Source organism: Cibotium barometz, chromosome 48 (assembly GCF_041138505.1).
Source record: "Cibotium barometz isolate CiBa-2024 chromosome 48, ASM4113850v1, whole genome shotgun sequence".
NCBI classification, from domain to species: Eukaryota; Viridiplantae; Streptophyta; class Polypodiopsida; order Cyatheales; family Cibotiaceae; genus Cibotium; species Cibotium barometz.
Genome location: NC_141093.1, coordinates 28,272,816 through 28,416,994, shown reverse-complemented (window position 1 = coordinate 28,416,994; position 144,179 = coordinate 28,272,816). Strand labels below are relative to the sequence as shown.

Sequence of the window (144,179 nt, the reverse complement as noted above, 5' to 3'; positions counted from 1 at the left end):
TTATTTCTAAGTGTGAGAGTACTTCTCTTGCTTCCATTAGTGCATCCTCGGTTACAAACGTTTCTTGTTCGAGCTGGCCATAAAGCTTCCTCCACTTGTTCACACTATAAACAAGCTCTTCATTTAACTTTAACTCTTTTTCTACCATATTTGTATCGGTCTCTACTTAAAACACCCTAATTCAACTCCTTGATTATGGTCATGCTCGCATTTTTTTCAAGGCTCTCACTACATAGGCTCTTCTTTTTAAACTCATTTCTCTCCTAGGTTTTGACCTCTAGTTTTCATTATTCTCGTCAATAATTGTTGAATTGACTCCTAACCTCTTTATCGCATACCAACATTTCTATTCCTTCTTTCTTACACTCTCTTTCTAACTCATCCTCTACAACTTCCAAATTTTCCATGTCACTCTCACTATCTTCTACTACACTTTCTATCATAAGATAGTCAGTTGTCCATTCTTCAGATGTAGACAACCAGTCTCAATGATGTCACTATCCAAGTCATTCCTTGAAGAGTAATGCACCTTGTATTCTCCTAGCCATCAAGGAAAAATTTACAGGAGAAATTTAGCCCAAAGGCTAATTTTCAAGGGTCTTCCAAAAGTTATGGGCTATTTTAGACTTTTAAAAATGGGGACTTTTTAAAATATTAGCCCAAGGTAGCATTTTGGGTAACTTTTAGAGGAAAAATCACCAAGATTACACTAAAAGTGAGCATATATCCTAGAAATTTTTAAACATTTGCCAAAGTTTCCTATAGACTCTACCTTCTATATCAAAGAAAGATTTGTCAACCCATCTCTACTTTAACCACAGGACATGCTCCTTATTTTTTACCATCCTAACTATTTTTTATTTTGTAAATTTTTTTTGGTGTACTATATATTAACTTCCATCTCGTCGCTTGAAGGAGATACAATACGCTTTAATGCTCTAATCAACCACTCCAAGAGCTTATCCTCGCTTATGCTTGTTACCTCTCCCTTAGAAACATCCCCTCGATAATCTCTAGTATCTTATTTTAACTCGATCATCCTAAAGACCAATCGTGATTAAAACCTTTGTGCCATCTTTGGTCACAACGGGCTTGTAAAATCCATGGTTGTCTCAATAAAATGGGATATGACATGACATGAGAAGTAGGACATATCACTAAGAAACTAATCCTAAACTCAAGTCATAAAGTAGTGGTGTTTAGGGCTCACAACACCCCTAGGGGTTTAACTCTTTGCTGGTTAGCCAACCGCACAATAGTAAGTTAGTAGGTTCTAAATACTTCAACGCTAACTCTTTCATAGCCATTAAGTTGATAACTGCCCCCTTGTCTAATTGTGCTCCAAAAATTGACATATTACCTATGTTCACATCTATCATAGGATCTCCTAAATCTAAGAAAAGATCCACTATTTGAACATCTTTTTCTTTCTTGGACATAGGGTATAATCTATCAATTGCCACTCTAACTCCACACTCTCTTCTTTTTACCAAGTTTTGGTAGAGTTATCTCCTATAACTAGGAGAAACCTTGAGTAAATTATTAGAAACTAAGGTGGGAATACAAGTGAGGCATTCATGATAAAAAAAAAGAATATGATTGCATTGATCCAAATGAGCTTGTACATAGTGCTTATATAGCTATGAGAGGTACACTCAATGTGACTTGATACATTTCTAGATGGCATCACTACTTATGGCATGTGGTGGTGGATTTCATCTTGATCTTAGACTAAAAGATATATTATGCAAAATAATTGAAAAGGCTAGGGGACTACAAGTTGGGCTTATTGCTAATACAAACCCTCCCTTAAGTCAAACTTGTGAAAGACACTTAATACATGGGCTTATACCTAGTAATCCCCCTTGATACAAGAATGAGATAGAGTCCCCCCCTTAATGACATTGAGTGTGTGTACTCTTCTCCATAATACAATCAAGGTCATGTAGGATAAAAGACAGGGTTTTAGAACACAAAAAGAAAGAGTGAACTAGAAAGCATAGGATTTATCAAAATCAGGACCAACAAAATCACTTTCTTCATTAGTAGTGGCAAGATTGGTTTTTTCTTTACTCTTCTTGTTTTTGTCTTTAAAATAAAATTTGTGTGGTGGATGGTTGGTCTTACCACAATGCACACAAGGGTTTTTAATAAAGCAATCCTTTGTGAGATGGTTGGTTCTTTCACAAGTAGCACACTTCTTATTGTTGTTGGTGATAGCATATGTTCCTCCTGAAGTGAGATTATTGTTGAAGTTTAGCTTCTTATCCTCCTCTTGTATTGAATTGATTGTACTCTCCAAGGAAGGAATTGGTTCCTTCTCTTTGAGTATAGTGACAATGTTATTGTATTCGATAGGCATTGCTTTAAGCAAGATGGCTATAGCATCCTCATAAGGAATATGGGCTTTTTACATACACAAGTTGGGTGATAATGCTGTTCAACTTGTTAACAAAAGATACAATAGATTCATTATGATCTTTAGAAAGCCCGTATAATTGCATTTTTAGACTTATTTTAGAGTACTTTGCTCGTGCTCCAAAGGTTTTATCTAGAGTGTCCCAAGATTTAGATGCAATGTCACCAGGGATTTTATATTCACGTGATCACAAGATTTTTTTTGTTAATAACACTTGTGAACATGTTATTCACATGTTCACATGTTTTCATGTTCTCAAAATAGCAGGTTACCAGTGACCTGGTAACATGCCAAAGCCCGCCGGGCTTTTTGTTTTCCCGGCGGGCCCGCCGGGAAAATCCATTTTCCCGGCGAGAAAAAAAGTTTAAAAAAATAGTCAAAATATATTCATGTTCACAGTCATTCCTACCATTTTTGGGCCTTTTGGACTCATCTATGATGTCAAAAGTTCAAAATTCTTTGTACAAAAAAAGTTATCTCTAAATTTATCACCTTAAGCTCGATTACCATCAATTAGATCTTATTATACTTCCAATTGAGTCTAATTGACATCAATTAATATCCAATTGAGTCCAATTGGTATCAATTAAGTCTAATTGGGTGTCAATTGATCGATTGGGCTCAATTGACATCAATTGACACCCCATTGGACTCAATTGGGCTTAATTGGACTTAATTGGATTCAATCAATTGACACCCAATTGGACACAACTAGGCTTAATTGGACTCAATTGACATCGATTAACACCCAATTGATGTCAATTGAGCTCAATTGACATCAATCCTAGTCAATTGATATCCAATTGATGCCAATTGAGCCGAATTGACACCAATTGCACTCAATTGGTACCCAATTGATGTCAATTGAGTCCTCAATTAACATCAATTAACACCCAATTGAGTCCAATTGACATCAACTAATACCCAATTGAGTCAAATTGATATCAATTAAGTATAATTGGGTGTCAATTAATCAATTCGACTCAACTGATATCAATTGATATCCAATTGGACTCAATTGACATCAATTGGGTGCCAATTGAGTCCAAGTGACACCCAATTGATATCAATTGCATCCAATTGAACTTAATTGACATCAATTGGGTGCCAATTGAGTCCAAGTGACACCCAATTGATATCAATTGCATCCAATTGGGCTTAATTGACATCAATTTACACCTAATTGATGTCAATTGAGTCTAATCCAGTTCAATTCACACCCAATTGATGTCAATTGGGCTCAATTGACATCCAATTGATGTTAATTGGACTCAATTGACATCAATTAACACCCAATTGATGTCAATTGAGCTCAATTGACATCAATCGTAGTCAATTGATGCCAATTGAGCCGAATTGAGATTAATTGATATTAATTACACTCAATTGGCACCCAATTGATATCAATTGAGTCCGATTAGACTCAATTAACATCAATTAATATCTAATTAAGTCTAATTGATATCAATTAATACCTAATTGAATCAAATTGATATCAATTAAGTCTAATTGGATGTCAATTGATCAATTGGGCTCAATTGGTACCAATTGACATCCAATTGGACTCAATTGACATCAATTGGGTGCCAATTGAGTCCAAGTGACACCCAATTGATATCCATTGCATCGAATTGGGCTCAATTGACATCAATTCACACCTAATTAATGTCAATTGAGTCCAATCACGTTCAATTCACACCCAATTGATGTCAATTGGGCTCAATTGACACCCAATTAACTCAGCCCAATTGATATCAATTGAGTCTAATTCAAACCCAATAGAGTCTAATTACATCTAATTGGACTCAAGTGACATCAATTAACACCCAATTGATGTCAATTAAACTCAATTAACATCAATTAACACCCAATTGATGTCAATTCAGCTCAATTGACATCAATCGTAGTTAATTGACACCCAATTGATGTTAATTGAGCTAAAGTGGACTTAATTGACATCAATTGCACTCAATTGGCACCCAATTGATGTCAATTGAGACTCAATTAACATCAATTAACATCCAATTGAGTTCAATTGACATCAATTAATACCCAATTGAGCCAAATTAGGCTTAATTGACATCAATTGCACTCAATTGACACCCAATTGATGTCAATTGAGACTCAATTAACATCAATTAACATCCAATTGAGTTCAATTAACATCAATTAATACCCAATTGAGTCAAATTGATATCAATTAAGTCTAATTGGGTGTCAATTGATCAATTGGACTCAATTGATATCAATTGACATCCAAGTGGACTCAATTGACATCAATTGGGTGCCAATTGAGTCCAATCGACACCAAATTGATATCAATTGCATCCAAGTGGGGTCAATTGACATCAATTCACACCTAATTGATGTTAATTGAGTCCAATTAGGTTCAATTTACACCCAATTGGCTCAATTGACACCCAATTGATATCAATTTGGCTGAATTGATACCTAATTGATATTAATTGGACTCGATTGACATTAATTAACACCCAATTGGTGTCAATTGAGCTCAATTAACATCAATTGTAGTCAATTGATACCCAATTAATGTCAATTAAGCCAAATTGAGCTTAATGGACATCAATTACACTCAATTAGCACCTAATTGATGTCAATTGAGTCTAATTGAGCTCAATTAACATCAATTACTATCCAATTGAGTCTAATTGATATCAATTAACACCTAATTGAGTCAAATTGATATCAATTAAGTCTAATTGGGTATCAATTGATCAATTGGGCTCAATTGATATCAATTGACATCCACTTGGACTCAATTGACATCAATTGGGTGCCAATTGAGTCTAATTGACACCCAAGTGATATCAATTGCATCGAATTGGGCTCAATTGACATCAATTCACACCTAATTGATATCAATTGAGCCCAATTGATATTAATTGAGTCTAATTCACACCCAATTGAGTCCAATTGTATCTAATTGGACTCGATTGACATCAATAAACACCCAATTGATGTCGATTAAACTCAATTAATATCAATAAACACCCAATTGACATCAATTGATTCCAATTGGGTTTAATTGACACCCAATTGATGTCAATTAAGTCCAAATAGATACAATTAGGCTCAATTGACACCTAACTGATGTCAATTGAGTCCAATTGGATTCAATTGAGTCCAATTGGGTTAAATTGGATGCAATTAGGCTTAATTGATATCAATTGAATTAAATTGGATGCAATTTGTCCAATTGATGTCAATTGAGTTCAATTGGATGCAATTAGGCTCAATTGACACCTAATTGATGTCAATTGAGTTCAATTCATACCCAATTATTGTTAATTGTGTCCAATTGAGCTTAATTAACACCCAATTGATATCAATTGGACTCAATTAACATCAGTTAACACCCTTTTGAGTCCAATTGATGTCAATTGAGTCCAATTAGGTATCAATTGATATCAATTGAGCCCAATTGATCAATTAATATCCAATTAGACTTAATTGATGTCAATTGGACTCAATTCATTCAATTTAACATCAATTATAATCAATTGACACCCAATTGATATTAATTGACATCAATTAGGTGTTAATTGATGTCAATTGAGCCCATGTGACATCAATTATGTGTCAATTGAATCCAATTGATGTCAATTGAGCCCAATTGACATCAAATGTGTGTCAATTGATACACAATTAGCTTCAATTGGGCTCAATTGACATCAATTGACACCCAATTGATGTCAATTAGGCTCCATTGACACCCAATTAGACTCAATTTGGCTCAATTGACATCAATTGACACCCAATTAGACTCAATTTGGCTTAATTAAGTCTAATTGGACTCAATTAGACTCAATTTGGCTCAATTGATATCAATTGACACCCAATTATACTCAATTTGACTCAATTGACACCCAATTAGACTCAATTTTACTCAATTGACATCAATTGACACCCAATTGATATGAACTGATGTGAATTGAGCTCAATTGCATCGAATTAGGCTCAATTGACATAGATTGATACCCAATTAATATCAATTGAGAGCAATTGATGTGAATTGATGTCAATTGAGCTCAATTGCATGGAATTAGGTTTAACTGACACCCAATTAATATCAATTGAGTGCAATTGAGCCCAATTCAGCTCAGTTGTAATCAATTGATACCCAATTGATGTCAGTTGCATCCAATTTGGCTCAATTGAAACCCAACTGATGTCAATTGAGTCCAATTGATGTTAATTGGCATCCAATTGATGTCAATAAGGTTCAATTGATGTTAATTGATTCCCAATTGATGTCATTTACGTCCAATTGAGCTCAATTGACACCCAAATTATCCAATTGAAGTCAATTAGACTTAATTGACTTCAATTGTGTTAATTGGATATTAATTGATATCAATTAACACCCAATTGCTATCAATTGAGTCTAATTCGGCTTAATTGACACTCAATTTACATCCAATTGGGCGTGAATTGAGCTCAATTGTATCATATTAGGCTCAATTGACATTAATTGACACACAATCGATCACATAATTGAGTGCAATTGAGCCCAATTGATATCAATTGTGATCAATTGACACCCGATTGATGTTAATTGCATCCTATTGGGCTCAATTGAGCACAATAGGATGCAATTAACACCCAATTGAGTGTCAATTGAGTGCAATTGAGCCCAATTGAGCTCAATTGATATCAATTGACACCCAATTGATGTCAACTGAGCTCAATTGAGCTTAATTGATATCAATTGACACCCAATTGATGTCAACTGAGCTCAATTGACACCCAATTGATGTCAACTGAGCTCAATTGAGCTTAATTGATATTAATTGTAATAAATTAACACCCAATTGAAGTCAATTGGGCTTAATTAATATCAATTAACATCCAATTATTATCAATTGAGTCCAATTCGACTCAATTGATACTTAGTTTACACCCAATTTATGCAAATTGGGTGTAAATTGGGCTCAATTGCGTTGAATTAGGCACAATTGACATCAATTGACACCCAATTAATATCAATTGAGTGTAAATCAAGTGTAATTGAGTCCAATTGGGCTCAATTGAGTGCAATGATGTCATGGACAATTGAGTCAATTGATGTAAGTATAGTTAGATTTAATTGGTGTGTCAATTGAACTTAAGGCCATCAAATTATACAAAACTTTTTTTGTGCCAATAATTTTGAACTTTTGACATCATAAATGAGTCCAGAAGGCCCAAAAATGGTAAGAATGACTGTGAACATGATTTTTTTATTTTTTTTATTTTTTTATTTTTTTTATTTTTTTAATTTGCCCGTCGGGAAAATGGGTTTTCCCGGCGGGCCCGCCGGGAAATGTACATTTCCCCGGCGGGATTACTGGCAGAGAAGATTTTTGCAGGTCATAAAAAATGCCCGTGAATATACATTGTGATCACAAGAATTTTTATGTTAACAATAGGTTTTGTTAACGTGATCACGAAATTGTGAAGACGTTAATGAAATCCCTGAATGTCACAATCATCAATGTAATTACTATAATTATCATCTAGTTCAATGATAATGATGCCTAGGGCTTGTTCATCCTATGCTTGATTTGCGGCTATGACAGCTCTAGTGGTGGAGACACCATCTCCCCCTTCTGTTGGTTTAACTAAAGCCCAAAGATTTTTCTTCATGAGATGCCCCTTGACTTTGGTCTACTAAGTGTGAAAAACTTGGCCATTGAATTTGTTGGTGGGGGACTTTGTATTGGTAGCCATGATTAGGGTAGATACTATTTAAGGGTGGTCTTACCACTAAGATAAGAGGCTCAGGGCAGTGTCTATAAACCCTTTACAAGATATGCCACTCAAGCTTTATATATGATTTCAATTTTAAAAAATCATGTTAAAGTTGAGATTAATGCTTCAGTTAAGCTGGATTTTTCAAAAAAAAATCAAAAAAGCCCCAAATTGATTTGTACCTTCTTTTTAACCTCTGCAAATACTACCAAACTCTTCTTCTGTTGTTGATTTTTGCTCTGATGCAGGCTCAAATCCAAGCTCTCCCCCTCCTTTTTTCGAGATTTTTGTAGGAGGGGTGTTTTGGAGGAGGCTCTTTCAAAGCCTTTTTAAGGATTTTGTCAAGCCTTACCGTAAGGCTTTAAGGCTTAAACTCTTAATGATGCAAGCTATGTGGCGGGTTGTGCAGCTCGCAGACCTGAGATTATACGAGAAGAGGACTGCAAGTTGGGGGCTCTTGTATGGAGCTGCGAGCAAATGTGGAAAGCCAAGGTTTCGCTTTCAAGCAAGCAATTGAAGTGGTTGGCGGAGAGGGCAACACAGAGGTTGGCGGAGATTGTGTGTATCAGCGATGGCAGCACCAACCTTTGCGAACGAGTTAATTGATGCGCTCAGCGTTGCTGCTGCTAGCCGGCTGAAGGTGGCAGTGGTAGTGGAAGCGGGTAATGACCGTCCTGTAGACTGGTGAGACAATGAAGCGGGCTTCCGCTGCAATGGCCGAGTTAGAAGGCTGGCAGGCGGCAGGTGGCACATGAGGACGGGGAAGCAAATTCTGCAAATAGACAGGCTCCAGGCGATGACTTGGGTACAGCTAATAGCGATTGGCACTACTATAAAAGGCAAAGGCAAAATGAAGAAGACCCAATGGGGTCTCGCCTACACTAAAAGACACTCATAAAATATGCAACATGAAGAAGCTGTGTTAGCCTACAACAACATAGAGACGAGTCCCATAAATGAAGACTCCACATGGAGATGGGCTGGCATTTGCGAGAAGGATCCAAAATACAAGGCTCCAAAAATAGAATGTTGAAGGTTTAAATAAAGACCTATGCTCTGATACCATATTAGAAACTACGGTGGGAATACAAGTGAGGCATTCATGATTAAAAAAATGATATGATTGCATTGATCCAAATGAGCTTGTACATAGTGCTTATATAGCCATGAGAGGTACACTCAATGTGACTTGATACATTTTTGGATGACATCACTGCTTTTTACGGTATTTGGTGGTGGATTTCATCATGATCTTAGACTAGAAGATATCCTATGCAAAATAATTGAAAAGGCTAGGGACTACAAGTTGGGCTTATTGCCAACAGAGTAGTTGTCTTAAGTTTATGGACAAGGGGACCTTCTCTAATTCTATCCATAAATCAAACACTCTATTCTGCATGGATCCACCAACTTTCCTTTCAGTCATCCTTTCTACCTTAACTAATCATTTAGGAAAGGGTGCCATTCCCACCTATATTTGTGGGTTTTGCAACAAGGGGATATGTAAGATAGGATGATCTAAAGATTGTCCTTGGGATTTAGACTATGTTGGTTCAACGTTGTGGCTTACATCTTCCCCCACACTTACTTTCTTAGGCTCATGTGTCACTTTCTCAGCTAAACTGAGATGAGTCTCTCTCTAGTACTCATTCTTGGTTTATTTATGAATGACTCACTATGCTAATCATTGGTTCCATTGCAAAGCTTACTTTGTGAGGTATGAATTTTGATTTAATGATTTGAAAGGGGTTCTCACTTTTTATTTCGATAATATTTATTGAAGAGCTAGGAATTTCACTCACCACTTGTTTACCCTTATCTTTAGCAGTTAAAGACTTGGTTTTTAGTGGTGGACAATTGTATTCGTAATGGCCCTCCCCTCTACAATTTGTCTTGGGGGTTTACCGAAAAATATGTAAGTATACCACGTGAGTTCAAATGAAGGGATTTTTTAATTTAAAACTTGAAGATAAATTTACATAAGGGGTTTTAAAATTGATTTTGAAAAAATCCCATAAGTCTATAAGAAAAAGGGGGTCATTTTATTCATGAAAAATTCATAGGTAAGGGTTTTTTTTATTACCCCTTGGACATGCGTGATACATAGGGTTTCTTAGTAGTGCACCCCCCGAGCAATTTCTACATAAGGGAGTGTACTCTTGATGCTTCATTTCATTGGAGAAATAAGCCATTATATGTCCCATTTGGCTAAAAATCATAGCATATTATAGGGCCTTGTGGCCTAAAGCGATTACCACCCTTCCATTGTTTCCATGATTTCCAAATTTTCTTCTTAAAGGAGAACTTCTCTGCCACATATTCCCACTATTGTTAGGATATGAGGTTCTGGGTAATGGAGTTGCCCTTGTGCAGGAAATCTTCTTTGCATAAAAGGTCATGGTGGCGAGTCTATTTCATGAGTGGAATTTGTTCTATACATGAAGTTATAATTAGTTTGAAACCCTTGAGCTTGTCATTTTTCTGATGGTTGCGCTTAATATAACATTAGTCTTCACTATGATTATTTCGTAAACAATAGTTGTAAAAGAGAGTTCGTGGTTGGTGTGGAGCAATCCTTGACGTTGTTGGACATTCCTGGCATTGCTAAATGGCTATAACCATGGCGCTTTCCATACCAAATATTTGATCTAGGTGGGTTCTAAGTGTTAGTCACATTTTGTGGTGCCACAACATATACCCCTTTCTCTTGCGGGGGGTGGACGCACTACATTAAAAATTTCTTCTTTAAACTTTCCGAATGAATTTTCCACTATCTCTGTGGCCTTGGCCTCACTCAAAGGTACTTGAGGAGTGCTAGTTTGAACCATATACATAGGTACTAACACATAAGGATTATATGGGGCATAACTCGATGTACTTGAGGAGTGCTAGTTTGAACCATATACATAGGTACTAACACATAAGGATTATATGGGGCATAACTCGATGGGTTAGGACCCATTTGTAGCTTGTCCTTGCACATTCATTTGAGGCACATTAGGCATTCCATGGGGTCATAGTGGCTCTAGTGTCTTTGCTTCTTGTGTAGCAACTAGCAGTTGTGATTGTCTAGGCTCTTGTAGGAAGCTCACCTCGTCACATTAATGTTAACTTAAGTGCACTTCTTCCCAATATCTCACTTCTTGTTTTGCATCTGGCTAACATTATAGGATGCCTAAGGCTTACATGCGTTTGTGCATCTACATTTCAAAGACCAGTGACGAACCAATGTTTTTATGTCTCTTCATTCGGAGCTGAAGCTCCCATCTTCCTTACAATTGTTTTCATTCATTGGATATAATGTTCAATACTCTCATTTATGCCTTGAGACAAGTATTCTAGTTGCTATGCTAATCGGTCTTGGAAACCTTGCCTTCTAAATTTAGTAAGGAGAGATTGTGATAAATCATTGTATGTAGGTTTAGAAGCTAGACCGAAATTCCCAGTATACAAAACACTTGTCTTGTTGGCCGGGTCTGTGTGGGAGTAGTATACAAAACATGATAGTCAAAAACATTGATAGAAATGTCATCCTTGCTATTTAAGCATATTTTATCGAATGAATGTTCACTGATCACCTGATGTAATGCCCCATATATGCAACCACGACATAAGAAATTGTGTCAAGTACCATGGATATTGCTCCTCATTGTATGGATCAAATGACTCTGGTGATACACAGTTCTCCTAGTCATTGGCAATAGATTTATAACGGTCATTATCAACTAATAACGTGTTTTGTTTGTTGAAATGTGGATAATGATTTCACATAGAATTAAGTTTCTTATAGAAAATTGGTTTGTCCAAGTTTTTGTGATGTTGGATGTCCACAAAATCATACGAGCATTGTAAATAATGCTATGAGAATCGACCTACAACACGATAAGAATTGTGAAATATTAGTTCAACTATTTATAAAAATGATAGTAAGAAAAACAGGGAGAATACTATGCCTAAAAATAATTTATTGTCTTTCCATTGTATTGGAAATGTTTCCTTCATTACTTCATCCATGTTGCATGACATGCAATTGGTCCATATCATTAGGTGGAAATTCTTGGAGCACCAAATCAAAAACTTCTTAGCATTTGGTCTAAACACAAGCACTAGCTATTTATTCTTATGAATCACTTGAAAGTCTCCACATGTGTATACTCTTATGGGAGCTCTTGTAAACCTATACTACCATTACCTTTTACACTCAGATATGCCATGCTATACAAATGCTCGAAGAAAATCCAACATAGTTGCTATATATTATAGTGATATATAGCATTACTATATAGTAGGGCTAGAGCTATATGTTATATGTTACATAGCACTACTACATATCTTTGAGGCACTTAGATATGCTATGCTTTATAGTAGGTATACATTCCAACATAGCTATCTAGTAGTGCTATATAATAGGGCTAGAGCTATATGTTATATGTCACATAGCATAAATATTATCTTGACACTTAGATATACTATGCTTTGCAAGCTAGTGGGAGACAATCCTACATATCTATCTAGTAGTTGTATATATGTAGCAGTGCTATTCATTATTGACTCCAGATATCAATGATATATAGTAGTGCTATATAGAAGGGCAGGAGCTATATGTTATATATTACATAGTAGTGATACATACCATGGATTGTATCTGTTTAGCAAAACAACCTATTCATGTCCACAAATGTTTCATTCAGAAAAAATTACTGGGCTAGAGATATATGTCATATGTTACATAGCACTACTACATACCTTTGACACACTTAGATATGCCATGCTTTATAGTAGGTAGACATTCCAACATAGCTATCTAGTAGTGCTATATTGTAGTGCTATATAATAGGGCTAGAGCTATATGTGATATGCTTACATAGCATAAATATTACCTTTGACACTTAGATATGCTATGCTTTGTAAACTAGTAGCACTGCTATTCACATCAGTGCTATATATCAGTGATATATAGTAGTGATATATAGCAGTGCTATATAGAAGGGCAAGAGCTATATGTTATATATTACGTAGCACTGCTACATACCTTGAATTGTATCTATTTAGTAGTAACCCATTCGTGTCCCATAATTTTTTGTTCAAAAAAATTACTAGGCTAGAGCTATATGTCATATGTTACATAGCACTATACATACCTTTCAGACACTTAGATATGCATTATAGTAGGTAGACATTCCAACATAGCTATCTAGTAGTGCTATATAGCAGTGCTATAAAATAGGGCTAGAGCTATATATTATATGTTACATAGCAGAAATATTACCTTCTTTGACACTTAGATATGATATGCTTTGCAAGTTGGTGGGAGAAAATCCTACATAGCAATCTAGTAGTGGTATTCATCAGTGCTATGTATTAGTGAGGATATATAGCAGTGCTATTCATCAGTGATATATAGAAGGGTAAGAGCTATACATCATATATTACATAGAACTGCTACATACCTTGAATTGTATTTATTTAGCAGCAACCCATTCAGATCTAGTAAATTTTTTGTTCAGAAAGAGGAATAATCGGTGATCCTAGAGTCACAAAAAACACTTCGTTAGTGGCACTAGAATTCTCTTATTGGTCTTCACTCTATCTACCCTTCACATATTCTTTACCTTGTTGACCCTTCACATGGACTCTTCACCCTGTTTATCCTCCACATAATGATCATAAGCATCCTCATGCCCAACATCAACATGGTCAAATATCCCATGTTGTTTATCATATACATGCTCAGTAGCATGTCCCTCTACATCATCTCTACATGATCACGCTCATCGACATGCACACTCTCATTCCCATCAATTTCAGGGTCATTCCCAACATCCACATGGTCAGATATTCCATGATGTTCAACATCATACACATGATCACTAGCATGTTCCTCCAATCCACATGATCAAGCTGCTCATCTGCATGTACATGCTCATTCCCATAAATTTCAAGGTAATGCACCACAGTGGTAACCCATGATCCACAACCTGTTCTTCTCTCCTTTGTATGTCATATGTTTGTGATTGCTCAAATTTATTATCTACATTACCTATTTTGGCATGCTATGATAGAATGGAAAATAGAAACACATAAGGGCACAACAACATTTGAGGAATTACAACATTCCACAAAAGTATAGAGTTTTGGAGATCTATTAGTTTGCACATTTTGGGAAACTCAGTTGAACACATAATAGATTGGAAAAAAATGGCACAATTTGGGAAATCAATAGTTGTTACTATTCAAAAGACAATTACAAGATGGTAGTTAATTACACCCAAACAAAGGCAAAACTCAAGAACCATGTTCATGAAGAAAGACATGAATTCCATTGATTTGGTGCTGCCCAATCTCAAACCAACCCAAGCCTTCATAGAGCAAATACTTACAATAGGTGAAGAAGCTTGTCAAGTGGCTGATTATTATTCTGCCACTTAAGTTTCTTACAAGGCTTAGGCTTTGTACCACATTGTTGGTCTTGTTAAGTAATCTTCCTCTTTTTTGGGTGTTAAGAGTGTGTACATGACCACTCATGCATCTTTATTTACTAATTAGTTCTAAGTGAAATGAGTTGGCCTTAATTAAAATCACTTTTTTGGGTGTTAGGACTATGTACATGACCACTCATGCATCGTTATCTATTAATTAGTTCTAAGTGAAATGAGTTGGCTTAATTAAATTCACTTTAGTGTGAATTTATGCCAATTTTAAATAATTTGATATTTTCTATTAAGATGAACTGAGATGTGTTAGTGTCACAACTGACCTTCCATTTTACCAATTGGTTAATAAGTTGATAGTTATAATGTATGTGTATGTAGGTGTTTGGTCAAGACCCAAAACTTACGTGGTTCCAACCACCTAGTCAACTCTTGAAGAGTAGCAACTAATGCAATTGTACCTAATGTGACAAGCCAACACGTGCATTGAACTCCCAGTCTCTGTCGCCTAAGCTTGGGGAGTTAGTCATGACTACAAGCAGGTTAGTTCCTATTGATAGTCATGGATCAAGCTCTCCTAAAGACAAAACATCTACCTAATAAAAACTAATCATAACCTAATCTAAGGTGGATAGAAAAAAAGAAAACTTATAATGAGTGTGTGCTAATTAAGATGCACTCCAGTCGTACAATCAGACACCAAGATGAATTAGCTTGGATACATAAAGAGACTTTGATAACTGCAAGTGATATATTTCATTGCTTAAAAACAGCCCCCCTTTTATATGAGGAGGTAAACCCTTGGGCTTGTACATCAATGTGGGATAATTCCCTTTTCCCATGTGGTTTGTACATCAATGTGGGATAATTCCCTTTGCTCATGTGGCTTCATGCTAGACTTTACTTTCGTTTGGCTTACTCAACTCACTCCCTATCTCTTCCTTGTGCTCTTTGTCGGCACCACACCTGGAGATCATGATGGGGATGCTGCGTCAACAGTGAAGTCTACTATTATTGCACAAAAAAATTTAAAAAAATTTCGGATCCAGATTTTTTTCGACTCTGGACCATGTTTTCTAGATTGTTAAGGGCTTATTCCATCCTCCTCCTTCTAGTTTAGCCTATGTAGAAATGCCCCCCTGAAACAAACTTTATTGGTTGGTCTTGGCTTTATCTGGCCTCATAGGCTCTTTTTCTTTTGCTCACCCAGGCATACCCGAGCCCTATTATTTCATTGGCCTGCTTGAATTGCATGTCAATGGGCTGTGCCTCTAGATACGTTTCTTTAGCTATCTTCATTGCATCCATTGCCATGCTGACACAAAGACATGGGGCTCTATCTATTTTGGAGAGATAATATCTTCTTCAAAAATTGTCTGCTTTGGTACTCTTAGCCCTCTTCTACCACCTCGGCTCCACTTCCACCCATAGGGTGGTCTTCCCTGTACGGTCCTAGTCTTGGCATCCCCTTATCTTTGTCATTTACCAGATGACTCCGTTGGTGAGAGGAAGTAGAAGAATTGCTCTTTGAATGAGCCATTGCTTTCTCATCTAGATCCGCAAGGTCATAAATAGCCCACTGCTTCCCCGCACGACTGTAGATTTGGGAAAGGGCTTTGGCCTTGTCCAGCTATTTGCTGCTGCTTGGGAAGTCCCTAGGCCTTGTCCTACCACTTTTGGAACTTCTAATTGGTTAATTAATTTGGCGATGTCATGCAAGTTGAATGGCCTTGTTGTGCCAATCTACATGCATTTTAGAGCAGTTTCTTTCTAGGCACTTAGGCTCTTCTGGCCTAGTTCCTCCTATAGCTTCCGTTGCATATATTTTCGTGCCCTCTTCTCTCTTTTGGCCCAACTTTGGAAGTCGTGAACCATATTTTCTTGGATTGTATTTCCTCAGCATGGGATTTTTTCATGGCATCCATCTATTGTGCCTTTCTCATGATGTCATCATTTACTATTGTTAATGCCATGTTCAACTCGTTGATGCCCATCTTTTCACCCTTGCCTCTCGTCACCCTTGTGAGGGTGTAGCTGCTTCTACCTCCTTCTTCAATGCCTTGATGGTCTTTCCATCCTGCGAGCCACCTCATTTTTTGATTTCTCTTCTAGCTTCTTTGTACCCATGCGTGCTCCTTTAGTTCATTCACAGGGATGAGGTCCATTGTAGAGTTGGTCCACAGTACAATTTCCTTTTCTTTTTCATTTTTTGAGCTACATGCTTCTTCCCTTCTCCTTTCAGGATGGAAAACCTCTTTTTCCATGTCTCCAATTCCTAACGGAGCTATTCATTCTCCTTATGCAATTCTACATCCCTGCTCTGGTGCCACTTCCACTGCTACTCGCTTCTTTTTCCACTCGACTAGTGGTGCCTTGAGTGCCTTTGCTGGTTCCAAGCCTAATGTTGGAGTTTGATCTCAAGATTTTCGGATCCTTTGTTTGGATTTTTTATCTCTTGATTGGTGGGGAGTTATCTATTTATAGAAAGATGTGGGTGCTTGCATTACTGCTATCAACTTTTCCAAATAAGCTCCCCACACCTCCTTAAGGTCTTCCCTCCCACTACTCCATCCTTTCTACGTCCATCTCATAGACTTTTGGATACTCCTCCGCATCTAGTATTGCAAGTCTCACCTCTGCCTTTACCAGTTCTATTTATCTTTGTCAGCTATTTTTCGAAAAGCAGGCGATTTCGAGCACTGTAGGTAATTCATCGATTCTATGCAGAACTTTGTTTTAAGAACTGTAGGAAGACAGATTGGTTGTACAGACATTGTGTGTGCTGCAAGGAGGTCAAATAGTTCCATTAGGTGTATGTATGCACATTAGGGCACAAGTTGTGACATTTGAGTGTAGTACAGTACCACTGCAAAAAATACAGCAGTTTATGCAGGACAAACCAGAGTGTTGTTTTTGGTAAATTTATGTTTCTGGCAAGATGTCAAATGATGGCATAAACCAGATTGTTGCTGAGAAGATTGACAAGAACAACTTCCATGCTTGGAGGTTCAGGTTGACAAATTTCCTGATGGGAAAGCGTTATTGGGACTACATAGAAGGTGAGCATGAAGAGGCACCAGAGATACTAGAGATCAATCCGACCGCTGCAGATGTGAAAGAGTTCAAGGATTGGAACCAAGGAGCCAGAAAAGTTATGTATTGGCTCTCTATCAGTATATAGGACACCATGATCGGGCACATACAGGATGCCAAGTCCCCCAAGGAGGCATGGGACACCTTGGTAAAACTCTATGAAACGAATACCAAGGCACGAAAGATACAGTTGAAGAATGAGCTTCATACTATGGAGAAAAAGAGTATGTCTGTGAATGACTATGCATTGAAGATCAAGGGTATTGTGGAATCCCTTGCATCTATTGGCATTTCAGTAGATGATGATGATAAGGTGGAAGTCTGTCTACGTGGTCTCGGGCCACAATACAAGGTGTTCAAGACGTTTATTCGGACTCGAGAAAACATTCCCAATTTTACAAATTTGGTGTCTATGTTGATTATAGAAGAGAAGAGCTTGGGTGAAGACCAATAGTCTTCACAAAACAAAAACAGTTCAGAGCAACAGGCCTTCTACACAAGTTCAAGAAGAGGACGAGGTAGAGGAGGCTGTGGACGCGGCCAAGGAGGTGGCCGAATAGGTAATCAGAATTATGGCTAGCAGCAGCAACAACAACAGTCCCAGAATTCACAACAACAATAATACGCAGGTGGAAGAGGCCAATTCAGAGGCAAGGGGAGTTAAAGAGGTCGTGGAAATTGGCAAAGGCAGTATAATGATACACGTGGATGCTTTTATTGTGGTAAGCCTGGACATGTGCAGGCAGATTCTTATAAGAAGCAGGGGCTGACATGCAAAATGGAAAATTGCAGCAAAACAACTATGCATCCTTGAGCAGAAACAATGAGGATAATGAAAGGTTGTTTGTTATGTAGCATGTCGTTAATGCCATGTCTGAAAATGTTGAAGCACCACATAAAGATGATGTATGGTACATTGATTCAGGTGCTTCGAACCACATGACAAGTCATGGGGAGTGGTTCAAGGAGATGAAAAACCTTGAAAGACCAGGTTTTGTGGAAACAGGGGATGACACTGCTCATCCAATTGCACATGTTGGAGATGTGCCATTGTCTATGCAGGATGGCAAAGTGAAGTACCTTGTAGATGTACTTCATGTTTTCAACATAACAAAGAATCTTGTTTTAGTTGGCCAGATGATTGAGTAGGGTTTGTAGGTTCGGTTTAACCCTGATGGTTGTTATGTTGAAGACTTTAAAGACAAGTGCAGGTTGGTTGCAAGAGGCAATAGAGTGGGTAGAATGTTCACATTGAATGTAAACATGCCTGAAGTGAGTGCTGCGATGTTTGCAAATGGTTCGGGAATTGTTGCAGACATAGACATTTGGCATAAAAGAATTAGACATGTGAATGTTCAGAGAATGAAGTCTATGCAAACTAAAGGAATTGTGACAGGGCTACCAAAGTTTAAAGTTAAAGGTATGTAGAAAATATGTGAAGCATGCCAATTTGGAAAGCAAACAAAGCATGCATTTCCATGTGACAGAAATGTGAGCAAAAATGCACTAGATGTTGTGCATTCACATGTATGGGGTCCTACAAAGACCATGTCTATGGGAGGCTATAGGTATTATGTGACATTTATTGATGACCACACAAGGAAAGTGTGGGTATACTTCATGAAGGAGAAGAGTGAGGTGTTCACTCATTTTTAGAATTTCAGAGTTATGGTTAAAAAGCAAACAGGGAAACATGTAAAGTGCCTAAGGTCAGATGGAGGGGGAGAGTACTTCTCCAATGAGTTCTCTGAATTTTTGTAGAAGAAAGGTATTCAGAGACAGTTTACATGCAGATACACTCCGCAGCAAAATGGAGTTGCTACAGATACACTCTGTAGCAAATGGAGTTGCCGAGTGAAAAAATAGGCACATTGCTGAGATTGCGCGAGCATTGATGGGAGAGAACAATATGCCGCATAGCTATTGGGCTGAGGCTATTTCTACAGCATAGCTATTGGACGAAGGTTGTTTCTACAGCAGTTTACATCATGAACAGGACTCCAATTGTAGCCATACATGATGTAACTCCATAGGAGAGGTTTACTGGCAAAAAACCTGATTTGTCTCATCTGAAAGTCTCTGGATGAATTGCATATGTGCATGTGCCAGATGAACTGAGAACTAAGCTGGATCCAAAAGCTGAAAAATGTGTGTTTATTGGGTATTCCTTTGAGCAAAATGGATACAGGTGTTATAAACCTTCTACACGTGAGTTGAGGGTAAGCAGGGATGTTGTTTTTGATGAGATGAGTAGCTGGTATGCTGCTGAAAAAGAAGCTGTTGGGACTGATGTGAGTGGAAATGTGGTTGCACAGAATACAAGTCAGCAATCAGAGTCTTTGAGTGGATCAAGAGAGTCCTCATCTAGTGGTTCAGTTGATAGACCATGGAGTGGCAGACTGTGTCATAATACCAGTCCTACAAATGTGATTAGTACATCACATAAAGACAAAGAGAAAGTGGTTGAGCCCCTTAGTATGCTTGACATTTCTGCAGGGCATTCTCATGTTGATGGAGAGTCTAGTGGCTCAGAGATGAGCCTTGATGAGGATCTTGGGATACCAGCTGTGAGAACACCTGGTGTAAAGAAGGTTATGGAAGCCATGAATGCAAAGTTGCGAAAATCTCAGAGAGTGAAGAATCCTGTGTTGCAGAGGTTTACCTATGATGGTTATGTGGCACATCACTATGCATACATGGCAAAAGTTGTACAGGTTGTAGAGCCCACATGCATTGATGAGGCTTGTTGGAAATGTGTGTTGGGAGAAAGCTATGGATGAGGAGATGGATGCACTATATGGAAATGAGACTTGGGATTTAGTGCAATTGCCTGAAGGCAAGAAAGCCATTGGATGCAAGTGGGTGTTCAAAGTAAAACATAACAGTGATGGAAGCATAAGCAGGTACAAGGCTAGATTGGTAGCCAAAGGATATGCGCAGACATATGGCATTGATTATGAAGAAACTTTCAGCCCAGTTGCCAAGATGGTAGTGATAGCAGTGGCTACGTCAAAGCAATGGTCTTTACATCGGATGGATGTAAAGAATGCATTCTTGCATGGGGATTTGCAAGAAGAGGTGTATATGTTGTAGCCACCTAGTTATGAGGATGTGAGTCACCCCAAGCATGTTTGCAGGTTGAAGAAAGCCTTGTATGGCTTAAAACAAGCACCAAGAGCATGGTCTGACAAGATTTTGGAATATCTTGTCACTATTGCCTTTCATGTAGCCAATGCAAATTTCTCGCTATATGTGAGACACAGTGATAGAGGGGTTGTGCTTGTTGTCATCTATGTAGACGACCTGATCATTACGGGGGACCATGATGTAGAGACCTTTGATGTAAAGATCTTGCTTAGACAGAAGTTTTAGATGAAGGATCTGGGGAAGCTCAGATATTTCTGGGGCATTGAGGTGATTAGGTCACCACATGGTATTGGATTACTGCAGAGATAGTATGGCTTGGACATGTTTTCCAAGTATGGTATGACAGGTTGTAAGCCTATCTTAGTGCCATTAGATCAGAATGGCAAGTTGAGTGCAGATTCAGGAGAGATTTTGGAGGATCCTACTATGTATAGGTGCATAGTAGGAAGATTGATCTACATGACGATCACCAGGCCAGATTTGAGCTATGCTGTTGGGTTGGTGAGTCAGTTTATGCAGGTTCCTTGACACATGAAAGGAGGCCAAATAGTGGAAGGTGTTCACATCATTTTTAATGGAGAGTGGACATTTTATTAGATGGGCACCCTGATTTTTAAAGGCATTCACATTCATTTTTAAAGGGTGGACTTTTTATAAGTTGGGCACCCTGTGAGTAATGGATTTCACATTCATAGGCTGGACATAATGCCTTGTGCTCTTCCTTCCAGTTTGGAAGAGGAACAAAAAGATCCTTGCCGGAATACACCCTTACCTATTAAGATGGTTAAACCTAAGGCCTGCCCGTCTCCATGGACCCTAGCAAGATCCACATGCGGGATGAGGAAGATTCGTCTGCTTCGGAAGATCAAGTTATGGATTGGGAATCTTATCTCTCTTATTTTTCAGCATTTATGTGGATGCAGTCTCAAGGCTGTGCAAAAAAACGAGCTGGAGCTCCCCTGCCGCATTTGGATGCATTGAGACGCATACTGAGGTATGTGAGATCTACTTTGAAAAAAAGAAAACAATTTTTTTTTCGTATTTTGAGTCCACTTTTCATTTCTTAATTTTTTGTAAAATTTTGCATAATTAAAGTAGCTTGCATTTTTTTAAAATTTCTGTAATTGTGTGCATAATTAGTATTTTTTTTAGCATAATTCATATTTTCTGTAATTGGTACGAAATTTATTAGTTTTTTTAAAAAAAAGAAGAAAAAGGAAGAAAACAAAAGGAAAGAAATAGAATTTTTTTAAAACCAAAAAAAAAATAAAAAAATCTATAAATTATGTGTTTTTTTTAGGAGTCCATATTCTTGCATATTTTGTAATTTTTTATTTTTTGTAATTTTTTACATAATTAGGGTAACTTGCATTGTTTTAAAATTTTTATAATTTTGTGCATAATTAGTATTTTTTAGCGTGATTCATATTTTTTGTAATTAGGAAAAGAGAAAAAAACAAAAAAGTATTAAAAGAAATCATCAAAAAAATATATAATAAAAAATAGGATAGATAGTTACACCACACATACTCATTTTAGTTGCCTTTAGTGGTTAGGTAGGGTAAATATATATATATATATATATATACATATATATATATATATATTTAAAAAAAAACAAAACAAAACAAAAAAGACACATTAAAAAAATGACCTTATGCACTTGCGGTCGGGACGTCTTATAGATTCTGCCATAGGGCCTAGGGCACCTTCTAGAGTACCTACACAGGAAAGTGGGACCCAATCGGTAGGAAATTTGGCAGATATTGCTGAAACCCTTTCCGAATCCCAATCCGATACCCTTTCCTCCAGAACAACTAGCTCATTGTCCATGGACAATCTTGGGCCGTCAAATAGTCATCCCGTAGCCCCAAATAGGACACCCACAAGATCTTTTAATCCTTTTGAAGCCGACACTATGGGGTTAACACTCAATGTGAGACTCCAATATGTCTACACAAATGCTCAAGGAGCTGAGATCTTTAGGGATCCACAACAACGGTATCTTGTTAAGATCGCAGACATTTTCTCAGAACTTGATAGAGCACCTCTAGTCAATGACCAGGGTAACATGTACATGGGTGGAGATGGTGTTCGCTACGAAGTAACCTACCATCCAGAAAATGTAGACATATTAGGGGAGCTCTCTAAAACTGAGTTCTTTGACTTATCAAAGCTTTCCAACGCAAGGGAGTCTAGAGATGACTGGCTCATTGAGCCGGACATGCCTGGACCCTCCAATGCCCAGTCCTCAAAGCCATCCATAGATGATTTACTTCTTGTAGATCTAAATTTGGAAAGGGATAGGAAAGGCAAGAGCAAAATGGATCAGGGGGCTCAGAACCAATGGGAGTTTGTACGACAAATTCCAGTGACAAAGGTCTTACAGGATGACCCACTTCAAGAGGTCTATAAGGACTCTTTAGAGGGATATTATGCCACAACTAGAATGCCAGAGCTAGATCTTCCTCTAGCACTAGTGGTGGTAGTTGAGAAGCTTGCAGGACACATGAACCGAATAATTGATAAATGGGCCAATGAATACCGAACCTTAGATTGGAAGGAGATTCACGAGCTTACGTGGAAAGGACAACCATTATTCATGGAAGTGTTCTCAACAAATACAGCCAAACCAGGAGAGACAGCCTTTCTTGGAGAAACTGTTGCTCCTCCCCTACGAGAGTTCACTAGAGAGGGACCTTCAACATCTAAGTGGACCACTGCTAGTAGCCCAACCCTAGCACCAAGACATTATCCGCCGACACCAAAAGTGCGACCACAGATCACACCCCAATAACATTTTTCTCACTATAACAATCGGAGGGTAGGGGAGCCAACTCGGCCTCCCATAAATGCACCTCCTGAAATGCGGGTGACAAGATCTTTGGAGGGGTTTGGTGAGGCTGGTAATAGGGTACCCACACCAATTTGGGATGCATGTGGACCATCTTACCAAAGAGAGGAACAATTCCCACTGAGAGTGAGAGGCCGTAGGCCCTATGATGAGTATTCAAGACAAGTAAGGCCATCAACTCTTCAGAAACTGGTAAAGAAGTATGAAGGGTCGGGAGATCCATACGACCATGTAGCAGCATTTAGGCAAGCAGTTCGAGCTGAGCAAGTGGCTGACAAGCATACTCAAATTGAAGGATTTGGACTCACTCTTGAGGGAAAAGCCCTTGCTTGCTTTCAGGCATTAGAGGCTTCAGACAAATCTTCTTTACGAGTTTTGGAAGAGAGATTCATTGCTGCTTTTTCCTTGATGGAAATTCAACATGACACGGTAGCACACATCTACTCTTTCAAGCAAGGTGAGAATGAGAGTGTTAGAGACTGTGTAAATAGAATGAAGCAGTACATTAATCATTGCCCAGAAGATGAGAAGCCCGCCCAAAGTCGATTAATTTCTCTCTTCTTAAAAGGACTCAAAAATTCAACACTGCATACACATCTCTATGCAAAGAAGCATACAAATTTCAATGAGTGTTGCCATGATGCTATGGATTTCACCGATAACTTCAAATTCCAAGATGGTTCTGGCCCAGAGGTGAAACCTAGAGATCAGTGGGGTGATGACCAAAGTTCGGGGTCTAGCGCGCTAGTAAATCCAGACCAGATAGCTAACCTAGTACTAAGGAGATTGGGACAGACCTATTGTCCACCCATGCAGCCACATCAACAGCAGCAACGAATGAGGAGTGTAATACCTACAGGTCCTCATCTTTGTGGAGCATGTGGCGGTAACCATAAAACAGAGGAATGTAATACCTTTTCTCCTCTAGTCACAAACCAACCCACAAAGAAGTGGTGCCAAGCCTGTGCTTGGAACTTTACCCATACCACACAGGAATGTACTCGCATTGCAAGAATGAGACAGGAGCGTGAGCAGCCAAGGGGTGGAGTGGCTCCACAAATGTATCAACAGTATACTAATTTTGAACGTAAGCCACCGATGACACAAGAGCAAGCACGACCTGTTCTTGGTGCTCAACCTCCTGCTCCTGGGACTGCTCCTGTAAGGGTTGTGGACTACGACAATTCAAATATGTGTAGAGAATTGGTAAACCTAGGCTATGTGGAGGAGGAATATGCATCATATTCATCTAAAGAAAATCTCTTTGAAAGTCCCGCATACCCAAGCCCAGCACTAGAGACTCAACCAGGGGAACAAAACTCTTTAATGTTGCTAGGCGGCTACCACCCTAGGACTCCAGGCCCCTCAGGTCAATGGCAGCCAAGGAAAGTAGAGGCCAAACTAATGGGCCCCTGCGGAGAACCCCATTGGGCTCGTCATTGTCCACATCGCTCAAGGTAAGCATCTCGATCCAATACAACAGTACAACAGTTTCCACCAATTGAAAGATATTGTCTAGGGTGTTGTGTAGAACACTTCCCAAAAGATTGTTTGCTGAAACCACATGAGGAAGGCACCTCTCAACCAAAGGTCTCACTCAACCTTGTAGGGGCACTTCCATCACCACCTTCATCTGAGAATGAGGATGTCGTGCCACTTAGAGTCATGACTAGATCACAGACACGAAATGCTAAAATACAGACTGATGAGACACCTCGAACTAGGGATGCAAAGACAAATCTAGTGGACAAGACCCTACAGTCCAATAGAAAAAAGACCACTAGGAGGAAGAAGAACCGAAACAAGCGAACTAAAAGTACATCCACTAGTTCTCAAGAAGCCTCTAAACAAAACATGAAGGATCAAACTTTTACATCCCAAGAAGTGCATGAGGAGCATCAACCTCAACCTGGGCCTAGTGCTAAACAAGATGAGGCTAGTACGACTGAGGATAGTTCTAGGGGTTCTGTTTTTGTGGATAAAGTGAATGAGACTCTAGATGCCATCATTGATGCTCATAGAAGTCGCATTGCAGCTTTATCTGAGCTACCCAAGAAGCTTCAAGAATACCTAAACCCTCGTGAGGAGAAGATCAATCTAGCTGTACATCAGCAACTCATTAGGGAAGCTCAGTCAATACTTGAGGGACCACCACCACCTATTCCTTGGGGCCCAACCTCTCTTAAGCCAACATTAGAAACCATACCAGAAGTGTCATCAAGTTGGGAAATGAAAAGTGAGCTCATTTCACAAGCTCATAATGAAAGGTCTGCACCAATTGACACCCAATTGAAAGGAGGTATTCTGCCACCACCTAGCCTTGCCTTCCCATGCAATGATGAAGTTATTGATGCTAACGAGGACATGGAAAATGAGATGTGGGCCGCAGTTCATGAGAAAGTTAATGAGAACATGTCCTCTATTAGTTCGCCTCCATTCTCTGAGGTGGATTTTTCCAGGGGCACAGAAAACAATTCTAGTCGACCAAGCATCCAGGAGGAAGTTCAAACAATTGTTTCTCCTAGAAGTAAGCATACAATGAAAACCTTACCATCATATCTAGGAGAATATGAGAACTGTTCTCAAACCTTGAGGATACCCTCCATGTATAAAAGGTTGACAAAGGAGAAGGATATGAGTATCGTGCAGGCTATTTTGTCAGGCTATTTTGTCAGCACCAGTGGCTTGTACCTTACCATTGCTTGATTTGATAAAAATTCGACCTGAGTTGTGGAATGATATTGCCACATGTTTGTCAGAGCAGGTATTGCTACAAAAGGGTCACCATGAGTGTACTCTACACCCCGAAACAAAGCATGTTATGCCAGTTCCTATCAACAAAGTAGGAAAATTTTGTGAGGACGATCAGGGAAATGCTACCCTCCCATTAGAAGTGCGAAAAGTAGCTTCAACTGCAATACTTGATAGTGGTGCAGGAGTGGGCATTGTGACAAGGTCCATTTGGGAAAAGTGGGGCAAACCAGCTATTAGGAGTACCAGGATGCGCTTGCAGCTAGCAGATGGAAGCTTAGAACATCCCCTTGGGCTGCTTGAGAACATATTGGTCACCACATGTGGGATTGAATATGAGCACACCTTTGCAGTAGTGGATTTTGGAAAACATCCAAACTATGAAGTGATATTAGGTAGACCATTCATGCGACAATTTCAAATGATTCAAGATTGGGGATACAATTATTTATACCTCCGACATGATTCTGTCATCACAAGAGTCAACCTAAGGAATCACTCTTATCGTGATGTAACAAGGTCTCCAATAGATGAGTTTGATTCTGCTTCATCTGAGGGCTCAAGAGTTACATTGTCAGACGGGCGAGAAGATCTGTGGATGTGTGGAGCCTCATGTAGGGATTTCAACACTGAGAGACTTAAGGGTAATCGAAGTGTATCAGATGAAGCATACATTCCACAACCCTTCCCTGAGCATTTAATTGATCCACTAGAATGGAGTCATGTCCTTGCAACATTATCGACATGTGCTTTACCGAAGCCAATTCAATTTTGTGACTCAGATGGATATGATATTATTCCTATACGAATGGTACAACCACGTGCCCTTCTAGATGATTTGTACTATAGGGATACATCCACAACAGCTATGCATGTCGAGGAAGTCTCAGTGGAGGATTTAACACTCGAATTTGCTAATGATGTTGATAAGGAAGATGGATGGGACTCTGATTTTGATAATAATGTGATAATCCCTGAGGATGAGTTAGGAAAGGCACGCTTACTCTTGAGAGGAAGGGAGGTTCAAGTAGAGATCCCTCGAAGCCGACCTTGTAAGATTCCTCTCCCAACCCCCTTTTTGATGTCTAGTATCTTCCCCTGTAATCAATCCCTCTTCAGAAATATAAAGACCTTGTTTCTAACTGTTTTAGCCTAGAGAGAGAAAATTATTCTAGAGAGAGAATATTCAGATTATGAATATTTTTGGATAGAAAAGTAACTCATCTTATTAAAATAAGTTCCCCTGAAACAGAAATTCAAAAAGAATTTTCCAATGTACAATTGGAATTAATTGGAAATAGGTATAAAGAACCTTAGTCTAAGGGTCTAGATTTTCAGAAATCTTTAGACTATGGTCCAATTAAGGTTCCTATGGGCCAATAGCATCAATACATGTGTAGGGAGGAGATAAATCCAATTTGTGAAAAGAAGATACCCAAAAATGAGTAAATGCTCACATAAGATGAAGAGTTGAAAATGTACAAGGTTTATTAGTAAATAAACACATATGTAAGGAAGGGAAGTTCTTTAAAGGAGGTGCATATTTCACATAAGATGAAGAGTTGAAAATGTACAAGGTTTATTAGTAAATAAACACATATGTAAGGAAGGGAAGTTCTTTAAAGGAGGTGCATATTTCACATAAGATGAAGAGTTGAAAATGTACAAGGTTTATTAGTAAAAAAAAACTATGAGCAATATTAAAAATATGAGATATTTTGGGAATAATGATTTTATTATGACACATATGTAAGGAAGGGGAGTCCCTTAAATGCTCACATAAGATGAAGAGTTGAAAATGTACAAGGTTTATTAGTAAAAAAACTATGAGCAATATTAAAATGATTCCATTATGACACATATGTAAGGAAGGGGAGTTCTTTAAAGGAGGTGCATATTTCACATGCTTGAATGAGTTTAAAACTCATAAAAATTGAGATATTTTATCTCTCCTCTCTCCTAATTCAAGTCTAGTTCCAAAAAGTTAGCTTAAGTGACCTAAAAATGGTCAAAAAGTGACCAAACTGACTTGGAAAATTCTAGAATCAGTTTGTTTGGTTAGGAGCTCAAATTTTCCTATAAATAGAAGCCTCCCCTTGTTGAAAAAAATATAGTCTCTTATGCTTTGTTACTCTACTACACCTAAGCCAAATTAGATAGTGTCTTATGCTTTGTTACTCTACTCCTCCTAAGCCAAAATATATAGTGTCTTATGCTTTGTTACTCTACTCCACCTAAGCCAAAATATAGAGTGTCTTATGCTTTGTTACTCTACTCCACCTAAGCCAAAATATAGAGTGTCTTAGGCATTGTTACTCTACTCTACCTAAGCCAAAAACTGTGAATTCTTTAATAATTCACTAGTTTTTGATACTTCTCTCTTTCTTCAATCCCCATTGGTGGCTCCATCAACATACTAAACCAATTGATTGGTTGGGGGCCTCTACCGTGAATAAAGAATCAAGCAAATCATAAGGTAAGTATATTGAATTTTGATCTTTTCTATAATTTCTCAATGATTCTCTCTTCTCAACCCCTCTCACGCTTGAGAAGTTTAATTGGTATGGTTTTTTTAAATGCTATTGAAGTTAATTGGTGAAAAGTAGTGAAGAGTTACATAATTTAAAAAAATGCTATAGAAGTTAATTTCCACTTATATTTAAATTCTAATGGTTTTTATAATTTCTCTCTCTCACTCAAGAAATGGTCATACTCATGACCCATTCTCAATCCAAATGAAGCTTTTCATAAAGCTTTTCCTTAATCCAAGATTAAGCTATGCTTGAGGCCAAATTAATGGCTTTTTGCTATGCTTTTAGTTTATGCACATTGATGATTCAATCCATTATGGATTGATGACCCAATTAGAGACCATTCTAATTGTTTTCTTAATGATCCAATTAGAGACCATTATGGATTGATGACCCAATTAGAGACCATTCTAATTGTTTTCTTAATGATCCAATTAGAGACCATTATGGATTGATAATCCAATTAGAGACCATTCTAATTATTTCCTTAATGATAAGCTTTATCCCTTAGAAAAAAATTGAGATTTATCAGTCATAGTAGCGGAGCTATGGCAAAATTTTTATAGAAATTACGCATAAAATAAATTCATTCAAAGCATAAAAAGAGGACTTCCTACCATATTCTAAGAACTATCATCCTAGATTAATTAAAGAATTTTATTATGCATGGAGATGTGGATGTATGCATGTAGATGTAGGTGTATAGATGTAGATGTGGATGTAGAGGTGGATGTATGCATGTAGATGTAGATGTATAGATGTAGATGGGAATGGAGATATGGATGTATGCATGTAGATGTAGATGTGGATGTATAGATATAGATGTGGATGTGGAGGTGGATGGATGCATGTAGATGTAGATGTATAGATATAGATGTGAATGGAGATGTGGATGTATGCATGTAGATGTAGGTGTATAGATGTAGATGTGGATGTAGAGATGGATGGATGCATGTAGATGTAGATGTATAGATGTAGATGTGAATGGAGATGTAGATGTATGCATATAGATGTAGATGTATAGATGTAGATGGGAATGGAGATATGGATGTATGCATGTAGATGTAGATGTATAGATGTAGATGTGGATGTGGAGGTGGATGGATGCATGTAGATGTAGATGTATAGATATAGATGTGAATGGAGATGTGGATGTATGCATGTAGATGTAGGTGTATACATGTAGATGTGGATGTAGAGGTGGATGTATGCATGTAGATGTAGATGTATAGATGTGGATGTGAATGTGGAGATGGATGTATGCATATAGATGTAGATATATGGAGGTGAATGTGAATGTGGATGTGGGTGTATGCATAGAGATGTAGAAGTATGCACGTAGATGTGAATGTACGCATATAGATGTGGATGTATGGATGTGAATATACGATATGTGATGTGAGGGAATCTGAAGTGATGAGATGGAAATGATGTGATGGGATGAGTATACATATAAATGGAATATAGAATAAGTAATGTAGATTGATGAGGGATAATGTGGAAAAATGAAAGTTAAAATAGAAATTGTATTGTAAACTGTTTGTAAATGCTGTTTGTAAATGCTGTTTGTAAAAGATTGTTTTATGTCAAGAATGCTGGGGGGAGCATTTTGACCGTCTTGTGATTAAGGTCGTGATGGTAAAGTTGCAACTGCTGACGGGGAGTCAATGAAGGACGTCTCGCGTAGCAAGGTCGGCCGAGGTCTTGACCAGCCTCGGTGCGATTAAAATGGTGAGCTTCCGGTACGGTGGATGAGGGGCCAAGGAAGCGGCCTATGCGTGAAGCGCTAGGTTACCTGCGAAGGATCCTAGAGGGTGCTGACCATACGGTGCTCGGGCTCTGGGTTGCCTAGGATACCCACGCGTGCGTCGAGGAAGATATTGGAACAGAGTTGGAGTTGTTTTCTGAAATCGAGCATGGATCTGGTTGATTGACCTTGCTGGTCTTCAATGGATGAGTCCATGGCTCCTTATATGGATCTGTTGGTTGATCTTGCTGATCTTCAACGAGAGTCCATCTTGTTAAGTGATTATATTGCCAAGTATTATGGGCTAGGAACTATCGAAACGGCTCCTGAGCGTTCTAGTTGCCAATGATGCCATAAATACTCTGATGAAGGAATGATGGGAAATTAAGAATCAATTGGATAAATTGGAAGATGGTGATCAATGATACTATGGTTTTATTAAAGGATTGTTTTAAACTGATTGAATCTAGTTGAAAAAGGCAATTTCATATTGGGTGTGTGAGTGGTGTGACTAGTTTTATTTTGCATGAACATCCGGCTAGGGGGCCTTGGAACTCTTTTCCTTGGTACCCGGGACAAAACCTAACCAAATTTTTAATTGGATCCCATCACTACAGTGGTTGGGCGGTTGGCTAACCCATGGGATCGGATGGGGTTAGGCTGGACTGATGGATCCGTAAATCGAGACTCAAACTTTTGTTTTTACGATAGAAAAAAAAAAAAAATCCCGGACAGAAACTGTTCTATGGATAGGAATCAACGGCTGTGCCTCTTGAATGGGGAAAAAAGCGTTGATCCCAATGATCCAAGTGCAAGTTTCTTCCTTGAACTGACTAAGTATCTTATAGATGTAATCGGATCATCTCGATCAGAAATGATCTTGACTACGTTAGAGTAAAAAGTTATCCTGGTGGAATCGCCCGTGCTTTCCGGTAAAGGAAGTTTTTCCGGGTTCGGTTTTGGAACAACCGACGGATTAGTCTCTTATCCGGATATCCGTGGGCGAGGCCCCGAGTGTGGGACCCCTGTCCCGCGCGAGAAGCGCTACTTCCGCTGCCAGTACCCCGAATCCGTTGCTCGGTGGGAACAGGGATCTTACAGTTGGTATCAGAGCATTTGGTTAATAAAGATCAACTGAGAAGACAAATATGTCAAAAAATTATCAAGAGACACCAAAAGGTTATAATTGTGTGATATAATTCATACAATTTGATATTCAAACTGAAATTTATAATTTGGTAATCGGTTCTTCAGATGGAAGTACCGCAATTATATAGAATCCCTGACTTGCTTGAGGCCTAGACATGATAGTATTTACCTTATAATTCCAAGGGCCGTGACTACCCGTATATACCGAGAGTATACTGCAGCTCTTTACTGACAGTATATACGAGTAAATCTAAGACTTGAAATTATAAGCGTTAATGCTATCTAGATGATGATTTCGAATGTGATTGATATGATTTTTAATTCTGTTTGAGAATGAATGAATTGATTTGGATTCTGATTGAAAATGCTGATTGAAAAATGTTGATTTTTAAAAATTAGTTGAAATATAATGAAACCACAATGAGGGGAATGGGACGAGTCCCTGTGATGATATTCATAACTAGAATGATGATAATGAATTCAGCAAATCACTATGAGATTAGTGGGTTGTGTTGTCAGATTGCTACTGTTAACACTTGACCGGTAGATCAAGTTAAGGGATGACAAATTGAGAACTAGCTTAACTGAAATTCCCGTAGAGGAATGTTCAGAAGGGAATTTTTCGGTCTAATGGACCATTATCGTGTTAAAGTTATGAATGATATGATCTGAATGAATTGTTATTTAATGATGAGTTCTATATAAGGGATAATTATCCCAGTGTTCTGTTGGGTTGACCAGAATATAAGCAACCCCAGAATAAAAATTGGATCTTAAGAAAAAGAGTTATCCTCTACCTTGCGAGATGAGGACATCTCGCACTTTTTTAAGTGGGGTAGAATGTAAAATTTCTCCCCAGTTATTGAAGTATTCAAAAATAAGAATCTCCCTTCTGATCTTATAACTATTCTCTCTCTAATATATAAATTTTGACAGAATCATGAGACGAAGAAACCGTAGCCGTCAGCAGCAGCCAGACCCTATCCTTGAAGATAACGAACTTGACCCTGATGTTCGCAAGGCTCTTCATAGGACTCAGCCAGGACCCTTCAAAGGAGAAGGGGAGAACCTGGGTGAGACTGTGGAGAAATGGGTGGAAGCCATGGAAGAGTATTTTGACGTCACAGGTTATAATGAGCTGAGCAAAATGGCTCTTGGCCGGTTGAAAATAGTGGAAACAGCCAGGGTAGCATGGAGGAACCACTGTGACACCAACCGTCTGAATAGAAATACTCAATCTTGGAATGACCTAAAAACCTATTTGAGAAAGAGATTTTGTCCCCCTGGATTTTTGGAAACCAAAATGAACGAATTTTTAGAACTAAAGCAGGAGAACAAAACCATTGAAGAATATCACCAGGCCTTTGCTCTTCTACTCAAATACTCACCACCTCTAGACGAAGAACAGCTCATGGCCAGGTTCATTCGGGGAATGAACGAACCCTTAGACACATTGGTCAAAAATGCCAAACCAGTGTCCATGGCTGAAGCAGTAAAAATGGCAAAGGATTTTGCCAAGGCCTTTGTAGTAAAGGTCCCGCCAAAGCCTGCACCCTCTAACTTTAAAAGATTCCAAGCCCAGGAAGGTACTTCAAACTTTCCACCCCCAAAGAGGCAGCAAGGACCAATTCAGAATCAAGATGCAGGAAGATTCCAAAGTGAAGGAAGATCCTTCCCCCAGAATACTTTCTCAGGAGGACCATCTATTTTAAGGATGCAGAACAATGAGACCAGAAGTGAGAACCGGTGTTTTGGATGCCAAGGTTTTGGTCATCAGTTAAAAGACTGCCCAACTCCTGCCATGTCAAGGGGACAGGGAAGTCTAGGACCCCGAATTCAGAGACCAATTCCTTCATACCAGTCTAATCAGGGTCCGTCTCGCCCAAGCCAGGATAACCCCAGAAGAACTCCAAATCAACCATCTGGCTCTACCCAGAGTAACCTCAGAACTCCTTTCCAGAATAGGGGCAACCAAAGAGAAAGAATTCCACCTCAGACTGCAGCAGCCAGAGCAGTCACAATTGCAGAAGAAGTAGAAGAGGAAAGAAGGGCAGATCCTTACTGCAATTGAAAAAAAAAAAAAAAACCAAGGGCTTAATCGACAATTCTCAAGTCATCCATAATCCAGCAGAATACCAGGGAAAAATCGACCGTCCACTTCCAAGGCGTAACGTTGAATGTGATTGAAGAAGAAAAAGATGATGAAAGAGAGCATACTCCACCTGCGAGATGAGGACATCTCGCGTTTTTTAAGTGGGGTAGAATGTAAGATTCCTCTCCCAACCCCCTTTTTGATGTCTAGTATCTTCCCCTGTAATCAATCCCTCTTCAGAAATATAAAGACCTTGTTTCTAACTGTTTTAGCCTAGAGAGAGAAAATTATTCTAGAGAGAGAATATTCAGATTATGAATATTTTTGGATAGAAAAGTAACTCATCTTATTAAAATAAGTTCCCCTGAAACAGAAATTCAAAAAGAATTTTCCAATGTACAATTGGAATTAATTGGAAATAGGTATAAAGAACCTTAGTCTAAGGGTCTAGATTTTCAGAAATCTTTAGACTATGGTCCAATTAAGGTTCCTATGGGCCAATAGCATCAATACATGTGTAGGGAGGAGATAAATCCAATTTGTGAAAAGAAGATACCCAAAAATGAGTAAATGCTCACATAAGATGAAGAGTTGAAAATGTACAAGGTTTATTAGTAAATAAACACATATGTAAGGAAGGGAAGTTCTTTAAAGGAGGTGCATATTTCACATAAGATGAAGAGTTGAAAATGTACAAGGTTTATTAGTAAATAAACACATATGTAAGGAAGGGAAGTTCTTTAAAGGAGGTGCATATTTCACATAAGATGAAGAGTTGAAAATGTACAAGGTTTATTAGTAAAAAAAAACTATGAGCAATATTAAAAATATGAGATATTTTGGGAATAATGATTTTATTATGACACATATGTAAGGAAGGGGAGTCCCTTAAATGCTCACATAAGATGAAGAGTTGAAAATGTACAAGGTTTATTAGTAAAAAACTATGAGCAATATTAAAATGATTCCATTATGACACATATGTAAGGAAGGGGAGTTCTTTAAAGGAGGTGCATATTTCACATGCTTGAATGAGTTTAAAACTCATAAAAATTGAGATATTTTATCTCTCCTCTCTCCTAATTCAAGTCTAGTTCCAAAAAGTTAGCTTAAGTGACCTAAAAATGGTCAAAAAGTGACCAAACTGACTTGGAAAATTCTAGAATCAGTTTGTTTGGTTAGGAGCTCAAATTTTCCTATAAATAGAAGCCTCCCCTTGTTGAAAAAAATATAGTCTCTTATGCTTTGTTACTCTACTACACCTAAGCCAAATTAGATAGTGTCTTATGCTTTGTTACTCTACTCCTCCTAAGCCAAAATATATAGTGTCTTATGCTTTGTTACTCTACTCCACCTAAGCCAAAATATAGAGTGTCTTATGCTTTGTTACTCTACTCCACCTAAGCCAAAATATAGAGTGTCTTAGGCATTGTTACTCTACTCTACCTAAGCCAAAAACTGTGAATTCTTTAATAATTCACTAGTTTTTGATACTTCTCTCTTTCTTCAATCCCCATTGGTGGCTCCATCAACATACTAAACCAATTGATTGGTTGGGGGCCTCTACCGTGAATAAAGAATCAAGCAAATCATAAGGTAAGTATATTGAATTTTGATCTTTTCTATAATTTCTCAATGATTCTCTCTTCTCAACCCCTCTCACGCTTGAGAAGTTTAATTGGTATGGTTTTTTTAAATGCTATTGAAGTTAATTGGTGAAAAGTAGTGAAGAGTTACATAATTTAAAAAAATGCTATAGAAGTTAATTTCCACTTATATTTAAATTCTAATGGTTTTTATAATTTCTCTCTCTCACTCAAGAAATGGTCATACTCATGACCCATTCTCAATCCAAATGAAGCTTTTCATAAAGCTTTTCCTTAATCCAAGATTAAGCTATGCTTGAGGCCAAATTAATGGCTTTTTGCTATGCTTTTAGTTTATGCACATTGATGATTCAATCCATTATGGATTGATGACCCAATTAGAGACCATTCTAATTGTTTTCTTAATGATCCAATTAGAGACCATTATGGATTGATGACCCAATTAGAGACCATTCTAATTGTTTTCTTAATGATCCAATTAGAGACCATTATGGATTGATAATCCAATTAGAGACCATTCTAATTATTTCCTTAATGATAAGCTTTATCCCTTAGAAAAAAATTGAGATTTATCAGTCATAGTAGCGGAGCTATGGCAAAATTTTTATAGAAATTACGCATAAAATAAATTCATTCAAAGCATAAAAAGAGGACTTCCTACCATATTCTAAGAACTATCATCCTAGATTAATTAAAGAATTTTATTATGCATGGAGATGTGGATGTATGCATGTAGATGTAGGTGTATAGATGTAGATGTGGATGTAGAGGTGGATGTATGCATGTAGATGTAGATGTATAGATGTAGATGGGAATGGAGATATGGATGTATGCATGTAGATGTAGATGTGGATGTATAGATATAGATGTGGATGTGGAGGTGGATGGATGCATGTAGATGTAGATGTATAGATATAGATGTGAATGGAGATGTGGATGTATGCATGTAGATGTAGGTGTATAGATGTAGATGTGGATGTAGAGATGGATGGATGCATGTAGATGTAGATGTATAGATGTAGATGTGAATGGAGATGTAGATGTATGCATATAGATGTAGATGTATAGATGTAGATGGGAATGGAGATATGGATGTATGCATGTAGATGTAGATGTATAGATGTAGATGTGGATGTGGAGGTGGATGGATGCATGTAGATGTAGATGTATAGATATAGATGTGAATGGAGATGTGGATGTATGCATGTAGATGTAGGTGTATACATGTAGATGTGGATGTAGAGGTGGATGTATGCATGTAGATGTAGATGTATAGATGTGGATGTGAATGTGGAGATGGATGTATGCATATAGATGTAGATATATGGAGGTGAATGTGAATGTGGATGTGGGTGTATGCATAGAGATGTAGAAGTATGCACGTAGATGTGAATGTACGCATATAGATGTGGATGTATGGATGTGAATATACGATATGTGATGTGAGGGAATCTGAAGTGATGAGATGGAAATGATGTGATGGGATGAGTATACATATAAATGGAATATAGAATAAGTAATGTAGATTGATGAGGGATAATGTGGAAAAATGAAAGTTAAAATAGAAATTGTATTGTAAACTGTTTGTAAATGCTGTTTGTAAATGCTGTTTGTAAAAGATTGTTTTATGTCAAGAATGCTGGGGGGAGCATTTTGACCGTCTTGTGATTAAGGTCGTGATGGTAAAGTTGCAACTGCTGACGGGGAGTCAATGAAGGACGTCTCGCGTAGCAAGGTCGGCCGAGGTCTTGACCAGCCTCGGTGCGATTAAAATGGTGAGCTTCCGGTATGGTGGATGAGGGGCCAAGGAAGCGGCCTATGCGTGAAGCGCTAGGTTACCTGCGAAGGATCCTAGAGGGTGCTGACCATACGGTGCTCGGGCTCTGGGTTGCCTAGGATACCCACGCGTGCGTCGAGGAAGATATTGGAACAGAGTTGGAGTTGTTTTCTGAAATCGAGCATGGATCTGGTTGATTGACCTTGCTGGTCTTCAATGGATGAGTCCATGGCTCCTTATATGGATCTGTTGGTTGATCTTGCTGATCTTCAACGAGAGTCCATCTTGTTAAGTGATTATATTGCCAAGTATTATGGGCTAGGAACTATCGAAACGGCTCCTGAGCGTTCTAGTTGCCAATGATGCCATAAATACTCTGATGAAGGAATGATGGGAAATTAAGAATCAATTGGATAAATTGGAAGATGGTGATCAATGATACTATGGTTTTATTAAAGGATTGTTTTAAACTGATTGAATCTGGTTGAAAAAGGCAATTTCATATTGGGTGTGTGAGTGGTGTGACTAGTTTTATTTTGCATGAACATCCGGCTAGGGGGCCTTGGAACTCTTTTCCTTGGTACCCGGGACAAAACCTAACCAAATTTTTAATTGGATCCCATCACTACAGTGGTTGGGCGGTTGGCTAACCCATGGGATCGGATGGGGTTAGGCTGGACTGATGGATCCGTAAATCGAGACTCAAACTTTTGTTTTTACGATAGAAAAAAAAAAAAATCCCGGACAGAAACTGTTCTATGGATAGGAATCAACGGCTGTGCCTCTTGAATGGGGAAAAAAGCGTTGATCCCAATGATCCAAGTGCAAGTTTCTTCCTTGAACTGACTAAGTATCTTATAGATGTAATCGGATCATCTCGATCAGAAATGATCTTGACTACGTTAGAGTAAAAAGTTATCCTGGTGGAATCGCCCGTGCTTTCCGGTAAAGGAAGTTTTTCCGGGTTCGGTTTTGGAACAACCGACGGATTAGTCTCTTATCCGGATATCCGTGGGCGAGGCCCCGAGTGTGGGACCCCTGTCCCGCGCGAGAAGCGCTACTTCCGCTGCCAGTACCCCGAATCCGTTGCTCGGTGGGAACAGGGATCTTACAGACCTAAATGTAAATGCTATAAGAGCCATAAAAGAATCCGTAAACAAGATGAGCGGGAACAACGTGAGAGACTACAAAAAGAAAAGGAGGAATCTAAGAGTGAACACTCTCGACCACCACCTCACTTCTCAGGAAAGAACGGATATCTATACTATGTCCAAGCACAAGATAGTATCAAAGACCAAGTAAAACGATTAGATGGATTCCAAGCAGGGGAAAAGCTAACAACTGTTAGCAAAAATCGTAAAAAAGTGAAGAAACAAAAACCAAAACTCAAGTCTAAAACCGATTCAAAAGAGAGTGTCGGAAGTGCAAAGACAACGGTTGAACAAAAAAATCCAATGCAAGATGGCAAAGGAGAGCTTAAAACCGCATGGTCTTCAATGAGTGAAGACTCAAGTGGACAAGAACAAGGTCTCAATGTTCCTCCCAATTTCACACAGTACACTCTTCAAGATCGGAAGATTGTTCTTCAACAGCCCATGCGACAAAAACCAAGCATGCCAGGGGTTTCATACGATGGTCCAGAAGATGCAAAAAAGATTGATATTGCTAAGCCAGAAGAAGAGCCTCGCTATGTGTGGATTGCCACAGACTTGTCCTTAGATGAGGAGAAGTTATTAATTCAAACAATAAAGGAGTATCGCGATGTTTTTGCTTGGAGTTATAAAGACCTCAAAGGAGTTGATCCAAGCATATGTCAGCATACAATTCCATTGCGAGAGGATGCAAAGCCCTCCAAGCAACGTCCTTATACTTACAATGAAAATTTTGCACGGAAGATAAAGGAAGAAATAGACAAGCTCTTAGAGGCAGAATTTATCTATGAGATTGAACACACTGAATGGGTCTCCTATTGTAGTGGTGCCCAAGAAAAATGGAAAACTTCGAGTATGTGTAAACCTCAAGAAGGTAAATGCAGCTACTGTGCGTGATCATTACCCACTTCCAATCACGGATCATGTTCTGGAACGAGTTGCAGGGAAAAAGGCATATAGTTTCTTGGATGGATTCTCTGGTTACAATCAAGTGTCAATTGATCCAAAGGATCAACACAAGACAGCCTTTGCTACTGAAGATGGCATCTTTGCCTATCGTGTTATGCCATTTGGTCTAACAAATGCACCAGCAACCTTTCAGCGGTTAATGAGTCATGTATTCAAGGAGTACCTTAGGCAATTTCTTGAGATCTTCATGGATGATTTATGTGTTCACTCACAAGAGCGTGATGATCATATAGAACACCTCAGACTTGTGTTTCAAAAGTGTCAACTTTATCGTATATGCTTGAATCCTGACAAGTGCAAATTCATGGTAAGACAAGGGAAAATTTTGGGCCCCCATATTGTTTCTCGCAATGGGATTTCAACAGATATGGATAAAATTGATGTCATTGTCTCATTACCTCAGCCTATCAACCCTAAAGGGGTACAAACATTCATGGGACATTGTGGCTATTACCGTAGATTCATCTACATGTACACTGTCCTAGCCAGACCATTATATGCTCTTCTTGTAAAGTTTAATTGGACTGATGAGTATGAGGAATCCTTTGAAAAGTTGAAGCAAGCATTAGTGACTGCACCCATCTTACGGGCACCAGATTGGAACCAAATCTTTCATGTCCATATTGATGCTTCAAACTTTGCAATTGGATGTATTTTGGCTCAATCGAGAGAACATAATAAGGATTTCCCAATCTCATATGCTAGTCTCGACAGTTGAACAATGCTGAGAAGAATTATACCACAACAGAAAGAGAAGGATTGTCCATGATATATGCAGTTAAAAAGTTTCGCCATTACCTTTTGGCAAACAAATTCATATTTTTTGTGGACCATCAAGCATTGCTATATTTGGTAAATAAGCCTTGTGCAACTGGAAGGATTGTGAGGTGGTTTATCATCCTTCTTGAGTTTGATTTTGAAGTGGCAGTTCGAAAAGGAACAACTCATCTTAGGGCAGATCATTTGTCTTGAATCACCTCTGGCGAAGCTCTTGTGGGTGTGGATGATGATATGTTAGATTCAACACTTTTCCTTGTAGAGACAGCTCCTAGATGGTCTGAATCCATTTTAGAAATTTTGACAAGTGGACAGATACAACTAGCGGGTCCTAATGTGGACCTATGGCGACCATTCAAGTTAATCTCAGGGAGATTATATCGTCAGGGTAATGATGGAGTGTTGCGGCTTATACCTAACCCGGACCAATATGAGGAAATCTTGGAATGGGCACATGCGGGTATAGGTGGAATCCATGCATCACTTGTGTGCGACGTATATCTCAGGATGGACAATGGTGGCCTACCATGCATGCAGATGCTGAAACATTTGTTTGTAACTGTGCTTCATGTCAAATTTAACAGCCAATTCATAATGTCACATTATTCCAAATTTCAACTACACCAAGTTGGAGTAAGTATATTGTGGACTATCTTCAGCATGGTCATACGGATCAAAAAATTCCTAAACATTGAAAGCGTGCTATTAAAGTTGAAGCGGCAAACTATATGCTGATAGAGGGCCAACTCTACAAGAGGGGCAAGGATGGCAACTTACGCATGTGTGTATGTGAAGCTGACTATTTGAAAATCTTAACTCATGCACATGCAGGTGTTGGGGGTGGACACTTTTCAGGCAATACCACAGCTAAGTTGATTAGGTGGTCTGGGCTTTGGTGGCCAACCTTACAAATGAATGCCGAAGAATATGTAAAACGTTGTGACGATTGTCAAAGGACCAAACCTCCCATCACAAAGGACAATATGACATTGCGGCCTATGTTAAGCACACGTGCTTTTGCAAAATGGGGTATTGATTTTGTCGGTCCCATTAAACCTCCAGCTTGTCACACGCATGCAGAATATATTATAGTCGCAACCGACTATTTGACCAAATGGGTAGAGGCAAAGGCTACAGTCAAAAATGATGCCAGAACCACAGCCAAGTTCTTGTATGAGTACGTGTTTACACGCTATGGCTTACCTATTGAGATCGTTAGTGATCAAGGTGTGCACTTTGTGAATGAGGTCATAGAGTTTTTGCTTCAAGAATTTATGGTAATTCACAAGCGTTCTGCACCCTATCATCCCCAGACCAATGGACAAGCTGAGAGTACTAACAAGATTCTCTGCACAGCACTCACAAAGATTGTTGAGGGACATAGGACTGATTGGGAGCAAAAGTTGCACTCAGTTCTTTGGGCATATAGGACAGCCTATAAAACATCTGTGGGCACAACCCCATTTGAACTTGCTTTTGGGCTAGATGCAATTCTTCCCATTGAATTTCTTGCACCTACTCTACGAGTAGCTAAACAATTGGATTGGACTGGTCATGAGCTTTCACAACGCATTGATGAATTGGAAAAGCTTGATGAGACCCGCTTATTGGCGGTAATGGGGATGTATGCTGAGAAGAGGAGACAGAAGCAATGGTATGATAGAAATGTAACAACTGGCCGATTCAAAAAAGGGGACCTGGTGCTCTTGTACACACTTAAGAAGCATAAACGAAAGCTCAAGAAACGTGGCCTAGGACCATTTGTGATTAATGAGCTTACTCCAAGTGGTGCAGTGCGTTTAGAGACACTAGAAGGTGAGCAAATGCCTAACTTCATTAATGGAAGTCGTCTCAAGAAATACAATGAACCATTAACTGAAGCCATGCTTCAACAGATGCATGCTGCACAAACACGGAAAGAAGCACTTGACCTACTTAAACGTCGGACTCAAGAGGAGGCTAAAGCTAGAGTTGCAAAAGCCAAGGAGCGTCGCAAAGCTTCTATGTTGGCCATACAGTTGGCTACTGATGAACCATATGTCGATCCATTCAATATTCAAGTGTACCTTCATCTTCATGAGACTACCTACTTTGTCTCTGCCTTAATTGACTCTGGTGCAGATTATAATGTTCTCTCGTTTGACACATGGATAGCCTTGGGTCAACCAACACTTGTACACATTCCTGTTGACTTACGAAGCTTCTCAGGTGAAGATAACTCTATAGAGGGAAAATGTGTCATTATGATGTCCATTCAGGATCACCAGATGTCAGTGCCCTTTTATGTGGCAAGTAAGTCCAAGGCAGTAGTAGAGGCTGTTCTCGGTAGATCATGGTTAAGTGCTACCAATTGCTCATTAGATTGGAAGAATAGACAATACAAGTTGCAAATTGATTCTGATTGCATCTTGGGATCTGCTACTCCTCGAGCTGTATCGTGTCAAAAGGGTAATGTTTCTACATTACACAACCCACTCTCAAAATCTGCTCTTGAAGCTCCAAAACAAATGATGTGGATAATTGATGAGTACTCAAGTGAGGGCCATGGCTGGCATGTTCCAACTACTCTAGTTGCTGCTCAAAGAAGGCCAGGCAAGAAGGAATTATCAATTTGGCTACCCAAAGATGCGTACAAACTTGCACCATCTAGCCCAGTTGCTAAGCCTCCTAAGAAGCACATCTTTTCCAAGCCTAAACCTCAGATTGTTACTCGTTGGGTCCCAAAACATGTTCTTAAAGCACAAGGCTATTATGAGGGGGCAACAGCAATTTGGCTTCCAAAATGCCATGGTTTGCTAGGGGTAAAAGAGTGTTTCAGAAAGATTCCAAAAGCCACCCTTGATTTTCCATATCAGTGGGTGCAAAAGAAATCAACACAAACTCTTCAAGATAGGATAGGTGGCTGTGATAGCACCTACAAATCTACTTGTGTTGATCTTCCTAAAACATGTATTGAAACACCGGTTGTCCCAATTTCTCCTTGTTACACAATTCCACCATCAACTTGTGTACCTAGGACAAGTCCAAATGAGTCTCATTTGAGCATAGATTCTAGCATTTCAATACCTAAATCCTCTTATCTTGCTCAAATTCCAAGACAATTGCTAAAATTCCCACCTCTTAAAAAGGATATACCTAAAACCAAAGATAAGGCATTAACACTACAATTGAAGCTCTTTGGTAGATCAATGTTTGAATAATGTGGTTCCTTATGCCTTTAGAAGATGTGTTCTTTTTGAGATAATCTTGTTTTTTATTGGAATTGTAATGATGGATATGAGTGTTCTAAATTTCATTGTTCTACGTCCAGATAACTCCTGATGGATATTTGGCGAGATACATGTCCACCATGCATTGACCCTGATAGTACTCGACCTGATCATCGCGGGGGTTATAGTGCTCCTCCGTTTCAAACTCATTCTAGGTACTTCTACGCTCCCTTAGGTGAAAATTGCTGTGGGCATCACTTTGTCACGTTATTCTATCAACAGCATCACCCATTTCCACATTGTCAAGAGTGTGCACGACTCGTATTAGGAGAAGCTTCACATATTTGTTGGATATGCCGCTCTTACTTTAGACGATATGGCACGGGCTTAATGAAGCAAATTGTGGGAATTACACCCCAACGCCATAATCTTCTTAATGTGAGAATACCAGAGAGAGGACCAAATCAACGTAGATTACCTGAGGAGGTTCAAGCACAACAATGGAGGGATACAAGCTTAAATGACTTGCAACCACCGATCTTGCAAGCCCTCCTTCCCCAAGCCTCAACATGTCAATATTGGATCAATATGAGTACCTATATTGCGCAGTTCCAAAATCAAAATTGTCTCCTTAATCTTCCCATAGAACCAATGCCATATTTTAGTGAGGAAGCACTCCTTCCTCTACCACCTTCTCCAGAGGCCGGTTTTTGTGAGGGGTTGTCCTTGCATCCTAAAGAAATCGATACCATCTTTCCAGCAGACGAGGACACGGATCAACCAACAGCGCAAGGGTAAGCTCAGCGACTCCACAATAAGATCGACAAGCCAGGGCACTTTTCTCCCACTGGGTTTTTCCCCTCGGCTATATTCGATGATTGGCACCAATAGCAAATTTTATTCTTTTCTTTTCTTTTCTTGTTTGTTAATAACCATTTTGCAGAGATCTCAGCTAAACAAGAGCATCAAAACACGCCCCAATAGTCCACCTACCGTGCCCACAAATTAGGAAGGGGGGAGACATGCTACGCCTACAAAGACCAAGGAGGAGCAATCTGTACAAAATCAGCAATGCATCAATGCAAACGAACAACATCAACGGGCACTACAACAGGTGTATTCAAATCTTAATCTTTTGTTCTTTATAGCTTTTATCTTTTGGATATATGGTTTGCATGTTCACACAATATTGGCTGGTTTAAGTTTTCGATTAGTTGTTAAAATATGGTGAGTGAATTCTAGATTCTTGGAGGACTTAGTAAAAGATATTTCTATCTACAGACAGTGTAGGATATATACCACTGGAGTATGCCAAGTTCTTATGCTTTCAAGGTATATTAGTTATCCCTAGTGGTAGCTACCTCTTAGATATGAGCTAGGTGCTAGGATTAATAAAAAATTTATGAAAATATACCCTTAAAAAATATGCATCATGGAATCCCTAGAAATAAATGTTTTACGTTTAAAATTTAAAGTGAGATCCATGGAAGAACTAAGACCACGAGGATGAAACATATTAACATCAGTCCTAATAGTAGGCTTAAGTCCAGCAATAAATTTCCTTCATTGCTCTTTTTCTTTGACTTTTTCAATCACTTGAACCTGTAATAGAATGTCCCAGAATTTGTTAATATATACTTGGACATTCTCTTTCTCGACCTCACGTAAAGTGTCCCATCGTTGATGCACTTTAGACTTATATTGAGAAGATAGAAAGTGCTTCTTTAAGAGTTTCTAGAACTCTTTTCATGTTGTAGGTCGATGTTTACCTGGCTTTATCACGTTTGACCATAAAGTATCACTTTCAATCATACAAAGTGAATTGAGACATGACGTGTCTACAGCCATGTGAAATGCTTGGTAGGACCTGGGGTTGTCTTAGCACCTTGGGGCCGATGCCTTGGTTTCCATGGGGTGAGCACTAACGTCTAAAAACTTCAAAAAAAGACCTTCAAGGAATCTATCGCCTTGATAGATGTTGGTAGGACTCTGGGGTACACTATGGGCCCTCGAGACTGATGCCCTCATCTTCATGGGGTACTCCTTATGTCATAAAAGAAAGAAAAAGGGTCTGTCGCCCTTGAGATACTTAGCGGCTTTTAGATTCTCTTGGTGGAGGTCTATTGGCCATTGCTTGAGTCTCATTGGGATGGAACCTTAATCTTTATCACCTTCTACACACACATTAAAAAAAAAAAAAGAGTTCCAATCACCTTTGCTCATATTTAGGAGTAGGTTTGCCACTTAGGAATAACTTAAATACTTGTAGGACATTGAGACTGCGGTCATAACCGGCGGTGTACAAGCACACTTGCCTTTGCATAGCACTATCTACCACTTAGTCTCAATTTGACTAGTCTTTACTCACCTATTTTAGTACTCATTAAAACTCTAATCAGCCTTTCACTTGTATGCTCACATGTGAAATTGTCATTGCTATTTTTTCTTTTCTTCTTTTCTTTTCTTTTTTTCAATAAAAGGCTTTACTTGTGTCCATTGTTTTTTTTGCAGCTCGTGCTCCTACCGCGCTCGAGGACGTGTGCAAAATAGGAAGGGGGGAGTGTTGCATGACGAATGAAGATCAATACAAGGATGCAACAAAAAAGACACTTAGGGCTCTTGTAAAGAGTTCCAAGTTGTAGATGAATGTGGGAGTGGGCTTGACAATAATCCCACATGGGAACTTTTGGGAGTTTTAGAGTTTTTGTATAAAAAGTGGCCCATTTGAGAGCTAGAGAGGACTCTTTGGTCATTTGGTTGAGAGGCTCATAGAGAGAGCTTGCTCCATAGCTCCTTCTCATGTGCTCTCCCAAGGCTCTCCATCTCCATTCTTGCTTCAATCTTGTACTCTCTATTCTCTACGTATTCAATGATTTGAGGTTGCGGTCTACACACTTGCTAATCTAGATTTCTTAATGATGTTTTGATGCTAAAATCCGATTTGTGAATTGTAGAGTGCATGTGATGAAGCTTGTGCATGAAATGATGTGTAGTTGAGGCTTGTGTGATAGCTCTTTGCATGTTAGATTCTTTGCATAAGTTGCATTTTTGTGCTTAAGTGTAGCCTAATCTTGATGTGTTGATTATGTTAGATTGATTGCTTGAGTGTTGAAGAAGGATTGAGTAGGACTAGAAGTCATTAGTGTGTGGTTAACTAATCTTCTCCCATTCGGGATAGCCTCTATGCACTAACCGGGTTGCATTCACGGATTGACAAAGTGTGTGGGTTGGAGTGTAGCCTCCGCTATGCTATGATGTCCCAAACATTCAGCCTCTCACCTTGTGTGTTCTTTTTTAGGGTTTTGTGAGTGTGCGTGTGCTTGCAAGAGCTCAAGCTCTATTCTCCCCTGCATCTTTTCATATCCACTCCATTTTCAACCCTCATTTGCATGCCAAACCTCTTCATGATCTTCTAATATTGATGCAGGCTGCCATGATGCTTCTTCCTTGGGTAAACCCTTCCATTCGGTGAGGTATTCCACAATGTCACTTGACTTCTCTCATGCATAAAGCTCATAAATCCCTTCCTCAAATTCATAGAGAAGGTGCCAAGTGTGGACAACCAATCACATCCCAACACTAAGTCAATTGGCCCCATGTCCAACACTAACAAATCAGCTTTGCAAGCATAATCCTTTGAAAACAACACCTCCGTGTCCTTACACACCATTGTGCAATCCATAATTTCCCCATTTGCCACTTGCACAACATGCAATGCATCCAAAGCATTTGGGTACAACTTGAGATTACACAAGGAATTTCGATTGACAAAGCTATGTGTACTACCATTGTCCATAAGTACATGTGCTTATCTTCCATTGACCATAGCCTTGATTCTCAATCTCTTTGTGCTCTTACATCCGGCATAAGCATCATGTGACAACGTGCAAAGGATAGCATCTTTCTTGCATGCACTTGTAGTATGCATAGGCGAACCATCATCAAATGAATTACTCTTCATGGGCCCACCCGGATCAAAAGGAAATTCACCATCAACTTTGTCATAAAATGAATTTCTCTTCATGGGTCCACCCAGATCAAAAAGAAATTCACCATCAAATTCATCATATTTGTCATTGCAATCCGTAAATTTTGCTTCCCCATCCTTGAGTTTATCACCATTCGACTCGCTCAAGATCATACTCAAGGATAGTTGTTTATCCTTGCATACCTTGTAATGCTCCTTGGACCATTTCTCTCCACACTTATAGCATAAAACTTTGCTACGAAACTCATTGATGCGGTCCTCCATCACCATGCTCTTGTGTGCACCATTAGTCGGATTCCCATCCAATAACTTTGGAATGGCATTGCTTGGAGAAGTCTTTCCATTGGAAGATGGGACTACATCAACTTTGGTAACTTTGGATTGCCATTGTTGACTATACTTCTCCTTATAGATTTCGGCTAACACCATAGCTTCCTTGAGAGATGATGGCTGTTGAGCATTTACATCAGCTCCAATGTTTGATTTGAGCCCCTTGATGTAGTTGATCTTCTTATATGTCTCACTCACATCATCTACATGCAAGAATAGTTTGAGGAATTGATGTGTGTACTCCATTACACTCTACCCTCATTGCTCAAGCTCATTCCAATCACATATTACTTTTTGTTGATGTAATTCCGAGACAAATGCTTTCTTAATTTCATCTTTTAAGTCCTCCCAAGTGGTAATATCGTATCCATGAGTCAAGCTCCTCCACCATGTATGGGCATAGCCTTCAAGATGAAGAGTGGCAAAGTACACTTTGGCTCGATCCGGAGCTGAAAGTACATCTCCATTTTGTTCACTCATTCTTCATACTCTTCATTGGTATTGCCCTCACCCTTGAACTTGGTGAGATTCACTTTGTTCTTCACACCTTTGAACTCATCACCATCTTGTGATGCATGATTCCTTTGATTACTCCCACCAACTCTTATGGGAGCTTTGGAAGTCTTCCAAGATTCATCAATAGTTTGGGCATCAAAGTTGAACACCACTTGCTTGCCTTTTCCAACATCCCTTGAAGTTGAAGGCATAGCTCTATCCATGTCAACATTATGCATGTTAGGTCCACTAATGTGCAATGATGCATTTGGAGGTCGATTCTCCTTGTCACCATTGTCCACATATTCATTCCCACCATTGCTTCTTGCATTGGAAGCACCACCCCCAAGAGATCTTTGCAGAGTACGGCAAATGCTTCAATGAAGGCTTGTTGTTGATCCTCATCATTGATTCCATACGGTTGTTGTACCTTCGTTTCTCTTCTATGCTTGCCATCATGTTTGCTATCATACTTTGCATGAGCATCATCATGTCATTAGTTCCAGCTGGTCTAGCATTCCCTTCATACAGTTGTACCCTTTCATGTACATTTGCCTCAACATTGACCTCATGTAGTATTTTCTCATCTTCATGAAGATCTTGCACAATGGCTTCATCCTCAATCACATTTTCCTTCATATCATATTCACCAATCCCCAAATCATTGATTGCATCCACACCCTTCCTTGGCTTGCTCCGCCCCATGGCTGAAAATGGAATTTTGGGGTTTGGATGGCAAAAAGTTATTGGAATTGGGTGATCTAGGGCTCTATGGAAATAATCAAGGTATACTACAAGATCCAAGTGTCCGTTTCACTTCAATCAATGGGCAATATGCCTTTGTTTGTTGACTTCTTTGGAAAGTCAACAAGACTGGGTTGACCTAGCTAGGGTTATCCAAATGGAGAGGTTAATAGCTCAAATTCTAGCTTAGAATGAGTACACTAAGGCTATGGAAACCACTCAAATTCAGTCCTTAGCGTTTGTGACTGAATCACACTTTCTCGTGCGGTCAAGAGCGGCAGGTTGACCCACAAAATGAACTCCAATTCGGGCACTTGATGGCTTGATAGAAAGGTCTTTCCACGTGCTATCCAAGGGTGTAAACCACTCCACTTCAGTCCTTAACCCCTCGGACTGAATTGCACTTTTTAAATTCAACAGAACACCCTGTTGTTTTGGGTCAAAGAGTGCACAATCCTTGTGCATAACCACTTGGCAAGTGCTAATAAGTAGTAGGCAATGGAAAGCACCCTTATAATACCCTTTTGCAATGTCCTTTTTCTGCAAAAGACTCCCAAAAAAATTCAGCAGAGTCTCCTTTGTATTTTGGGCCAAATCTCAAAATAAAGTAGCCTCAATCCATAATGCTTTTTTCAATAGCATGTATACATCCATTTTGCTCAATACATTGCTCATGTTAAGGCCCCATTTCCCTCATGAAATACTCAATAATGTCGATGTAGATCATGTCAATGGAGAGCTTTTTCTTTTGCTGATCTCCCGGCGAAGCCTTCCCACCCCTTTACCGAGTTCAGACCTCAAAGGCAAAGGTTGGGGCCAAGTCTTCACACCAAGGACCTAATCCCCCTCCTTGTCGCTTTACCAAAAGCATTCATGAGACAAGGAGAGTTCAAGCCATTATCCCCCTTGGCATCTCCACCAATGCCAAGGGTACCCTCACACACATACTAGATTCTATGAATCAAAGTGAGTACAATGTCTTACATACTCATGCTCATTTATGACAAACTTGGCATGTACTCATGCCCCACTCACTTCCCAATGGCTCCAATCACATCAACACCACCAAAAGACAATGTGAAGCATGAAAAAGCATCATAGCACATCATATGGCATGCCCATTGGCATCTCATGTGAAATATATGCATCCCAACATCACATAGCATGTAATCAAACATCCATAAGGCCCAATGGCATGTGAATGGCCTATAGAATCAAAGCTTATAGCCTCAATTCTCACAAATCCCCAATCAAGTGCACTAGGGGTGGCATTTGGCTCATGTGGTAGCCATTCCAATCAAGTTCAAATGTAGCCATATTCTTCCCATATATCACATATAATGAAGCCTCTTAGCAATGTCATTCAACATATAAAATGAGACTTACTCCATGATTATTGCTTGATGTTGAAACTTGATGCTTGAGATGATTTGAGACCTTGAAAGCTTGAAAGAAATGATTGTAATCCTCTAATTTGTAGCTTCAAGAACTCTCCATTTCACATCAGCTCCAAAGAGAGAAGATTACTTAATCCCATCTTAAGAAAACTTGCCTGCCTTATAGCTCAAATCTCATTTTAAAAAAAATGAATATCTCACTGAATATCTGTGTGAGACTCCTCTGCCCCCTCCACACACCGGATTCCCGGTTGCTAGTAGCGAAAGTAGCTTCCTCTTGCATGGGGCAGGGTTTCCCACTCGGGACCTCACCCTCGAATGTCTGGACACGAGACTAATCTGGTGGTCATTCCAAAACCGAAACCGGGAAAATTTTCCTTGTCCGAAAAACGGGGACGATTCCATCTTTTGGATTTTCTTAACGAATCTTCTAACGGGTGTTCAAGAGATTAGACTATCCTTCACCTGATTAAACCAGATAGAAGAAAAACTATCATTGACTTAGTTTGAAGAAATCAACGCTTTTTTCCTAACCAAAATCAGGCACAGTCGTTGATCTAATCATTTGAGGAATTCAACGCTTTTTTCCTAACCGAAGTCAGGCACAGCCATTGATCTACTTATTTGAGAAATTCTTCAGGTTTTTATTTAACTACTCGAATTCTAAGCGTATTCCTATTATTTTAATTTAATTATTAAAACTCCACTGATTCGAGCCTATGGGTTACCACTGGAATCGGTAGAACCAGACAATTACTCACCCACCCATAATTGAATGCCTTTCTTAACTTTTGCTTTCGAATACAGATACGCACACACTCCTCTTTAAAACTTTAACATATAAAATAATCCATTGACAAGCAGCTATTGGTTACAAATGTCATAACTCAAAAATTCCATCCAGTCCTCCCTTGTTTCTCAAAAAACAGTATCACTCTGGACTCTCCGTTTTGAGACCAACTGGTCAGCAACAACGAGTTCCAGTAAATAACAAATTACAATAATCATTTCGTCCATCATACATATCTTCCATGACATACGCATGGGTGTCCTAGGCACCGCGAGCCCGTGCATCGCCTGGTCAGAACCCTCCAGGATCCTCCTTAGGTGTCCTGGCACTTCACTCAGGGACCGCTTCGTCGGCTCTCACCCATCGTACCAGAAGCGCACCATTTTTCAACCATATCGAGGCTAGTCAAGACAGGCTTTGCCACGTGATCCGTCCTTTGAACACTCCCCGCCAGCTGTTGCAACAACCAAATTTCCCTTAGAAAAACATATACCAAATGCTCCCTCCAGCATTCTGGCATAAGACAGTCCTTTAAGAAAATAGGGTTTCTAGGCAAGTTTTCAATTTGATTTTCTTTTGAATACAAGGAGTATTTCTCTTGAATACAAGGAGTATTTCTTTTGAATACAAGGAGTATTTCTCTTGAATACAAGGAGTATTTCTTTTGAATACAAGGAGTATTTCTTGAATCAGTATTCCCAAAACTTCTTGATCGAAATTCTGAATTTCATACCAGAATTCCTCGAATTCTATAACCTTGATCCACAAATCAATTCAAAGGGTCTCAAACTTAGTTTCAGATTTGGCGAGAGTTTTGAGTGTATTTTTCTTAACTGGTCACATCTTCTTTCCTCGAAACTGACGAAAGAGTTTGGTCTTGGTCATAGTCTGATTCAAGGTTCGAGTCAGATAAGATTTTTCCTGAACTATCTTTCTCGAAAAGGTTTGATAACTCAGTTACTATTTTACTAAATTTCTTTCTTTGAATATTCACTTAATAGATTTCTAAATTAGTTACAAATTCCAATGAAGAATAAATTAATCATTTATCTGAATATTTCGATCTCGATAGATTTCTTGAATTTTCTTTTTACAATCCGTGTGAATATAAAATGATAGAAATTTCTCTCTTAGAGTATTTAATTATTCATTTATCGAATACTCATAGAATTTAAACATAGAATTTAAGAGAATTTCAATTTTGATATAAAAATTCTTTATGCATCTATTTATGCATAAAAATCAACTTCAATGGGAATAACACTTATAAATCATTTTATGTATCTATTTATGCATAAAATCAAATTTAATAGGAATAACACTTTTAAAATAAAAAGAATTTCTTTATGCATCTATTTATGCATAAAATCAAATTTTTATAAGAATAACGCTTTTATAATTAAAAAATTTCCTTTATGCATTTTTCTATGCATAGAAATCAAATTTAATAAGAATAACACTTTTATAAATAAAAAAATTTCCTATGCATCTTTCTATGCATAGAAATCAAATTTAATAAGAATAACACTTTTGTAATTAAAAAAATTCCTTTATGTATCTTTCTATGTATAGAAATCAAATTTAATAAGAATAACACTTTTATAATTAAAAAAATTCCTTTATGCATCTTTCTATGCATAAAAATTAAATTTAATAAGAATAACAATTTTATAATAAAAAATTTTCTTTATGCATCTTTCTATTCATAAAAATCAATTTTAATAAGAATAACACTTTTATAATAAAAAATTTCCTTTATGCCTCTTTCTATGCATAGAAATCAATTTTAATAATTAATATCATTGATATCCATGCATATTCATAGGTGAATATGTACATGGAGTAATTAGAACATTTCTTTTAGATGCAACAATGGTGGGAATTACTCTTTTGGAATAACATAAAAATAAACTTTCTTTTTCACAAAATTTTAGAAAATTTTACCATAACCTCCTTTGTATGGCTGACCATTTCTCATTTTTATCTCTCTATATTTAACTTAATTAACCCAATTTAGAATTATAGAACTCTAATCTACACAATTTTCTAAATTCAAGAGAGTAAACAATAAGAAGAGTTTAATTAATCACTTAGTTAATCTTTCTAGGATTAAGAAAGGTTGGAATGTAAAGAAGAGAAGGGGTTGGCCTTTTCATCAAAGGCATAGCATTTGAATTTAATTCAATCATGTGCAAAACATAAAAATGAAGAAAACCATAGATTTTTCATTAAAATTCGTAAACAAAGTAAGAAAATTAGCTTACATGGAGCTTGTAAGCTCTCCTTTGGCTTGAGGGATTGAGAGTTCTACTATTGTTTGAAGCAATAGTGGCCACCAATTCACTTTGGAGAGGATTAGGCCAAAAACAATTGAATTATTAAAAAATTCAATGTAGATGGCTTAGGATGATAGGAGTAGAGTAACAGTGCATAAACACCACTAAGCTTTTATAAAGGGGGAGGCTTCTATTCATAGGAAAAAGTGAGCCTCAAACCAAGCAAACTGATTCTAGAATTTTCCAGATCAGTTTGGTCAATTTTTAACCATTTTTGGGTCAGTTTAGCTTATATTCTGGATCTAGTTTTGAAACAGGAGAGAGGAGAGATGAAAATATCTCATTTTATTGATTAAAAATTGTGGGTAATGATGAGAAAAAGGCACCTACTTCATGAGGGGAGATCCCCACACTAAGGTGTCAAAATTTAGTTTTTTAATTCTTTTCTTTGGTCCTTAGTCCACTCTTCATCGTATGTGAGCATTTACTCATTTTGGGGGGGGTTTCTTTTATTCTTTAATTTATCTCCTCCCTACATTTGGATTAATCTTATTGATCCATAGGAACCTTTATTGGACCATGATCCAAAATTTTCAGAAAATCCTGACCCTTAGGCTAAGGTCTTTTGTGCACAATATAATTTATTTCTAATGCGCCTTAGGAATTTCTTTTTAAACTTCTATTTCAAGGGATTTATTTTAATAAGAAGGGATGTTTTTCCATCCAAAGATATCTAAAAACTGAATTACCTCTCTCTATAACATTTTTTGTCTCTAGGCCAAAATAGGTAGAAACAAGATCTTTTATTATTCTGAAAAGGGGATTGATTATAGCGGAAGAAACTAGACATCTTGAGGGGCCAGGGAGGAATCTTACATCCTCTCCTACTTGAAAAATGCGAGATGTCCTCATCTCACAAAACTGGGGATAATCCCACATGAGTTCGGCTTCTTTCTCCCAAGTGGCATCTTCAAAAGGATAGAACTTCCATTTGACTAATAATTCTCTCAGAATTTTGTTCTTGAGAACCTTCTCTCGAACATCAAGGATTTCTTCAAGTTGGAGTTCCATCTGCCCTTGGGTTGAAGAAGTTAAGGGTTCATCATTAAGCACATGATTCGGGCTCGGTACATACTTCTTAAGTAGGCTAACATGAAATACATTATGTACTTTGAGATGAGGAGGCAGAAGAAGTTCATAGACTAAGTCACCTATTTTCTTTGTAATCAGATATGTATATGGGGGATAACTTCTTGTACTTCCCAAGAGATAGAGAACTTCTTTTGGGGCATACTCCAATGAAGACCATATCTGCTTCTTTGAATTTTTTGCCTGACCTCTTCTTATCTGCATACTGCTTTTGTCTATCCTGGGTAGCTTTTATATCCTTGTGGATTGATTGCATCTGTTGCTCCATGTCGTCAAAAGCATCTATCTGGACATCTCGACCCTAATCAATGGGTCAGACCAAGTTAATGGTGTTAGGCAGTCTTGTCCATACAGGGCTTTGAAAGGGCTCATCCTATTACTTCGGTGCTAAGAAGCATTGTAGGCAAATTTGACTAGGTGCAGATAGCTTAGCCACTTTTCTTGGGTTCCCTGTCACACGGCATGACCGAAGTATATCTTCGATTACTTGGTTCACCCTTTCTATTTGACCATCAGTCTCGGGGCAGTAAGCTGTGCTGAGATCCAAGAAAGTTCCTACTGCTTCAAAGAATGCAGTCCAGAATCTTGACGTGAATTTGGGATCTCGATCACTTACTATTCTCCTGGGTAGGCCATGCAATCTGAAAATTTCCTTGAGGAACACTCTGGCCACATCCACTGCAGTGTAGGTTTCTTTTACTGGAATTAGATGGGCAACTTTGGTTAGTCTGTCAACTACCACAAAGATGGAGTTTTAACCTGATTGCACTGAAGGTAGTCCAGTAATAAAATCCATACTGATACATTCCCACTTCATCTGGGGGATGTTTAAATAATGGATGTAACTTCCCAGGCATTTTTACTCTTTTGGCTTTGACTTTCTGACATATCAAGCATTGACATACATGATTAAGTACATCCTTTTTTAGTCCAGGCCAAAAGAAGCTTTTCTTTACAGACATGTAGGTCTTGATGAAACCTAGATGTTCTGCTATATAAGGCTATCATGGGCTTCGTTCAGAATTTGACCCTTAGTTCCCTCATCATTGGGAATGCATAGCCTGCTATTATAATATATAATTCCTTCATCCAGGCTACTGTACCCTTGAACTCAGTTCAACTTCTGAGGAGTTTTGCTTTCCTGCATCATAAGTATGGTAGCAATAGGACCAAAGAATCTACCCTGCATGATCTTCTCTCTTGCTTCATTAATCAATGGATTTGACACCACTTTGATTGCAAGCAAGCAAGCTTTTCTTATGAGGGCATCTGCTACCACATTTTCTTTGCTTGGGCGGTCCTTGATTTCAAAATCAAATTCTTGCAGGGTCTGCATCCACCTTCTTTGGCACATGTTGAGATCCTTCTGAGTGAAGATCCACTTTAAGCTCTGATGATCTGTCATCAAAGTGAATCTTTGACCCAGTAGTTAACGTCTCCACAACTTTAGGGCATAGACTATTGAAAGTAGCTCCAGGTCGTGGACACCATAATTTCTCTCATGTATTCTGAGTTTTCGGGATTCATAGGCCACTACATGACCTTCTTGCATGAGCGCACCTCCCAGGGAAAAACCACTAGCATCAGTTTACTACCTCAAAGGGTAGAGAGAAATTTGGTAACTTCAGAACGGGATTGGTTACCAAGGGGGTCTTTAGCTTATCAAAAGTGCTCTGACACCTGCCAGACCATTGAAATGGGGTATTCTTCTTGAGAAGATTAGTCAGGGGGGAAGCTATGAGAGCATACTTAGGTATAAAAATTCTATATACCAACCAGTTAATCCCAAGAATCCCCTGACTTCTTTCACTATCTTTGGTTTAGGCCAATCTGACTGCTTGGACTTTTGCAAAATCTAGAGAAATTCTTTCTTTGGATACCAAAAAGCCCAAGTATTCAACATGGTTAACAGAGAAAGTGCATTTGCTCTTTTTTGCAAAGAGTTGGTGCTTCCTTAGAATCTCAAGAACTTTACGGACGTGAGCTTCATGTCAGCTGCATTCTTTGAGTAAATCAGAATATCATCAAAGAAAACAAGAACAAAATCATCCAAGTATTCTCTGAGAATGTCCTGCACATTAGGCGATTGAATGTAGCTGGGGCATTTGTCAATCCAAATAGCATGACAGTAAATTCATAGTGCCCATAGAGAGTATAGGTGACTTTGGTAAAACAGAGATTAAGCATTCAATATTTGGTCAAATCTTGTGTTTATTGGCTTAATCCTCTACTAGACTCATTGCTATTGATGGCTTTGAAAGCATTTGAGCTCATTTGAAGTCTAAGGCACCAAATCTGGACTCCCCGCATACTCTGTTTTCTACATACAAAACAATGGATTAATTTACTAATCAGTGCTAATCACTGTATTTTGGTGCATTTGAGGGTCCAAATTAACCATTAGGTATCTGATACAGATCCCTATAACTTCAGATTACAATTCGGAGCTCATTTGATACTCCAACTATTCCGTACAAATTGGTTACCCTTGATTTAATATGTAATTTTTGGTGATTTTATGCTGATAAATTTATTGTAATCATCTATTAAACACCAGATTGAGTTGTAAAAGGGTAGACACTACCCTTGAATCTTGAAATTGGATCAAGAGGTAAGACCCCCTTCACATCATCATGAATACAGCACAGGAAATAGCCAAATTTAATGGGGAGCAATTTTACACATGGCAGACAAAAACCATGTATTTGCTCATGAGAAAAAATCTGTGGGGGCTAGTTGAGGGAAGAGATGAATGTCCAGAGAGAGGGAAAAATGAGTGGAAGAGTAGGAATGAACAAGCATTGGGACTTATTGCACTCAGTTTAAATGATGAAATCATTCATCACATCACAGGGATACAATGGGCAAAAGATGCATGGGATGAACTCAATAAATTATTTGGCACACAAGCAAAAAATTCAAAGATAAATCTGTTAATGCAATTCTACAAATTGGACATGAATGAAAGTGAACCTTTAATCACACACTTGAAGAGATATTTAAAAGCATTAAGCAACAACTAGCAGCTATTGGCAAAAAGGTAGAAGATGATGAGGCACTAGTAGTGCTTTTGAGAAGAGTGTGGACAAAGGTGAATATGAAAATATTGTAACAACACTAAAGAATGTACCTGAATTGAAGCTACACGAGATAGAAGCAGCTCTACTAGAGCAAGAGAGCAGAGGCAAAGAGAAGAAATGGCTCGACTCAACAGCAGGAGAGGAAAAAGCATTCTTCACCCGAGGAGGATTCTCTCGAGGACGAGGACGAGGAAGAGGCAGAGTAGGAGGAAGGACCTTCACTTGCCACAAATGTGGAAAGCCAGGACACATGGCAAGAGACTGCTACAGTAAACCCAGTGGAGAAGGAATGACATCGGCAAACTTCATGGAGGCTCCAAAGGAAGTGGAGTCGGGTCATCTTTTCAGAGAGAGAGAGAGAGAGAGACCCCACAACCCAATGTAACCTGCCCCAACAAAGTAAAACCACCTCTGAGCCACCGATGATGTAGGCCACGTGGTAGATGTATGTGTGAGCACTTTAGTCAAGGTCGCGGGCACTTGTAGTAAGCCTTGGACACATAGAGAGAGAGAGTGTCAAGGACTATGAGTTTAGGGACTTGAGGCACTAGTCGCAGGCTATCAAGTAAGAGGGAAACTTGGTATAGGGTCCAGGTGTGCTAGAGAGTATTCACTTGAGGGGAGGTGTTGAAATATACAAGTGAATAGGGTGTGTGCAGGAACAAGCCCTTGGTTAGAGGCTGTAAAAGAGGATGTGTAAATGTGAAAGAACGTGTGAAAAGGTGAGAAGAATCTACTGGGAGAGAATAAAGGGTAGCATGAGAAGATTTAGGAATTGTGGAGATATTCATGGGAAAAGTGAAGAGGTGGAGAGAATCAAGCAAAAGAGGTGGAGATATTCTGGGAGAGGTGGAGTGAATCAAGGAGAAATCAGTGGGATTAGATGCTTGGATGTAAGCTCTATAAATTGAGGCATTTCCCTAATGAGAATTTGTTGGTTTTTGAGTATCCATGTCTACATTAATCTATTTGTTAATTATCCACTAATTAAGTCTTAATTATTTACTAATCACTTTGTTAATGATGTTGATTCTAGTGTTTGATCCACCATAGCTCATCACAATGCTCTAATTTCAACATGGTATCAGAGCAATTCACATTCAAAGTAACTTCCTTGTTGTAAACCATTCGGAATAAAGTAGGAAAACATAGCATTATAACAGCAAAAACCACTAATGAGAATTTGTTGGTTTTTGAGTATCCATGCCTACATTAATCTATTTGTTAATTATCCACTAATTAAGTCTTAATTATTTGCTAATCACTTTGTTAATGATGTTGATTCTAGTGTTTGATCCACCATAGCTCATCACAATGCTCTAATTTCAACATGGTATCAGAGCAATTTACATTCAAAGTAACTTCCTTGTTGTAAACCATTCGGAATAAAGTAGGAAAACATAGCATTATAACAACAGAAACCAGGGATTCATCGGTGCCCCGACATACCCACATCTGCATATGGAATAATCGACGTCCCAAGTTACCCATATCAACATAGAGAGTCATCAGCATCTCGATGAGTCACATATGTCCATCCGTAAACAATCAGGTTGACTATATAAATCACCTAAAGTACGGAACCTAGAAAAAGAAATGCCAACAATGGAAGAATCCAAATTTCCTTATCCGAACACAACAAGATAAACTTGTTTGAACTCTAAAGAAAGAGATTTTAACAAGTGAAAATGCCGATGAGATTACCCTCATCAAAACATGTAGGCTATAGATAAAAGAAGTTTATCTAGAGAATGCCCACACTATAACTTCTAATGAATTTAGAAAATGAGATTGTCTTTGAATGTTGAGGACAACATACTAAGTGATGTAAGCAAAGCAACAATATTGAGCCCAAATTATCCCATAAGATAATATATGTAAGGGATCACTAGCGTCCCTCACATGCTAAGTGATGTAAGCAAAGCAACAATATTGAGCCCAAATTATCCCATAAGATAATATATGTGAGGGATCACTAGCGTCCCATACCACCATGATACCACCATACATACCTTAACAATTTGAAACTCTCTAGTATGCCGTCTAGGAAATATGAATAAAATCCTGTATAAAAGGAATAAGATGGCCTTATCCAGACTTTCACATACTAAACCTGTCTCTATATACTTGAGACTACATTAAGGAATAAGTCCTTCTGAGTACATCATTAGAAAAGAAATTGAATTATTGGCGCCTTTCTAATGATAACTACCCAAAACACAATAAAATTAGGGTAGAAAAATAACTCACCTAGATATAAGCAACTAGGTATCCGAGTTGCTTATGTACAAGAGTACAAGAAATATACTCCCAAATTACGTGCAAAAAACGAAGGCAAATGCTACCTTCAAAGCACATGTAATTATTCAAAAGATCAAAAGATCCTTATAAAACCATGGATAAAAGCATAGAAGCTCCTTAAATCCATGAAAACCATAGTTGATCATAAAAATCAATGCATACCATCGAATGGACATTAATCATGCCAAAAGAAGCATTAAAATTAGGGCCAACTCATCAATCCGGAGTATATGAACATTGTGTCGTTCAAGCAAAACTCCAAAGTACGCAAGTGAAACACTCAATAAAACACCCCTAGACACAAGTGATCTAGACAGAACTTGATGAGTCCATATAAAACTTGGAAAACATCCAATAAAAATCCACTAAAACAAACTGATCAACTAACCCATGATAGAATTTGTCTTAGGCTTAAGAAATTAAGCACAATCCACACTTAAATAAGTGCAAAATAAATTATCATGGAAAAGTGTCAAAGGTGAAATACACTTTGAACGCAAATTATAGCCATCAAAAGAAATTAAGGAACATGTCCAAAAAGAATGGCTAAAAAAATCATGAATACATCGTTTAAAATTAATCCAAACATAAATATCCATTAATACGAGATATAATCGTATTAATAATATGCGAATAACCCGCATCTATCTAATGTCAGTACGAGAAAACGTACTTTAACATTAAATAACCCTCGAAAATATTAAATTCTCGAGAAAAAGAATTATCATGGTTTTTTTCTAATTTTTCCTAATTTTTTCTATTTTTCTAGGGCCTCAAAATATAATAATTTTGAATTCCACCAAACCTATCTTATGGCATTCCAAACCTATATTTTTCCAGAATATTTTTAGCAATTTAATTTGCTAAAATACCATTGATATTTTAAAAATACCAAAATTTTAGGATTTCTAAAAATAATTTCTAGAAATTTTCTAATTTTTTCTGAGAATCCCATCGTTCACAAAATTTCCAATTCCGCTCGTTAATTCTCAAATCCAATGACAATTTACAATTTTAATGGATTTTTTAATTTTTTGGGTCAAAAATATATTTTTAAAGGAATTTGAATGGTCATGGGCGCCCGAATGGACACACCACATGCCAAACACCAACCCCACAATTTCCCAAAATTTAAAATAACCTTTGTCTAATTTCCACTAATTTTCAGTAATTTTTTAAAATTTTTAATCAACCCCGAACACATTAGAATACGAACGGTCAAAAAATTTTGGGATTCGAATGGTTTTCTCGGAATACGGAAAGCCAAAAGTTTTGGAAAAATGAAAAGACAAAAAAAATCGGAATGTGAAAGGTCAAAAGTTTCCGGAATACAGAAGGTCAAAAGTTTTTCTAGAATTCTGAAAGCCAAACGGTTTCGGGAAAACGGAAAGCCAAAAGTTTTCCGGAAGATGAAAAGCCAAAAAGTTTCAAGAAGAAATTTCCAGAAATTTTTCAGAGATTTTTTCCTCAAATCCCATAATTTCCAAGCTTTTATCAAGCTTTTTTTTGAAATATTATCAAAAGCCCTTTTTTTAAATAATAAAAAACTCATTTTTAAAAAAAACAATAAGCTTTTTAGCTTATTAAGGGTTTTTTATTTTTTAGGGGGGGTGATTTTTGGCCGGCTGGCTGCAGCGCAGCCCCCCCCCCGTTTGCACGGCGCAGATGACTGAGAGAGGTAGGGAGTAAGAAAACTCCCTCCTCTCCTTCTTCTCCCCTCTTTCCTCTCCTTCTTCTTCCTTCCATTCTCTTTCCTCCCTCTCTATTAACAAAGAGGTTAACATTAATTTTTGATTAAGATTTTTAATTAAACCCTTAATCATAAATTTTTATTAAGGCTTTTAATTAAACCCTTAATCATAATTAACATTAATTATGATTAATGTTTAATTTAAAAAAATCCCTTTTAAGAGAAATTCTCACGGAAAAAAGAAGAAAAAATCAGAATTGAGAGGCAGAGAGGACCCCACACACACAGGAGAGCATTTCATGCATCAACATGCTGTCCCCTACTGCATTTCAGCATAATATCAACAGAAATTTGATCGCATACCCGTAGAAAAACCCGTAAAAATGTATTAAAAATATATTTTTAATCATAAAAATGCTCAAAAATTTTAGGAAAAAATTCCTAAAAATTCTAGAAATTTAGGGAATCCATTGTACCAAAACTATCCACAATAAAATATGTGGTATTTTTGTAAAAATTCCATTAATGCTTATTTTAAACCATAAAAAAATAGAGAAAAACTCACGGAATTTCCCCACAACGTGGATTCGTCCATTGAATTGTAGTAACACGCATTCCAATCGCCATATCGACAATCCACGTAAAATTCATCAACACAAATCAATAAAATAATAATTTTTTAGTAAATATTAAAATTTACTAAAAAAATCAACAACAATTAAATAGAGATTGCTCTGATACCACTGTTAAAACCCTAAGATCTCTCTAGATAATTGTTATGCATAAACATGCATAAATCAGGCATAAACTTAACCACCCAACCACCCCCGAGCCCAAGGGATGCACACATGAATTATAAATGAAATACATCATACCTCTACCTTGATGTCCCATACCATCAACAAGAGGTATAACTCCAATCCAATAGCATGTAGCTATAGTGTGAAATGGTAGATGAGTAGATATGGACCTCTATACAAGAGACCATAGCATAAGCCTCCAAACCCCCAAGCCTCCCTTGAGTGTGCCCCATGCCCCTATTATATAGAAGGGCCCTCAATTGACTCTTGACTTTCCATTACCCATGTGTGACCCTTGGATGCCTGACCCTAACCTTAACTCTTAAGGTTAGTCCTAACCCATGCTCCACTAGAGCTTGTTCCCATGCTCCCATGCTCAAAAGCCTAATGTGGGTTAGCCTCCTAGTATATGCACACATAATGTGCATATAACATAGCACACATAGATGATGAGATATAACACCTTATTTCATTTTTATTTACTAAGCAATACTTGGTTTTTATCACTGCTTTCTTGTTTGGGACTATTAATGTAGGCTTTAGCAGACAATTGTTATAATTTTTTGTCAATGTTGCTACATATATCCTTGTATTTGGGATCATTAGTGTAAGATTTGGCAAACAAATATTATCTTTTTAATTTTTATAAATATTGTTACATATCTTTGTATTTATTTGAAAAGTGACTAAAACCTAGGTTGATAAGGACTATGAGAACAGGTGCACACTTAAAAAAAATTTAGAAATGACACAAAAAAAAATAAAATTTTGACGCATACTTTGACTCTTTTTTCGAAAGTTATTTCAACACCTATTTTGATGTCTAATTGCGATGTTTATATCGACGCTCATTTTGATGGCGCAGCCACCATCGAAACTAGGCATCAAAAAATGGATCATCCTGTAGTAGTTAAAGTGGTTGCTACTATAAGTCCATTGACAATGGAGACCTACAAGGTGTGTGAAAGTGTAGCTCATAGACAAGATCAAGTATGGTGAGTGTCTAATAATGCTTTCATGTGTATCTGCACACACCCATTTTAAGTAGATCTGACAATCCTACTCTACAATTTGATGAAAGAAGAACAACGCAAATCTGATCCCCAAAGATGTGTGCAAAGAAACCAAAAACCACACGAATGTCCCCCAGGTCCTCTTTCTTCTCTCAAAAAGGGCTTCTTGATCCGATTCAAGAAGACAAGCAACTTATGATAAAGGGTAGGCAACAAAGCAATAGGGGCGAGGAGTGTATGCTCTGATACCAAATGTTGGAAACAGGGTTATAGGAATGCACACACACACACATAGTGGAGAAGCCCAAGGGATCACACAATGAGATGATAGATAGATAATGAATGTGTGCTATACAAAGATGATAAGTATACCCCAAGGTGGGTGTATACTAGCATGGGAGAAAAAAGCCTTCTAAAGAGAAAAAAAGCCCTCGGTTGGTCATAGTGTGTTCGCACATATCACTAAAAACATGACTACAAGGGTCAATTAAAAGTTGATTAACTTTATAATTAATTGGCCTTAATTAAGACTAACTAGTGTCAACTAATAGTTACTTTTTGTTACTCAAGTCAAAGTAGTATCATTTAAGATTATTTACTCAATAAATTATGTAATTAACTTTAATTAGAGATAAATTAGTGGCAATTCAAATGTGTCACTTGGCAACTCTATGATCAATATATACTTTAGCAACACTTTGTGCACGCACATGCATGTGTGTGCACACTTATACACATGTTCATGTGCACACATGCAAATATATATGTATTTGCATGTGCGGATGAGAGAGAGAGAGAGAGAGAGAGAGAGAGAGAGAGAGAGGTTATGGGTGTAGATGTGTGTGTGTCTATGTGTGTACACACACAAATCTACACCCATAACCTCTCTGTCTCTCTCTCTCTCTCATGCACACATGCAAATACATATATATGTGCGTGTGTGCACATGCACATGTGTACAAGTGTGCATACGCATGCATGTGTGTGCACACATACACACACACACACAAAGTGTTGCTAAAGTATATATTGATCATAGAGTTGCCAAGTGACACATTCCTTCAAAATAAGCTAAAAAAGGTAAGTGACACATAGAATTTTTGGTTTGTGTGTAACTAACTCTTTGTTTTATTTTAAAAACCATTGCTTATATAAACTTGATGATGGCCAATGTCTTAGCAACCATTGTGATTTGTGTATTTTATACTTGTATACCCTTTCAAGTAGTATGCAATGATTATCCATAAATAAACTTGATAGAAGAAAATACATAAAGTAAAGTTGTGTTATTTGAAGTCATCTACAAAAGTATGGTTAAACACCATATTAGATAATTTGGGAAAAATCCCATTCCCATTTGAAAAATGGGAGCATGGTGAACTTGTCCAAAAGTTTGTCAAAACCCCCTCATGTGACATATCATCGGAAAGATCTTGAAGAGTAGAATCTAAATCTATGATCTCCGACAAATTTGGAGTTAGTATGTTTAAGATATGTTCAAAACTATATGGAGTAATTGATTCCCAAAATGTGAGATTTTTTCCAAATTACCTAATATTGACTTATTACAATAATCTTTTTGATAATAACTCCATGCTTGATACTGTTAACTTTAACCCTTATTGGTTAGAAAATATCCTTATCATATTTATTTCATTAATCTACTTGTAATTCACATTTTGACATGATGCTTATGATTTTTTGAAACATGTATTTTTTTGTGTAAATAGTGATTCAATGTGCCAATTCATGGTAAATTTACTTAAGAACTGTAGTAAGTACTGCTTTTAAAAAAATAAATGGAAATGCATAAGATGTGATTCCCATATAAGTAAGCAAAATAAAAATGCTTTGAGCCACAAAATTGGTAGTTTGAGGTAAACATCAACCAAAAAAAAACATGAAACTACTCTAGATTCTATCATTATTATGCCTCTATACATGATTAAGGTTTTGACCAAATTTCATGATTAAAATTTTTGTCTAGAATTCATGATTATTTTGCAACTCCGACTCTATACATGATTAAAGCTTTTACCAAAATTCATGGAATTAGAAAAATAATAACTTTTAAAAATAGAAAGAAAACTTAAAAATGGGCTATTAATCTTTATAATCTTGAGTTTAAGGTAAAATCGAAAAGTTTGTGTCTTAAAGTGAAAAATGCTAATTGCTAATGATTTATAGTCATATGGAAGAAAATGTGTGAATGGGACTAAGTTTTCAAAAAAATATTCATTTAATTTCAAAGTGGATGAAAAATATAAAAAATAAACAAGAACCTTTATATTTAACCTTTTTAAAGCTATAAATAAATAATTCATTATTTACTTACATATATAGAACAAATTCATTTAAAAAGATTACTCTAAGAGACATCAAAGCTAAAAATAACATTTTTTAAAGGCCTCACAAAGATAGAAGAATGGTATTTTAAGAACTAGACTAGTGTTTGGGTAAAGGTTGGAGAAGTATAGAGCAATCTAGGAAAAAATAGGAGGTTTAAAGGTTAAATGCAACTTGCATCTTGAATGAGTGGAAAAGCAACAATTATTATCAAAGACAACAAGTAATGTCAAATGAATGGAGGGAGGAAGCAATTTCTACTTCACATTACTTGTTAAGATGCCAAATAATCTTTAAATGTTCTAAAGGTTTCTATATTCACCTTTTTAATAAAAAAGGAGGGAGGAAGTCACATTGCTTATTAAGATGCCAAATGATCTTTAAACGTTTTCAAAGTTTCTATTCACCTTTTCAAAGAATGGAGGGACCATCTACCTTCTCCTTCACTGGATGCCACATCTATTCAGAAAAGGTAGAATTTTAATTCCCATCCATTCATCAAATAGCCAAACTAAGGACATAAAGTTGAAGAAGCATGCTTCAGAGTGGGGCATGTAGTATAGCTTGTAAAGTAATAGTTTAGGACACTAAAGGAATAGGAATATATATCGAGTGAGTGTGAGAAAGTCATAGTTTATGGACACTACAGGAATATGAATATATATCAAGTGAGTGTGAGAAAGTCATGTTGCCGACATAGAGAATAAGAGGTTTCTTATAAGAAACTCAAGGGTAATCTCTACATAGATTCATTCTTTACTATTTTATAAGAAATAGCTTGTTTAGAACCAACTCAAGGGCAAACAATCTCTACATAGACTCAATTATTTCATCCTATAAAGAAGAGATTTCTTACAAGGAACTCAAGGGAGGGTAGGCAATCTCCACATAGACTCATTCTTAGATCTTATATAGGGAGGAGGTTGCATATATATAACATCTTCATATTTATAAACGCACTTGTAGAGCTATCCTATGGAGGAGGAGCGTACCCTTGAGCTGACCATAATCTCAGCAGAGGGGCTAAAGGATGTGAGGCACTTGAGCAAGATGCATACGCATGCGAGTGTGTGGGTGGAAGCGAATGCGAAGCAAAGCACCCAAGTGGACAAGAGAGGGGGGGTGAATCCGGTGTGGAACGAGAGGTTCTCATTGCGTCTTCGAGAAGCAGACCCAAACGCTAACCTAACGATTCAGGTGGCGAGCGAGGGTGGGCTGACGGGCCACTGCAAGGTGGTGGGCGAGGCGTGCATACCCCTTCATGAGATTCTCAAACGAGCGTCTTCTGCTTCGCACGAGGTGCAATACGGGAGCTACCCCGTCGCGCCACCACCCTCTGGCCGCCGCGCCGCCCCAGCCGCCCACGGCCAGCTTCACGTGTCCTTTCGCCTCGCCAAGAAGTGCTCCATGGAACTTACCACCACCGCATAAAGGCCATGTGCTTGAGAAATACACACACACAGCGTTGGAGAAAGACGAGAGCACTCTCACTCTCACTGGGGCATTCTTCTTCTATGCCTTGTCTTCCACTGATATAACTTTCTATGTTGTTACTTGTTTTTAACAACTACCATTCTTTTTCTAAAAGCACATCTTGTAGTTTTTGAACTCCCTACTTGTGGTAGAGGTAACCACTTAGGTGATGTAAACTTACAAACTCGCTTACATACATTGTCTCATGATGTTGGAATTGCTCTCGACCAACAAAGATAGAACCCCCCCAACCCCAACCTAAAAAAAAAACACACACACCCAACCTAACCACATTCTCCTAGTGCACACATATCTCGCACCCACATGCCCACAAATAAAAAACCAAGCTCATTTGATTGATTATAAGCTTCCTATTTGACATTGTATGCAATATGCAATGAAATAACTCTCATGATATAATGGGCATTGTAAAAATTTTCACTTTTCAATAAATGTTGAAATACTTTTTAAATGAAGATATAAGTTTTGAATGACGTGATATAATTGAGTATTATATAGATTCTCACTCTTTAATAACCCAACTTCAAACACATATTTACATTCTTAATACAACCAAATATAAACTTAAATTACAAGCTTGGTCATGTTCAATCATTGAAATCTAAAAACTAGAAAAATGCATGCATGTGTAAATGTGATATGCTCATGAGATTGATGCCAAGGTAGCCACTTCTCCAAGCACTCTTTTTCGACCCATAACACCAAAAGAAAAGCTTGCTAAAATATTCTTCATGTCAAGCAAGGTTGGACATAAACATATCTTACATAAACACCCATGAAAAAATAATTATTAAAATAGGTTCACTGCCAAACAACCACAAAATGCATGAAAGGTAGAACCTCAACTAAAATTATAGTTAAAGAGCTTTCACCTCTTAGCAAGATTCATAATTATAGTGAAAGAAAGCTATAAAATTTACTATTGTTCATTGGTGTAATCTTAGTGCCAATTAGCATAAACTTAATGCCATATGTAAGAAATAATAGTGTCTTATCTTGGATGATTGTCTATGGATTCTGAGCAAGAAGATCCTACAAAGAATTGTGCATGGATGTCATGCACCACAATACCAAGCTAGAGTCACATGACCAATAAAATAACATGGTTGGATGTGACAATGGATGCCATGCACCATAATACCCAATGACCAATAAATCGACATGGTTGGGTGCAGTATCAAGGGAAGTCACACCCAACCATGGTTGGATGTGACATCAAGGGAGGTACTTTTTTTCCTTTTCTAGGTCTTCAACACCATTATTAAGAGTTACACAATCCAAAGCAAAGTTGGGCTAGTAGAACATGGCAAGATGATGGCACAACCCATGCTGACCAATGCAATATCATGGTTGGAAGGGGTATTTGCACACCTGTTCACTTTTTTTATTTACAATTTGTTAATGTGATATCATAAAGTTTATGGGTTGATGCGATATACTATTTGTAAATGTTATACGTGATTTGTTAATGCGATATAGCCTTTTGGGGGTTCCAAGATTCAAATCAATTTTAGCCCATCATCATTAGCATTAATCATTTTGAGTTCTTTAGGGGTTTCAAGCTTCAAATCACAAGTTTATGACTTTCTCTAACTTTGACCTGCATCAATTATAAAAAACCCCTCATTTGGTGGCATGATTCGCGTCCATGTCAAAATTATGGGGAGTATGCACAACAGAAGTAATAGTTCATGGTAAGATAGAGCAGTATATATGAGAGAGAACAAGAACACAAGATGTATAGAAAGCTTCTATATTACCTTCTATTTCAACCACTCTAAAGTTTGCTTAACCTTCACTTTCAAGTGTTGTGTTACTTGAGTTGTGTTGTAAAAAGTAAGGCCGCCTACCCTTTGTTGAGATTCAAGCTCGATGTCAATGTGTGCCAGCTATGCTATGTGCTGGCATGTTAGGTAGCAGCATGTGTGAGACATAAATGACCGCGTCCAGCTGGTCATAGTGTGTGGACATTAGCTAGGGTTAGATGTGTGTGGACACAACTCATAATGTGTAGTGTGTATTATGGATTATGGCCTTATGCATTGTGTGAGAAGGGAGATGGCTTCCCTCTATGGTTAGGGTTTACAATATACATTAGGGTTTGCTCCTGTGTGTGTGTCCCTCTACCTATTTTTCAACATGGTATCAGAGCCTGGTGCTCTCTATTAGGGTTTATGAGTGAGTGAGAGAAGAGAGAGAAGAAGCTGTGAAGAAAAGCTGTGAAGCTTGCCATTGATGCTGTGAAGCTTAGAGCACACTGATTACTATCAGATCTAAGAGCTTGGCCTACCGGCGGGTAAGGTATTCTAAACATCCTTGCGCGGATTGCAGGTGATTCAAGCAAAAACAAAGCAAATTAGGGCAATCCAAAGCAAAGGAAATTTCTGGTTTTTGAAAGCTTTCCATTGAAGCTTGGAAGCGGTGATGTATGGTGAAAATGCATGCAAATCTGGCAAAGAAATATGTATGTGACAAGCAAGAATGTGTTGGCAACTCATGTACAAGTCCTACACTGATTTTGGAGCAATTTTTGATGCATTTGAATGAGTGAAATTTACTGGTTTTTGAGCTCTCACAAAACAGAGAAAAGGAAGTCAAATTTTGATAAATTTGGAGCATGTTTTTGGCAAAAATCAAAGAATTGATGGATTGCACACTTACCTAGGTATGTTGGGTACTCAATTACATCATCAATTATCAACATAAACACTCCCAAATCCCTCAGGAGCAGGTGGCGTAGGCTGGACAGCAGAAACATAGTATTTTTGATACTATTTGACAGGTGGAGGCCACAATTCAACTTGGGTGCTTGACATATTCCAAAATTGACTTAGCAATTAGTTGCTACATACACTTGAGAAGGAGCCTACATGATTGGATTGAACAATTATCATCTATAGAGCTGGAAATGAGCTGATTAAATAGGCTGTCCTGGTTGCAGAGAAACAGAGTGTGATTAATCGATCAATTACTCACTGGTCTTAAACAATTAGTCTAATTCCTTTTACATGGAGTTAGTGGACATCATTGCTAAGCTAATGAATGCCTGGTTGCTCAATTTGGACAAGGATTGAAGAAATTAGAGCAAAATTACACTGGTTTTTCTGGTTTTTCTGGTTTTTTCCAAAACAGACAAAGGGGTTTGACAAAATTGATATGTACACATGTTGGTTGGTGTTGATACTCAACATTGAGGTTGTTTAGGTGTCAATACAAGTTACCCACACTTGATTGAACCACTACATTGCAATTTGGAGCCTTGGAAAGCGCATCAAAACAGGGTATCTTGGACTGTGTGAGCCAGTTTATTTTGGATGCATACAGGTTGATTTTCTACATCAAAATTGAAGTTTGTTGACTACTTTGGAGTATCTAGAACACCCATTGGAGTGTGGTTGAGCTGAGGAAGGCTCTTTTATAAATTTGGAATTGTGCGAAAGGTGTATTTGCATTGTGCAATATGTCGGATAATCCAGTACAGATTGTTGGTGAAAAGCTGGATAGGAAGAACTTCCAGGCATGGAAGTACAGGATCAAAAGTTTTCTGAAGGGGAAAGGTTTTTGGAATCTCATTACAGGTGCTGAGCCAGAGATGGAACTACCCCGATAATCTACACAGCAGTAGGTTATAGCTCATAGAGCATTCAAAGTGTTGCATTATCTGTCTATATGTATTTCGGATGCTATGCTCATACACATACATGATGCTGAGAATCCCAAGGATGCATGGGATGCATGGCATTGGAAATACAAGAACAAAATGACCCCCTCTCAACCATAGGATAGATGACAATGTAGGTAGCCTTTATAAATTAGGCATTTGAAAAAGTGATGAGTTATAGAGAAATGTGGTTCACTCCCAATTATAGCAAACATGCTTCACTCCTCAACTAGAAGAGTTGCTTATCGGGAACATTTGAGGAATTCACATAATTTTCCTCAACCTTAGTAACATCTTTAGTACCATCTCTTCCATAGTGTCTTCTTGCACCACCCTTGTTGATCCTTCACTTTGATGAAACCATCTTCTTGCAAAAGACAATCTTCAAGTGGGATTTGTATGTACCATTCTTCATTACATTGGCTTCATTGGTTGCATCTTCATGCTTGTCCAATACTTTCTCATGGTAGACACGCTTCATGCATACATGTCTCCTTCCCATCATGCTAGCTTCCTTAATCTAGCTGCCACATAGACCAACACATGGCTGCCACCCATGTTTTAATAGCTTATGCATGTGCTTCTCAATATGTTTGTTGCTTCCACTTTCCACCTCATCATGATGCAAAAATACATATACCAATATGAACATTGATTTAGGGGAGGTCTTACCACCGCTTGTTTATCAACACAAGGGCAGTGTCTAACTCCATTACAATACGGTAGACGATTTCCATGCATATGAGTTCATCAAAAAAATTTGGGATAGAATTTCATGCTTGATGCATCGATTTTGCTTAGTTTTAAAAATTGTGCATGCCTTGCACTTCCCAAGCGAGAACGGCAAAAATTAATATCTTCCTTCGCTTGTCTCAAGCTTGAAAGAAATGAGAACAAAAACCTTCCTGTACTTGGTTGAAAAATAGAGAAATTTAAAGGTTTAAAGAAAACTTTGAGAGAAAGGTTTTTAAAAGTTTTAAAGAACCTTTGTAAGAAAAAACCTTTGATGAAAAAGAGGAAAGGTTTTTTTAAAAACCTTAGATATAATATAAAAAAACGCAAGGTTTTTGAAAATCTTAAAATATAGCGTTTTTTTTTTCTGTAAAAAAAACGTAGTGCATTTTGCTTCCTGCATAGGGTTGTTTGCCTTTTGTTGCGGCGTCTACTGGGCCTTGAAGCATTGTAGCTTCACAAGGCTGTTTCTTAAGCAGTAGCACCCACCATACACAAGGTGTCAGCCATACCAGTAGACGAGCGGCAATGGCGGCAACGTCGACGGCTGTAGGGATGAACGGATGGCGACAGGAAAATGGACGGAAGTATAAATCTGTTACACTGCTGTCATTGACGACGGCGGCTATGTTATTGTAGCTTACAAAGCTGTTGCTTAGGCAACAACAACCACCATACACAAGGCGGCATCCACTGGACGGAACTTCGATGATGACGGAAACGTTGGACGGAAAAACGTTGTTGACGGAACTGCAAAGACGACGGAAGAAATCGACGGACTGTGTTTTTCGATGATGCGCTTGTTGATGAAGTTTCCCCCTTTGATAGGGGGGAAGAGAACAAACCCAGCCACCCTTCCACTCCTTCAATCCATCACAACGATGTGCCCATCCATTTTAACATCCTCGAAGAAGATTGATGACGGAAAACATGACGAAATTTCTTGACGGAAAAAACTAGAGATTTACCTATTTGCTTGCGTTTTCTTTTCCTTTCTCCTCCTCCTCTTCTTCTTCTTCTTCTTGTCGATGATGAGGATGGTCTTCTTCTTCTTCTTCTTCCAAGCTTGAAGAACTTGTTGATGATGATAGAATCTCCTCTTACTCCTTTTTGCTTCTCACCTTCTTCTACCAACGTCCTTCTTGATGAGGATGTGAATGGTTTATGATAGTGAGAGAGATAGAAAAGGGGATTGAAGGGGAACTTAGCCTTTGCAAGGTTCTAATACTATGTCAAAATTATGGGGACTATGCACAACTTATATGAGAGAGAACAAGAACACAAGATGTATAGAAAGCTTCTATATTACCTTATATTTCAGCCATTCCAAAGTTGGCTTAACTTTCACTTTCAAGTCTTGTGTTACTTGATTTGTGTTGTAAAACGTGAGGCCTCTTGCCCCTTATATAGGGTCTACCAGGGGGGCTAGGGTTGGGCCAACCCTAGATCACTTTTTTACCCATATGTCCACTTTATTTGAGTGTGTTCACACCTCCATGACCTCTTTCTCTTACCTTTTATCACATGTACATCATATATTTCAACAATCCACACTTGTTTTCTACTTGTCTTTGTTAAGGGGGTGATTTATACTAATCATCATTAAGGTGTGCCATCAAGCCTTAAACCTTTGTTGTAAGGTATTACACACTACCACTGAAGCTAATCTCAGTCTCAGTAACCATAAAAAAATTAGCATCCATGATTTGGATAGTTTTTATGGCAATGTTCTCTACACTTACCAATTGAAGATCAAGTCTTTTACTCTAACAAAAGCATCAACAAAGGAATTTCCAAGGAAAAATCCTAATCATGAAGAAAAGGATTTTACTTAAAAAGGAGATCATCATATCAGGCAATGAAGAAGATCATCATGAAGAAAAGGATTTCCCATCAGAAGGAGATCATCATGTCAACAAGCGATGCAAGTAATGAAGAAGAACCGACCCTCAAAGAAGAGGCCAACCTCATAAAAAATTATGCATAGGCCTTCTAAAAGTCTTCCTTGAATCAAAGCCAGTCGTATAATTTCCCTACTCTTTTATAAAGCCTCACTTTGTGATGGGATAATCATTTGAGGGGGAGTGTTAGAAGTAAGCAAATAATCATCCATCAACAACTATCGTGTGCAAAAGGTTCAAAGGTTTTGGGGCATCCTGAGGAATATTCTTGGGTGCTCACTTTTATGTAGTTTTGGTGTCTAAGGTACATAAAAGTGAGCACCCAAGAATATTCCTAGAGAAAATACATTTGTGGTTCTCGCTCATTCTCACTTTTTCCCTTTATGTGTGTCCACTCCTTGTGCTAGTATTGTTAGTGTTAATCATATTCATTTATCAATGCTTAATCACCACTTCTTTCCACCATAATACTTAGGCTCTCTCCAAACCCTAATTCCAACACTTCCTCAGGTATATGGAGCATGAATAAAGGTCAATTTTTTCCTTTACAACTCGTTAATAAAAAGAGGTACATTTGTGTCGAGCTATAACTCATGATTCACTAAAATAGAGGTCCATTTGTGTCTTTACAACTCATCAATAAATTGCGCCATCATTTAATAAAAGAAAAGTAACATCCACATGAAAAGGTATTTGATATCTCAACCCATTTCTCAATATCAAGGTTGACCTCATGATAAAGAAAACACTATGAAAAAGAAAACCCATTACATAAGATCAAGGTTGACCCCATGAAAAAGAAACACTATGATTGAACCCATTACATAAAATCAAGATTGGCCCATTACATAAGATCAAGGTTTACCCCATGAAAAAGAAACACTATGATTGAATGAGATATGAAGAGAGAGACATGAAGAGAATCCAAATTTTCACCACTCTAACATGGTTCAGACGATGCACCCTTTGATTCTCTCTTATCACCTGCAACCCTCTCCCTAATCGCCCACCACTATAACTTGTCTCAGAGGATGCACCCTTTTATTCTTTCTTATCACCTATAGCCCTCTCCCCCTTAGTTGGATTGTAAGAGGAAGATTCCATTCTTGGCCATTGAAGATTCTGGTCATTCCATTCATGAACAACTGCCTGGATGATGTTAAAATCTTCATGGCCCTTAATCATAGCTAGCTGTCCATTCTGGTTAGTCTCGATCACACTGCACACATCATTAGCTTCATCGAGATGTAGCAAGCAAGAGGTAGAAACTCTCCTAGGATAATGTTATCTTCCTTGTATTGTACATTAAATGTATGCTCGAGAATGTATGAGGAAATATGTAGTTTGATGGAGGACTGATGCAAGCCTTGTATGGAGAGTCCTCGATAAGTATTATCCTTCTAGCATCACATCTAAACACCTTTGAGATTTTTTTCAAGGGTTTGAACATTGCCTCATTACCACCTTGTCAGGGAAAATTATCATCCTCCTGCTACAAGTGTAGCATCTTTGACTTTATATCACAAAGAAAGGGAAGCTCTCTTTTGTATATCTTTGCAGGTTTTCTACCATCTCAAGGACATTATACCCCATTGTCATTGACCAAATACCTACATTAAACCTTTCTATAGCAAGCTCCTTAGAAAATCAATACACCTAGGTTGAATAACCATAAATGTATTGTAGCCACACATCACAGAGGGGTGTATATGTGACTTGACGAAGTAATAACTCAATAGCAAGCCATTCAAGTCCAATATCATAATCATCCTTGGCTTATCCAAAGGTGTTGGATTTGGATACAGATCTAGATTGGCTTTAAAGTTGCTAGCTTTTGACTTTTTCAAAATTACTTGTGCTATGTTTTCATCTATGTTATACTTGTTGTTGTTGCCTCCATACCCTCATGTGCATCATGTAAAATTTTTGGTGCTATGTTTTGTTCTATACATGTTGTTGTCTCCATATCCTTCCATGCATCATTGATTTCTGTGAAGTGGAATGCTAAAAACACTTTGTCAAATGTACTTTCTTGAAATAACCCCCCAACATGTTACTCTTAGCATACCTATTTAAGCCATTCTCTACAACCCACATGGGGTTATGAACAATGGCACAGATGTAATTCTCCTTACGGAGACTTAAAGAGAGCGAGAGTGGAAGTAGCTCCTTTTGTCCCCCCAATGGTCTTAAGAGATAGAGCCGTTATCTAGGATCATTAGTATTGCAGAAGAGCCATCCTTGGGGTTATTAGAATTGCATAAGAGCCATTCTCGACCTAAAACTAGAGACATTCTTCATAACTTTATTTAGAGCTATGCTACTCATCATTCTCGACCTATGACTACCATCCTCACCATCCTCTCTAGTTAGAATGGCACTAGAGTCATTATTCATAACTCCATTTAGAGCTATGCTACTCATCATTCTCGACCTATGACTACCATACTCACCATCCTCTCTGGTTAGAATGCCACTAGAGTCATTTTAGAGCTATGCTACTCATCATACCCCCTAGGGGAAAATAGATACTGGGAATCCTTCATGATACCCTTGGGGAGAATGGCAAAAGAATCATTCTCTAGGGTCATTAAAATTGTATAAAATCCATTCTTGGGGTCATTAGAATTGTAATAGTGCCATTTTAATAACCAAAGCTACCATACTCACACCTTCTAAAACCCTTTATTATTGACAACTCTTTACTTTTGTACAACATTAATAAAGAGTGGAAATATCTATGGTGATCATTAGTACAACAGTGATAAAGAAAGGCAATAGGGCCATTGTTGAGAAACCACTCTACATATCCAAAGTTTGTATGCAGAGAAAGATAGGGTGTATGACATGCACAACTAGTGCCATTCTTCACCATAGATTATGGAGAATGGGAGTAGTGTCATTCTCCCCCATAGGGTTTTGGGAGCTCTACTGGAGGCACCGGCAAACGATCTCTGATTATTGAGGAGCTTTCTTCGGGAGTAAAGCTATAGGGCAACTATAACGTCCTATCGAACAGAATTTTTTGGGCCGAAAATGCGTTTCGGGCGCGTCTGGACCTCCGTTTTTCAGAAAGCAGGCGATTTCGAGCACTACGAGTAAGTCATCGATTCTCCTGCAGAATTCTGTTTTAAGAAATGCAGGAAGACAGATTGGCTGTGCAGACACTGTGGGTACTGCAAAGAGGTCAACAGTTGCCATTGGGTGTATGTATGCATATTGAAGTCACTGGTTGTGACATTTGAGAGTACTACAGTACCGCTGCAGAAAATACAGCAGTTTGTGCAGGACAAACCAGAGTGTTATTTCTGGTAAAATTGTGTGTCTGGCAAGATGTTAAATGATGGCATAACCCAGATTGTGGCAGAGAAGCTTGATAAGAATAACTTCCATGCTTGGAGGTTCAGGTTGACGAACTTCCTGATGGGAAAGGGCTATTGGGACTACATAGAAGGTGAGCATGAAGAGGCACCGGAGATACCGGATATTAATCCGCCTGCTGCAGATGTCAAGGAGTTCAAGGATTGGAACCAAGGAGCCAGAAAGGTTATGTATTGGCTCTCCATCAGTATACAGGACACCATGATTGGGCACATTCTGGATGCCAAGTCCCCCAAGGAGGTGTGGGATACCTTGGTTAAACTCTATGAAACAAATACCAAGGCACGCAAGATACAGTTGAAGAATGAACTTCATACTGTGCAAAAAAAGAGCATGTCTGTGAATGACTATGCATTGAAGATAAAGGGTATTGTGGAATCCCTTGCATCTATTGGTGTTTCAGTAGATGATGATGATAAGGTGGAAGTCTGTTTACGTGGTCTTGGGCCACAATACAAGGCGTTCAAGAGACGTCTATTCAGACTCGGGAAAACATTCCCAATTTTACAGATTTGGTGTCTATATTGATTATAGAAGAGAAGAGCTTTGGGTGAAGACCAACAGTCTTCACAAAACAAAAACAGTTTAGAGCAACAGGCCTTCTACACAAGTTCAGGTAGAGGACGAGGTAGAGGAGGCCGTGGACGCGGTCAAGGAGGTGGCCGAACAGGTAATCAGAATTATGGCCAGTAGCAGCAACAACAACAGTGGATTCAGGTACTTCGAACCACATGACAAGTCATGGGGAGTGGTTCAAGGAGATGAAAAATCCTGAAAGACCAAGTTTTGTGGAAACAGGGGATGACACTGCTCATCCAATTGCCCATGTTGGAGATGTGCCATTGTCTATGCAGGATGGCAAAGTGAAGTACCTTGCAGATGTACTTCACGTTCCAAACATAACAAAGAATCTGGTTTCAGTTGGCCAGATGATTGAGCAGGGTTTGCAGGCTCGGTTTAACCCTGATGGTTGTTATGTTGAAGACTTTCAAGACAAGTGCAGGTTGGTTGTAAAAGGCAACAGAGTGGGCAAAATGTTTACGTTGAATGTAGACATGCCTGAAATGAGTGCTGCGATGTTTGCAAATGGTTCAGGAATTGTTGCAGACACAGACATTTGGCATAAAAGAATTGGACATGTGAATGTGCAGCGAATGAAGTCTATGCAGAGACTAAAGGAATTGTGAGACAGGGCTGCCAAATTTTAAAGTGGAAGGTATGCAGAGAATATGTGAAGCATGCCAATTTGGAAAGCAAACAAAGCATGTATTTCCACGTAACAGATATGTGAGCAGAAATGCACTAGATATTGTGCATTCAGATGTATGGGGTTCTACGAAGACCATGTCTATGGGAGGCTGCAGGTATTATGTGACCGTCATTGATGACCACACAAGGAAAGTGTGGGTATATTTCATGAAGTAGAAGAGTGAGGTGTTCACTCACTTTCAAAATTTCAGAGTTTTGGTTGAAAAGCAAACAGGGAAATATGTAAAGTGCCTAAGGTCAGATGGAGGGGGAGAGTACTTCTCCAATGAGTTCTCTGAATTTTTGAAGAAGAATGGTATTCGGAGACAGTTTACATGCAGGTGCACTCCGCAGAAAAATGGAGTTGCTGAGCGGAAAAAGAGGCACATTGCTGAGATTGCGCGAGCATTGATGGAAGAGAAAAATATGCCGCATAGCTATTGGACTGAGGTTGTTTCTACAGCAGTATACATCATGAACAGGACTCCAACTGCAGCCATACATGATGTAACTCCAGAGGAGAGGTTTACTGGCAGAAAACCAAATTTGTCTCATCTGAAAGTCTTTGGATGCATTGCATATGTGCATGTGCCAGATGAGCTAAGAACTAAGCTGGATCCGAAAGCTGAAAAATGTGTGTTTATTGGATATTCCCTTGAGCAAAAGGGATACAGGTGTTATAACCCTGCTACACGTGAGTTGAGGGTAAGCAGGGATGTTGTCTTTAATGAGATGAGCAGCTGATATGTTGCTGAAAAAGAAGCTGTAGGGGCTGATGTGAGTGGAAGTGTGGTTGCACAGAATGCAGGTCAGCAATCACAATCTTTGAGTGGACCAGAAGAGTCCTCATCTAGTGGGTCTGTTTATAGACCATGGAGTGGCAGGCTGTCATAATACTAGTCTTGCAAATGTGATTAGTACATCATGTAAAGGAAAAGAGAAAGTGGTTGAGCCCCTTGGTATGCCTGACATTTCTGCAGGGCATTCTCATGTTGATGGAGAGTCTAGTGGCTCAGATATGAGCCTTGATGAGAAGCTTGGGATCCCAACTGTGAGAACACCTGGTGTAAAGAAGGCTATGAAAGCCATGAATGAAAAGCTGCGAAGATCTGGGAGAGTGAAAAACCCTGTGCAGAGGTTTACCTTGTTGAAAAATAGGTACATTAGGAACTCAATGGAGTCTTTTTGGGCCCTTTAATTTGCCATGAGGTTATGGAAACGTTTAACTTTTTGACAAATAGGAGCCCGCCATGTAAGCAAAAACCATTGGTGATTAAGAGAGGTGTAAGAGTGGTCAAAGGGTGCACTTTTCCCCCCAAAAAGGGGGAGGGGCAATTTTACAATTTTCGGACCTCCATAACTTCTACATGCAAGCTCCGATCTGAGCGGAGATTACAGATCCGTGATCTACGCATCAAGAGCTTTCCATAGATATGTTACATGATATGGTTTTATCCGCTAGATTTTAAATTCCATTTTCCCCCCAAAATTCAAATTCGAATAAAGTAGCCTTTTTGAAGCTTCAAATTAGAAAACGTTTCTTCTTAAGAGAAAAGGTTTGACTCCCTTAAACTGCCAAATAAAAGGGCCCAAGAAGACTCCATTGAGGTCCTAATGGAGGGAGAGGAGACACACACACAAGAGCAAACCCTAATGCATATTGCAAACCCTAACCATAGAGGGAAGCCATCTCCCTTCACTCACAATGCATAAAGCCATAATCCATAATACACACAACACACTATGAGTTGTGTCCACACACATCTAACCCTAGCTAATGTCCACACACTATGACCAGCTGGACGTGGTCATTTATGTCTCACACATGCCAGCACATAGCATAGCTGGCACACACTGACATTGAGCTTGAATCTCAACAACCCCTCTCAAGCTCATGATGTACTGCCATAGATGAAGATGTAGATGAGCTTGGGATATCAAGGTTCTCAACACTCTCCCTCAAGCTCATCCCATGTACTCCCAACATAGTACGGAAGTACTCAAACTTCTCCCTGCTAAGTGGCTTTGTAAAGATGTCTCATCAGTCTTCACATACTGTAGATCAACTGTACCATCCAGCACCTTCTCTCTGACAAAGTGATAATGGACCTCTATGTGTTTGGTCCGTGCATGAAATACTGGATTCTTTGCCAACTGTATACTGCTCATGTTGTCACAATGAATGACAACTTTGCCATCAATAGGCTCACCCAAATCTGCCAACCCAAATCTGCCAAAAGACTCTTTAACCAAATTCCTTCACAAGTAGCAATGGCTGCACCTCTGTATATTCAGCCTCTGTACTAGATAAAGCAACTGTAGGTTGCTTCTTACTACTCCAACTCACCACAGCACTTCCAAGTGTAAAAGCATAACCACTAGTAGACCTCCTGTCATATGAGCTACCTGCCCAATCAGCATCTGTGTAGCCATGTATATCCAAGCCTTTACCACTCTCATAAAGTAGACCATAATGTGCAGTGGTATTTACATATCGCACATAATGCGTCTCACTTCATCCAAATGAGGTTTTCTGGGGCTCTGCATAAATTGGCTTACTAGCCCCACAGCATAAACCGGGCGTGTGATAGTCATGTAAATGAGACTACCAACCATCTTTCTGTACATAGATGGATCATCTAACTCCTCACCAAAATCAGCCCGCAACTTCACATTGTGCTCTAAAGGTGTACTCATAGGCTTACACCCTGTCATGCCATATTTTGCCAACATATCCAATGCATATTGGCGCTGCACTAACCATGTACCTGCATGGTCTTTGATCACTTCAATTCCAAGAAAGTATCTCAACTCACCCAAGTCTTTCATGTCAAATTGCCCACTTAATGCTTTCTTGACATGCATCACATCTGTACCATGATCACCTGTGATAATCAAGTCATCCACATAGATGACAAGTAAAACAATCCCATGATCTGTTTTCTTCACATAGAGTGAAGAATCTACTGTAGAAACCTGAAATCCAAGAGAGAGAAGATATCTGCTCATTTTATCACTCCAAGCACGAGGTGCTTGCTTCAAACCATATAATGCCTTTTTCAATCTGCATACATGAGTGGGATACTTTGGGTATACATAACCTTCTGGCTATGCCATATACACTTCCTCTTGTAGATCACCATTTAGAAAATGTATTTTTGACATCCATTTGATGCATTTCCCAACCATTTGCTGTAGCCATAGCAATGACTGCTCTCACTGTTCCCATCTTTACCACTGGACTAAATGTTTCATCATAGTCCAAACCTTGGGTTTGTGCATAACCCTTAGCTACCAATCTTACTTTATGTCACTCAATGGAACCATCTGACTTGCACTTCACTTTGTAAACCCATTTACAACCAATGACATTTTTGTCCTGCGGCGGTAGTGCAACCAAATCCCATGTGTCATTATTGAACCAATGCATCCATCTCAACATCCATTGCTTTCTCCCATACATGCTTTCCAAAAGCTTCTTTATAGCATATGTAGGTTCCACATGCTTCACCAAAGACATCATATATGCATAATGCACAGCAAAATCACGGTATGTCAACCTGTCAACTGGATATCTGACCCTTTGGGATCTCCACAATGCATGCGGATCACTCTGAACACCTGCCACTCTAGCATGTGGTGGCACATATCTATCCTGCCTTGCACCAGGTGTGCGTAAAACAGGTATACCAAGTTCCTCATCCAAACTCTCTGAACTTGATGACTCATAACTTGTAATTCCAATTCCTTCAACCTTCTTGTTTCCTTTATCCATACCACTACTCCTAGTGCTCACACTCTCATGCCTCAAACGTCCTGACCATGGACGTACAGTACTACTCTCAACCTCTGCTCTGCTGTTGGCCCAGACATAGAAGTAGAACTAGAACTTGCTTGTGGTGGTAAGTTCACATGCACATCAGCTTCAAGTGACTCAATGACACCCTCATCTTTTGCTTTGTACCAACTAGCAAGATCATCAAACACCTCATCTTGTGAGATAACCACTTGTCTAGTTTGTGGATTGTAACATTTGTATGCCTTACGATCCTGTGCATATCCAACAAATATGCACTTTTCTGCCTTAGGATCCAACTTCCTCCTTCTTTCATCGGGCACATGTACATAAGCTATGCATCCAAAAACTTTGAGGTGTCCAATGTCTGGCCGAAAACCTGTAAGCCGCATCTCTGGCGTACTTCCATGTATGGCTGCTGTAGGTGTCTTATTCAATATATACACTGCAGTAGCACATGCTTCTACCCAATAATAATCTGGCATGCTCTTTTCATTGAGCATTGCCCTGGCCACTTCACATATGACTCTATTCTTTCTCTCAGCCACACCATTTTGCTGAGGTGTATACCTGCAAGTCAATTGTCTTCTTATACCATGGTTTCTCAAGAAATGCTCAAAAGCATTTGAGGTGTATTCACCACCTCCATCTGTCCTCAAACATTTTATCCAACAAGCCATATTGCTTCTCTGCAAAAGCTTTGAAATCCATAAAATTTTCCAATACTTCACTCTTCTCTCTGAGAAAGTATATCCATGTCATCCTGTTGAAATCATCAATGAATGTCACATAGTATAAACTGCCTTTGATAGATGGACTTTGTGTAAGACCCCATACATCGCTATGTACTATCTCAAGTGGCCTGCTACTCATGTTGCCTTCTCTAGGAAACCGCAACCTTGCTGGCTTTCCAAACTGACAGGCTTCACAAACATGCATATTCCCAGCATACTTGAATCTAGGCAGCCCACTAACAATGCCTCTTGCTTGCATGTTCTTTAACCTTTGTATATTGACATGTCCAATCCTCTTATGCCACATATCAATGTCCTGTACCACATTTCTGCTTTTAGAGAACATGGCTGATTTTAACTCAGGAATTCCAGCATCCAGCTTAAACAACCTGCCTTCTTTCTTGCCTTTAGCAATGACTCTACATCCATGTTTGAAATCCTCAACGAAGCAACCATGCTCGTTGAAACGAACCTGTAATCCCTGTTCTACCATTTGACCAATTGAGGCCAAGCTTTTTGTAATCGAAGGCATATACAATATATCTGACATAGACTTTGTTTGACCATTGTGCATAACCAATGGTACACTTCCAACATGTGTAATGGCATGCTGAGTATCATCTCCTGTTTCCACATAGCCTTTCACATCCATAGGCTTCATATGCTCAAACTATTCACCATGACAAGTCATATGGTTTGATGCTCCAGAGTCCATATACCAAGTGTCATCATTCTCAGCATTTGTCATGATAGATCCAACAACATGTTTCATGGCAAATAAGTGATTTGCGCTGCCATCATTACTGCTTGATGCATAATTTCCACCACCATGTTGTGCGTAATTTCCACCATAGTGTCCACCACGTTGTGCTCTACCCCCTCTCAAATCATTCTGTTTGTGGAAACAATCAGTGCCATATGACCATATTTTCCACAGTAATGGCATTCCACATCTTGCAGAGATATTTGTTGACCTTGCCAATGTCCTCTACCACGAGGATGACCTCTGCCTCTCTGAGGTGTATATCCACGACCACCTCTAGCACCATATGAAGGCTGAAAATTCTGTTGTGATGACCTGTCCTGCTATCCTCGACCATTACCACCACGACCACGTGATGCGAATCTCCCCCTGCCTCTAAATCCTCTTTGGGAATAGAAAGCCTGATTTTTGCCATTATCATCATGGCTAGTAGATGCATCCTGAAAGGAATCACTGAGTTTAATTTCCTCGACAAGCAAGAGTGAAACTAACTCATCAAAGTCTGGTAAACCTGTACTCCGAACCGAGATAGATGTATCAAAAGATTTATATTCCTTGCCAAGACCTCGCAAGGTAATGTCTACCAAATCATCATCAGGCATGGGGGCATTTATTGTTACCAATGCATCTGCAAACTTCTTTATTTCTTGCACATAATCATGTATGCTCCTTCTATTCCGCTTCACATTATGTATCTGTTGTGGCAACTGAGACTTGCGAGCACTCGTGTCTGTATCAAACAACTTCACCAATGTATCCCATGCACCCTTGGGATTCTCAACATCATGTATGTGTATGAGCATAGCATCCGAAATACATATAGACAGATAATGCAGCACTTTGAATGCTCTTTCTGACCATTGCTTATGAGCTATAACCTACTGCTGTGTGTAGGTTGTCGGGGTAGTTCCGGCTCTGGCTCAACACCTGTAATGAGATTCCAAAAACCTTTTCCCTTCAGAAAACTTTTGATCCTGTACTTCCATGCCTGGAAGTTCTTCCTATCCAGCTTTTCACCAACAATCTGTACTGGATTATCCGACATATTGCTCAATGCAAATACACCTTTCACACAATTCCAAATCTGTAAACGAGACTTTCTCAGCTCAACCACACTCCAATGAGTGTTCCAGATACTCCAAAGTAGTCAAAAATCTTCAATTTTGATGTAGAAAATCAACCTGTATGCATCCAAAATGAACTAGCTCACGCAGTACAAGATACCCTGTTTTGATGCGCCTGCCAAGGCTCAAAATTACAATGTAGTGGTTCAATCAAGTATGGGTAACTTGCATTGACACCTAAACAACCTCAATGTTGAATATCAACACCATCCGACATGTGTACATATCAATTTTGTAAAACCCCTTTCTTTGTTTTGGGAAAAACCAGAAAAAATAATAAAACCAGCAGTAATTTTGCTCTAATTTCTTCAATCTTTGTCCAAATTGAGCAACTAGGCATTCATTAGCTTAGTAATGATGTCCACTAACTCCATGTAAGAGGAATTAGTCCAATTGTTTAAGACCAGTGAGTAATTTTTCGATTAAACTCACTCTATTTCTCTGCAACCAGTGGATAGCCTGTTTAATCAGCTCATTCCCAGCCCAATTGATGATAATTGATCAATCCAATCATATAGCCTTCTTCTCAAGTGTGTGTAGCAACCAATTGCTAAGTCAATTTTGAAATATATCAAGCACACAAGTGGTAATTGACCTCCTCGTACCAAAAATATCAAAAAACTGCCCTGTTTCTCTGTCCAGAATGCGCCGCCTGCTGTAAGAGGATTTGTGAGTGTTTATGCTGCTAATTGATGAGGTAAACAAGTACCCAACACACCTAGGTATGTGTGCAACTAGTCAATGCTTTGATTTTTGCCAAAAACATGCTCCAAATGCATCAAAATTTGAGTTCCTTTTCTCTGTTTTGTGAGAGCTCAAAAACCAGTGAATTCCACTCATTCAAATGCATCCAAATTGCTCCAAAATCAGTATAGGGCTTGCATATGAGTTGCCAATACATTCCTCCTTGTCAGATACATGCGTCTTTGCCAGATTTACATGTATTTCCACCATACATCAGTGCTTCCAAGCTTTAATGGAAAGCTTTCAAAAAACCAGAATTTCTCTTTTCTTTGAGTTACACTAATTTGCTTTGTTTTTGCCTGAATCACCTGCAATCCGCTCAAGGATGTTTAGAATACCTTACCCGATAGGCCAAGCTCTTAGATCTGATAGTAATTGCTGTGCTCCAAGCTTCACAACATCAATGGCAAGCTTCACAGCTTCTCTTCACAGCTTCTCTTCACAGCTTCTTCTCCCTCTTCTCTCACTCACTCATAAACCCTAATAGACAGCACAAGGCTCTGATACCATGTTGAAAAATAGGTAGAGGGAGAGGAGACACACACACACAAGCAAACCCTAATGTATATTGCAAACCCTAAACATAGAGGGAAGCCATCTCCCTTCACTCACAATGCATAAAGCCATAATCCATAATACACACAACACACTATGAGTTGTGTCCACACACATCTAACCCTAGCTAATGTCCACACACTATGACCAGCTGGACGCGGTCATTTATGTCTCACACATGCCAGCACATAGCATAGCTAGCACACACTGACATTGAGCTTGAATCTCAACATACCTATGATGGTTATGTGGCACATCACTATGCATATATGGCAAAGGTTGTGCAGATTGTTGAGCCCACATGCATTGATGAGGCTGTTGGAAATGTGTGTTGGGAGAAAGCTATGGATGAGGAGATGGATGCACTATATGGAAATGAAACTTGGGATTTAGTGCAATTGCCTGAAGGCAAGAAAGCCATTGGATGCAAGTGGGTGTACAAAGTAAAACATAACAATGATGGAAGCATAAACTGGTATAAGACTAGGTTGGTAGCCAAAGGATATGCGCAGACATATGGCATTTATTATGAGGAAAATTTCAGCCCAGTTGCCAAGATGGCAACACTGAGAGTTGTGATAGCAGTGGATGCGTCAATGCAATGGTCTTTACATCATGTAAAGAATGCATTCTTGCATGGGGATTTGCAAGAAGAGGTGTATATGTTGCAGCCACCTGGTTATGAAGATGTGAGTCACCCCGAGCATGTTTGCAGGTTGAAGAAAGCCTTGTATGGCTTAAAACAAGCACCAAGAGCATGGTCTGACAAGATTTCTGAATATCTTGTCACTATTGGCTTTCATGTAGCCAATGCAGATTTCTCGCTGTATGTGAGACATGGTGATAGAGGGGTTGTGCTTCTTGTCACTATTGGCTTTCATGTAGCCAATGCAGATTTCTCATTGTATGTGAGACATGGTGATAGAGGGGTTGTGCTTCTTGTCATCTATGTAGATGACTTGATCATTACGGGGGACCATGATGCAGAGATCTTTGATGTAAAGATCTTGCTTAGACAGAAGTTTGAGATGAGGGATCTGGGGGAGCTTAGATATTTCTTGGGCATTGAGGTGATTAGGTCACCACATGGTATTGGATTACTGCAGAGATAGTATGGCTTGGACATGTTGTCCAAGTATGGTATGATAGGCTGTAAGCCTATTTCCGTGCCATTGGATCAGAATGGCAAGTTGAGTGCAGATTCAGGAGAGATCTTGGAGGATCCTACAATGTATAGGCGCATAGTAGGAAGCTTGATCTACATGACGATCACTAGACCACATTTGAGCTATGCTGTTGGGTTGGTGAGTCAGTTTATGCAGGTTCCACGGAAACCGCATTTGGATGCATTGAGACGCATACTGAGGTATGTGAGGTCTACTTTGCATTGTGGACTATTTTATGAGACTGGGACAGAGATATGTGTACATGGGTACACAGATGCTGATTGGGCTGGTAGTATCTCAGATAAAAGATCTACTAGTGGCTTCATGTTTTCTTTGGGGAGTGCTGCTGTGACTTGGAGCAGCAAGAAGCAGCCTACGGTTGCTCTATCCAGTACAGAGGAGCTACTATGGCAGCATGTGAGGTAGCTTGGTTGAGAAAGCTACTTGCAGATTTGGGTCTATCAGTGGATAGACAAGTTGTCATTTTCTGTGACAACATTAGCAGTATACAGTTGGTCGGGAACCCGGTTTTTCATGCTTGTACGAAGCATATAGAGGTCCACTACCATTTTGTCAGAGAGAAGGTCTTGGCAGGAGACCTTGACCTTGTATATGTTAGCACACAAGATCAGGTAGCTGACATCTTCACCAAAGCATTGGGTACAGAGAAGCTTTGCAGATTCAGGGCTTCACTTGGTGTACATGAGATGGAGTGTTGAGATATCGAGCTCGTCTAGTGAGGCGGTGGACACTGATGACCTGCCTGGGGGATAGGCCCCACACTTATACCACTGGCATGGTTGGTGAGATCATGGGTGATATGCGGCCAGTGGGATGACAGGCTGTGTGATAGCCACTCTAGAGACTGGCATAGTTATAGCGCCAGCTCATTTAGTTGGGTTCACACTATAGTGAACCCTTGTATGTATTGGTTCAGTACCTTTCATATTATGTGTACTCTTATCTTTGTATATGGTGTGTTGAGTGTTGAGAAAAAAAGTAGAAGATTTTCAGCCTCTCACCTTGTGTGTTCTCTATTAGGGTTTTGTGTGTGTGTGGGTATGCTTACAAGAGCTCAAGCTCTCTTCCCCCCTGCATCTTTTCACACCATGCATATCTAAAGTTTATACAAATGGAGAGAGGGTGTATGCTATGTACAAACTGGAGAGAACGACACCGATGCATTCTCCCCCCATGTAGTTATGGAGAGACCACCATTACATATCAAAAGTTAAATAGTAAACCTACAATATGTGGATGCATGTTTCTTGGGAGAGACCACCATACATATCTAAAGGGTCATACGAAGGGAGAGAGAGACGGGGGATGTCATGTATAAATTACTATAAGGGACCACAAGCATCAACATACTTCATTAGAGACATTGAAAGAAAACTTGCATATAATGGATGCATCATTATTGAGAGATCACTATGCATATCTAAATTTGTATGGAAGATAAGAGATGGTGTATGACATATGCAATGTACTATAAGGAACCACAAGTCTTCACATTTGTACATTAAAAGAGACATTGAAAGATAACCTATCTACATTACATTGACAATATAATATGAGAAAAATTGCAGTTACAACTTTCAAGTGTTCAATGATTAGCTAATAAAGCACCTTCTAAGTCTTTAATTTGTAACTTTTGAAGTTTTGCAAGTTCATCTTGGGGTAGAGGAGGCAAGGGCCCAATGGGTTCACTATCGCCTTCTTCTAGAATAGGTACATGTGTCTTCACTTCAGTAGTTTCTTTGAGTGTATCCTTGTTGATGCCAACCCATACCTTGATCACTGGATCATTCGTTGATGTAAAAGCCACACACATGGACTTGACATATCTAGCTTCTTGATGTGTCATTACCAATGAAACTACTTTTCTTTGGGATGCCAATGCTCATATTGACACCAGTTCTTTGGTGAAGAGGTCAACAACATATTGATCTTCCTTGTAAAAGTTATTGATGCACTCTTGGATGACATTGCCTATCATATTCTCTTGTGCATCTTCTATCACTTCATCCTCATCTCTGTTAAGGATGGCTCCCATGACTTTAGAGTAAGACTGTGTGTCCTCTAACAAGCAATTATATCCCCCAAAGCTACCCTCCCTTCTCAAGAATGTTAATACACAAAAGTGGTATAAATATTATACCGTTGTGACATGTTAGTGATAAAACCTTTGTGAGTAAGCTTCTTAGTGAAAATAGAAACTGCACTGGTTATGGGTAATTTCCCATATTCATGGATGAGGTGGTGATTTTTGGGGGCAAGCATTATACGAGAAAAATTGTATGAGCAATATGAGCAGTGGGAAAAAAAGGGTCCCTCTCTTTAAAAAAATTAGTGAACTTAATGACAAAATATGACATATTTCACAAGGAAACCATGCTATATGTTCCTCCATCTTGCAAAGAAATAAGATAGATCATTTGAAGTGCCAAAAATATGTGAAGCAGACATACTATATCAAGACAGGGTTGTTAAAAGACATATGCTTCATGGCCAAAACAAGGTATGTGTAGACAATATTTGGATAATATAACTATCAAAACATATGTGATATGTTCTCCATCACACATGGCATAATACCATTGCTTTCTCCATCCTTCATCTCATTTCACCAACCATCTCATTATTTACAACATCAAACATAGCCATTAGCTTTCCATATCATTGCAAGAAGGCAACCCAATTATCAAAAGATAGACAATTCATAGTCTAAACATGTGTGGTCAAACTTAATGTACAATGCATAATTCTCAAAAGATAGTTGATCCATAGTCCTAACATGTATGCCTATACCAAATTCATCTAGTACAATTATCAAAGATAGATCATTTAAAGTTCTAACAAGATGTGAGAAGACAAAATGTAGCTACTGCAGTTGTTAAAAGACATATGCTTCATGGCAAAAACAAGGTATGCATAGACAAAATTTGGCTAGTAAAACTATCAAAACATATGTGATGTGTAGTCTTTGGTTGTTCTATCTTGTGCACTTAAGAGAATATAGCTAACCTACAATCCCACAATGTTTGAACGTCACACAATGCAAAAGTCCATTGCTTTCTCCATCCTGCATCTCAATTCACCAACCATAATTCTTGATGAAGCTCTCTCTTGGTTAAAGCTCCTTGAAATGAGTTTCTCCATCTTGCAAAGCAATAAGATAGATCATTTGAAGTGCCAAAAAGACGTGAGAAGACATACTGTACCAAGACACGGTTGTTAAAAGACATGCTTCATGGCCAAAACAAGGTGTGTGTAGACAATATTTGGATAATACAACTATTAAAACATATGTGATATGTTCTCCATCACACATGGCATAAGACCAATGTTTTCTCCATCTTACGTCTTAATACACCAACCATCTCATTATTTACAATATCAAACACAACCATCGGCTTTCCATCTCATTGCAAGAAAAGGCAACCCAATTATAAATTGATAGACAGTTCATAGTCTAAACATGTGTGGTCAAAGTTAATGTACAATGCATAAGTCTCAAAAGATAGTTGATCCATAGTCCTAACATGTATGCCTATACCAAATTTATCTAATACAATTATCAAAAGACAGATCATTTGAAGTTCCAACAATATGTGAGAAGACAAAATGTAGCTACTACAGTTGTTAAAAGACATATGCTTCATGGCAAAAACAAGGTGTGCGTAGACAAAATTTGGCTAGTAAAATTGCCAAAACATACATGATATATAGTCTGTAAAATTGCCAAAACATACATGATATATAGTCTTTGGTTTGTTCTAGCAGCTTGTGCACTTAATAGAATATAGCTAACCTACAATCCCAAAATGTTTGAATATCACACAATGCAAAAGTCCATTGCTTTCTCCATCGTGCATCTCAATTCACCAACCATAATTCTTGATGAAGCTCTCTCTTGGTTAAAGCTGCTTGATGGAAAAACTTTTACTGATGTGCATCTAGTTCAAGATGTTTTATACAGACAAAGTAAAGATAATTGCAGGGCATGTACCTCTTTCCACCACAAACCCGCATCTGAAAGTCCTCACAAGTGGAGGAAGGAAATTTGTAGATAACCACACTATATGTTTTTAATCTACAAGTGTATAAATTCTAGAAATTACTATTACCAAGCCATAATTCACACCTTGATCATTTATTAAGTCCAATGTGTGTTAAATTTGCAGCAATGTGATGAACTATGGTGGATCAAATGCTAGAATCAACATCATTAACAAAGAGATTAGATGATAATTAAGATGAGATTAGTGAGAAATTAACTAATAGCTTAATGTAGACATGGATAATTAAAAACCAGCAAATTCTCATTAGGCCAATGCCTCAATTTATAGAGTTTACATCCAAGCATCTAATCCCACTAATCTCTCCTTGATTCACTCCACCTCTTTTGCTTGATCCTCTCCACCTCTTCCCCAGAATATCTCCACACATCCTAAATCTTCTCATGCTACCCTTTATTCTCCCCCAGTAGATACTTCTCACCTTTTCACAGCTTCTCTCTCATTTACAGATTCTCTTTTACAGCCTCTTGCTAAGGGCTTATTTCCGCACACACCCTATTCACTTGTATATTTCAACACCTCCCCTCAAGTGAATACTCCTAGCACACCTAGACCCTATACCAAGTTTCCCTCTTACTTGGTAGTCCACGACCAGTGCCTCAAGTCCCTAAACTCATAGTACTTGACACTGTCTCTCTCTATGTGTCCAAGGCTACTACAAGTGCACGTGACCTTGACTAAAGTGCTCACACATACATCTACCACATGGCCTACATCATCGATGGCTCAAAGGTGGTTTTACTCTATTGGGGCAGGTTACATTGGGTTGTGGGATTTCTTTCTCTCTCTCTCTCTCTCTCTCTCTCTCTCAAAAGATGATCTAACTCCACTTCCTTAGGAGACTCCATGAAGTTTGCCGATGCCGTTCCTTCTCCACTGGGTTTGTTGTAGCAGTCTCTTTCCATGTGTCCTGGTTTTCCACAGTTGTGGCAAGTGAAGGCCCTTCCTCCTACTCTGGCTCTTCCTCGTCCTCGAGAGAATCCTCCTTGGGTGAAGAATGCTTTTTCTTCTCCAGTTGTTGAGTCCAGCCATTTTTTCTCTTTGACCTTGGTCTCTTACTCTAGTAGAGCTCCTTCTATCTCATGCAGCTTCAGTTCAGGTACATTCTTTAAGGTTGCTACAATGTTTTCATATTCACCTTTGTCCACACTCTTTAGAAGCCCTGCTAGTGCCTCATCATCTTCTACCTTTTTGCCAGTGGTTGCTAATTGTTGCTTAATGCTTTTATATTTGTTCAAGTGTGTGATTAAAGGCTCACTTTCCTTCATATCCACTTTGTAGAATTGCATTAACAGATTTATCTTTGAATTTTTTTGCTTGAGTGCCAAATAATTTATTGAGTTCATCCCATGCATCTTTTGCCCATTGTATCCCTGTGATGTGATGAATGATTTCATCATTTAAACTGAGTGCGATGAGTCCTAATGCTTTCTCATTCTTGCTCTTCCACTCATTTTCCCCACTGACCTCTGGGCATTCTGCTCTTCCCTTATCTAGCCCCCACAGATTTTTCCTCATGAGCAAATACATGGTTTTTGTTTGCCATGTATAAAACTGCTCCCCATTAAATTTGGCTATCTTTTGTGCCGTGCTCATGATGATGTGAAGAGGGTCTTACCTCTTGATCTAATTTCAAGATTCAAGGGCAGTGTCTACCCTTTTACAACTCAATTTGGTGTTTAAATGATGATTACAACAGATTTATCAGCATAAATTCACCAAAAATTAACAAAGGGTAACAAATCTGTACTGAATGGTTGGAGTATCAAACCATCTCCGAATTGCAATCTGAAGTTATAAAGATCTGTATCAGATACCTAATGGTTAATTTAAACCCTCAATTGCATCAAAATATAGTGATTAGTGCTAATTAATCACCACTAATTAGCAAAATAATCCTCTATTTTGTGTGCAAAAAACAGAGTATGCAGGGAGTCCATATCTGGGGCCTTAGAAATCAAATAAGCTCAACTCCTTTCAAAGCCATCAATAGCAGTTAGTCTAGTAGAGGATTAAGCCAAGAAACACAAGATTTGACCAAACATTGAATGCTTAATCTCTGTTTTACCAAAGTCACCTGCAGATTTGATTCAGAGCTTGGATCTCATTGTAGACTTGATGAAATCAAAAACTGTCTTCACCAGCTTGTAGAGCAATCAGACCAATGTCTTCTGTGGAAGAGAAGATCTCAATTTTTCTTCAGAAATAAGATGCCTGAGAAATCGCGATTTTCAGCAGCAACAACAGCCGGTGGTTTGACAAATTGAATAGATGGGCTGGTGCGTGGGGAGTATGGCTAGGTGAGGCTAGAGGCTTGAAGCCTATTGTTAAGCCTGGAGGGAGATCAAACCCCTCCACCAGCTGGGGGTACAGAAGCTATTTGAAAAAAGAGGTAAAAACTTGATTATTTTCTAATCCTAATTAACTAGGTGATTAGCAAGATAATGGGCTCATAAATTTGATGGATTCTAAGCTAGGCTCTAATACCATGTTAAATTTGCAGCAATTTGATGAGCTATGGTGGATCAAATGCTAGAATCAACATTATTAACAAAGAGATTAGACGATGATTAAGATGAGATTAGTGAGCAATTAACCGATAGCTTAATGTAGGCATGGATAATCAAAAACCAGCAAATTCTCATCAGGCCAATGCCTCAATTTATAGAGTTTACATCCAAGCATCTAATCCCATTGATCTCTCCTTGATTCACTCCACCTCAATTTATATAGTTTACATCCAAGCATCTAATCCCACTGATCTCTCCTTGATTCACTCCACCTCTTTTGTTAGATTCTCTCCACCTCTTCCCAGAATATCTCCACACATTCTAAATCTTCTCATGCTACCCTTTATTCTCCCCCAGTAGATACGTCTCACCTTTTCACAGCTTCTCTCTCATTTATAGATTCTCTTTTACAGCCTCTTGCTAAGGGCTTGTTCCCGCACCCTATTCACTTGTATATTTCAACATGTGCCACTCTAGCATGCCACCATACTAGCCATGTCTCTAACATGGATAGTTTTGTCTTGTCAGCATGTCCTTGTCTCAACCAAGCCCGTAAAGAATCTAATTCTATCTCAGCAGCTTCTTCTGATGGCACATACTTCCACTTTCGGCATCTTGATTTAAACTCTTCCTAACTATGTGGCGGAAAGCATTTTTTGCAGTGCTGTTGTAAGCTTTGTTCCCAATGAAACAAGCATGATCTTTCCTGACCCGTCATCACATTATTGGGGCCACCATTGTAGACCGTCCTCACTACATGCGAGTTTGCCTAGGCCTCACTGGCCATGAATCCTCTAAATTCTGGCTTGTTGTATCCATCCTTCTCCATCACACTATTAAGAAGGTTCCAAAATAAGGTCTGAGCTTCTGTATCCTCGACCTTAAAATCACCAATAGCTATGGTTTGCATTTATTGAACATATGGATTGTAGACATGGCAAGCCATTGTAGTCCAGTCATGCATCTTCTTCACAAAATCAAAACAAATCAAGGAGCTACCTAGCTCACCTCCTGGTATCATTTTGTTAACAAGCTCTGCACCATTTCTAGGGCCTTGAGTGGACATCTTAAACACATGGCACCTAATCAAACCCTAAGAATTCCAATTGTCCCAAAAAAACACCATGCTTTGAAAATAATCAAATCATAAATGCTTCTTGATCTTGAAAATATCATCATAGTCTCCCACTGATTGACCTTCCTCAACTTGAGCTTCCTTTCTCCACCTTGACAGTCATTGCTTGTCCAATATAGGTGCCAACTTTACTAGTAAGTCATTGATTTCTTTGTCTAAAGGTTTGGCATCATTCTCATGCTTAGTGTTGAGTGCATCACAATCTCCTTAGCTAACTTTTGCTGCATTGATCTTGGTCTGCCCCACTAAAATCTTTTGACACCATCTCTTTCACTCTACTCTAAACCTCAACCAAATCTCATCTAGTCACTCCTCAGCAACAACAGGGTCCATGTAATAGCCCAAATGCATAATCCCCCTACTGACCCCTTTACAAGTAATCTCATTTGGAGAACAAAAGATAAGCTTGCATGAGCACTCAACAATACAAAGTGGGTGGACAAGAGCAGTAAAAGAATTTAAGAGACCCAAATTTAATAGTTTTGCTACCAAAGGGACATACTTTGGCCAAATGACCCACCCAATGTAGCTCATTTTTTTGTTTTGATCTATAATTCATTCATGCATTGAAAATGACCACAGTAATATTCATAATTTTTTACTAATAAACATTGTCCTTAGTCAAGTCTTCATCTTATGTGAGTATTTACTCATTTTTGGGGGTTTTTCTTTTAATTCTTTAATTTATCTCCTCCCTACATTTGGATTAATCTTATTTGTCCATAGGAACCTTAATTGGACCATAATCCAAAAATTTCTAAAAATCTGGACCCTTAGGATAAGGTCCTTTTTACCTATTTTCAATTAATTCCAATTGCACATTGGAAAGTTCTTTTTGAATTTCTGTTTCAAGGGAAACCATTTTAGACACTAGGAGGATTTTTATATCTAAAAATATCTCGATTTTGGATTACCTCTCTCTAGACATTTTCTCTCTCCAAGTCAAAACAGGGTAAAACAAAATCTTTCTTTTATTTCAAAGAGGGGAATAATTACAAGATCAGAAGGGGAGGTTCTTACACATGCACACCTCAAAAGCTCGAGGGAGGAATCTTGCGTTGAGGTGGTGTAACATCCTTGAGTGCCTTTGTGTTGCTCTGATTGAGGACATAAACTACTGTGTTGATTGCTTCGGCCCAAAATGTATAGGGAAACCCTTTGCCTTCAACATGCATCGAGCCATCTCCATGACAGTTTGATTGTGACATTCTACAACACCATTTTGATGAGGTGTGTGAGTAGTGGTGAGTTGGCACTTGATGCCATTCTCCTTTCAGCAGCTGTCAAATTCTGTTGAAAGGAATTCTCCTCCTCGATCTGTACGAAACTTCCTCACCTTCTTTCCTATCTCATTTTCCACAAGCTTAGCCAGAGCAGTCACAATTTCAGATGTAGTAAAAGAGGAAAGAGGGCAGATCTATGCTGCAATTGAAAATCAAGGGCCTAACCAACAGTTCTCAGTCATCCATACTCTAGCAAAGTATCAGGATAAGCCTTTTAAGCTTTTGACATAGGTAGTTCTCATTCATTCATTTCCCCTGGATGCTTGCGTAAGCTAGTCTTAGAACAGAAATTAGGGAAACCTATGCAAGTTGAATTGGCCAATGGGAAGACTCTTTTCACTCACCATGAGACAGATCTTATCCAGTTCAATCTAGATAGTAATGTAACCGACTGTCAGTTTAAAGTCTTACCTCTGGGAGTTTTTGACGGGATCCTTGGAATGGATTGGCTCCACAAAAATCAAGCTGACATACACTGTCGCAATGGAACCATTTCCTTCCATGACCTTCACGGGAACAAAGTTCAAAGAATTGGAGTTTTCGGATCCACAGACCTTCAATTAGTAAAAGCTTCCAGGTTGCTGAAAGGACTTAGGAAGAAGCAACAAATTTATGTTGTCAAAATGAACCCAGTAGACTCAAAGCTTAAGGCTAAAGAACTAGAATGGTTAAGTGAATTTGATGATCTATTCCCAGCAGAGCTAACTGAAATGCCTCCAATCTGAGAAGTAGATCATGTGATTGAATTGACCCCCGGAGCTCAGCCAGTAGCCCTGCGCACGTACAAAATGCCAGTTCCTGAAGCCATCAAACTCAAGGAACAGCTTAGACAGCTATTAGAACAAGGGTTTGTAAGACCCAGTGTTTCACCTTGGGGTGCACCAGTTCGCATTCAAAAAAAGAAAGATGGAACACTTAGACTCTGTGTGGACTATAGAGGTCTAAATCAGCCTGACAGTTAAGAATAAGTATCCTATCCCAAGAATTGATGAGCTTCTGGACAGGCTAAATGGAGCCCAGATCTTCACAAAGATAGATCTCAAATCCAGGTATTACCAGATCAGGATCAATGATCAAGATATATCAAAAATAGCTATGGGCATTATGAATTTATTGTCATGCCATTCGGATTAACTAATGCCCCAGCTACATTCAATCGCCTAATGCAGAACATCCTTAGAGAATACTTGGATGATTTTGTTCTAGTTTTCTTTGATGACATTCTGATTTACTCAAGGAATGCAGCTGACCATGAGACTCATGTCAAAAAAGTTTTTGAGATTCTAAGGAAGCATCAACTCTTTGCCAAAAAGAGCAAATGCACTTTCTCTGCCAACCACGTTGAATACTTGGGCTTTTTGGTATCCAAAGATGGAATTTCTCTAGATTTCGCAAAAGTCCAAGCAGTCATAGATTGGCCGGAACCAAAGACAGTGAAAGAAGTCAGAGGATTCTTGGGATTGACTGGTTGGTATAGAATTTTTATACCAAAGTATGCTCTCATAGCTTCCCCCCTAACTAACCTTCTTAAAAAGAATACCCCATGTCAGTGGTCTGCCAGGTGCTAGAGTGCTTTTGATAAACTAAAGACTGCCTTGGTAACCAGTCCCGTTCTGAAGCTGCCAGATTTCTCTCTACCCTTTGAGGTAGTAACGGATGCAAGTGGTTTTGCCCTGGGAGGTGCACTCATGCAGAAAGGTCATGCAGTGGCCTATGAATCCCGAAAGCTCAGAACGCATGAGAGGAATTATGATGTCCACGACCTGGAATTACTTTCAGTAGTCTATGCCTTAAAGTTGTTGAGACATTACCTACTGGGAAAAAGATTCACTTTGATGACAGATCATCAGAGCTTAAAGTGGATCTTTACTCAGAAGGACCTCAACATGCGCCAAAGAAGGTGGATGCAGACCCTGCAGGAATTTGATTTTGAAATCAAATACCACCCAGGCAAAGAAAATGTGGTAGCAGATGCCCTCAACAGAAAAGCCTCCTTGCTTGCAATTACGGTGATATCAAATCCTTTGATTATTGAAGCAAGAGAAAAAATCATGCGGGATAGATTCTTTGGCCCTATTGCTACCCTACTTATGCAGGAAAGCAAAACTCCTCAGGAGTTGAACAGAGTTCAAGGGTACAACCTCGATGATGGCATTATGTATTATAATCGCAGACTATGCATCCCCAATGATAAGGGAACCAAGGATCAAATTCTGAATGAAGCCCATGATAGCCTTATAGCAGGACATCCAGGTTTCATAAAAACCTACATGTCTATAAAGAAAAGCTTCTTTTGGCCTGGTCTGAAAAAGGATGTACTGAATCATGTACATCAATGTCTGACATGCCAGAAAGTCAAAGCCGAGAGAGAAAAATGCTTGGGAAGTTACATCCTTTGGACATCCCCCAGATGAAGTGGGAATGTATCAGTATGGGCTTTATTACTGGATTACCTTCAGTGCAATCAGGTTACAACTCCATTTTCGTGGTAGTTGACAGACTAACCAAAGTTTTCCATCTGATCCCAGTAAAAGAAACCTACACGGCAGTGGATGTGGCCAGAGTGTTCCTCAAAGAAATCTTCAGATTGCATGGCCTACCCAGGAGAATAGTACGTGATCGAGATCCCAAATTTACTTCAAGTTTCTGGATTGCATTTTTCGAAGCAGTGGGAACTTTCTTGGATCTCAGCACAGCTTATTACCCTGAGACCGATGGTCAAACTAAAAGGGTAAACCAAGTAATCGAAGATATACTTCGGTCATGCTGAACCCAAGAAGTGGCTAAGCTATCTGCACCTAGTCGAGTTCGCCTACAATGCTTCTTACCACCGAAGTATCGGAATGAGCCCTTTTAAAGCTCTGTATGGACAAGATTGCTTAACTCATTAACTTGGTCCGACCCATTGATTTGGGTTGAGATGTCCAGACAGATGCTTGACGACATGGAGCAGCAGATGCAATCAATTCGTAAAGATATAAAAGCTGCCCAAGATAGACAGAAGCAATATGCAAATAAGAAGAGGACAGACAGAGAATTCAAAGAAGCAGATATGGTCTTCATTCGAGTACGGCCCAAAAGAAGTTCTCTATCTCTTGGGAAGTATAAGAAAGTAGGTGACTTAGCCTACGAGCTTCTTCTGCCTCCTCATCTCAAAGTTCATAATGTATTTCATGTAAGCCTTCTAAAGAAATATGTGCCAAGCCCAAATCATGTACTTGATGATGAAATCCTAACCTCTTCAACCCAAGGGCAGATGGAACTCCAACCTGAAGAAATTCTTGATGTTCGAGAAAAGATTCTCAGGAGTAGAATTCTTAGAGAATTATTGGTAAAATGGAAGTTCTATCCTTTTGAAGATGCCACCTCGGAGAATGAAACCGATATGTTGTGGGATTACCCCCAGTTTGCGAGATGAGGACATCTCGCGTTTTTCAAGTGGGAGAGAATGTAAGATTCCTCCCCAGCCTCTCAAGATGTCCAGCATCTTCCCCTGTAATCAGATCTCTCTTCATAAATATAAAAGATCTTGTTTCTACCAGTTTTGGTCTAGAGAGAGAAAATATTTTAGAGAGAGAATACTCAGATTTTAAATATTTTTGGATAAAAAAATATCTCATCTTATTAAAATAAGTTCCCCTAAAACAGAAGTTCAAAAAGATTTTCAGAAGGTGCATTAGAAATTAAGTATAATCTATTCAAGAGGCATTATCCTGGGGGTGAAGATTTTTTCAAAATTTTAAATTAAGGTTCCTATGGACCAATAAGATTCATCCAAATGTAGGAAGGAGATAAATAGAAGAATAAAAGGAAAATCTCCCAAAAATGAGTAAATACTCACATAAGATAAAGAGTTGACTAAGGACAAGGTTAATAGTTAAAAAAGAGAGATATTTAGAAGTAATGATGCATTTTTGACACCTCTGCATGGGGGAATTCCCCTCATGAAGGAGGCACCTATTTCACATGCTTGAATGAGTTTTAAACTCCCAAATAATGAGATAATTTTATCTCTCCTCTCTCCTATTTTAACTAGACCAAAAAGTGAGCAAAACTGACCTAAAAATGGTCAAAAATTGACCAAACTGATCTGGAAAATTCTAGAATCAGTTGGCTTGGTTAGAAGCTCACTTTTTCCTATAAATAGAAGACCTCACCTTTGTTGAAATTGAATAGTGTTTTGCATTGTTACCCTTCCTCTCCCAAGTGCCAAAAACAGTGAATTTTACTCATAATTCATTAGTTTTTGACCTTCCCTCTTCCAAAAGATTGGTGGCCACTCTTGTTTCAAACAAGAGTTGAACCCTTAAACCATCAAGCCAAAGGAAAGCTCTCAAATTATCTATGTAAGTTGGAGATCCTTCTATTTTCCATTCATTTTATGGTTTTTATGGTTTTCTTTATGATTTTTGTCTTCTCTACATTACAAATGATGTTATGCCTCATTGCAAAAGGCATTCCCCTCTCTTCTCTAGTAAATCCAACCATTCTTTATCCTAGGTGAATGATTAATGAATAAATAAGTAGAAAAATGTTACTTTAGAATGATTTAAATACTCTTGGTGCATTTCTAATTAATTTTAGAGACTTAAAATTTGAAAAATGGTCAGCCATACAAAGGAGGTTATGGCAAAATTTTTTAAAAATTTGGAAATAAGTATTATCTTTCATTATTCTAAAAGAGTAATCCTTATGATTTCTATATTCTAAAGTGTCATTTTCATGCATAGAAGATGCATTTTGATTATTTGTATAAAAGAAATTTAGTTTTATTATAAAAGTATTACTTTCATTATTATTGATTTTTATGCATAAAAGATTATTTTTTATTATATAAAAGTGTTACTTTTATCATATTTAATTTTTATGCATAAAAGATTATTATTTTTAATTATAAAAGTGTTACTTTTATCATAATTGATTTTCATGCATAAAAGTATGCATAAAAGATTATTTTTTTATTATAAAAGTGTTACTTTTATCATATTTGATTTTTATGCATAAAAGATTATTTTTTTATTATAAAAGTGTTACTTTTATCATATTTGATTTTTATGCATAAAAGTATGCATAAAAGATTATTTTTTTATTATAAAAGTGTTACTTTATCATAATTGATTTTCATGCATAAAAGATTATTTTTTTATTATAAAAGTGTTACTTTTATCATAATTGATTTTCATGCATAAAAGTATGCATAAAAGATTATTTTTTATATAAAAGTGTTACTTTTATCATATTTGATTTTCATGCATAGAAGTATGCATATTTGATTTTCATGCATAGAAGTGTTACTTTTATCATATTTGATTTTCATGCATAGAAGTATGCATAAAAGATTATTTTTTTTTATTATAGAAGTGTTACTTTTATCATATTTGATTTTTATGCATAAAAGTATGCATAAAAGATTAATTTTTTTATTGTAAAAGTGCTACTTTCATCATAAATAATTTTTTGCATAAAAGATATTTTTTTATATTAAAAGTGTGATTTTCATCATAAATGATTTTTATGCATAAATGGGTGCATAAAAGATATTTTTTATATTAAAAGTGTGATTTTCATCATAAAATATTTTTATGCATAAATATATGCATAGAAGATATTTTTTTATATTAAAAGTGTGATTTTCATCATAAAAGATTTTTATGCATAAACATATGCATAGAAGATATTTTTTTATATATTAAAAGTGTGATTTTCATCATAAAAGATTTTTATGCATAAATATATGCATAGAAGATATTTTTTTAATATTAAAAGTGTGATTTTCATCATAAAAGATTTTTATGCATAGAAGATATATTTTTTATATTAAGTGTGATTTTCATCATAAAAGATTTTTATGCATAAACATATGCATAGAAAATATTTTTTTATATTAAAAGTGTGATTTTCATCATAAAATATTTTTATGCATAAACATATGCATAGAAGATATTTTTTTATATTAAAAGTGTGATTTTTATCATAAATGATTTGTATGCATAAAAGAAATTCTTTCATGTTAAAAGAGTGATTTCCATCATAAATGATTTTTATGATGATAAAAGTGTGACTTTCATCAGAATTGGATTTTATGCATAATCAGATGCATATAGAATCTTTATAATTAAATAAGGGTTCTCTTTAATCTTCTATTAATTTTCATAAAAATTAGAAAAATAAATAGGTAGATAATATGTGAGAGAAAATTCTACCATTTCATATTCACTAAGATGGTAATGAGAAAATTCAATTAAACTATCAAAGTCGGAGATCGAGATAAATGATTATTTTATTCCTCTTAAGAAATCCATGTTTGTAAGTAAATATTCGTCGAACGAAAATCAGAAAAAGAGAAATTGAAATAGTACCTTTCGAGAAAGATAGTTTAGGAAGAACCTTTCCAGACCATAACTCTCATTCAGACTATTGACCAAGACCTAATTCCTTCGTCAATGACGATGTGATCATTTGAGGAAAAATACACTCAAAACACCCACCGAATCTGAAACTAAGTTAAGACTTTTGATTTTGATCTGAGAATCAAGTTGACAGAATTCGAGGAATTCTGTTTGGAATTCAGACCTGGATCTAGAAGTATTGAGATACGGATTTAAGATTATTCATAGTTTTCAAACAAAAATCAAAACTAAAAACTTGCATAGAAACCTTGTTTTCTTAAAGGACTTTCTTACACCAGAATGCTAGAGGGAGCATTTGGCATATATGTTTATCTAAGGGAAGTTCGGTTGCAACAGCTGGCGAGGAGTGTTCGAGGGACAGCTCACGCGGCAAAGCCTGCCAAGGTCTTGACCAGCCTCGATATGGTTAAAATGGTACGCTTCCGGTACGATGGGCGAGGGCCGACGAAGTGGTCCTTGAGTGAAGTGCCAGGACACCTAAGGAGGATCCTGGAGGGTTCTGACTAGGCGATGCACGGGCTCGCGATGCCGAGGACACCCATGCGTATGTCGAGAAAGATATTGTATGACAGACCAATGTTATTGTAATCTATCACTGGATCTCGTTGTTGACTCGCTGGTCTCAATGGAGAGTCCAGAGTGATTCTATTTTGTGAGAAACAAAGACTCAATGGAAATTTTGAAGTATGACATGTGTAACCAGTAAATTGTTTGTCAATGGATTTTTATATATATTAAAGTTTTAAAGAGGAGTGTGCGCGTATCTGTTTTCTAAAGCTAAAGTTAAGAAAGTCATTTCAATTATGGGTGGGTGAGTACTTGTTTGGATCTTCTGAGATGGGGCTAGAATCAGTGGAGTTTTAATAATCAAACTAAAAAATCTTAGGATTACACTAGGATTCGAGTAGATAGCTAGTTCCCTGATAAATTTCTCGATTGAGTGGATCAACGGCTGTGCCTAATCAAAGCGTTGAATTGCTCAGATGATCAAATTATATCAGTGATAGTGTCCTTCTATCTGGTTTATTCAGGTGGAGGATAGTTTAGATTTTGATCTCGTTAGAAAACTCGTTAAGAAAAATTCAAAAAGGTGGAATCGTCCCCGCTTTCTCGACATGGGAGATTTTCTCGGTTTCAGTTTTCGGAGTGACCACCCCTCCAGCCTAGTCTCGTGCTCGGACATTCGTGGGCGAGGCCCCGAGTGAGAAACTCTACCCCGCGCATGAGGGGGCTGCTTCCACTGTCAGCTACCGGGAATCCGGTGCGCGGAGGGGGCAGAGGGATCCCACACTAACTGAATTGTGTCAAGATCTCTGAATTGAATGATGTCAAGATCTCCAAATCGAATGATGTCAAGATCTCCAAATTTTGGGAGGTTGTAGAACAAATTTTGAGATATACTTTAACAAATTATTTCCCATATTTCAAATGAAGTTTTCCAAACACTAATCACAAAATGTAGAACTTTTCATATTTTAGCCACTCATAGGAGTGAAAGAGATATTATGGGTGAGCTAAGTCAAGCTTTTTTTTACAATCTATTTTGGTCATAGTTTGAACTGCTCGGAAGTATTGGTTAGCTTTTAAGTTTAGAGTGAACAAGATGAATGCTGCAGTGATAAGAGCTCAAAGAGGCACTAATCAAATAGAGCTTGCAAACTACAAAAGGAATTCTTGAGGTTTCTAAATAGGAGTTGGAAAAACTATTTAGATTTACAAAAGATAGTATTCGGTTACATCAACTTATTGGTGCAAAATTAGATGGCCTATCATTTGAGATGCCAATAATAAAGAGAGGAGATAAATTAATGTTTCACCTGGATATACAATTTGGAAGATCCTTTACATGTTGTATGGAGAAATACCAAGTAGCCAGATAACCACCACTGTCACTATTAAGGAGGAGTCATCCACTCACCCAGATTTGAAGAAGTCCACAAACATCACAAGAACTTTTGGTGAGGATTCTTCTAGTATGACCAGTGTAAACATATTGAGAAACCTTCTAGAAAAAAACTCTCTAAAAACAAGTTTCTCTTTGGTAAGAGAGATCTGCCAAGTAGAAGAGCTTCTGACCAGGTATGACGGAAATATTCTATTTGAGTTACCCTGTCTTCACCCAAAAAAAAACAATTGGTAACACAAATAGCAAATTTTATGAACATGTGTGGACTAATGCTATCACAAGTAATGTGGTAGGGTTTCCAGGGATTATACGTAACAAAAAGTGTCACGCAAGAAGTGCTACTTCCGTTGCTAGCACCCCCCCGAATCCGTTGCGCAGAGGGTACAGGGATCTTTCAGCTGGTATCAGAGCGAATTGGCTAAAGTGGATCAACTGAAAAGCCAAAAATGTCAAAAATTTGTGAAGTAACAGTAAAAAGTTATAATTGTGTGAAAATTCATATAAATTGATATTCGGAATGAAGATTCATGAAATTGAAAGTGGGTCTTCAGATGAAGTACTGCAATTGTATGGAAATCCCTGAACCTCCCCTTCTGATCTTGTAATTCCCCTCTTTGAAATAAAAGAAAGATTCTGTTTTACCCTGTTTTGACCTGGAGAGAGAAAATATCTAGAGAGAGATAATCCAAAATCGAGATTTTTTTGGATATAAAAATCCTCCTAGTGTCTAAAATGGTTTTCCCTGAAACAGAAATTCAAAAAGAACTTTCCAATGTGTAATTGGAATTAATTGAAAATAGGTAAAAAGGACCTTAGACTAGGGGTCCAAATTTTTAGAATTTTTTGGATTATGGTCCAATTAAGGTTCCTATGGTTGACTAGGGACAAGGTTTATTCGTAAAAAACTATGAATATTACTTTAAAAAATGAGATATTTTGGGTATAATGATTGAATTTTGACACCTTGGTAAGGAGAAGGGGGCTCTTCAAGGAGGCGCATATTTTACATGTGTGGTGGAGTTTTAAAGTCAAAAATATTGTGATATTTTTATCTCTCCTCTCTCCTGGATCAAACCAAATCAAAAGGGAGCCAAACTAGGTCCAAATCTTGTCCAAATTCAGCCAAACTAAACCTGGAAAATTCTAGAAACTAGTTGGACTTGGTTAGAGGCCTCCCTCACCTATAAATAGATCCTTAGCCCTTTGTAAAAAAATACGAGAACTATACCATGCCAGTATTATACTGAAATAATGATATTTTCTTTTATCCTCTAAGAGATTGGAGCTTCTCTCTCTCTTCAATCTTCCTTGGAGTCTTCATCAACATACCAAACCAATTGATTGGTTGGGGGCCTCTACTTTGATCAAAGAATCAAGCAATCTAGGAGGTAAAGTGTGGTTTATGGTCTTTTTTTTAAATCTCCAAATGATTCTCTCTTCTCAACCCCTCTCAAGCTTGAGAAGCATTCAATTGAATGGCTTTTTAATACAATTGAAGTTCTTTAATGAATTGTAGTGATAAAACACATAAATTTCCATTTATGCTTCAATTAAATGTTTTTTTTAAGCATGTCTCTCTCTCCCCCAAAGAATGGTCATTCCTATGACCTATTCTATATTCAAATGAAGCTTCTCATGAAGCAATTTTCTAATCTAAAAGTAATTTCTATGCTTGTCAAATTGAGGCCAAATAAGTGGCTTTTTAATGCTTTTATGCTATTTAATTTATGGAAAAATTAGGAATCAAGTCCATAATTGGATAGTGATCCAATTAATGGTTATTCTATCATATGATATTACTAAACTTTATGCTTTCAAAATTATTGAGAATTATCAGTAATAGTAGTAGAGCTATGGTAAAATTTTTAAAAAATTAACACATAAATCATTTTCATTCATATTATGAAAAGAAAACTTCCTACCATATTGCAGGATGAATCATCCTAGATTAATTGAATGATTCTCATTATAATCATGAAAAAATTTAATTTTTATGTTTATGCATAAATAGTAATTAGCAAAAGAGGAATTTCTAGTAATTCATTTTTATGTTAAAAGAGGAATTCCTATAACATTTGGAATTCCATCATTGAGATGGGAAAAGAGAAATTCCTAGCATATTGGAATTAATGAGTATTTTAATTAAATTCTAAGATGAGATTTAGATAAATTTATTTTATCTATGAGAAATATTTAAATGTTAAAAGAGGAATTCCTATGACATTTGGAATTCCATCATTTAGATGGGAAAAGAGAAATTCCTAGCATATTAAATTTATGGGTATTTTATTTTAGATGAAATTACTTTATGAGAAATAATTGATGATAAAAGAGGAATACCCATGACATTGGAATGCAATTAATTAAATGCAAAAAGAGGAATTTCCATGGTATTTGAGATCCAAGAAATGAAATGAAAAAAAGAGAAAATTTTAGTATAGTTCAATTTATGATTATTTATCAAAAGTGGAAATATGGGTAGAATTGATTTCTGTAGATCACATGAATTCTTCTATTCCAAAAGAGGAATATTGAATATAATTCATTTGAGAAATTGAGAATGAATATGGAACTAGTCGTCGAGAAAAAGAACCTTTAATTAGGCCAAGCAATTGGTAGAAATTTAGAAAAAGTCCCATTATCGCGAGATCAACCTAAAAAAAGCTATTAAATGGGAATAGCATGTGAATGGATGAGATAAGATGAAAATAGGATGCGATAAGATGTGTATGGTATGTGGAAGAATGGATGTGGATGTGTATGTGGAAAAATGGTTGTGGATGTGTATGTGAGAGAATGGATGTGGATGTGGATGTGGATGTGGATGTGGAATTATGAATGTGGATGTGTATGTGGAATTATGAATGTGGATGTGGATGTGTATGTACAGATGTGGATGTATATGTGGAAGAATGGATGTGGATGTGTATGTGGGAGAATGGATGTGGATGTGTATGTGGAAGTATGAATGTGGATGTGTATATGAAAGAATGGATGTGGATGTGTATGTATGGATGTGGATGTGTGTGGAAGAATGGATGTGGATGTGTATGTGGAAGAATGAATATGGATGTGTATGTGAAAGAATGGATGTGGATGTGTATGTGAAAGGATGTGATGTCGATGTGTGTGAATGGATGAGATGTAATGTGATGTGAATCTGGATGTGAGTGAATGAGATGTGATGTCATATGAATCGGATGTAAATAAATGATATGGGATGTGAATGGATGAGATGTGAATCGGGATAAGAATGAATGAGATGAGATGTGAAATGAACATGATGAGGTGTGATGTAAATTGAAATAGATGTGAATGACTGAGGTGTGATGGGATGTGAATATGGGTTGATGCAAGTGGATGAGATGTGATGAGGGTAAATGAGGAAAGATGTGATGAGATGAAAAATGATGTGATTGGATGAGAATAGGAATACATATGAATTGGATATGGATTAAGCAATGTGGACAGATGTGGAACAATGTGAAAGACGAGAGTTCATTATAGAAACTGTATTTATGACCTATTTTTAAATGACTATTTTATGTCAATAATACTAGGGAAGCATTTTGACCGTCTTGAGAATGAGGTCGTGAGACCTAACTGATAAAGTTGCAACAGCTAACGGGCGGAGAGTCAACGGAGGACGTCTTGCGTAGCAAGGTCGACCGAGGTCTTGACAAGCCTCGGTTCGATTAAAATGGTGAGCTTCCGGTACAGTGGATAAGGAACCAAGGAAGCGGTCTATGAGTGAAGCGCTAGGTCACCTGCGAAGGATCCTAGAGGGTGCTGACCATACGGTGCTCAGGGTTTGGGTCCTTGAAGATACCCACACGTGCATCGGGGAAGATATTGGAACAAGGAGTAAGAGTTGTTTTTTGAATTCGGGCATGGATCCGGTTGATTGATCTTGCGGGTCCTCAACGAATGAATCCATGGCTCTTTTATATGGATCTGTTGGTTGATCTTGCTGATCTTCAACGGAGATTCCATTTTTGATATGTGAGTATATTGACGGTCACTATGAGCTAAGAACTATCGAAAAGGCCCCTTAGTGGATAGGTGGTGAGCGTTCTGGATATTTTGGAGGATTATGATCAGTGACACTATGGTTTCATTAAATGATTGTTTTAAAGATAGCTGAATCTGTGAAAAAGATAATTTCATATTGGGTGTCTAACTGGTGTGACTGGCGTTAAATTTGCATGAATATTTGGCTAGGGGACGTGGGAACTCTTTTCCCTGGTACCCAGGACAAAACCTAACCAAATTCCTAATTGGATCCCATCACTACAGTGGTTGGGCGGTTGGCTAACCCATGGGACTACTGGATGGGGTTAGGCTGGACTGATGGATCCGTAAAATTGAGACTGGATTCTGTTATAGCATGATAGATGAAGTAAATCCTGGATAGTAATTGTTCTATGGAAAAATAATCAATGGCTGTGCCTCTCGATGGGGAAAAAGTCGTTGGTTTCTATGATCCAAGTGCAAGTTTTTTCCTTGATCTCACCAAGTGACTCACAGGTTCGGTCGGATCAGTTTGGTCAGTAATGACCCTGACTACGTTAGAGTACAAATATCCTGGGCCGGTGCTTTCCGGTAGGGGGATGTTTTTCCGGGTTTTGTTTTTGAAGAACCAAGGGATTAGTCTCTTGTCCGGATATCCATGGGCGAGGCCCCGAGTGAGGGATCCTGCCCCACGCAAGAAGTGCTACTTCCGTTGCTAGCACCCCCGAATCCATTGCGTAGAGGGGGCAAGGATCCTTCATCAAGAGGCCTAATCTAGTAAGAAACCCTCACTTTCTCATTTTAGAACATTTGGGTGATGTGAATGTTATGTGCATATTCCAGATGCATCCAGGACCAAGCTAGATGCCAAAAGCAAGAAGTGTATCTTTCTTGGATATAGTCAAGAGTCGAAGGCATATCGGCTCTATGATACAGAGGCAAAGAAGATTGTGGCTAGCCGAGATGTGGTATTTGCAGAACAGCCACACTCAGTGGAGGAAGGAGGTTCGTCCAGTCTATCATCAGCCAAAGAAATAGTCCACCAATCCACCAGTCAGATTTCCTCTCAAGGAGCAGGAGTTTTCAGAGAATGAAGACTCTCACACATCACAACAGTCTACTGCTTCACCACCACAAGGAAAGCCACTTCCAAATTGGGCACAACAGCTCTTTGATGAACGTAATCCAGTACCTGAGAAGCCATAATCTTCAGCAGATGGACCATGCAAATCAAGGAGAATAGAGGAGCAAAGAAGAGCATCTAATCTCATTGTCAATATGGCCTTGATGGCTGAGATAATAGGAACAATGAAGGAGCGAGCCACCTTGGATGAAGCCTTAGCAAATCCAAAGTGGAAAGCCGCGATGCAGTCTAAGTATGACAACATCATAAAGAACAACATCTTGGAGCTAGTTGACTGACCACCAAACAGAAAGGTAATTGGTACCAAATGGGTTTGGAAAGCTAAGTATAAGGTTGATGGCTCACTGAAAAATACAAAGCAAGGCTGGTTACACAAGGATTTGCACAGGTAAAGAGTTTTGACTTTGATGAAACCTTTGCTCCCACATCTCGTATGACACTATCAGGGTGGTACTTGCCTTGGCTGCTCACAAAAAGTGGCCAGTCTTTCACATGGATGTCAAATCAGCATTTCTTAATGGCCATCTCAAGGAGGAGGTATATGTAGCTCAGCCACCAAGTTTTGAGATGCCCAGATCAGAAAACAAAGTTTGCACTGAAGAAGGCATTGTACGGGCTGAAACATGCCCCAAGGGCATCGTATCACAGGATAGACCAATTTTCCAAAAAGATTGGGTTTATAAGAAGTGCTTTCGATGATAACTTGTATGTTCTAAAAAGGGATGGCAAGATTGTTTTGGTTGTCTTGTATGTAGATGACTTAAACATTTCAGGTGATAATGAAGAGATGATCCAGAAGACAATGGAGTGCTTTCGATGATAACTTGTATGTTCTAAAAAGGGATGGCAAGATTGTTTTGGTTGTCTTGTATGAAGATGACTTAAACATTTCAAGTGATAATGAAGAGATGATCCAGAAGACAATGGATATGCTAAGCCATGAGTTTGAGATGACAGACCTGGGTCATGCATTTATGTTTGGGGATTGAGGTATGGCAAGAGTCAAGTAAAATCTTCATTTTGCAGAGCAAAAGTATACTTGGGAGATTCTCAAAGCATCATGGGATGACAAACTGCAAGCTTGTGTCTACGCCAATGGAAGTGAACATGAAGCTTTCTGCAAAGGATTCTTCATCACTTGTTGACATCAGGAAGTATAGGAAGTTGGTGGGGAGTTTGATTTTTCTCACTAACACTAGACTTGATATCAGCTTCACAGTTGGTGTGTTGAGCAAGTTTTCCAACAAGCCACGAGAGAGTCATTGGAAGGAAGGGATGAGGGTACTTAGGTACATTAGAGGTACTCTTGAGTATGGCATCACTTACAGCACGGGTGACACTCTGACAGGTTATTGTGACTCAGATTGGGCAGGAGATTGCGATTCTAGGAAATCAGTTTCTTTGATATTATTTTTTGCTTGGTTCCAGTGATTTCTCTTAGACTAGCAAAAAGCAACCTACAGTGGCACTTTCTTCCACAAAGGCTAAGTATAAGGTTCCTTGCTTTGCTGCATGTGAGGTAGTATGGCTGAGGAGAATCTTGGCTCTGACATGGGAGTTTAAGCACATTGAGATTCACTATCATTATGTGCAGGAGCTGATAGTGGATGAGATAGTGGAGCTGGAGTATTGCTCTACAGAGAAAAACTGTGCCGACATCTTTACCAAGGCTCTTGGGAAGGATCAGCTCACTCGACATCTTCATCGACTTGGCGTTGGGCGAAAAACCTAGTTCATCTTCAGGTGGAAATTGAGGGGAGGTGTTAGTAAACACTCAATGCCCGCCTCTTAGCATGTATCTCACTTTGATGTATAATGCACATTTTTTAGGTCCCCATTATGAAGAGGAGTAGCCATGGTGCATGTCTTTAGTGGGAACCCAAACTTAGACACCAATGGGGTCATTATTGTGACCATTGATGGTGGTTAGGAGATGGTCAAGGGTACGAGCATTAGCTAGGGTCTGGGGTACAAGTGTTAGCCCCCAAGGCCTAGCCCCCGAGGCGATGGTATGAGGAAGAAGCCGAGGGAGTGGATGGAGGCTGGGCTGCCCAAGGCTGAGGAAGTAGAGAGGCACACCCAAGAATTCCTTAATTGAAGCCTCTATGAGACATTGACTCAGGAGAAGTTCCAGGAGATGCCATCTTATGCAGAGGTAGGCCCCTCTTCACCCAACGATGCAGAAAATACCATTAACACTTTGCATTGGGCATGCTCGGGCAGCTTTCGTTCCATCCAAGCTTATGCAAAGAGCATCCATGCGGCCCACAGAGATATTCCAAACTTTTCCCTTGGATTTTCAAACATGGCACGGGAGCTCATTACATAGATGACAGATTGTTTATATAGGAAACAGGAAATGGCCCAGGGCTCCCAGTGAGAAATGCTCCTAGAGCCAAGGCCCGCGACTGCTATGCCCGACGATCTATACCAGACAAACTTAGAATTTATGGAGCTGCAAAAGAAGTTCAACCAACAGACAGAGCAGTTGGGAACTTCCATTTCATGATCACTGAGCTCTAGCAACAAGTCCACCAGGCCCATACATTAGCCAAGAGAGCCCATAAAGAGCTTGCAATCATTGAAGGCTTGCATTAGGAGGCCATAAGTTGGGCCCACATAGCAGAGGATGCCCTAGTCTGCACTGCCATAGATTTTGCAAAGCATCAGGACCTCACGAAGCCTACCATTCATTCCTTGCAAGAGCAGCTCGGAGATGTTGAGGCCCAGGCAACCCTGCCTCCATCCACTCCCCTCGGCTCCTTCCTCTAGCACACGATTGCAAGGTGGACACGCTCATGGAGACCGCCATCGAGCTCCCAGTTTTGGCATTCCCCCGCAAACCCCTTACCAACTACATGATCTCCAATTCTATGCCATCCGCCCTTAACCTTCTACACAACATGATATTTATGTTTAAGAGCCACTCTCCTCCGAGTAGTATTCCTATTCTCTAAAACTAAGCTCCCCCTAGATAGCCTTAGCCTCCTTCCCCATTTTTTCTTCCAGGGGGTTTCTCTCCTTCTTCATGATTTTTTTGAGCTCCCTATTCACCCTCTTTTAGAAACCCTCGTAGCTTGGAGCCTCCTCCTCCTCTACGACTTCCCTTCCTACCCCACCCACCCATTAGGAATTTTTTGAGGTCATTTTTGGGCCTTGTAAGGAAGTTTGGCTAGAATATTCCCTCCAAAAAGGGGCACCGGATAAGGTGCCCCTTTTTGGAGGGAATATTCCGATCAAACTTCCTTACAAGGCCCAAAAATGACCTCAAAAAATTCCTAATGCCATTGATCTACTTGACCTCTCTTTACCAGACATATGCTGCTACCCATACCTCCCCCTCATCTCTAGCCAGGTGTGCTGAAGTACCTCCGCACTACAAGTTGACACATCGTTCCCATGACGCTTACATCTCCCCCTACATGATCCTCTACCACCCTACTCAACGCTTGGCTTACTTATCCTCTACCATTGCTACTTTCTTCAGATCTAAGTCATGGAGGCTAGTGTCATATGCCAATTTGATGATAGACACATTGCCTTTCCATGCAAGTACAATGAAGCCGAGGCTATCGCTCTGCTGACCTTTCTATGCTCACGGTCCTCAAGCTGCTTGCTTAAGATGGCCTTGCCCTGGGGACGACAACGATAACGGCAATGATGGGCAGGGTAGCTTTCCTCCTCCACCCCCACCATGACCTTCACCACACCCTCCTCCCCCATTAGGCTCATTGTCTGCACCTCCGCACGCACAACCTCCACCCTCACGCACCTCTACTCTCTTCGACTTTTTGGTGCACCACCTTCTTCTACCCCCCTTCACTTTCCCACTCAACCCCCCTCACCCACACCCCCTCGCCACCTTCAATATCCCTCAATTTAGGAATGCACACAACATTCTAGGAAATAGCCTCCACATCTGCCAAGCCCCCACCTTTTCTCGACAGCGACCTTGCCACACGCCCTTCATCCTCTCCACCCCCTCCACCCTCGTTGTTGGCTCCATAACCCACCACCACTCGAAGAAGGCGAGATCTCGCCACCACCACCATCTGAGCATGAGGAAGTCGACCCTCTGCTTAATCCTCTGAATTGGCGCGATCCTTTTTGGACTGCATGGAGTTTGAGCAGGCCATTGACATCCTGCTCAATCAACAACTCCAAAATCACCCCATCACCCACGTCACCGACTGCCTCAACATCCATTCCCTTCGCTCGTACCTCGACGCAAAGCACAACACCTGGCAACATGACCACCCACCCCAAACCTGGCAAATACCACTAGCCACCCGCCACTTCTCATCCCATAACGTTCGATCTCATGGGCAAGCAGCCGGCCTAGTGATGGCCCTTTCTAAGCAAGATCTTTGTATGGAAAGTCTACTGTAATGTGCCTTGCGCACTGAGGATCAGCCCTGAGTACCTTCCATTCAAAGACAGTGGGCCGAGAAGACGTTCCATGAAGAACAACAGAAGAACCCGAAGTTGCAGTTCAACTTCCCATGGTGTTCGTGCCCCCGTCCGTGCAACTTTGAACATCCTTCTTGTCATCATAATTTTGGAAAGTGAATGCCTTTTAGTTGATTCATGAGTCTTTCCTAGAGTTTTGAGCATGCAAGGTAGCTTTAACAGTGCGTCTAACGTGATCCCTTTCCTCCTCATTTGAGTCAAAAGAATTGGAAGAATCACATTTGCGTTTGGTACGTTCGACTTGATGCTCTAATTTGTGTCGGAGTTCTCGTTCATTAGCAATTTGTTCTTGAAGCACTAAGATTTGTTCTTGTACCATGGGCAGAATGGGTAAAGCAGACATTGCATCTAAATTAAGATGGAGAGTTTTAGCTTATAAATCAGTCAAGAAATGATGGGTTTAATTCTGTCCTCTAAAAGATTTGAGATTTTTGAATTATTGCCTTTTGTGGAGAGTGATGAGTTCTCTCAAAAAGTCTTCTTTTGAAGTGATGAGGATAGGCGTTATAAGAAAATTTGAAAGCCTTTTAGTAAAAACTTGCTCTAAAAGAAGCTTTGGGGTTTCTCTCTTCTCTAAGAGAAACTTATTGAGTTTCTCTCCTTGAATTTTTAGTCATAAGAATGTGCTAAAAAGAGAGAGAGGTAGATGAGATAAGGTATATGTATATAAACATATATATTTCTAAAGCTTAATATATAAAGCTTTATTATTAAAGCTTAACAAAACTTTTGTCTAAATAACCAGCACAGCTTTATTAGCAAAAGCTTATAAAGCTTAGCACAATTCAATGCAAATCAACCCACGCATCCCTCCCTGAATTACGAGCAGTGCCAACCATCGGTGGTCTTGAGAGAGAGGAGAGAGAGAGAAAGAGAGAAAGAGAGGGAAAAACAATTCCCTTGAATTTGATAATTGGTCGCCGAGGGTAGGAAAGGGAAGGAAGGAAAAGAAAAATTTCTAATTAACCAAATTCCCTTTTCTGAAATTCTTCTAGACTGTATATATTCCCATAAATTGATTTATGGAGACACAAACACCGTCCATTATAGATTTTAGACACCTCCATTGGCTTAGCAATCTTGTTATGGCCCTCTATGCTCCTTCCCTTGCTAATTCATAATCCATATGGATGGATTATGAAGAGGATTAGTGTTGAGGAAGGTGGTTTTGTGGTTTTGAGAAATCCACTGATGGTTTTCAACCTAGCTTTACCCTTTGGGCAATAGATTGATGGGGATTTATTGTCCAATGGTTAAAGACAAGCCTTCCTTCAACCATATTTAAACATAAATGTATTCTTCTTCAATTTAAATTAAAAAACTACCAAATTAAATTGAAAAATTACCAAAATCACCTGTGCCTTTGTCTCTTTCACCTCTTTGTCCACAAGTCTTTGACCGCTTCAAGAAGATTAAATTAAACCAAAGCTCCGATATACCACTGTCACGGGACCCTTTTGTACTTCTTGAAGAATTAATTAAAAATCTCACAAATTACATCATAATTGAAACAAAGACTTGAATTGAAATTGATAATTAATTAGCTTAGCATAACACAAGGGAAAAGAATTAGAATAACATCACCATCAAAAGTAAAGGATAGAGAATACCACACAGTAAACCAGATTGGGTGCAATCTCCCCCCTCAAGTGTGTAGCTCCACTTCCACAACTTGAGTATTTAGAGAATTTTATTCATAAAAATAGCCCAAGGAGCTAAGAATAGATGAGCATACAGAATTGGGCTTGCTTTTCCCACTTTTTTGGGGTATTGCTTTACATATTTTTAATCATATCAAAATCCCTAAGGTTTGTACATATAAAAACCTTTGCCCAAATATAATTGCTAGAGTGGGCCTTGTTACATAAAATAACTTTGTGCACATTTTCACATAAAATAATCTTGTGCACATTTGCACATTCCATTAAGCCGATTCCTGCACACATTAAATCAAGCATATTTTTCTTCAATTATTAATTCATCAAAAATATGATAAAATATATACCTATAACAATGGATTCCTTATTAGTTAATGTTTTAGGGAGTCTTATCATCTTAGCCTAGTAAACTCCTTTGGCCTACCTCCATTATTCAATTGCACTTCTTTACTATTTAGTGGTAGACCTAGACAAATTGTGTACAATGCTTATGGAGCTCCACTTGGAATTTCTTGTGGGTGCGACTCTTGATTTACTCTTGTTGTTTGCCCTCAACCTCCAATGCTCTAGGATGATCCACTAGTTATTTTGAAAGGGCTTCTTAGGATGTAAGTGACTACAAGAAATATTAAGCTAGTGCATCCTTGAGGTATTCTCTTTGCATGAGCCTTCGGGAAGGAGGCTTATGAAGATCATAGCTGGAATTAGCTAGGAGTTGGGAGTGGATGAAGGCATTCTTGGTTACTGACTCAAATATCTTCATAAAACTACACTTTTGGTTCTATATTCTGACATCTTTGTAGAGGATATGTCAAGAGAGAGAACTCTATATACTTAGTTTGGTGAAGGTAATCTAAAGAGCCAAGTTTATCTCATACCAATAAATATCTTTGAGCATTACTTTGTGTATATGGAAAACTACATCATAAATAAATGATATGTTACGTTGGTGGTGGGTGTAACACTTCTGAAAAATGATGCATACAAGCATGCAATGGATAATCCCAAAAGTTGGAAATGGAATGGACTCTCGTAGAGCTTGCATGGTCTAGAAATGCTTGAAGACACTTGAGTTCACTGAGATTCAAGGATAGCAAAGGTGTTCTTCTCTAATAAATGAATAAAAAGTGAGGCAGCATGGCACTTCCTCAAAGGGCAATCTTGTAGATGATGCTCCTCAGGTGCACAATGAAGAAGAATCTTTGGTGGGTGGAAAAGATGATCATGGAGACATTCAAAAGTCTGGTGGCCAAGTAGACCCTATCTCTATGGAGGACATCCCTCTAGATGTGGATAATTTATAGCCCTACATCAACTATTTTGAGGAGAAGGTAGTAGAGTTCATGAGGGCTATTACCAAAGGAGATAACTTCATACATGTTCTACCTTTCATGATGTGAGCAATGAAGATTTCATGTAGTCCTTTGTCTATGTGTGTGTTCTATTTTTGGGCTGTGTTTAGTTTAAATAGGACTTCTTATGTAATCCTCTCATCCTTTCTGTTCATGGTTATACTATTGTTGTCATATAACATTATAAATATTTTTTCAGACCTCTATTTTAATGACAAATAATGTCTTTCCACTTCAAATTTGCACCATGTTTCTTTATTATTTAAATTCTTCAATATGTTCTCTTGTGATATGTTTCATGCTCATTTTCTTGTAAGGTTGTAACATTTGGTTAATTTAACATATCCTAAGTGTAAACATTTTCTTATAAGGTCCTAACATTTGGTTAATTTAACATATCATAAGTGTTAATTATAAAAGGGGTTCCAATCCCCTTTTAATTAATCCACTCTCATCAATTTATGTGAATATCACAGTCTCTTGGTGAAGGAACTTTTCCTTCTTTTAGTGTGTTTAAAAACTTTGCATTAGTTAATACTTACACCTACTAGGTGTCTTGCATTCACAAAGTAGCACACATAGGTAGGAATTTATCATGCACAATCTTTTGTGCTACTACCATTTCCCCACTCATGATAGCACCCTAGCAACCCAATGATAAATATTAAGGTCTAAGGTTTTGATAAATACCTTATGGCTTACATATATGTGTATGTTTCCTTTTATAAAGAAATCATTAATCAGGTATGTCACCTTATTATGGGAAATACTACTAGCCACCACCATGCATTTAAAGTGTGAACATAGTGATCTTTTGCATCTTATAGACTTGTAAAAGTTAATTTTTTGTGCAATCTCACATGTACCTATCCCCTTTACTTCACCTATCTCAAGGGATATTAAGGGATATTGATGAGACAAGGGGTTTTCCTGGCTAGAAAAGAAGTGAGCCAAGAATGAAGAATGCTCAGACTAGATAGGTGATATGTTGGGCTAGCCGAAACACCAATAAACACCAATAAACACACAAGCTCTAAGAAGAAAAGGTATGTGTCTATGTCCCCCCTAATTTCGTCAAAAATCAAGTAGGTATTTTCTCAACATACATCATCATTCTTATGTGTCTTGGCATTTTTCCTAGTAAGGTAGACATCAGTACATAGCTGGAGGAGGAAATTTTGCATTATAAGGGGGTGCCACAAAGGGTTTTTACCTTAAAAAGTGTTTTTTTAAGACCAAGTCTATCTCCGAACTCTTCCCAAAGGCCCCTCTATTTATGGGTAGAACTCTATTCCACATTATATCCCTTGTTTTGATATTATCAAGAGTTTCTTAGAATCGTGTTGTGTTTGGGTCGAGTTATTAGGTCTTCACCCATCGCTAAGACCTATGCTGGGGACTCTAGATTCTAATCTTGGGAATACTTTTTTTGTACTAAACATTTGTAACAGCGCAAAATGGGATAATAAAGTGTGTATATTATGGAACACTTTAATGGAAACACCCAAGTCAATGGAGATGGACTTGGTTGACTTAGGTAAACTGTATATAAAACTAGTAATTGGAGAGATTGGACTTGGTTGACTTAGGTAAACTGTATATGAAACTAGTATTTGGAGAGATTGGCTTTGGGAAAGGAAATGAATGCTAGGTCAAATTAGGGGAAGGTAAAGGGCATGGTGCAAAAAATTTGAGGCAAACAAAAGAAGAAGCCATGGAAAAAATAGATGTCAACAATCTACCCTTAAGCAAGTTTCATCCTAATATACTAGTAGAAAAAGTTATTTAACTCATCCTTTTTCTCTAAATAACTCCTTTGATACTCTAAGGAATATCTTTAAATAGATTTAATTATAAGGTTAAAAGATCTTGGAAGATCATGAATAAAAAGTTGATGATGAATGACGGTAATAGGCCTCATGAGGATGGAGAGGAAAATAGCCAAGAGCTGGAGCAGGGAGATGGAGGCTAGCCATTACCTTTTAGTAATTATGACTCTAGTTAAGGGATCGAAGGGGGGCATCATGGAATGTTAAGGGGAGTAAAGAGATGAAAAAAAAAGGATGCCTTTTAGAAACTAGTTAGAATAACCAGGTTTACACCATTTAGCAACATAACTTTAATGGGAGTAAGATGCTAAGAAAAACCACTTTCAAACATTGGCTATGAGTCTACATTTTATGGGTAGTGGGTTTTTGACTACTATTCATACTTCTTTAAGTCCATCTATGATGACAATCATCCTCATGGTAGGATTTTGGTGTTGGAAATTTGTCTTCATGGGGGATAAGTTGTGGGGATAGTTAATATATGGGCCCCATAACCACAAGAACAGAGTTGAAATGTGGGACTGGATTAAAAATTTGAATGGTCAATGCCCTTGAATCCATGCTGGGGGGGGACATTAATATGGTGGGAGAAGCATATGGTTAGGAAAGGGGGATCCACCATACTTATGGGTGAGGAAAGATCTTGTGGGAAAGTTTAAAGGCCTTGGTTGATGGAAGGGACTTGGGGGACTAAGGATCAAAACATGGGCATACCTACTTTAGCCTACAATACCCTAATTATTCTTAAAGACTTGATATATTTTTCTTTAGCAATCAAGCAAACTAGGTCCCTCATACCATTAAGATTAGATTCTATCCCTCCTTAACTCTGTAACATCGAATGCCTTTGACCAAAACTAGTGAAAATCTCAATGGGGGGATGAGGCTTTGGTAAGCTTTGCTAAAAGGAAGCCAATGGTTAATAATTATCTACTTAAATGTCCCCTTTTTGTCCCTCACACCATCAAGATTAGAGTTTGTCCCTCCTCAACTCTTTCACATCATGGATGCCTTTAACTTAGAACTAGTCAGAATCTCAATGGGGGAATGAGGCTATGTGTTAAGCTTTCCTACTTAAAGATCCCCTTTTTTTCCCTCATAACAATTATTATCTGCTTAAAGATCCCCTTTTTATCCCTCATACCATCAAGATTATATTACGACCCTACTAATCCTGACACATTGCATGCCTTTGACTCAGAGAATGGTCATAATCTTAATGGGGGGATGAGGCTTTGGTAAGCTTTCCTAAAAGGAAGCCAATGGATAATAATTATCTACTTAAAAGTCCCCCTTTTTGTCCCTTATACCATCAAGATTAGAGTTTTTCCCTCCTCAACTTTGTCACATCACACATGCCTTTGACTCAGCAATGGGGGAATGAGGCTGTGGTAAGCTTTCCTCCTTAAAGGTCCCCTTTTTGTCCCTCATAATAATTATTATCTACTTAAAGATCCACTTTTCATCCCTCATACCACCAAGATTAGAGTATGAACCTACTTAACTCTAACACATTTTGCATGCCTTTGACTTAGAGAACTAGTTAGAATCTCAATGGGCGGATGAGGTATTGGTAAGCTTTCCTAAAAGGAAGCCGATGGCTAATAATTATCTACTTAAAGATCCCCTTTTTGTTGAAATTAACGTTAAAAGGTATAAAATTTCTCAATCATGCGGGCTAATTAAATGAATGTGGAGGAGATTTTCCCAACCAAATGCAAGAAATTTTATAAGGCATGTTGGAAAGTTGAGGGCCAAGGAAAGGAGGCAAGATAGGGACATCCTAGAGAAGGTGGGGGACTTTGTAAAGAAACAGATAGAAAACTTGTTTCAAGAGGAAAGACAAGAATATTGGGACTTGGTAATCTACCTCTCAAGCCCCAACACAAACTCACCATATCACTATTGTGCAAAGTAGATAGGAATCTCATGATGATGGGGCATATGGCACCATAGTACGCCACATATTTGCGATAGAATTTGGGCTTCCATAGCTGCATGGGTGCACCAATCTGCCTTAAGTAGCCCTATAGACTCACCCATCCTCTCATGAAAAAACAACTATAATGTTCTCTCTTTGCTATTGGATACCTCTCAAAATGAGATAAGCCACGACAAACGTGTCCACACTACTACATCTCTAGCCATGCCGCTATCTAAAGACTAGACTATGTCATTGAGGGAACATAGAGTTTTGAGCATGCTCTCCGATGATGCAACAAGATGCATAGTGGAGGAATGGGGATCTCTCTATCCACAAATCTAACCAAGAAGCTAACCACAAAAGAAGCCTCTAAGAGCACGATCATCTCAAGGATGGTCTCTAGACGTGCCTCTCATGAGCCATGATAAAAACTACGAGGTGCCAGGTAACCGAAAGGTCATCTCTCTCTCTCTCTCTCTCTCTCTCTCTCTCTCTCTCTCTCTCTCTCATTATATATATATCTCAATCACTCTCTCTATCTCCTCACTCATTCTTTCTATCACATTTTCTCTATCATTCCATGTCTCTATCTCTATCATTCATTCTCTCTCATCTTTCGCGCTCTCAAATTATCTATCTCCCCCCTCTCCCCCCTCGTTCATTCTCTCTCCTCTCTCTATATCATTCTCTCTCTCTCTCTCTCTCTCTCTCTCTCTCTCTCTCTCTCTCTCTCTCTCTCTCTCTCTCTCTCTCTCCTATCATGTTCCATGTTTCTTGGTATTCCATGATGGGATTCCATGGATAGTTTTGTTCACCCGAGTGAGATAGTTTAGTTTCCATTTGATGATGAGATATGCTAGCCCATTGGGTCTTTATTACATGCTTTATTCTTAATATGTATTTTTTTATTTCAATCTCTCTCTCATTTTCACACTCTTTTTACATGTGATATTTAAGCCATGAAAGGATAAGGGAAAAGAGGGTGGGGCACCTCGGCAGCAACATTGCTCGATAGCACAACTCGGGGCAACAGTAAAGCTGTCCGACTTGGGGGCTCGAGAGGTGCTCAATTGCTCGGGATAAAGTTGGGTAGATACTGCAAGATAGGATAGCCAAGGAAAGCACACAAGAAACAATGTGAGGAAGAAGAAAAACATCAAGAATTTTAGGGCCTAGCTATCTTGGGCAAGAAACGTGGCCACCAACAACATTTTTTTAATTTTGTTATCTCGCCAGAGATAATATTAGAATATATATCTTTCTCGAGACATGTTTCTATTTAAATATTTGTCTCGCATGTTTTTTTTCATTTCTTGATCGAGATAGATAATATTAGAACCTTTTTTTGTATCTTCCCTGCAAGATATATTAAATTCAATTTCCTTATACATTCTGATATGTATTATTTCATTTTTTATTTTTTGGATGAGATATATATATATTATAACATTTTTTGTATCTCACTCGAGATACATTATTTCATTTTTTGTATCTCGCCCAAGATAGAACTATTTCATTTTTCTTTTGCCGTTTGAGATATATATACTATTTCTTTTTTCATATCTTGCCAGAGATACTTTATTTCATTTTTTGTATCTCAACCGAGATAGAATTATTTCATTTTTGTGTGCTACGCCCAAGAAACATTTTTTCATTTTTCATGTCTTGTTGGAGATACATTATTTTCATTTTCTGTTTCTCATCCAAGATACATTATTTTAATTTTTTTATCTCACCCAAGAAATAATTATTCATACTGAGTTGGCATAGCACCATAACTGGGCAATCTAGTCAGCATCTCCACATATCTCATCCGAGATACATTGAGATGCTGACTAGATTTCCTAGCCATTGTGCCATGTATCTCGCTCAAGATATGTTGTGGCAATTTTTGCATGATGTACTTGTTTGCCACATATCTCAAGCCAGATATGTGGTCATGGGGCAATGTGGCAATGTGTGATTGGTTGTGTGTAACTTGCCCAAGATATGCTGTACTACACGAATTTAGGTAGCTTGAAAATGTTACACTTTTATCCAAATTGTCCCAAATAGCCAGCTTATCATGCTAGCACCCTACGGGATTCTATCCTAGTAACAGGGTCAGGAACAACATCAAATATCTAGCATAGGTTCAGGTACCATTTTTTTTTATTGCTAGCTAGAAGCAATACTAATAAATTATCTAATGTACTTTATATGCCGCCAAACATTAAGAGGAATCTAATCTCTGTTGTTGGCAGCCATAGTTGACCATGATTTGAAGGTTCTCTCTGATAAGGTTAGTGCAGTCTTATCCATAGATACTAGTGGTAATGCCACTAGGAAAGGAGTCTTGTGCAAAAACTTATATGAGATGTTGGCTTTTACAACATGAGCCAATGTTGGGACAAGCAAGCTATGGTATGAGAGATTTGAGCACCTGAGTTTGTAGTCTTATAAAAGATGCATGTTAAAATTACAGCAATGTGATGAGCTATGGTGGATCAAATGCTAGAATCAACATCATTAACAAAGAGATTAGATGATAATTAAGATGTGATTAGTGAACTGATAGCTTAATGTAGGCATGGATAATAAAAAACCAGCAAATTCTCATTAGGCTAATGCCTCAATTTATAGGGTTTACATCTAATCCCACTAATTTCTCCTTGATTCACTCCACTTGATTCTCTCCACCTCTTCCCAGAATATCTCCACACCTCCTAAATCTCCTCATGCCACCCTTTATTCTCTCCCAATAGATACTTCTCAAGAGAATCCCTGTGATGTGATGAAAGGTTCAATTTCCTTCATGTCCAATTTGTAAAATTGCATAAATAGATTTATCTACTATGAATTTTTAGCTTGTGTGCCAAATAATTTATTGAGTTCATCCCATGCATCTTTTGCTCATTGTATCCCTGTGATGTGATGAATGATTTCATCATTTAAACTGAGTGCAATAAGTCCCAATGCTTTTTCATTCCTACTCTTCCACTTATTTTTCCCTCTCACCTCTGGGCATTCATCTCTTCCCTCAAGCCCCCACAGATTTTTCCTCATGAGCAGATACATGGTTTTTTGTCTGCCATGTGTAAAACTGTTCCCCATTAAATTTGGCTATCTCTTGTGTCGTACTCATGATAATGTGAAGGGGGTCTTATCTCTTGATCCAATTTCAAGACTCAAGGGTAGTGTCTACCCTTTTATAACTCAATCTGGTGTTTAGGAGATGATTTACAATAGATTTATCAGCATAAAATCACCAGAAATTACATTAAATCAAGGGTAACCAATTTGTAAGGAATGGTTGGAGTATCAAACCATCTCCGAATTGCAATTTGAAGTTATAGAGGGATATGTATCAAATACCTAATGGTTAATTTGAACCCTCAATTTCACCAAAATATAGTGTTTAGCATTGATTAATCATTGATTAGTAAATTAATCCTCCGTTTTGTGTGCAAAAAATAGAGTATGCGGGGAGTCTAGATCTGAGGCCTTAGAGTTCAAATGAGCTCAAATCCTTTTAAGGCCATCAATAGCAATTATTCTAGTAGAGTATTAAGCCAAGAAACACAAGATTTGACCAAACATTGAATGCTTAATCTCTGTTTTACCAAAGACACTTGCAGATTTGATGAAGAGCTTGGATCTCACTATAGACTTGATCAAATCAAATTCTGTCTTACTAACTTGCAGAACACCCTTGAAAACCCTTAGATCTAAGATTAATTAGACCCATTGCATCTGGTGAAGTAGAGATTTCAATTTCTCCTCAGAAAAATGGCGCCTGCCAAATCGCAATTCTCAAATTTCTCAATTAAAATATATTTAATATTCTTCTTTTCGAGTAAAAGATTCATGGGATTTACAAAAATCAATTCTACCCCTATTTTCCAATAAAAATAATAATACTCAAAATTCCACTTTTGATAAATACTCATAATTTGAATTATGCCAAAAATTCCTCTTTTACCATTTAATTTCTTGGATCTCAATTATCATGGGAATTCCTCTTTTTGCATAAAATAAATTTACTAAAAATTTCTCTTTTTGCATAAAAGTAAATTTACCAGAAATATCTCTTTTACCATTTAATTACTTGGATCTCAATTATCATGGGAATTCCTCTTTTTGTATAAAAATAAATTTACCAAAAATTACTCTTTTCTCATAATCAATTAATTATGCATAATTACAAAAAAATTATCTCATGAATATGATGAAAATCATTCTTTTTGCATAGGATGTCCAATCCTAGAATATGGTAGGAAGTCCTTTTTTATCATTATGTATAAAAATAAGATATCTATTATTTTCTGAAAGTTTTGGCATAGCTTCACTGCTATTATTGATAATTCTCATTTTGTTTTCTAAAGAATAAAAGCTTGTAATGAAAATATGATAGTAGTTCCTCTTTTATGCTTAAAATCAAGCTATGAATTTAAATCATAATTTTAACCATAATCATAAACTTAATTATGATTATCCTACTAAATTAAGCTAATTTCATTATTTCTCTTTTTCCAAATTGATAGGATAATCTATTTCTCATTTAGAATCAATCAAAGTTGTTTTTAACTACTTATGAATAATCTAAAAGAAAAAACCATTATTTTGTTAACACAAAATCATAAAAATATAATTTTCTTAATCTCTAGCTTATCAAACCTAGAGTTTAGCTTTGAATTAAGAGACTATCATTGAGAAGCATCCTTTTTCAAGGGATTCAGCCATAAAGATGGCTATTCTTTTAGAGAGAGATATTTACTTAAAGAAAGCATTATAATTTAAGCATAAAAGTTAACTTAATGAGATAATTAAACATGAAGAAACCTAGGGAAAGCTTGATTTAAAGTAAAACAATTATTTTGAAAGCTTCTCAAGCTTGAGAGGGATTGAGAAGAAGAAAGTTATTGAGAAATTTAAAAAAAACCATAAAATTTGATTTTATCTCCAAGTTTGGATTGATTTTCTAATTTCAGTGAAGCCCCCGACCAATCAATTGGTCCACCAATGTTAGATTCCTCCCTCCAACTTTTGAGGTGTAAAGTTGTAACAACCTCGGTGTAAAGTTGTAACAACCTCCCCTTCTGTTCTTGTAATTATTCTCCTCTCTGAAATAAAAGAAAGATCTTGTTTTACCCTATTTTGGCCTAGAGAGAGAAAATGTCTAGAGATAGGTAATCCAAAATTGAGATATCTTTGGATATAAAAATCCTCCTAGTGTCTAAAATAGTTTTCGCTGAAACAAAAATTCAAAAAGAACTTTCCAACATGCATTTGGAATTAATTGAGAATGTGTATAAAGGACCTTAGCCTAAGGGTCAAGATTTTCAAAAAAATTTGGATTATGGTCCAATTAAGTTTCCTATGGAGACTAGTAAGATTAATCCAAGTGTTGGAATGAGATAAATCCAAAGAATAAAATAAAATACCCAAAAATGAGTAAATGCTCACATAAGATGAAGACTTGCCTGAGTACAAGGTTTATTAGTTAAAAACTATAAGATATTACTAAAAAAATGAGATATTTTAGAATAATGATACATTTTTGACACCTTGGTAGGAGGGGGGAGACTTTGTGGTAGGCACATATTTTACACATGTGGATGAGTTTTTAATTCAAAAAAATTGTGATATTTTTATCTCTCCTCTCTCCTGGATCAAACCAAATAAAAAGGGGAGCCAAACTAATCCAAATCTTATCCAAAGAAAACTGAAGCTAGAAAATTCTATAACTTAGTTGGACTTAGTTAGTGGCCTCGCTCACCTATAAATAGACCCTCATTCTTTTGTATTCTCATCTTTAAGCTATACCATGCCAGTATTACATTAAAATACTCATATTTTCTATTATCCCTTAAACATCATCTACTTTTGGAGAGAGTGGAGCTTCTTTCTCTGTTCAACCATCCTTGGAGCTTTCCTCTCAACACACTAACCAATTGATTGGTTGGGGGCTTCTTCTAAGATAGAGAAGCAAGTAAAATCAAGGGGTAAGATGTAAGTTCAAGGTTTTTCTCTACTATTCTCAATGTTTTCACTTCTCAACCCCTCTCAAGCTTGAGAAGTTTCTAATTAAGTGTTTATAATGCAAATCAAGCTTTTCTTAAGAGTTATAACGAATAATTAAGAAAAGTTTATCTTTATACTTAATTTAGGATGTTTTTTTATGTATATCTCTCTCTCCCCAAAAGAATGGTCATTCCTATGACCAATTCTCTATTTAAATGATGCTTCTCATTGATAAATTCTCAATTCAAAAATCAAACTCTATGCTAGTTAAGCTATAGGTTAAAGAAATGGCTTTTAATGTTTATATGTTAATAAAATATAGTAAACTTATGATTTAAATCCATAAATTGGATTTAGGTCTAATGATAGTTATTCTATCATAATGGTACCACAAAGTCTTATTCTTTTCAAAAATATTAAAAATTATCAGTAATAGCAGAGCAGAGCTATGGTAAATTTTTTAAGAAATGAATACATAACTCATTTTTATGCATAATATGAAAAGAGGACTTCCTACCATATTCTAGGATTGAATATCCTTGGCTAAAAGAATGATTTTCATCAAATTAATGGTAAAATAATTTTTAAGGTTTATGCATAATTAAATAATTAAGAAAAGAGAAAATTTTGGTAATTTTATTTAAATGATAAAAGAGGAATTCTCATGACATTTGAAATTCAATCATTTAAATGGTAAAAGTGAAATTCTTGGCATAATTGAATTAATGGATATTTTTATTAAAATTCAAAGAGAAGTTTTAGATAAATTTATTTTATGCATGAGAATATTTAAATGATAAAAGAGGAATTCCCATGACAATTGGAATTCAATCATTTAAATGGAAAAAGTGGAATTCTTGGCATATTTGAATAATGGATATTGTTATTAAAGAAAAGAGAAATTTTAAATAAATTTATTTTATGATAAAAGAGGAATTCTCATGACATTTGAATGCAATCATTTAAATACAAAAAGATGAATTCCCATTATATTTGAGATCCAAGAAATTAAATGAAAAAAAGAGGAATTTTTAGCACAATTCAAATTATGAGTATTTATCAAAAGTGAAATTTTGAGAATTTTTGGGAAATGAGCATTATTGGGAAATATGGGTAGAAATTATTTCTGTAAATCCCATGAATCTTTTACTCAAAAAGAAGAATATTGAATATATTTCACTTTAGAAAATTGAGAAAGAATATGAAAATATTTGTGGAGAAAAAGAACCTTTACCTTGGCCAAGTATTTGGCAGAAATTTAGAAAAGTCCCATAGGTATCAAAAATAGAAAATGTTATTAAATGTGAATAGATATGAATAAGATGTTAATGCGATGTGAATAAGATGTGAATGCGATGTGATAAGATGTAAGTGGATGTGATAAGATGTGAGTGGATGTGATAAGATGTGAGAAAATGTTACTAAATGTGAATAAGATGTGAATGCGATGTGATAAGATGTGAGTGGATGTGATAAGATGTGGTGTGATGTAAATGAATGTGGATGGGATGTGAGGTGATGTAAATGGATGTGGATGTGAATGAAGAGATGAGAATGAGATGTGAGAACATGTGAAAGGACGTGATGAGATGTAAATGGATAGGGATACGGATGTGATAAGATGTGGTGTGATGTAAATGAATGTGGATGTGGATGTGATAAGATGTGATGTAATGAAAATGGATGTAGATGTGGATGAAATGTGATGTGATGTGAATATATATGGATGTGAATGTGAATGTATGGATGGATGTGGATAGACGTGCATGTGAATGACTAGATGGATGTGGATGAATGAGATGGAATGTGTATGGTGGATGTGATGAGATATGGATGGATATGGATGTGATGTAATGTGGATAGAATATATGTGATGGGATGGGAATGCACTGAATGTGATGGATGTGAATAGATGCAATGAGATGTGAATGTGATGTGATGTAAATAGATGTGAATGGATGTGATGTGATGTGAGTCAGGATAGATGTGAATGGATGAGATGTGATGTGAATCGGGATAGATGTGAATAAATGAGATGTGATGTGATGTGATGTGGATCGGGGTAGTTGTGAATGGATGAGATGTGATGTGATGTGATGTGGATATGGGTAGATGAGAATGGATGAGATGTGATGAGGATAGATGTGGTGGGATGTAATATAATGTGATTGGATGAGAATAGATGAGATGTGATGAGGATAGATGTGGTGGGATGTAATATAATGTGATTGGATGAGAATGGATGGACGATGGGAATACATATGACTGGATGTGGATTAAGCAAAGTGAATTGATTTAGAAGAATGTGGAATAATGGAAAATGATGTGGAACGATGTGAAAAGATGAGAGTTTGTTAGAAACTGTATTTATGACCTGTTTTTAAATGACTATTTTATATCAAGAATGCTGGGGAAGCATTTTGGCCATCTTGTGAATGAGGTTGTGTGGAGACCTAAGTGATACAGTTAACGGAGAGTCAATGGAGGACGTCTCATGTAGCAAGGTCAGCGGAGGTCTTGACCAGCCTTGGTTTGATTTAAATGGTGAGCTTTCAGTATGGTGGATGAGGGACCAAGGAAGCATGAGTGAAGCACTAGGTGACCTACAAAGGATCCTAGAGGGTGCTGACCATATGGTGCTCGGGCTCTCGGTCGCCAAAGATACCCATGCCTGCATCGAGGAAGAAAATGGAACAAGGTGTTAGAGTTGTTTTCTGAACTCGGGCATGGATTTGGTTGATTCACCTTGCTGGTCCTCAACGGATGAGTCATGGCTCTTTTATATGAATCTGTTGGTTAATCTTACTTATCTTCAACAGAGAATCCATCTGGATTTTAATAAGTGAATGTATTTTTAGGTACTATGAGCTAGGAACTATTGAAAAGACCCCTGAGTGGACAGGTGGTGAGCATTCTGGTTGCCAATGATGGTGAGCATTCTGGTTGCCAATGATGCCATAGGTACATCGATGAAAGAATGACTGAAATTAGAATTCAACCGGATATTTTGGAGGATTATGATCATTGATACTATGGTTTCATTAAAAGATTATTTTAAAGACAACTGAATCTGTGAAACATGCAATTTCATATTGGGTGTGTAAGTGGTGTGACTATCTTAAAGTTTGCATGAAGCACCGGCTAGAAGGCCTAGGAACTCTTTTCCCTGGTACTTGGGACAAACATAACCAAATTCCTAAATGGATCCTATCACTACATTGGTTGGGCGGTTGGCTAACCCATGGGACTGGATGGGAATGGGGTTAGGCTGGACTGATGGATCCCTAAAATAAGACTCAATTCTGTTATGGTACGATAGATGAAGTAAATCCTGGATTGTGCCTCTCGATGAGGAAAAAAGCGTTGGTCTCTATGATCCAAGTGCAAGTTTCTTCCTTGATCTGACCATGAGACTTACGGGTTCAGTCGGATCAGTTTGGTTAGTGATGACCTTGACTACGTTAGAATAAATATATCATGGAGGAATCATCCGTGCTTTCTGGGTGAGCTACTACTTTCGCTGTGGTAGCACCCCTAAATTTGTTGCGTGGAGTGGGCAGGGATCTTTCAGCTGGTAGTATCAGAGCCAATTGGCTAAAGTGGATCAGTCGAGAAGCAAGAAATGTCAAAAATTTATGAAGTACCAGTAAAAGATTATAATTGTGTGATGAAATTTATACAAATTGATATTCAAAATAAAAAATCATAAATTGGTAATTGGTAATTGGGTCTCAGATGGAAGTACCGCAATTTTATGGAATCCCTGACTTGCTTGAGGCGGCCTAGATATGATGCTATTTACCTTATAACTCCAAGGACTGTGACTACCCGTATATACCATGGGTATAACTGCACCTCTTTACTGACAATATATACGAGTAAATCTAAGACCTTGAAATTATAAGCAAAAATGCTATCCAGATGATGAGTTCGAATGCTAGTTGATATGATTTTAGAATTTTGGTTGAGAATTGATGAGTTAATTTGGATTTTGACTGAAAGATAATGATTCCTGAACTCTAGTTGAAAGAAGATAAGTTTAACAAAGCCACAATGAGGATGAATGGGACGAATCCCAGTGATGATGATAATAATTGAAATGATGATTGTGACTTCAGCAAATCACTATGAGATTAGTGGATTGTGCTGACAAATTGCTACTATTAACCTTGACCCAATGACTCTAATTAAGAGATGACAAATTGAGAACCTGCATAACTGAAATTCCCGTGTGGAGGAATGTTCAGATGGAATTTTTGGTCTGATGGACCATTACTGTGTTAAGAATATGAATGAATTATTATCTGATAATGAGTTCTGTATGTTCTTCTGTTAGAAGGGATCTTTATCCCATGATTCTGTGGGGGGCTGACCAATCTAAAGAACCCCATAATTAGTTGGATCTAAAGTCGGATTTGAATTATAAATAAAGGGACTTAACAAGAATTTCCATATTGATAGGATCATAAATCGAGGTCGTCATGGTAGGAATGATAACCCCCAACTCTATGAGGAAGAGCTCGACTTGGATGTTCGTAAAACTCTTCATAGATCTCAGCCTGGACCTTTCAAGGGTGAAGGGGAAAACTTGGGCGAGGCTGTGGAGAAGTGGATCGAAGCAATGAAAGAATACTTCGATGTCACCGGGTACAATGAGAAGAGTGAAATGGCTCTTGCAAGACTGAAGATAGTAGAAACAGCTAGAGTGGCATGGAGAAACCACTGTGAGACAAACCATCTGGATCGGAACACCCAGACATGGAGTGATCTCAAGATTTACCTAAGGAAGAGATTTTGTCCTCCCAGCTTTTTGGAAACAAAGATGAACGAATTCTTAGAGTTAACCCAGAGGAGCAGAACTATTGAAGTGTATCACCAAGCATTCGCTCTCCTCCTCAAGTACTCACCACCACTGGATGAAGAACAACTATGGCCAGGTTCATTCGGGGACTGAACGAACCTTTGAATATCCTAGTGAAGAATGCCAAGCCAGTTTCCATGGTCGAAGCAGTGCAGATGGCGAAGGATTTCCCCAAGGCCTTTGATGTCAAGGTCCCGCCAAAGCCAACACCATCATCTTTCAAAAGATTTCTAGCTCCAGAAGGTGATTCCAACCTTCCACCGCCTAAAAGACAACAAGGTCAAGCTCAGAATATGAAAGGTCAAGAATGGAAGAAACATCCTTTTCGTCGCGGAACTCGATCCCCTAGAATTCAACTTCAGAAGTTCCACCCTTGAACAAGGAAGTGAAATGCTATAATTGTCAAGGATTTGGACATCGCAGTATGGATTGCCCAACTCCTTTTGGATCAAGGTTTTCGAGGCGGGGAAATCAGGGACCAAGATTCCAGACTCTAGCTCCTTCCTTCCAGAGTAATTAGGTTCCTTTCCGCCAAAATCAGGAAAATCCCATAGGTAGACCCTCTAACCAACCCTCAGTTTCAATTCAAAGTAATGTAAGACCTCCACCTCATAATAAGGGAAGTCAAAGAGAGATGTTCCCAAATTGGCCATCCACTTCCAAGGTAGTAATGCTGGAAGTAATTGAAGAAGCAGAAGATGAAAGAGATTATACTCCACCTGCGAGATGAGGACATCTCACGTTTTTTAAGTGGGGTAGGATGTAAGATTCCTCTCTCCATCTTTTGAGGTGTAAAGGTGTAAGAACCTCCCCTTCTATTCTTGTAATTATTCCCCTCTCTAAAATAAAAGAAAGATCTTGTTTTACCCTGTTTTGACCTAGAGAGAGAAAATGTCTAGACAGAGGTAATCCAAAATTGACATATCTTTGGATATAAAAATCCTCCTAGTGTCTAAAATGGTTTGCCCTAAAACAGAAATTCCAAAAGAACTTTCCAATGTGCATTTGGAATTAATTGAAAATGTATATAAAGGACCTTAGCCTAAGGGTCAAGATTTTCAAAAGTTTCTAGATTATGGTCCAATTAAGGTTCCTAGGGACTAATAAGATTAATCCAAGTGTTGGGATGAGATAAATTCAAAGAATAAAAGAAAATACCCAAAAATGAGTAAATGCTCTGAGTCACATAAGATGAAGAGTTGATTAAGTACAAGGTTTATTAGTTAGAAACTATTATTACTAAAAAAATGAGATATTTTGGAATAATGATACATTTTTGACACCTTGGTAAGGATGGGGGAGAATTTGAGGTAGGTGCCTATTTCACACATGTGGATGAGTTTTTAATTTAAAAAAATTATGATATTTTCATCTCTCCTCTCTCTTGGATCAAACCAAATCAAAAAGGGAGCCAGACTTATCCAAATCTTGTTCAAATTTAGCAAACTGAAGCTAGAAAGATCTAGAACTTAGTTAGACTCGGTTAGTGGCCTCCCTCACCTATAAATAGACCCTCATTCTTTTGTATTCTCATCTTTGAGCTATACCATGCCAGTATTACATTAAAATACTCATATTTTCTATTATCCCTTAAAAATCATCTACTTTTGGAGAGAGTGGAGCTTCTCTCTCTCTCTTCAACCATCCTTGGAGCTTTCCTCTCAACACACTAACCAATTGATTGGTTGGGGGCTCCTTCTAATATAGAGAAGCAAGTAAAATCAAGGGGTAAGATGTAATTTCATGGTTTTTCTCTACTATTCTCAATGTTTCAAGACTTCTCAACCCCTCTCAAGCTTGAGAAGTTTCTAATTAAGTGTTTATAATGCAAATCAAGATTTTCTTAAGAGTTGTAACGAATAATTAAGAAAATTTTATCTTTATGCTTAATTTAGGATGTTTTTTATGTATATCTCTCTCTCTCTCCCCAAAAGAATGGTCATTCCTATGACCAATTCTCTATTCAAATGATGCTTCTCATTGATAAATTCTCAATTCAAAAATCAAACTCTATGCTAGTTAAGCTAGAGTTAAAGAAATGGCTTTTTAATGCTTATATAATAATAAAATTATAGTAAACTTATGATCTAAATCCATAAATTAGATTTAGGTCTAATGATAGTTATTCTATCATAATAGAACCACAAAGTCTTATTCTTTTCAAAAATATTGAGAATTATTAGTAATAACAGAGCAGCGAAGCTATGGCAAAATTTTTAAGAAATTAATACATAAATCATTTTTATGCATAATATGAAAATCCTACCATATTCTAGAATTGAATATCCTAGGCTAAAAGAATGATTTTCATCAAATTCATGGTAAAGTAATTTTTAAGGTTTGTGCATAATTAAATAATTATAAAAAGAGAAAATTTTGGTAATTTTATTTAAATGATAAAAGAGAAATTTCCATGACATTTGGAATTCAATCATTTAAATAGTAAAAGTGGAATTCTTGGCATAATTGAATTAATGGATATTTTTATTAAAATTCAAAGAGAAATTTTAGATAAATTTATTTTATGCATGAGAAAATTTAAATGATAAAAGAGGAATTCCCATGACAATTGGAACTCAATCATTTAAATGGAAAAAGTGGAATTCTTAGCATATTTAAATAATGGATATTTTTATTAAAGAAAATAGTAATTTTAGATAAATTTATTTTATGATAAAAGAGAAATTCTCATGACATTTGAATGCAATCATTTAAATACAAAAAAATGAATTTTCATGATATTTAAGATTCAAGAAATTAAATGGAAAAAAGAGGAATTTTTAGCACAATTCAAATTATGAGTATTTATCAAAAAGAGAATTTTGAGCATTATTGGAAAATATGGGTAGAATTGATTTTTGTAAATCCCATGAATCTTTTACTCAAAAAGGAGAATATTGAATATATTTCACTTGAGAAAATTGAGAAGAATATGATAATATCCGTTGAGAAAAAGAACCTTTACTTAGGCCAAACAATTGGCAAAAATTTAGAAAAAGTCCCATCGGTATCAAAAATAGAAAATGTTACTAAATGTGAATAGATGTGAATAAGTTGTGAATGTGATGTGAATAAGATGTGAATGCGATGTGATAAGATGTGGTGTGATGTAAATGATTGTGGATGTGGATGTGGATGAAATGTGATGTGATGTGAATATATATGGATGTGAATGTGATGAGATGTGGATGAAATGTGATGTGATGTGAATATATGTGGATGTGAATGTATGGATGGATGTGGATAGATGTGCATGTGAATGACTAGATGGATGTGGATGAATGAGATGTAATGTGTATGGATGTGATGAGATATGGATGGATATGAATGTGATGTAATGTGGATAGAATGTATGTGATGGGATGGATGAATGAGATGTAATGTGTATGGATGTGATGAGATATGGATGGATATGAATGTGATGTAATGTGGATAGAATGTGATGTAATGTGTATGAATGTGATGAGATATGGATGGATATGAATGTGATGTAATGTGGATAGAATGTATGTGATGGGATGGGAATACAATGAATGTGATGGATGTGAATAGATGCGATGAGATGTGAATGGATGTGAATGTGACATGATGTAAATAGATGTGAATGGATGTGATGTGATGTGAGTCAGGGTAGATGTGAATGGATGAGATGTGATGTGAATGGATGTGATGTGAATCAGGATAGATGTGAATGAATGAGATGTGATGTGGATATCGGGGTAGTTGTGAATGAATGAGATGTGATGTGGATCAGGGTATTTGTGAATGGATGAGATGTGATGTGAATGGATGTGATGTGATGTGATGTGGATATGGGTAGATGAGAATGAATGAGATGTGATGAGGATAGATGTTGGATAGATGTGATGGGATGTGATGTGGATGGATGTGATGTGATGTGATGTGGATATGGGTAGATGAGAATGGATGAGATGTGATGAGAATAGATGTTGGATAGATGTGATGGGATGTAATATAATGTGATTGGATGAAGAACGATGGAAATACATATGATTGGATGCGGATTAAGCAAAGTGAATTGATTTAGAAGAGTGTTAAATAACGAGAAATGATGTGGAATGATGTGAAAAGATGAGAGTTTGTTAGAAACTGTATTTATGACCTGTTTTTAAATGACTGTTTTATGTCAAGAATACTAGGGAAGCATTTTGACCATCTTGTGAATGAGGTTGTGGAGACCTAAGTGATACAACTGACGGATATTCAATGGAGGACGTCTCGCGTAGCAAGGTCAGGCGAGGTTTTGACCAGCCTCGGTTCCATTTAAATGGTGAGCTTTCGGTACGGTGGATGAGGGACCAAGGAAGCGGCCTATGAGTGAGCGCTAAGTGACCTGCGAAGGATCCTAGAGGGTGCTGACCATACAATGCTTGGGCTCTAGGTCACCGAATATACCCACGCATGCATCAAGGAAGAAAATGGAACAAGGTGTTAGAGTTGTTTTCTGAACTCGGGCATGGATCTGGTTGATTGACCTTGCTGGTCCTCAACGGATGAGTCCATGGCTCTTTTATATGGATCTGTTTGGTTGATCTTGCTGATCTTCAACGGAGAGTCCATTTGGATTTTTATAAGTGAATATATTTCCGGGTACTATGAGCTAGGAACTAATGAAAAGGCCCCTGAGTGGACAAGTGGTGAGCGTTCTGGTTGCCAATGATGCCATAGGTACACCGATGAAAGAATGATTGGAAATTAGAATTCAACCGAATATTTTGGAGGATTATGATCAATGATACTATGGTTTCATTAAAAGATTGTTTTAAAGACAGCTGAATCTGTGAAACAGGCAATTTCATATTGGGTGTATAAGTGGTGTGACTATCTTGAAGTTTGCAAAAGAGCAACTCCAAGAGTTGTTGTAGAGAGACAGAGCTCCAAGCTCCCAAGAGAGAGGAAAATTTAAGGGATAATATAAAATATGATTATTTTAATATAATACTGGCATGGTATAGCTCCAATATTTTTTTACAAATGACTGAGGGTTTATTTATAGGTGAGGGAGGCCACTAACCAAGTCCAACTATGTTCTAGAATTTTCCAGGTTCAGTTTGACTCAATTTGGACAAGATTTGGACCAATTTGGCTCCCTTTTTTATTTGGTTTGATCTAGGAGAGAGGAGAGATAAAAATATCACAATTTTTTTGAATTGAAAACCCTTCCACACATGTGAAAGAGGCTCCTACCTTACGAGTCCCCCTTTCCTTATCAAGGTGTCAAAAATGCATCATTGTTCCAAAATATCTCATTTTTTTAGTAATATCTCATAATTTTTAACTAATAAACCTTGTACTCAGTCAACTCTTGATCTTATGTAAGCATTTACTCATTTTTGGGTATTTTCTTTTATTCTTTTGGATTTATCTCATCCCAACATTGGGATTAATCCAATTGGCCCATTGGAACCTTAATTGGACCATAATCCAAAAAATTCTGAAAATGTAGACCCTTAAGCTAAGGTCCCTTATACACATTTTCAATTAATTCCTAATGCACCTTGGAAAGTTTATTTTGAACTACTGTTTCAGGGGAATCCATTTTAGGCAGTAGGAGGATTTTTATATCCAAAGATATCTCAATTTTGGATTATCTCTCTCTAGATATTTTCTCTCTCTAGGCCAAAAAAGGTAAAACAAGATCTTTCTTCTATTTCAGAGAGGGGAATAATTACAAGAATAGAAGGGGAGGTTCTTACACCTTTACACCTCAAAAGCTAGAGGGAGGAATCTTACAGTGTGTTTCCACCCGCTATTTTCTGCTTCGTGCCCAAGGGGTCCCCTATACAAAAGATAATGGGCTTGGGTGGGGTATCTACCATTATCATATGGCTTCTGATGCAGGTGAAACTTTGCGAGTTGGTCCATGGGGTTTCTACTCATCCACCCCCAAAGTTTCACCACCATCCGACACTGGATGGGTGGCACAGTGTGTTGCCACTCGTTATTTTTTGCATGGTGCCCAAGGGGGACCGATATAAAAAATAACGGGTTTCGGAGGAACATCATTATCATACGGTGTTCGATGTGGGTGAAACTTTGGGAGTGGGTCCATGGCATTGCTACCCCTCCACTTGCAAAGTTTCACAACCATCAGAGATGCTGGATGCATGGGACAGTGTGTTGCCACCTGATATTTTTTGCATAGTGCCCAAGGAGTCTCGTATGCAAAAAATAGCGGGTTTGGGTGGGGCATCATTATCATATGGCATCCGATGCAAGTAAAAATGTGGGAGTGGTTTCATGGGGTTGCTATCCCTGCACTCACAAAGTTTCACAACCATCGTGCCGGATGGGTGGGACAGTGTGTTGCCACTCTTATTTCTTGCGTAGTGCCCAAGGGGTACCCCAGGAAAAAAATAATAGGTTCGGGTGGGGCATCATTATCGTATGATGTCAATGTGGAAGAAAAATTGGGGCTCCTACCACTCCACTCGCAAATTTTCACCACCATCGAATGTCCCAGATGGGCAGGACTGTGTGTTGCCAATCGCTATTTTTTGCATAGTGTCCAAGGGGTCTCCTCGGGTTTGGGTGGGGAATCATTATCATACGGTGTCTGATACATCTAAAACTTTGCAAGTGGTTCCCATGGGGTTGCTACCCCTCCACTCGCAAAGTTTCACCACCTTCAGACACCGGATGGGTGGGACGGTGTGTTGCCACCTGCTATTGTTTGCATACCGCCCAAGGGGTCCCCTATGCAAACAAGAGAAGGTTTGGGTGGGTCATTACCATATGGCATCAGATGTGGGTGAAACTTTTCGAGTACATCATGGGGCTGCTATCTCTCTACTTGCATAGTTTTCACTACCATCTGACGCCGGATGGGTAGGATGGTGTGTTGCCACCCACTATTATTTTTCATAGTGCACAAGGGGTCACATATGTTTGGGTTTGGGTAGGATGTCATTATCATACGGCCTCCGATGTAGGGAAAGTGGGTCCAAGGGTTGCTACCCATCCACCGTCCCACGCTGGATGGGTGGGACGGTGTGTTTCCATATGCTATTTATTGCATAGTGCCCAAGAGGGACCTATACAAAAATTACGAGTTTGGGTGGGACAACATTATCATACGGTGTCCTATGCAAGTGAAACTTTGTGTGGGTCCATGGGCATGCTCTGCCTCCCCTCACAAAGTTTCACAACCATCGGTGGGCAGGACGATGTGTTGCCACCCGCTATTTTTGCATAGTGCCTAGGGAATAGTGCCTAGGGAGTCCCCTATGCAAAAAATAGTGGGTTTGGGTGGGGCATCATTATGATACGACATCTGATGTGAGTGAAACTTTGTGAGTGGGTCCATGGGGATGCTACCTCTCCGCTCACAAAGTTTCAGCACCATCGGACGCCGGATTGGCGTGACCTTGTGTTGCCACCTACTATTTTTTACGGTGTCCAAGGGGTCCTCTATGCAAAAAATAGCAGGTTCGGGTGGGGCATCATTATCGTACAGTGTTTGATGTGGATGAAAATTATAGAGTTGGTCCATACGGATACTACCCCTTCACTTGCAAAGTTTCACCACCATCGAACGTCGGATGGGCAGGATGCTGTGTTGCCACTCGCTATTTTTTGCATAGTGCCCAAGGGGTCCCCTATATAAAACATTGCGAGTTCGGGTGGGGCATCATTATCATGCGACTAAGACTTTGCAAGTGGGTCCAAAGGTCTCGTGCCCCTCCACACATAAAATTTTAACACCATCCGACGTCGGATGGGTGGGACCGTACGGTTGCCATCCGCTATTTTTTGCAGAGTGTCCAAGGGGTCTCGTGTGTAAAACATTTGCAAGTTTGGGTAGGGCATCATTACTATACGGTATCCGATGTAGATGAAAATTTGGGAGTGGGTCCATGGGAGTCCTACCCCTCCACCCACAAAGTTTCATCACCATCAGATGCCGGATGGGTGGGGTGGTGTGTTGCCACCTGCTATTTTTTGCATAGTGCCCCTATGCAAAAAATTACGGGTTTGCGTGGGGCATCATTACCATACAGCATCTCATGTAGGTAGAACTTTACGAGTGGGTCCATGAAGCTAATACCCTTCCACTTGTAAAGTTTCACCACCATCAGACATCAGATGGTGGGACGATGTGTTGCCACACCCACTATTTTTTACATAGTGCCCAAGGGGTCCCCTATGCAAAAAATAGCGGTTTTGGGTGGGGCATCATTATCATCATACGGCATCCGATGTGGGTGAAATGTTGCAAGTGGGTACATGGGGGGGTTTCCCCTTCACTCTTTCAAGGTTTCACCTCCATCGGATCCTGGATGGGTGGCACAGTTTGTTACCACCCGCATTATTTTTTTTTGCATAGTGTCCAAGGGGTCCCTTATGCAAAAAAGAGTGGGTTTGGGTGGGGCATCGTTATCATACGGCGTCTGATGTGGCTGAAGCTTTGCGAGTGGGTCAATAGAGCTTCCACCTCCCTGGTTTCATAGTTTCACCACCATCGAAAGCTGGATGGGTGGGACGGTGTGTTGCCACCCGCTATTTTTTGCGTAGTGCCCAAGGGGTCCCCTATGCAAAACATAACCGGATTGGGTGGGATCATTATCATATACTATGTCCGATGAAGGTGAAACTTTGTGAGTAGGTCCATGGGGCTCATACCTCTCCATTCACATAGTTTCACACTATCAGATGTTGGATGGGTGGGACAGTGTGTTGCCACCCACTATTTTTTGCATAGTAACAAAGGGGTCTCCTATGCAAAAAATAGCGGGTTTGGGTTGGGCAGCATCATTATCATGTGGCGTTTGATGTAGGTGAAACTTTTCGAGTGGGTACAGGGGGTGGCTACCCCTTCACTTTAAAAGTTTCACTATCATCGAATCTCGGATGGGTGGGACAGTGTGTTGCCACCCGCTATTTTTTGCATAGTGCCCAAGGGATCCCCTATGCAAAAAATAACAGGTTTGGGTGGGACATCATTATCATACAGTGTTAGATGTGGGTAACACTTTGCAACTAGATCCATGGGATTGCTACCCCTCCACTTGCAAAGTTTCATCTCCATCTGACGCCAGATGGGCGGGACAGTGTGTTGCCACCCACTATTTTTTTGCATAGTGCCCAAGGGGTCCCCTAAGGTTTGGGTGGGGCATCATTATCATAAGGTGTCTGCTATGAGTGAAACTTTGTGAGTGGTTCCATGGGGCTGCTACCCATCGCCACTCGCTATTTTTTGCATAGTGTCCAAGGGAGACCTATGCAAAAAATAACGAGTTTGGGTGAGACATCATCATCATATGGCATCCATTGCGAGTGGGTCCATGGGCCTGCTACGCCTCCCCCCCAAAGTTTCACAAACCATCGAATGCTGGATGGGCGAGACGGTGAGTTGCCACCCGCTATTTTTTGCATAGTGTCCAAGGGGTCGCCTATGCGAAAAATAGCGGGTTTGGGTGGGACATCAATATCATACGGCATCTAATGCGAGTGAAACTTTGCGAGTGGGTCCATGGGGCTACTACCCCTCCACTCACAAAGTTTCAGCACACCATCAGATGCCGAATGGGCAGGACAGTGTGTTGCCACTCGCTATTTCTTGCATAGTGTCGAAGGGGTCTCCTCTATGCAAAAAATAGCGGGTTCGGGGCTGATACCCTTCCACCCGCAAAGTTTCACCACCATTGGATGCCCGATGGGCGGGACGGTGTGTCGCCACCTACTATTCTTTGAATAGTGCCCAAGGGGTTCCCTAGATGCAAAAAATTACGGGTTTGGGTGTGCATCATTATCATACGGCATCTAATGTGGGTAGAACTTTTCGAGTGGGTCCATGAAGCTACTACCCTTCCACTTGTAAAGTCTCACCACCATTGGACACTGGATGGGCGGGACGATGTGTTGCCACTCGCTATTTTTTGCATAGTGCCCAAGGGGTTCCCTATGCAAAAAATAGTGGGTTTGGGTGGGGCATCATTATCATAAGGCATTCGATGCGGGTGAAACCTTGTGAGTGGTTCCATGGGGGGGACTTCCCCTTCACTTGCAAAGTTTCACCTCCATGGGATTCTAGATGGGTGGGATGGTGTGTTACCACCCGCGCTATTTTTTTTGCATAGTGCCCAAGGGGTCCCTTATGCAAACAATAGCAGGTTTGGGTGGGACATAATTATCATATGGCATCCGCCGATGCAACTAAAGCTTTGCGAGTGGGTCCATAGGTCTTATACCTCCCTAGTTTCATAGTTTCACCACCACCATCGAAAATCGGATGGGCAGGACAGTGTGTTGCCACTTGTTATTTTTTGCATACTATCCAAGTTGTCCCCTATGCAAAACATAACCGGTTTGGGTGGGGCATCATTATCATATGGTGTCCAATGAAGGTGAAACTTTTTGAGTGACCCCTCTATTCACATAGTTTCACCAATATTAGATTCCGGATGGGTGGGACGGTGTGTTGCCACCCACTATTTTTTGCATAGTGCCCAAGGGGTCCCCTATGAAAAACATAAAGGGTGTGTTGCCACCCACTATTTTTTGCATAGGCCCAAGGGGTCCCCTATGAAAAACATAACAGGTTTGGGTTGGGCATCATTATCATGCAGCGTCTAAAGTAGGTAAAAATTTTCAAGTGGGTACATGGGGCAGCTACCCCTTCACTCACAAATTTTCACCATCATTGAATCTTAGATGGGTGGGACAATGTGTTGCCACCCGCTATTTTTTGCATAGAGCCCAAGGGGTTCCCTATGCAAAAAATAACGGTTTTTGATGGGGCATTATCATCATACGATGTTGGATGTGGGTAAAACTTTTTGAGTACCCAGGTCCATAGGGCTGCTACCCCTCCACTTGTAAATTTTCACCACCATCTGATGCCACATGGGCTGGACAGTGTGTTGCCATCGGCTATTTTTTGCATAGTGTCCAAGGGGTCCCCTTGGGTTTGGGTGGTGCATCATTATCATACGGCGTTGTATACGGGTGAAACTTTGCAAGTGGGTCCATGGGGCTGCTACCCATCAACTCGTAAAGTCTCACCACCATCGGACCCCGGATGGGTGGGATGGTGTGTTTCCATCCGCCGCTATTTTTTGCATTGCGCCCAACGGGGACCTATACAAAAAATAACGAGTTTGGGTGGGACATCATTATCATATGGCATCCGTTTTGCGAGTGGATTCATGGGCCTGCTACACCTCCCCCGCAAAGTTTCACAACCATCGAATGCTGGATGGGCGGGACGGTGAGTTGCCACCCACTATTTTTTGCATAGTGCCCAAGGGGTCCCCTATGCGAAAAATAGAGGGTTTGGGTGGGGCATCATTATCATACGGTGTCTGATGCTAGTGAAAATGTTTGAGTGGTTCCATGGGGTTGCCGGATGGGTGGGACGGTGTGTTGCCACCCGCTAATTTTTGCATAGCGTCCACCACGGGGTCTCCTCTATGCAAAAAATAGTGGATTTGGATTGGGCATCATTATCGTACGATGTCCGATGTGGAATAAAATTTTAGACTTGGTCCATGGGGATACTACCCCTTCACTCACAAAGTTTCACAACCATCATCGGTGGGCGGGACGATGTGTTGCCACTTGCTATTTTTTGTACAGTGCCCAAGGGGTCCCCTATACAAAACATTGCAGGTTCGGGTGGGGCATCATTATCATGAGACTAAAACTTTGCAAGTCAGTCCATGGGGCTGCCACCCCTCCACACATAAATTTTCACCACCATCTGACACCCGATGGTGGGTGGGATGGTGTTGCAAAGTGCCAAAGGGGTTTCCTATGCAAAAAATAGTAGGTTTGGGTGGGGCATCATTATAATATGGCGTCCGATGTGGGTGAAACTTTGGGAGTGGGTCCATGGGGCTGCTACCCCTCCACCCTCAAAGTTTCACCCACACCATCAGATGCCGGATGGATGGGATGGTGTGTTGCCACACCTGCTATTTTTTGCAGTGTGGCCAAGGGGTCCCCTATGAAAAACATTGCAGTGTGGCCAAGTGGTCCCCTATGAAAAACATTGCGGTTTTGGGTGGGACATCATTATTATACAATGTTCAATTGAGGATAGAACTTTGCGAGTGGGTCCATGAAGCTACTAACCTTCCACTCGTAAAGTTTCACCACCATCGACACTCGATGGGTGGGACGATGTGTTGCCACCCACTATTTTTTGCATAGTGCCCAAGGGGTCCCCTATGCAAAAAATAGCGGGTTTGGGTGGGGCATCATTATCATACGGCATTCGATGTGGGTGAAACATTGCAAGTGGGTCCATGGGAGGCCTGCCTATTTACTTGCAAAGTTTCACCTCCATCGAATCGTGGATGGGTTGGACGGTGTGTTACCACCCGTGCTATTTTGTTGCAAAGTGCCCAAGGTGTCCCATATGCAAAAAATAGTAGGTTTGGGTGGGGCATTATTATCATATGGCGTCCGATGCCGTTGAAGCCTT

General features: G+C 38.5%; 1 protein-coding gene across 1 annotated transcript; it reads left to right on the top strand.

The window, feature by feature from the left end:
- Window positions 1-66,829: 66,829 nt before the first annotated feature.
- Window positions 66,830-67,285, top strand: LOC147611032 (protein SRC2 homolog). The gene has a single exon (XM_086785326.1). It carries the CDS (start codon window positions 66,830-66,832, stop codon window positions 67,283-67,285), a length of 456 nt encoding a protein of 151 aa, XP_086641452.1.
- The last annotated feature ends 76,894 nt before the right edge of the window (window positions 67,286-144,179 follow it).

Excerpts from the sequence above, each read along its gene's own strand:
- LOC147611032 (XM_086785326.1), top strand. The coding sequence starts at position 66,830 with ATGGAGGAGGAGCGTACCCTTGAGCTGACCATAATCTCAGCAGAGGGG.